Raw genomic sequence first — 144,179 nt, 5'->3', positions numbered from 1 at the left:
AAAATTATTTAAACATAAAAAAGCTATATAAATGGAATATCACTGTAATCATACTGACCCATAGAACATAAGTAACATGCTATCTATATTATATGGTATATAAAACCAAAAATAAAAGTAAAAAATCAGCATTAGCATAGTTTGTTTTTTTGCATTCCTGCCAAGAAGGTTAATATAATATAATCAATGGACTATAGACACCCTAAAATAGTGTTTCTATACTTCTTGTGGGGTTTAGTTTCAAATGGGAACACATTTTAGGGGTTTCTCTTGTTCTTTTTTGTTATAGGAATTAAAGGGTTATTCCGGATCATGGCTTTCTACCATTTTGCCAGTATTTTCTTAGCTTTTATCCCCTTTTCAAGCTCTATAGTTAAGCAGGTTGCTCACCAGTTAAAGATGGTGCTGTCACTTCTGTCTCATACTGTTCCAAAGCTCTGCAGACTACATTTCCCATGTGAGTGCACATTCCTGCTAGCTAGGTAAATGCACGAAGGAGCAGACTATATGGTCGTGGTAAGTACAGTTCAGCTACCCACCAGTACCATGTTCTCTCCTGCCCTGACTGACTGTCCCGTGATGGAAGGAGATCGAGGTCGGACTTTTTCCCTAGCCTTAATAACCCACCTTCGCAGCTTACCAGCCCTCTTTGCCCGCGCCTGGAAGCTGTCCCACCCTCCCAAGCTGTTATGGTTCCTGTGCTGTTGTTGTGTTTTGTTTTTCAGTTATTCTTCAAGTCAAAGCTGCCGGAATATTAAAAAGAGCCTTATACCGCCTGGAAGTCCGTAGTGCAGATGGGAGTACGTCTGGGCAGTCTGCTTCGGGCCAAGAGACTACAGAAACAATTTGCCTTATGTTTTATGTTGAGAATTGTTAAACCCAAGCCACTTTAAAATTAAAAGAGCTGTGGTCTTTTACCACCCAACAGGAAGTCTGGGTGTATTTATTATTTAGGTGTTTGTAGCAGAGTTCTAGAATGTATTAGGGGGTTTGTAATGTTGTAAGATGGTTGGGACCCTAAAGTGCCTTGGTCATTCGGTATTCCATAAGAATAAAGTATATATGCTCCTTATAATAGTGATTAGAACGTTAAAAAGAATCTTTGTACTAGCTAATCATGAGAATGCATAGACAACAAATATGTAAGTTATAATGTTTAGCACTTTATTGTCTTGGGCTGCTTTATCCCCCTTTTACTTGGGACCATTTTTATAATGTGTAATTGTTTAATATATATTTTTTAATAATTTTGCAGATTTTAAGAAACAAAAAATAGGTGCAACTGTGTCACATCCTGAAAACAGAGCTGATTAAGAGCATGGGACACTATTAACCCCTTAACGCTGAAGCCACTTTTCACCTTCCTGACACGGCCCATTTTTTTCAAATCTGCCCTGTGTCACTACAAGTGGTTATAACTTCGGAACGCTTTAACATATCCAAGTGATTTTAAAATTGTTTTCTCGTGACACTTTGTACTTCATGTTAGTTGAAAAATTTTGGTGGTATGTTTTGCATTTATTTATGAGAAAATCAGATATTTGGTGAAAATTTGGAAAAATTCTTGATTTTCGAACTTCAAAATGTTCTACTTTTTCCATACATAGTCATAACCGCAAAAAAACGTAATAACTAACATTCACTAAATGTCTAATTTATGTCGACATGGTTTTTTATGCATACTTTTTTTTTTTGTAGGATGTTATGAGCCTTTGAACTTTAGGTGCGATTTTTCACATTTTCATAAAAAACGCAAAATCCTGCTATTGAGGGACCTGCTCAGGTTTCAAATCACTTTGAGAGGACTAAATAAAAGTAAAACCCCATAAATTACCCCATTATAGAAACTACACCCCTCAACGTACGTAAAACAACTTTTATGAAGTTTGTTAACCCTTTAAATTGTTTTACAGGGGTTAAAACAAAATCGGATGCAATTTTGAAAGTAAATTTTTTTTGGCTAAATTAATGTGTTTTTCAAAAAATGTACAAATTCTCAGTGGATAAAATACCAAAACGCTCCACAAAATTTGATACCCAATCCCTCCCGCGTATAACAATACCCCATATGTGGTGGTAACCTGCTGTATGGGCACACGCCAGGGCACCAAAGAGAAGCTGCGCCATTCAGAACAGATTATGCATTGTCACTTTTTATTGGCTATACAATCTTTATTTTTTGGGCAATTTGGACATATAAGGGCTTATTTTCTGCGACATGAGATGCACTTTACAAATACTTCATTTTAGTGGGTCATTAGCTTATTGATGAGATTTTATTATTATGTATGGGTGAAAAGAAAATTGTCAATTTTGGTTTATTTTCTTTTTGTATTTTTTGGGGGTCGTACATCGTTCAAAAAAATACTATATTATCTTTATTCTATAGGTCACTACGATTACGGTGATAGTTCATTTATATAGTTTTTCATTTATTTTTACAATTTTACTGGATAAAAACTAATATAGAGGAAATCTCATTTGTTTTTGCATTGCCATCTTTTTGGAGACGCAACTTTAATATTTTTGGTTGACAGAGCTAGTTTAGGCCTTATTTTTTACGTGTTGAGTTGTTCTTTTCAGAGGTACCATTTTTGCGCACATAACTTTTTTTGATCACTTTTTAGAACATTTTTGTGTAGAGATTTTATGAAAAATTTACATTTTTGGCGTGTTTTTCAGGTTTTGTTTTTACGGCGTTCACCGAGCTGGTCCAATAATGTTTCTGAGTTATTTTACGGATTGTTACGGACGCGGAGATACCAAATATGTAGAGTTTTTTGGCGATTTTGTGTTTTTTTCACTTTATTGCATGTGTAGGGAATATTTGTGTTTAGGGGACTTTAACTTTATTTAATTAATTATTTTTATTAAAAAATTATTCTATGTAATGTTTTTAACATTTTTTATTAACTTTATTAACTTTTATAGGTAAGCTTGAACAAGTGATCCACTGATCACTTGTTCAAGCTCTTCTTCACATTACACAGTGTAATACAGATGTATTACACTGTGCAATGTAACACACTGAGCATGCTGCGGCACAAGTTGAACAGAAACTAATGCACAATGCACCAATGTCTTTTTGCCCCATACAGCAGTCCAGCAGATAGCATCGCACATTTGTTACAACAGTTTAGCGGGGCGTATCATTCCTGCCAGATTCAGAGGCAGCAGTCTTCAAGCTGCCCAAGCACACAAAGGCAAAAAGTAACTTGTACATGTGTTTGGACCCAGGAGCATCTGCTGGTTGAGTAAATATGACATGTGATAGACTGAACAAAGATATTAGTTTGTACAGACTTCCTGTTTCTATCCATTTGTTGCTATACTCAGCCTCAGTTTCCCCTGCGGGCTGTGAGTAATTTTAACACTAGGGTAGTGGAGGTCATAAAGAGAAAGCAGAAAGATTTAGTAAAAAAGGTGAGTGGGTGCATTACACCATTGTCAGCAATGTACTTAAGTAAGATGTCAGGCTTCTGCCACTCCCTGCTGACTGTCTCGTGCACCCCCCAACTATTATTTTCACATCTCACTGCACTCTATAACCCCACTCATTACAATGTCTTATTTCTACTATGGTTCATTCAGGACATCGCATTAAATAAACCCCATTCAATGAAGTATCTCTGTAGAGTCAATCATTCATGACCTATCCATGTTCTGGTCAAATTTGTAACCAGCCTTTTAACCTCTCATAATTATTTAACCGCCCTGTAAATGGTTGTGCGTCACAGCATCTATTCTTAGCACTGATTTTGTGCTTTCACTCAAAAGACACTTTATTTTCTTCAAATCCCATTATTAAACCTAGTGACCCCTGTACAGGCAAATTGATCATTAGGTCACCGAGCTCCAGTGATTTAGTAGTCATTACAGAATAATGAAATAACTGTTAATATTCTTCTAATCACTTGTGTGAAGTATATGTTTTATCAAAAATACCACAAACATCTGAAGGGATTAATCCCACAGAACTCTTATATTGGAAAGAGTATGCTGCTGAGCTGTCACAATCAAATCTGATTATATGTGATACTATCTACTGACCTGTTGTATCTGAACCTATAATGGGTACTCCTGGGCTGCTGTCTAAAGTCATATACTATGTGATACTGTCTGCTTAGTAGCTGTATTTTAAACCAACATGTCTGATACAATCTGCTTATGGCAAATAATGTCATCATAAAGAATATGGTCAACTGTCTATTGCAAATTATACAGTAGGTCTCTCTATTGTTATCAGCGTGACTGGCGCTCACACAGCGATGACACTCGAGACACAAACAGAGGAACACTGGACCGTTATTTTGTGGCTAGAGGAACTGCACAAACTATGTACGGTTCACTGTAACACTGTCTGCTGCGCCAATATGTCTTAAACTATCAAATGTGATATATAGCTGGTATATCTTACCTCTGATGTGTAGTACAGTTTTCTGAGCCCAAACCGTTATATAGAAGCCTATCATGTACAGTATGCACACCTCCCCCGATCCAGCGGGACAGTCCCAGAATTTAAGTCTATGTCCCGCTGTCCTGCACAGCGGGAGGTATGGCCCAGGACATCCAAACTGCAAATACGGGTTCCTTTATTTCAATAAAATTCCATATTAAAGTGACCACAGTGACATGCCACCAATGGCCGGCGATTTTCAGACGGACTTGCTGTCCATAGTCATGGCTATTAATGTGCACAACACACAAACTTTTGTATGCATACAGGGTAACACCAGACCTACAGAGCACATGTCATTTGCTGTCATAAAAAAAAAATCTGCAAATTCAATTTGCAAATTAAGAAAAAATAATGTTCTCAACGTATGATGCAATGATACAAAAAAAACAATAAAAATAAATACTATTCATTAATTGCTAGCTGTTAGAACAAGCATGCACAGATTGAAATGATCGAACCAAGTCACGGTTTAGAAGATCATGTGCTTGTTGCATCCATGTTGTCATGACAACCGTGTCATGTAATCAAGCTGTTCGGATGGTTATGGGAACCAGACGATGCCGGAGGGTAGCAATCACTATGTAACCGGCCGGGCTTGTTGGGGAAATATCCTGTGTACAAGTCCCGTGGGCAACCGGATTCCCGAACCTCCAAACAGCAGGTGGGGTGAATATATCAGAACAAATAAGAGAAATAACATAATTAAGACTTGTGCATGCAATAAATACCCCGTGCTTATATTCCAAATTCTTATTGTGACCCCGGTTCTGTTATTGACTCTGATCCTGTGCTGCCTGTCCTGACATTCGCTACGTGCCTGACTCTGATCCTGTGTTGCCTGTCTCAACCTCCTGCCAGTCCCCGACCATGATCTTGCCTTACGACCTTGTACTACGCCTTGGCCACCAGGGCAGACAAAGGTACACCTGTGGAGCGACCTGGTGGTACCATGCTGCAACAAGTCCAAACTGCTTTGCGGCTGGCTCTGGTGGAAGCAGTGCCACTTAGACTCTGTTCCCATGTCTCGGCTTACGTCATCGTCCACGGAGGTCCAGTGGGTCCACTACCCCTGGTGCCTGACAGTAAGATCCGACGATGGATCCAACCAAGGTTCCGCTACCTGACCTGACTAATCTTACTACCATTGTGGCTCAACAGCCACCAAGTATGGCGTAGAGGCCAAGTAATGCAGGGGCTTCATTACCCAGTGCTCCTTGCATATTGAACTGATGCCTTCACAGTTCACCAAAGAATGGGCTACAATGGCTTTCGTGGTCAGCCTTCTTTCTGCGAAAGCCCTGGCGTGGGCTACCCCCTTCTGGGACAGGAACGATCCAGTCACAGTTACTCTAACAGCATTCCTTGCTAAATTCCAACTGCAAGTCAGAACCTGACGTCTGCCCCGCCTGGCTCCTGTCTTCCATAGACCATGTCAACCACCTTCCGTGTCTGCTGCAGAGGAACCGATGCAGATGGATAACGCTTGTCTGACTACTCAAGAGCACTCCAGACGAAGACAGGAGAACCTCTACCTCTATTGTGCCAGCTCGGAGCACTTTCTTGAGACTTGTTCAGTCTGTCCACAGTGTCCGGGAAACGCACGCAACTAGGGTTCTTGGAAGAAGCGTCCCTAGGTGAGAGCAAAGCTTCTCCATGTTTGAATATTCCCATTCTGCTCAGCTCTGGGACAGGTAGTCAGTTCCAGGCTGCAGCCTTCTTGGACTTTGTCTCTGCAGCAAAGTTTGTGGATGCTGCCCTGGTCTCCCAGCATCATCTCCCTGTGGTCCGTCTCAAGAAGCCGCAAGTCATCTCCTACGTCAGTGGACCAATCCTCTCTGATCCGTTCCTGTATCACACCGAGCCTCTGATACTGCAAGTCGGTGCATTACAAAAGGAAAGACTGTCTTTTTATGTGCTACCCTGGTCCATGTCTTCTATCCTGTTAGGTCTTCCGTGGTTGCATCGCGCGCATCCATTCTCAACTATTTGATGGAGGAGGTTCTTCGCTGGGGACTGGAGTGCCAGTCTCGATGTTTGGTGGTTCCTCATCCTGTGTCCATCACTGTCTCTTCCGTATCCACCAAACCACTGGTGGGTCTCCCAGCTTCATACAAAGACTTTACTAACATCTTTTCAGAAAAGCAAGCGGAGACCCTGCCACCACACCGACTCTATGACTGCCCAATAGACTTGATGCCGGGCACATCTCCTCACAGGGTCGAGTGTATCCCCTATCTGTTCCCGAAGACTGCGGCCATGTCAGCCTATGTGAAGGAGAACCTGCAGAAGGGCTTTAAACACAAGTCCTCTTCTCCTGCTGGTGCTGGATTCTTCTACAGCGGTCTCAATAAAGTCACAGTGAAAAACTGCTACCCACTACCCGTGATCACGGGTTCTTCTTTAAGACCTTTTCAGCCGCAGAGAGGAACTATTCTATTGGTGATCGGGAGCTTCTGGCCATTAAACTTGCTTTGCAAGAATGGCGTTATCTTCTGGAGGGTGCTCGTCATCCAGTATACTGATCTATACAGGGTGGCTGGACACCCTGGGGTGCAATGCTCTGTCGCATTCATTTCAAGTTTGTACTGGTGGCCAGAACTGGTCAAGGATGTACAGGATTTTGTAGGCTCCTGAACTTCTTATGCTCGAAACAAGCCATCTCGTCTTAAACCAGCTGTTTAGCTGATACCCAGTTGCCCGTGGATTCACGTGGCAATTCACTTTATCACAGATCTTCCATCTTCCTCGGGTAATAACGTAATCTGGGTGGTATCTGACTCTGGTTCTCACTTTGTTCCTCTGCTAGATCTGCCATCAACTCCACGCCTTGCCAGCCTGTTCTTAATGCACATCTTCCGCCTTCATGGACTTCCCCTGCACATGGTCTCAGACCGTGGGGTCCAGTATGTTTCCAGTTTCGGTCGATCCCTGTGTGGTTAACGACAAGTGAAGCTGGACTTCTCATCTTCTCATCAAGTTGATAGGGTAAATCAGACCCAAGGCTGCTATCTCCACCATTTTGTCTACGCCCAACAGGACGACTGGTCCATTCTGCTGCCATGGGCGGAATTCTCCTATAACTCTCTGGACTCCAAATCTACCGGCTCAGCTCCATTCTTCATCATTTATAGACAGCACCCACGTCCTCCTCTTCCTCTACCCTTTGTCTTCGGATTTTCCTGCCATGGAAGAGTTGCTCCGGGATCTGAAGTCTATCTGGGAGCAAACTCGACTTTCTTTGCTACAGGCTTCAGCTCGAACCAAGACCCAGGCCGGCAAGAAATGCAGGCCTCCTCCCATCTTCTCTCCTAGTGATAAAGTGTGGTTATCCTCCAAGTATGTCCGGCTAAAGATCCCTAGCTACAAACTTGATCCACGTTTCCTGGCTCCTTTCAAGGTGCTGAGGCATATCAATCCTGTGGCCTATAAGCTGCACCTTCCTCCCACCATGCACATCCTGAACTTCTTCCATGTATCTCTCCTTAAGCCAGCCATCCTGAACCGCTTCTCCCAGGACGTTCCTCCTCCTGCTGCTGGGGCTGTCTCCACCGACGTCTTTGAGGTAAAGGAGGTGCTGAACATGAAGACGTGAGAGGTATGCAGTTATTCCTGGTTGACTGGAAGGGGCTCGGGCCAGTGGAGAGATCCTGGGAGCCTGAGGATAACATCTTGGACGGTGGCCTCCTGCAAAAATTCCTACAGGCCAAGAAGAGAGGGAGACCGAAGGGGGGGGGGGGTACTGGCACGATTGCTCCTGTGACCCATGTCCAGGGTTGCTTTCTTCAAATTGAGGCCATAAGGGAACCTGGTTTGTAAATAGAATATCCAAATTCTCTATTTACCAAACTATATTAACACCCCTGATATCTCTCCTAACTTTCTCGATTATATAAGTACAGAGATTATTGGTTTTAGCATTGAGAAGCTGCAAAAAGTGTCTGGAGGCCTCCGAAAGGCTATGACCCTCCAGATTGGAAATATCCAGGTAGGTGTTCTAAGAATCTAATTTTACATTTTCTTGATGTCTGTCCTACAGAGGGAGGGGCACAATAAGAAGGGGAGCAGAGAGGGGGCATAATAAGGAGGAGGGGAACAATATGAAGTGGAGCAGAAAGGAAGGCACAATAAGAGGGGGCTCAATAAGAAGGGGAGCAGAGAGGGGACATTATAAGGAAGGGGAGCAGAGAGGGGGGCAATAAGAGTGGGAGCAAAATAAGAAGGGAAGCAGAGAGGGGGAATAATGAGGAAGGGAAGCAGATAAGGGGCATAATAAGGAAGGGGAGAAGAGAAATGGGGACCAATGAAATGGGAAGATGGAGCAGATGGAACAGGAAATGGTTCATAATAAGAGGAGGAGCAGAGAAAGGGACCACAAAAAAAGGGGCGGGGGGGGGGGGGTGGCTCCATTGTACAAAGTGAGAGTCATTATTCTAAGTATTATACTCTCTGGGCATACTAGAGAGTGGGAAAAAAGGCCTGATTTATTATGCAAACAAAATTGCGAGGTATGAGTATGCTAGATTTGCTAAACTACTGTTTCTTATTCTACCATGTGTGACTGCGAGCTCGGCCACAGTGTTTAGGCCTATTATACTGTAATGTGATACTATCTGCTGAGCTCAGTAAATCGCCAATAAAATACATTATATGCAAGATATTTTATCTTTTTTATGTGTGTTTTCAATGGTGAGAAAATAAATGTTTGATTTTTTTTTCTTCTCTTTGTTTTCATAACTAGGCGTGGTCCTTTTCTTTTAGCATTTGGTATCCACACCTTTCATAAGTAATACAGTTTGCTAATCATACATATCCAACCATTTAATGTTGTATAATATCTGTCTAGCTACTGTGACCAAGCATACCATACGTGACATTTTAACATTTTGCAGTATTTTGCAGTTATCTGCTGTGTTATTTTTTTGTGTCCTAGACTTCTGGTTGCTATGTTAAAGGGGTATTCCGGGAATATGAACATCTGATACAAAAACCCATAATGCTATGAATAAATGAATACAACAAAACTCAATGTCATTAGTCACAAAATGGAGCTTAAACCATTTTATGATTCAGAAAATTGTAAGGCCTCTCTAAAGGAGGCAGAGTTAACACCACTGGAAACTACAAGTCCTATGATCTTTTAGTTCTCAGTAACCCCTTCACCCTCTTATGCCCTGCCCCCAGTGATGATATAACAGACTGTGCTGCTCTGTTACCATAGTAAAGATGTGTGTAACTGCCATCACTTCATGGAGCTGGGTCTCACCACAACAGTGGCCATCTAACTACTGCCAAACATAGTGTTGATCACATGACCTGCCCAGACAGCTGTAGAACATGTGATGTGGACATGTGACCAGCGGCCATCTCCTGTCCTGTGTCTGCTCTGCGCGGAGGAAATCTATGGACTGATTAAACGGCCAGAAGCATTTTAATTCTTCATTACATTGTATGTCAACAGCAGTTTTCTGATAAGAGGAGCAACATTTTAAACAACAACTAATTACATATTAGCTTGTGTATGAATTATGCCGATTCATGGAACACCCCTTTAAGGGATTTGCTTTTTCTGATAATGATAAGCTCATTTGTTTCTGCTTCAGGGGTTTAAGGTGAAGGGGTGAGGAAGATGCAAAAGATGTTTTTAAAACAATCTAAAAATAACCAGAAAGGGGCATAGTGCAAAGTTAACATTTCACACAACAGCATTTACCCCTGATTGTATTCAGTTTATAATGGTAAACAGCAGTGTGAGGTCAGCAATATCATGACATAAACTAATCCGGAGCATTTACCCCTTTAATACTGCACCTACCAAGTAATAAAACTAGCTTAGAAAGAAAACGAAAAACGATACGGGCGCCACGTGTGAAACCTGATTGCGCTAAAGTCACTTATGCTATAGTAGAACTATGCTCACCTTTACTGGTTGTACAGTTAGTACAACACGTGGACAGGCTTCGGCTGGTTTTTTTTGAGTGGTTTAGGCGGCCCTCCTGGGCTTCGTGAGGAAAGTTTGCCAGGGAAGAGGGTTAGATAAGTGGATGGTGCTTTCCAGGATATTCAGCAATCTATCACACTAACATATGCAAATGTTTGAAAATATTTTTATTGTACCTGAAATTACACACCTACGGAAACTTAAACTATATAAAAGATATAATGACAACCTTTTCATTATTTGGCAGGGCAACATCATCTCCCTTCAGCAATTCTGTACAAAAATATGGTAAATAAAAAAGATTTGAGGCTTGTTTTCACTCCAAACTATAGTGCAGAAAAAGTGGAATTCCTGGACCTTGTAATAGGACACAACGGGAATAGATTTACCACGGAAAAATTTTTTAAATATGTGGACGTGAACAGTTACCTAGACTGTAGAAGCAATCATCACAAAAAGTGACTTTGTAATATTCCATATAGCCCATATCACCAATTAGCTATAGATGCCCCAAAATTATGTACTAGAAAAGTGCATCTCATGTGGCAAAAAAAATAAGCCCCTATAGGTCCACATTAAAAAAAGAAAAGAATTATAGCCTGTACCATGTGACATAGCAAATCTAGTCTGGATGTCACCTCCTTCCATTCTATGCACTTCCGTGAGCCCATACAGCAGGTTACCACCGCATATGGGGTATCAGTGTACAGTCATGGCCGCAAGTTTTGAGAATGATACAAATGTTAATTTTTACAAAGTCTACTGCATCAGGTTTTATAATGGCAATTTGCATATACTCAATAATGTTATAAAGAGTGATCAGCTTAACAGCAATTAATTGCAAAGTCAATATTTGCACCTCATTCAACAATCTATTGCATCAACAAGGAATTCAAGGAAGGAGGTTCCATTGTTGCCAAAAAGGTTCCAGGGAGCCCAAGTAGGACCACCAAGCACCAGGACCGTCTGTTAAAAGTGTTTCAGCTTTGGGATCGGGCTACCAGAAGTGCAGAGCTTGCTCAGGAATGGCAGCAGGCAGGTGTGAGTGCATCTGCACGCACTGTGTGGCGGAGACTCTTGGAGCAAGGCCTGGTGTCAAGGAGGGCGGCAAAGAAGCCACTTCTCTCCCGAAAAAACATCAGGGACAGGCGGATATTCTGCAAAAGGTACAGGGAGTGGACTGCTGAGGACTGGGGTAAAGTCATTTTCTCTGATGAATCCCCTTCCCGATTGTATGGAACATCTGGAAAACAGCTTGTTCGGAGAAGACAAGGTGAGTGATACCACGATTCTTGTCTCATGCCAACTGTAAAGCATCCTGCAACCATTCATTTGTGGGGTTGCTTCTCAGCCAAGGGAATCGGCTCTCTCACAGTCTTGCCTAAAAACACATCCATGAATAAAGAATGGTACCAGAATGTCCTCCAAGAGCAACTTCTCCCAACCGTCCAAGAGCAGTTTGGTGATCAACAATGCATTTTCCAGCATGATGGAGCACCTTGCCATAAAGCAAAGGTAATAACTAAATGGCTCAGGGAACAAAACATAGAGATTTTGGGTCCATGGCCTGGAAACTCCCCAGATCTTAATCACATTGAGAACTTTGGTCAATCACCAAGAGACGGGTGTACAAACAAAAACCAACAAATTGTGACAAAATGCAAGCATTGATTGTGCAAGAATGGACTGCTATCAGTCAGGATTTGGTCCAGAAGTTGATTGAGAGCTGCCAGGGAGAATTGCAGAGGTCCTGAAGGAGAAGGGTCAACACTGCAAATATTGACTTGCTGCATTAACTCATTCTACCTATCAATAAAAATAAAAGCTTTTGTTACTCATAATATGATTGCACATTTGACAAACACACATAAAAACCAGAGGGCAACAGATCATGTGAAAATATAATATTTGTGTCATTCTCAAAACTTATGGCCATGACTGTACTCGGGAGAAATTGGGTATCAAACTTTGTGGAGTGTTTTTTCATTTAATCCATTGAAAATGTTTAATTTTCCACCCAAAATGAGTGTATTGTCAAAAAATGTTAAAATTTGTAGACCACGCCTCCATTTTGTTTTAACCCCTATTAAACACCTAAAGAGTTAACTAACTTCTTAAAAGTGTTTTTTTCATACGTTGAGTGGTGTATTTCCATAATGGGAAAGTCTAGCTATCATATAGGCCTCTCACAGTCAATTAAAAGTTGAGCAGGTCCATCTAAATATGGTTTTTGGTGATTTTCCAAAAAATGTGAAAAATGGAACCCAAATTCTGAGCCTTGTAACATTAAGCAGATATTTAGGAAATCTAAGCTGTGAATTTATTTTGGTGCTATGACTATCTGCATCAAAAGTAAAGAATTTAGAACTTTGAATGTAAAGAATTTTTTTTTTAAATACTAAACACAAAAGATATCATCCAAATTTTTAAAGTAATTTGACGTACAATGTGTTGCGAAAAAACAATTTGAAATCCCCAGGATATCTCATAGCGTTCCAAAGCTATAAGCACTTATAGTGACATAGGGCAGATTTGAAATTTAGGCCGCGCCCTAGAGGCCATAATAGGTCCCAAAGGAGTTACATTTTTTACTCTTTGTCTCCTTGCAGCCAATTGGTAAAATCAAAACAGTTCTTTTGTTCATTAATGTACACTCTCTCCGGAGCTGCTCAATAGGGTTTAGGTCAGGGCTCTGTCTGGGCCAGTCAAAAATGGTAATTGAACTGTACTGAAGCCAATGCTTTGCTATTTTAGCTGTGTTCTTAGGGTGATTGTCTTGTTAGAAGGTGAACCTTTGGCTCAGTCTGAGCTCCAGAGCACTCTGAAAGAGGTTTTGATCCAGGATATCTCTGTACTTGGCCACAGTCGTCTTTCATTCAATTGCAAAGTCCTGTCCCTGCGGCTGGAAAACACCTCCATAGCATGATGCTGCCACCACCATGTTTCACTGTTGGATTGTATTTGACAGGTGATGAGCAGTGCCTGGTTTTCTCCACACATACTGCTTAGAATTAACAACAAAAAGTTCAATCTTCAGTGCAATTATTTCTCATAGTCTGGGAGTCCTTCATGTATTTATTTGCTAACTATAAATGTGGGCTTTCATATGTCTTGCACAGAGGATAGGCTTCTTTTTGCCATAAAACCCCAACTGGTGGAGGGCTGCAATTGACTTTAGGGAACTTTCTCCCATCCTCTACTGCATCTCTATAGTTCAGCCACAGTGATCTTGGGGTTTTGCTTTACCTCCTTCACCAAGCCTCTTCTCCCATGATTGCCTAGTTTTGCTGGACAGCCAGGTTAAGTAAGAGCTGTGGTAGTGCCAACCTTCTTCCATTTAAGGATTATGAAGTCCACTGTGATCTTGGACACCTTGAGTGCTGCAGGAATTATTTTGTAACCTTGGACAGATCTGTCCTTGGGCAGTTCCTTTGTCCTCATGATTCTCATGTCCTCTAACATTGTGAGCTGTGAGGTCTTCTATAGACAGGTGTGTGCCTTTCCTAATCAAGTTCAAGTTTGATTAAACACAATTGGACTCCCATGAAGAAGTAGAACCATCTCAAGGAGGATTGACAGCATGTGAGTTATATATAAGCTTCACAGCCATGGGTCTGACATGTGATATTATAGTATTTCTTTTTTAATAAATTAGCAAAAATATCTACATGGAGTGCAGAGTGTACATTAATGAACAAACAAAACCCCTTTTGTTACTTTATCAGCTGCAATGAAACAAAGAAAAATTTTAAGGGGAATACTTTCCATACCCACTGTACTATAGAATTGCAACACTGAAAGCATCCTAATATGTAAAACTTCATTGTATCTTTAATATCTGACTTCTTGGAAAGCTGTGCCTTAATATTAGGGAATCGCTGCTCTACCTGCCTGGCCATGTAAAATATCTCTACAATGAATCAGTCTAATAACAAGATTTGTATCTTCTGGAGACATCCTTTAATTGGCACAGATGCTCCCTGAGGGGCTGTTGCAGAGCAGCCTATTATTAAAACCTTAAATTGTAGGAGGGTGAGGTGCTATTAATTGCTAATAAGGGTGTAAACACCTGCTATCTGAAACATTTCGGGAAGAGACACTTTTGCACTTTAGTGCACACTATGATTAGATATAAATGGTATCTCCACTTTTATAACTCAATGGGGGAAAACTGGCAAACAAGTTCAGAAATAGTTGCAATTATTGGCACAAAGCTAGAAATTGCGACTATCTACCACCTTATTCTACTTGTGAAGAGCATCATGTGTTGCCACCACCAGATATATATCAAAAGGCTCTCAATATATCAGCATATCAGCTGCATGCAGTGGGGATGTGACAGTTAACCTGATATACTGGCACAATGGAGAAAATGTATTAATGTGTTGCACATTAGACCACTGCAGAATATGACCATAGTATACCAGTCTTCTGCTGTGCCAGATTTATCATTATATCTGATGCTTGATGATTAACCTGGCACAGATTGAGAATCTTGAGTCATACTTTGTACCTGCTATTAGTTGGTCTAGTTTATTTTACCAGAATAATACATTTTTGGACTTCTCCACAAGGCCGGCCTAAGGGGTTAGTAATGCTACAAGCATTGCTTAAGAGATAGCAGGAGCTAAAGTGGGTGCGGAAAGTATTCTGACTCCTTTAAATTTTTCACTCTTTGTTTCATTGCAGCCAATTGGTAAGATCAAAACAATTCTTGTTTTGCTCTTTATTGTACACTTTGCACCCCATCTTGACAGAAAAAAACAGAAATGGAGATATTTTTGCTAATTTATTAAACAAGAGAAACTGAAATATAACATGGTCATGAGTATTCAGACCCTTTGCTCAGTATTGAGTAGAAGCTCCTTTGGAGTAAGTACAGCTATGAGTCGTCTGGCTGGGCCAGTCAAGAATGGTCACAGAGTTGTTCTGAAACCACTGCTTTGTCTTGTGGAAGGTGAACCTTTGGCCTAGTATGAGGCCCAGAGCACTCTGGAAGAGCCCAAATTCATCTTTCTTGCAATTGAAACCAGCCCTCCTGTCTTTGCAGCTGAAAACATTGCATTGCAAAAATGATAAATTATTCCGAGTAGCACTTGCAGCAAACAATGGGTGCAGTCTATATCAACACTGGTGGAATAAAAAATACATTGCCCAAGGAGTGCTGCTTCATCGCATTCTTCTTACAGAGGAAGGTGCAGCCACAACCCCACAGCAGGGAACAAGGAGCTGACTGCACATGCTGGACTAGAGAGCAGAGAAAGTATACAAGTCGTTTCTATGGAAACTGTAAGTGTAGCAGGAGCTGGCAGTACACAGGAATGAATGATAATAATAATAATTATGACTTTGATTTCATGAAAAGGGGGCAGAAGATTTAATGACACTGAATTAGTGAAGTGATGGGGAGATAAGATATAGTGAGGTCAATCTTTGTCACTGGAGAACCCCTTTAATGCTCATGATCTGTGCTAGAACCATCTCAAGGAGGCAATGGACAGGAAGTGAGTTAAATATGAGCGTCAAAGCAAAGGGTCTGACCATGACCATGTGATATTTCCGTTTTTCATATTTAAGTAATTTGCAAAATTATGTACATTTGTTTTTTTTCTGTCAAGATGGAGTGCAGAGTGTACATTAATGAGCAACAAGTGCCACGTTAATGCCAGAAGCTTCGCAAGCCTCCCAAAGAAGATGGAGGAAATGGAAGTCTTAATGTTGGATAGAATATAAAAATATTGTGGGTATCAGTGAGACATGGCTGGACAATAACTATCACTGGGATAAGAATGAATGTAATATAATATAATATAAATATAAAAGAGTCCGCAGAGGAACTGCTGATGAGTAAAGTAGATGCGGCCTCAAAACAGTGTACTCATCATGGGGGGCTTCAATTACTTTGATATTGGGGGCCTGAAACATGTAGGTCCTACAAAAGCAGAAGGTTGTTGGCATTAGCAAAAGACATTTATGCAACACCCCTGCCAATACATTGGCAGGCGGGTAGTTGCGAATAGCGCCCTCTTCAGGTTAGGAGCTGTCTGAGGGAGTCATGAACCCTCTAGTAAGTTTCTAGTATGCAGTGAAGTGAATGCCCTGCACTACCCCTTGAGGACACTTTTCCCTTTGCGTCCTTCTCCAGTTAGGAGTCTGGGCTGCACTGAGGTGGTGCTCAGCTGGCAGGAAGGTGAGAAAGCAATACCACTGTAGTAGAGAAAGCAAAAAGCGGCACTCACCGGATTCGTGCAGAGAGTTTATTCGGATACACAGAGTATAGACGTGGACATGGTGCAGACCGCGGCAAGCGACGGGCCGTTTCGCGCCTGTATGGCGCTTTCTCAAGCCTACAAAGGCACGTCTCTGGAGCTGCCCCTCTTATAGGTCGACTTCCGGTAACGTGCCATGTGACACATGGAACAGCACTTCCGGGAGCCGCGAAGAGGTAAACGCCCCCAGTGACGTGCTCATTGTTTAGCAACACAGCAACAAAGAAAGCATTAAAACAGTGTTCATGGGAATGCCAGTGTAACATCGAGATCGCCGTAATTATGCTATGTCTATTCGACATGACGGAGGTAATCATAAATCAATGGAGGCATAGTCAATGAAAGAATTGAAAACAGTTATGCCTATATGGTAATATTGTCCTAGCATAATTAGACACTGAAAAAGTCACCAGTAATGGTGCAGTGAAAGTGAAAAAGAAAAGAGTGATATGGAAAGTACATAAAATGTGGTAGAAAAATCGAGGCGCGATCTCGATGAACAATGGGCAAACCAGGGAGACAGATAATACCAGATGTAAAAGCACAAAATATATACTAGTATATAACATCGTAACTTATTCTCAAATCTTCTAAGTTACTCGAGTATCTGTTTATCTAGTAAATAAGGCAGATGGAGAGCTAAGTACAGAGATAAATGGGGGTACTGCAATCATGCTTCCTCTCTTTTTTAAAATCTCGTTTTTAGGGTGTACAGCATTTTATTCTCTTGTTGTGCTTCTATTTTTATCCTTTTATGTTTTATACAGCTTCTCCTAGTCGTGCTTGGACCCTCCGATCATAATTTGGGGTTTTTCCCTATAGTAATGTACCTAGGGATTTTTTTATATATTATTTTATATTTATTATTTTTCTGTTATGATCAAACTGTGCCCAAGAAGACACTTAGGTTGTTTCTGTCATTAAGGCCCAGTCTCCCCATGGCATCGAATCGTATGATATGTTTTGCCTCACGGCGTAGCAATTCCTTCTCCTTATTACCTCCCCTCGGGTCCTTATCGACCCTCTCAAGGCCGGCAAATTGGAGTACCTCTGGGTTACCTCCATGTTGTTCCCTTATGTGTTAAATGACTCTAGGGCAGCCATTGCCCGTCTCTATGGATCTACAATGTTCCCTAAAGCGTACGAACAGATTCCGAATCGTTTTCCCTATGTAGAAACGTCTGCATGGGCACCAGATGATGTATACCACATGTGTGGTTTTACACGTAATAAACGAATTTACTTTCCATCGGATGCCACCCAGTTCAATGCATTTTGCCTGACTGTTAAATTTGCAAAAATTGCAGGATCCACACCTATAGTTCCCAGTAGGGATACTACGTTTTAGCCATGTGTTTTTTATGTTTTTTGGAGATGAAAACTGGCTGCTGACTAGGTGGTTTCTGATGGTTTTACTCCTCCTAAATGAGATGACAGGTCTCTGCATAGTGATCTCCGTTAGTTGAGGATCATTTTTTAGGAGGTCCCAGTTTTTATATATGGCCGTTCGGAAGGCATCTCCGTGTGGGCTGTAGCCAAAGGAAAACGCAAATCTCTCATTCTTTTGAGAGCATGAACCTTTTGAGTTCTTTTTAGTTCCGACTATATCGTGCCTTTGGGGGGAATCTATCGCTTTTTTAAGAGCTGTCTCTATGACCTGTATAGGGTACCCCAGCTCTAATAGTCTAACCTTTAGGTCATGTGCCTGTGTTCTGAATCCAATATCGGTATTGTTCAGTCTTTTTATTCGTAAGAACTGACTGTAAGGTAGACTATCACGGGTATGTATTGGATGAAAGCTATCGTATCGTAGTAAGGAATTGGTGGCCGTAGGTTTTCTAAAGGTAGTCGTGGTGAGGATCTCTCCTTCTATGCTGACTCTTACATCTCTTACACCTCTAGTAAGTTTCTAGCACTGGCTCAGTGTGTAATAGCAGCTGTAGATTTTCCAACGCATACAAAACACCGGTAAAAATTTTAAAAAAAAAAACAGATTTGAATTTAACATGGTCCTTTTTTTAATTTAAATTCTTATGACATGCAGGTATATAGCAGGAAAACTGTCGCTCATAAACATAAGGCATACAACAACAACATTACCATTACAGCACAGCCCCCAGTAGTATACAGCACAGCCCCCAGTAGTATACAGCACAGCCCCCAGTAGTATACAGCACAGCCCAGCCCAGCATTAAAAAAAAAAAAAACTTATATACTCACCCTCCGGTGGCCCCGATGTGCTGCGCTGCTCCCCCGATGTCCGCGCGGCTCGTCTTCAGTGTTCCACGCCGTCTTCTTTCTTCTGCTGGGCGCTGCCATTGATCTTCCCCGGCAGGCGCCTAGTATGAAGAAAGAAGACGGCGCGGAAGACTGAAGACGAGCCGCGCAGACATCGGGGCCACCAGAGGGTGAGTATGCGCCCATGCGCCGCTATCTTTTTGAGGCTGCCAGCAGCTTTGCCGGCAGCCATCGCTGTGAAAACACCCGTGATAGTGCTAGCACCGATCGCGGGTGTTACCAGTAAGCCTTTGCTGCAATATGCAGCAAAGACTTACCGGCTATGGAGAGGGCTCAGCCCGTGGGTCCTCTCCATGCACCGGGACCCGACCACCGCCGTGAATACACGGCGGGCGGTCGGGATTACCGGCGTATAAGACGACCCCACAGAAGACAGAAGATTTTTCTGAACACGAACTCTGAACTTTAGAATGACAAATTTTCAACAGATAATGAAGGACCCTAAAGGGGTATTCCCATCTGGGCATTTACATTTAATTTATTTGCCATATGTAAACATTTCTTCAATTGGATGTTATTAAAAAAAGTTCCTGTGTGAAGATAATTTCTTGTATATGTATTCATTTGTCCCTTAGAAACGAGCTGGCTTCCTTGGATTTGACTGCAGTGGCCAGGGATACGCTATTCAGTCCTGCCTGACCACCTGACTTCTGCGATCATTACCACAGGACGGCTGTTTTTTGTTTGTTTATTTTTATGTGTATTCTAGGGAAAGGAGGGGGTGTGATTTGAATTTTTATGTTAACATTTTTATAAGTTTTTCATTTATTACTTTTTTGGTCCCTTAGGGTATTTTGAACATTAGGGGATCTGTTCACTCATGTAATATACTGCAATACAACTGTATTGCAATATATTTTGAATATACCACTATATTATTACTGCCTGCTTCTGGTAACCAATAAGCAACCCCTGATGACATAGTGGTTGTTGCCGATTGGCAGCAATATGAGTGCGCCCATGTGATGTTGCTGTTTATGTGAAATGATCAACTTGACCACAGCAACTGATGGGTAAACTGCTACAACTGTTAACCACATTGATTACGGCAGTTATCCCCAGCGGTCTACTGTATAATACAGCAGATACCTGCCCTGTATGGTAAGGGCTCAGCCTGTGAACCTTCTTTGTACAGCCTTAACCTGAGTGTGTACATATACTATGGCAGCCCTTGAAAGGCTAAACTAGGATTGATAAAGTAATCTCTCTGAAACTGTGCCTGATTACTAACACAGAAGAGAGAATGGAAATACCCATAACTAAAACATTGGTTGGAAGGATCTTTCCGTGTCCTATGCATTCTATGTTTTCCTAGTATCCTTTGTACCATGTGTATCCTAAAGTGTGTGCTGTATATACTATGTACTCTTTCTTTGTACCCTGTGTCATCTACATACACAAAGTCAGTATCCTGTACATCTAATGTACCCTGTGTGTATATAAACCAAAATTGAACCCGCACAATTAGGGATAAGTAGCAATGCTACAATAATCATGCAGCATCTATCACAGTAAAATAGTGTCACTTCCCTATGATGGGTATATTCCGTGGGGTTTATTGGGAAACATACATATAACCTATTGTTCAACCCTCAATAAAGAGGGATGAAAAACCAACAAAAACTGCAAAGAAACATAATAAATAGTACCAAATGCAAATTTTATTAAGTCAAAAAATAACACACTAGTTAAAAATGATCCCCCTCGTCTGGGGGGGTCGGCTGTCTATCAGCCGAAACGCACGTCGGGGTTGCTGCTATCTCGGGCAGCGATCTCATCAACATGGGTAAGCTTTACATATTGTGTATTCTGTTTAGGTAATATGACTCGATATCTCCCATGCTTCCCAACAGCACCATTTTACATCTATACATGGCCACTGATGTCTATATTTGTGTACATTTAGCATTGAATGTTTTGATCTGTTGCCTGTGATGCAACTCTTGCTTGTGTACCCTTTGGAGTGGGATCATTTTTAACCAGTGTGTTATTTTTTGACTTAATAAAATTTGCATTTGGTACTATTTATTATGTTTCTTTGCAGTTTTTGTTTTTCATCCCTCAGGTTTTTCATCCATCTTTATTGAGGGTTGAACAATAGGTTATATGTACCCTGTGTGTGAGTATTCTGTGTATCCTATATACCCTGCCAGGACTGCCACTAGAAATTTTGTGAGCTCCCACCCTCAAGCTAAACCATGTTTAAGATATTTTAATGTATGTTTTATTTTTATTGATGTTTTTACAATGGAATACTGTGATTCCAGGGCCCAACGTCCCTTTTCTGGCAGGCCCAATGACAGGAGCCCTTGTATTTTCCAGCTGATAGAGGCCCTGTACCGTCGATATACTATGTATCCTATGTACCTTGTGTAATCAAAGTTTCCTATGTATGTTGAGTGTTATATGTGCGGTACCCTGCATATTCTGAGAATCCTACAATATGTATAAAATACACTGTATATCCTACATATTGCATTCTAAGAATGCTTGTAAACTCAGTATCCTATGTAACCTATGTGCCCTCTCTATCATAACTACCCTACAGCCCCTGTATATCCTGGGTATAGTAAGTAAATTTTTCATCTTATGTATCCAGAATATCCTGATATATATACTCTCCTGATACATCCTGGTTCACACTCTTACATATAAATGGAAAATAATAAATGTTTATGTGTGTGGAATGAGTGGAATCCAAGACAATTAAAACATTTCAAAGATTGTTATGGAATCTCATTGCAATGCCAAGAACCAACCTGAACAAAGGCGCAGCCTTAATACCAGCTACCTGGATCAACGCCATGTAGATCAGAATATTAGCGCTGGTATCCCTTAGTTCACCCTGGCTGCCTACTTATATGCATAATGTCCTGATGCACCTTATGGAAATTTTGGCTTTTCAGACCATATTTACAGCTATAAAGAGACTTAACCCCTTAACGACCAAGCCCTTTTTTATTTTTGCTTTTCCATTTTTCACTCCCCACATTTAAATATCTGAAACTTTTTTGATTTTTGCATGTAAAGCGCTGTGTGAAAGCTTGTTTTCTGCATAACATATTGTACTTCATAGTGACTTATTTAATAGTCCATGCCGTGTACTGGGAAGCGGAAAAAAAAATCTAAATGCAGTCAAATTGGTGGAAAAGTGCATTTGCAACATTTTCTTGGCTTGGCTTTTATGCCCCAAATGACACGTCTTCTTTGTTCTTTGGGTTGGTTCAATTAAGGTTATATTAAATTGATATAGGTTTTATTGTGTTTTAATATATTTAGAAAAATGTAAATATTCTGTACAAAAATAAATTCTTCATTTTGCCTTCTTCTGCCGCTTTTTCATACTTTGGTGTACTGAGACGTGTGTGTGGTATCATTCTTTGTAAGATGAGCTGACATTTTCAATTATACCATTTTGACCATTATACCATATTTATAGATTGGACATTTATAGATTATTTATAGATTGGACTTTTTGGGACGTGGTGATACTTGTTTTTAGGGTTTTTACTGTTTATTTATTTTTATCAGTTCTAGGGAAAGGGGGGTGATTTGAACTTTTAGGTATAATTTATTTTATATTTGTTTAACTTTTAATTTAATTACTACTTTATTATTTACTATTTTTTAGAACTCAAAGGGTACTTGAACCCTTGGGTGCCTGATCGCCTCTAGCATATACTGCAATACTGCTGATTACAGTATGTGGCAGCTTTACTTTTGATATCTAAGTGTCTGCCTCTGGCAACCACACTTCTTTAAAATCAACCAGTCGAGTTATAAATCAACAAACTGATTGTGAATCAATTTATCATGCTGTTGTGCAAATGGAACAGACTACAGGTAGAAATTAAAGGTAGTAATGAGCAGACCCAAACTGCACATACCATTATTCGGCAACCGGGTCCGTGTTTTGGAAATAGCGCAAAACTGCTTGACTGCCGTGTTAGCCAATCAAGCAGCTTCTGGGCCCTTAGCAACCACAGGCACTTCCTCTGTAGGCATGCCTGTGATTGGCAGAGCTGGACATATATCTCTCAGTATACGAGCAGCGTCCCATGTCCAGACCCCATTACGCACAGGCTAAAGAGAGCTTGCTACTTTTCATATTGTCAGTGTCATGGTTTACAAGCAAATAAGAAACCGTATAAAGAAAGCAGCAAGAGGGAAAGAGGGATGAATAAAGTCTCCCTTACACTAAGGATAAGCTAGTCCCTGCCTGCGGGTGATGGTCAGCTTACCTAGGCCATCTCTGAACCTGACAACTTCTCTCTCTCTTTCTGAACACAAATACCTTTCCAGATATGAGGGAAAAGGACTAAAGGATACTAGGGTCTGGTGTACTAAATTTGGGCCCCCTAACAAAACCATTGCTGCAAGTAAAACTTGCCAAACAAGCAATCCCTGCATGCACACAAACACACAACCAAGAATGAATGCAGGAAGAAGTGTAATAGAGCAGACAGGAGCAGTGGGTAGCAACTAGAGCAGGTCCAAAAACACTTAATACAAAATAAACACAGACAAAGGGGAACAGAGTACAAGAGAAAAGACAATCTTCACATAATCTCTCACCACAGTCAAAGAAACAAGCTACTTAGTAAGTATAGATATTCCTACAGAACAGAGCCAGGGATAAGCTGCAGATACAACAATACCTAGGAAATACTGTATGACAAAACCAGCATTAAATTGAGTCCGACTACTTCTGATGGCAGAGTGGTAGAGAACCAGCTAGAAAGGCTACAGGACGCCAGTTCAAATCCTGACCGTCAGTGGCACTGAGGTATGTAGAAGAGGCTCCTATTATTAGAGACAGGTGAAAATCTGAAATAAATGCCCTTATAAGGGCACTGTAAAGAATTACATCAGTGCAGGGATATTCTTACTGTAGTTTCTGGGATCGTTTTTGATCCTTTTTTGTATATTGGCACCACATTTGCTATGCGCCGGTCCTGGCACCACATTTGCTATGCCCATGAAAGAAAGTTCTCACATTTTAATCCCCTAGTGAAATTTACACAATAACGATCATTTTAATGTTCTTAACAATTTTACTCAGTTTTATCTACTCAGTTTACTCAGCTCCTATATCTCAGTGATGGTCATTGTAAAACTCCAAAGCGTTGGCGGAGACTCTTTAAGCAGATGCTACATGATTACCCTCTGCTATGAAATGCTGTGTGCTGACAATGTGCTTAGATTATCAGGGTTTATCTACATTTAGACGTTCCCACGAAGAAAGAAAACACGGCACTCACAGATATAAACAACTTAGACGGCTTTATTCGGACGGACACAGGACAGGGGTGATGCACGCCACGTCTAGGTGACGGGCCGTTTCATGCTCAATGCGCTTCCTCAAGCCTCAGACCTTGCGAGACCTCATGGTTCGGGTAAAATACCCGCCCCCCGGCTCATGTGGCCTTGGCAACAATAAACAATGCAATCTTAAAAACATGTAGCATGTGTCTAGAGTGTACTGGGTTTGTAATGCACTCAGACACATGCACAATGAAGTTTTACATTAAAATATTATCTCAAAGGGACACCGATGCAGAAAATGCAAAAAAAGCAGCCAAGCATAATTACAGGAGATATTGGGTCAAAGGTATGGAGAACCTTGGTACATATAATTATCTAACATTAGCAGAAAATGAACAACCTAAAGGAAAAGGTAAATGGTACATTTAGGTCCGCAGAGGGGACAAAAAGTTCACAAAACCCTTGTCAACCCTCCGTTATCAACCCTTGTTATCCCTCCGTATCGTGGCAGGGATAAGGTGGTTGTCCGAACCCCTTTCCAAATATTTGGACTGGTTGTTGCGCCCCCTCCTCTCCAGTATCCCATCCTATCTGAAGGATACCAACTCATTTTTGAAAGTACTCAAATCTGTGACCTGGCAGGAGAATTATCATCTGACCTCGATAGACGTTGAGAGCCTTTACACCCAGATCCCTCAAGATCTGGGTGTGGAGAGCGTGCGTCGTACACTCCAGAATGCACAACAAAGTGAGGACTATATTCAGTACGTCTGCAAGGGGTTAACTTTTATTTTAAAACACAACACATTTATGTTTAATGGAAAACAGTTTGTTCAAAAGACCGGCACTGCCATGGGTACTCCCGTGGCATGCACTTTTGCTAATATTTTTTTGGCGGTCTTTGGAAGTAATTATATTTTTTCCCTTCAGAACCCATTTGCTAAATGCATTGTGACCCTCTTTCGATATGTGGACGATATCTTTTTGATTTGGGATGGGACGGAAACAGATTATTTTGACTTTGTGAGTACAGCTACAAGAACAGCCATAGTGGTAGTGGGAAGGACGAGGGGCGTGTGGCCTTCTCGTTTGGGTTTAGCCCACACGAGCGGGCCATCCGCACTGCTATATACAAGAATTGGAGAATCCTGGAATTAGATGAGCAGCTTTCCGGAGTCACTAAACAAAAACCATTAGTCACCTTTAGACGTAGTCCCTCTATCAGAACCGAATTGGTGTCCAGTCATTTATCCACACCTAATAATACATGGTTGGACGAACACATTCCTATCGGTAATTTCAAATGTGGTACCTGCAATTTTTGTTGTTTCAATTTGCAAGTGAATAATATCAGGCTGGCGGGCTCAAACCACAGGGTTCGATCCTTCATGAACTGTAGGTCAACCTTTGTGGTGTATGCTATCTTATGTCCATGCAAATTCTTTTATATTGGGAAAACCATTAGAAATCTGTTCACCAGGTTCCGTGAACATCTCAACTCCATAGGTACTGGAAAAGGTTGCCCCTGTTTGATCAACCATGTCAGAGAGGAACACGGGGGGGAACCCCAATGTACTGAGGTTTATGGGGCTTGAAAAAATAGAGGTTGATGTTCGGGGAGGTGATCGCCAAAAATACTTACTTCAGCGAGAAGGGAGACTGATTTTGAAATATAATGCGTTGGGTCCGATGGGACTGAATGACAGGAACGATATGAGCGTCTTTTTATAAGACGCTTCTGTCGCTCGACTGTCTTGTCCATAACAGGATCAGTTATTCATGTTTTTGCCCTCTTCACTCTGTGCTTCATTTGCCCTGGTCTATGTCTTTCTGTCACCTCTGCGGACCTAAATGTACCATTTTCCTTTTCCTTTAGGTTGTTCGTTTTCTGCTAATGTTGGATAATTATATGTACCAAGGTTCTCCATACCATTGACCCAATATCTCCTGTAATTATGCTTGGCTGCTTTTTTTGCATTTTCTGCATTGGTGTCCCTTTGAGATAATATTTTAATGTAAAACTTCATTGTGCATGTGTCTGAGTGCATTACAAACCCAGTACACTCTAGACACACGCTACATGTTTTTAAGATTGCATTGTTTATTGTTGCCAAGGCCACGCGAGCCGGGGGGGGCGGGTATTTTACCCGGACCCTGAGGTCTCGCGAGGTCTGAGGCTTGAGGAAGCGCATTGAGCGCAAAACGGTCCGTCGCCTAGACGTGGCGTGCATCACCCCTGTCCTGTGTCCATCCGAATAAAGCCGTCTACGTTGTTTATATTGGTGAGTGCCGTGTTTTCTTTCTTCGTGGGATCGTTTACCTGTGAAAAAAGAGAGATGAGCATATCAGAAATGAGGGATAATGAGATCCATGAGATCCGTAATACCCTGGGCCTCCCCTCAATTAATTATTTAATATACTGCACCCCCTTGTGAACTATTTTATATATTGGCCCAATTAATTGGGTCAATTAAATTTACTGGGACCCCTCTTAATTAATTATTGAATAATGCTTCCCCCCCCCATTAATTACTAGACTGCCCCTCATAATTATTTCCTATGCTGCCCCTTCACCATTAATTATTTACTATGCTGCACCTCCACCATTAATTATTTCCTATGCTGCCCCTCATAATTAATTATTTCCTAAGCTGCCCCTCATAACTTATTATTGGCCCCTGGCCTCCCAGTTCATGGAGTGATGTGGCTGGAAGACAACCCAGGCGCTCCAGTAATAGTGCTCGAGTGGCCGTTTCCGGCTGCATTGAGCACTATACAGTGATGGGCAGGAGCTTCCTGTCCAGATGGAATCGCCCTGCCCGACTGTCGAAGGCTGCGGGGGCCCGTTGATGGCGCTCTAAGGACGGGGGCCAGAAAGAAATGGTCTGCGGGCCGCATGTGGCCTGAGGGCTGTAGTTTGGGGACCCCTGTACTAAACTGTGCCCATATATACAGGATAGGAGTTGCAGTACTGAGCTGTACCCGTATATACAGGATAGGAGTAGCAGTACTAAGCTTTGCCCATATATAAAGGATAGGTTTAATAGTACGGATCTGTGTCCAAATATATACAGGATAGGTGTAGAAGTAAGGATCTATGCCCATATATACAGGATATGAGTAGTAGTACTGTGCTGAGACAATGTCTGGTAAAGTGGTAGGAGATTGTTATATTTCTCCAAGGTTTCTTGCATCTGTCTTTTAAGGGACAAAAAGCATACATCTCACCCCAGCTGATTGAGATATAAAAATTCCAGGAAAGCTGTCTGCCTTGCAAGGGATTTTGGGAAATCCTGTTTTCCGGCTTGGAGTTTTGGAATGATTGGCAGACTGCTAGTAGGACTGGTCGTTCCAGCACAGGTTTTCCTGGTAGATCTTAGGTGTTGGAGCTCAGCTCTTCCTTGTGCTACAGAGGTCTGCACTGTGTGTAATACCGATGGGACCATGTGGAGAGACAGATCCTAAGGCCTGAGAGCCTGTTTATGGACTGTGATTGTTTGCGTGAGGTAACCCACAACTTTGTTCTCTTTTGTTGCAGGTGGCTGGTAGTAAGCCAACTAAGTAGTCAGGGGAGACTCTGTATAGTTAGTGCTCAGCTGAGCAGGTATTATTTTATTTTTACTGAAGTATAAGGCTTTAATTTTGGGTTCAATCTGAAACCTGCATCTTAGACTGTTTTTTGCTGCGGCTACCGAGCTACCCCCCACCTTATATATACAGGATAGGGGAAGTCCTGATATGTACCCAAAGAGTGAATGAGTAACAAAGACATTGACAGAAATAGACCACACACACACGAGCGGACACTCACAGAAAACCCATACCATTTACCTCAAACATGTGCTTGGTCTCCCCAGTTGCAAAGCAGTGCTAGTCCCTGCATACAACTATGTTTTCCAGCTGAAAGCTCTTCAGTGGGCCCCTTAAAGTCCCTGGGCCCAGAACCACACCTCTGTCCCCCAGGTAACTACACCTCTGTGGAGCTGGGCCCCGAAGTGCTCTGCTAAAGCTCCCTAAGGCTGGCAGCACAGGTGGCGTTTTGAACCCATTTTTAAGCAGTCTGTTAAAAACGCATGCGTTTTTGAATAATGCATGCGTTTTTTACCAGCTTTAATTAAGATAATTGGTAAAAACGGTCAAAAACGGATGCTTTTTTTAACGCATGTGTTTTTTAACGGACTGCTTAAAACGGTTCAAAACGCCACGTGTGCAGCCGGCCTAACTCACGGAAGCCTAATTTGCATATTTCTAATGCGAAGTTTAGACACAGGAAGGGCAGCAAGTTGATATAAACAAAGGAACAATATAGGTAACATGCATGGGCAGAGCCCTACATAAGATAACAGTTAAAGTAAGTACTGTAAATTGTGAGCACAAATTATCTTTAATTCCCTTAAGTCGCTACATAAGAAATCTAGGCCAAGTGACCTAAATCACTAAATGACTGTGCAAAGACAAACCCTGCCCTGCTAGTAAATCACAAGTATATGCATGTAAGTATATGTGTACTAGGATCCAGAATAATTAGAATAGGTCAAGTTTATTTCAGTGCAAGAACATTGGTGAATTAAAGCTTCAGGTATCATAAGGTCATGCTCCACAAAGTAGTTCCGGCATCCTTTGGTTTACTATGGATGACACCCCACCACCTTCTCTTCACAATTTATGCCAGATAAGACATGCACCGTAATTGGCTCAGGGGGCTCATGGGCTGACCACTCTCAATACAGGACAGATGTCTGCTGTTTTATACATTGCAGTGAGCGGCACTGAACCAATTACTACTATCTACTGGTATAATTTAAGCCTGGATGTTCATGGGGAGTTTCTAATGGTTTAATAATAAGGAATGTCTTCTATTGGGCTAACCAGAACATTTCTAAGATTTCATCCAATCCATAAGAATATCGAGTTATTAATTCCATTATCTTAGGTTGCCTGGAAACAAAACAATCAATAATACAAGTCAAGAGATTGATTATTCCATTAGCTCTAATGGTCTAGTGGAGTCATGTCTTTGGTGGTCAGGCATTAGTATTTCACCCTTGCTCTGCAGTGTTCTTTTAACCCTTTAGCGCTCCGCGCCGTACTAGTACGATGCTGACTCCCACAATTAGTGCTCTGCGCCGTACTGGCTGGAGGGCACCTGGCCACTTCAGTGTCACCACGTTACGTGACGTGGTGACATCGCAATGGGATTTTTTGGGGGTCCACTTGTGGGATAAAATGCTAACTATACCATTAGATTAATTCATGGAGGGGTGTAGTTTCCAAAATTTGGTCAGTTCTTAGGGGTTTCTACTTTACTGGTCCCTATGGGCCTCTACAAATTCTTCATTATGCCAAAAAGAAAATCATTTGTACGATATCTGTGCTTCAAATGTTATTCCCTTTTAGACTCTGCCGTGTCTGCATCCTGCAGATTATTGCCAGATATGGGGTAATACCCTAACCGGGGTAACCCGCAGAATAATTTTTAATGTGTTTTTCCCCAGTGGCATAAGTTGGGCAAAATACTTTTGTCACTACAATGGCATATTTGATGAAATGCAATACAATTTTTACTCTGCGCTACTGTATTACATTTGTGCCAGCATCTTAGGGGTTAAAATGCTCATACAACCCTAAATACATTTTTTGAGGGGTGCCCTTTCCAAATAGGGGTCACTATTGGGGGTTTCTATTGTAATGGTACCTCAGGGGCACGGAGCTCCAAAACCTAAATTTTGCTCCTTTCCTCCTGAGTGTCACCATCCTGCAGATTATTGCCACCTATGGGGTATTGCCCTAACCGGAGTAAACCGCAGAATGGCAAAAGGTTTCTACAAAAAAAAAAAAAATGTGGTTTGACTTTTTGTCTAAAAAGTAGAACATTTGAAACTTTGAAAATTGGCATTTTTGTTAAATTTTTCCTAAATTATTGAATCCCCCCCCCCCAAAAAAAAGAAACCGATCACCGAAATGAAATTACTAACATAAACTACAATGTCTCATGAGAAAACTGCCTTAAAATCACATCGATATCTTAAAGCGTTGAAAAGTTATTACCACAGAAAGAGACACTGGTCAGATTTTTAAAAAAAGGACCAATCCTTAACGTACAAAAACTATGCAAATGCGTTTTTTCACCATTTTGAGCGCATTTGGGATTTTTTCCCAGTTCATGGCATGGAATATTCAATACCATCACCATGAAGTGCAAGTTGTTACGCAGAAAACAAGCCATCACACAGCTCTTTACGTGTAAAAATACAACAGTTATAGATATTTGAATGTGGGGAGTGAAAAATGGAAATGAAAAAACAAAAATGGGCCAGATTGTTAAGGGGTTAACATAGGCCTTGCAACACAATTCTGTTTGACTTTGCATGATAATTGTGGCGCACGGTCTGACTGTGCACTGGAACGTCCATTTCAGTGCATTATAGTGCGGCTGCGACACATTTGTGACTGGGACATTTCATAAATACATGTGCGAGCAGTTTCCGCTGAAAAGAATGTGCAAAGTCAAACAGAAAACTGGCGCTAGGGCTTTAACCCCTTAATGACCAGTCCCTTTTTTGTTTTTGTGTTAACATTTTTCACTCCCCACCTTCAAAAATCTGACAAACTTTTTTTATTTTTCCATGTAAAGAGCTGTATGAGGTCTTCTTTTCTACGTAACAAATTGCACTTCATAGTGACGGGATTTAATGTTCCATGCCATGTATTTGGAAGCAGGAAAAAAATTCCAAATGCTCTGAAATGCATTTGCACCGTTTTCTTGTCGGCTTGAATTTTACGGCTTTCAATGTGTGCCCCAAATGACATGCCTACTTTATTCTTTGGGTCGGTGCAATCACAGGGATATCAAATTTATATAGGTGTTATAATATTTTCATACATTTACAAAAATTAAAACCTCCTGTACAAAAATAAAATTCTTCATTTTGCCATCTTTAGGTGCTAATAACTTTTTCATACTTCAGTGTACGGAGCTGTATGTACGGAGCAATATGTAGAAAACGCCCACTGGCTGAGCCCTCTCCACACAGCGAGAACCGAGGTGTGACGTACTATTACATCACACGTCTGCATGGGGATAATAATCTGGGTTTATGTGCAGTAGTGATGCACAGACCCGCTGTTCTAGTGAGCTGGATCGTTAGGCTTCGTTTACTTAGAAGAATTGGCTCTTCTTGCTCCTGAATGGCTCCCTATTAAATATATAATCGGGAGCCCAAGTCCAACCAGTCACCATACTCCACACCACTTTCCACCCAATTTTATTGGATTAGAGAGGGCGTGGTGAGCCAATGATGGGAGCTGACTTCTGTCACACGAAAGAGCCAGCTCTTCACGAACAACCTATCACTAGTCGGGACGACAGGAAGAGGAGAGTAGTGCACAGGTACTTCTCTCATGGAGATCGGGTGAAGTGCTGTACCAGTGCTTCATCCGGTCTCCATCACAGCTGTCAGTAGGGTCTGGAAGTGCTGGATCCTCCTGACTCTAATACTGTAAGACACAGGCACTTTATAGCAAGATGTTTTTCTTGCTAAAAATAAAAGCGTCTTACATGTATAAGCCAATATTTTTTTTCAGAACATTTTATGTGCTGAAAAACTCTAGCTTATACTCATGAGTCGATAATGTCTAGTTGGACATTCTCCTGCAAAAATAATTTTGGAGTAGGAGTAGGTTTAAAACATTTCAGGTGCATAACTCAAATATTGCTTGTCTGAGTTTCATAGGTTTCATAGGCTTCATAGGCAGAAGGTTCACTGTCTGCTTAGGGAGATAATCAGTTTCTGAATAAATGCAATTTCAGTTACTTAAACATATCATGAAATCATGAATACCTAGATAGTAAAAAGGGCCACACCACAGTACCCCACTGCTGTGACAGGAACAGAAGCAACACTTCCCATAATCTGTTATAATTGTTTTACACAATGCTGTATTTTACTGCCACCTGCTGTGCATGCGCAGTATAATCCCATTATGAGCTTTAACAATTTAAAGAGAATCTGTCTTCAAGAATGTCATTTCTAGCTGGTGAGAGGTTCTAATGGCCTACATGCTGCTTTCAGGAAACAGGGTAATGTGAAATAAGTTTTCTAATGCACTGAAATGATTCAGAATGCTGTCAAAGGCATTTTTTTCAACTCAAAACAGCAAAGAGCTTGTATAGCACGAAACAGGCTGATGCTTGTGGTGCTCCCCCCAGCGATGCCCATTGTAACCAATAATGCTGTTATTGGCTGGTCCAGATCAACCAGCCAATAGTGGAAAACATGAACAGAGGGGGACAGCGAAACACCTCTGCACTGCGAGGCAAAATTGATGGCTGTCCGGAACAGCTGCCACCTTGCCCCGATCACTGTGTCTACAGCCATGTTGAACTGTATTAGTAAATTTGCCGCTATTGGTTGGTCTGCATTGATCAGCCAATAGCAGTGATCATGAACTGGGGGGGGAGCGCTCTAGTCCATGGGACAGGATGGATGGCCGTCAGGAACAGCCACCATCTTGCCCCGATCACTGTGTCTGAACTGTGTTGGCAAGTCACTTCCCGTTGCACCGTTCAATTACAGCGCGCATCTGGAAGGGGTTTATAGGTTATACAATCTTTATTTATTTTTTGGCAATTTGGACAAATAAGGGCTTATTTTTTGCGAGAAGAGATGCACTTTAAAAAAAACCCTTCATTTTAGTGGGTCTTTATCTTAATGATGTGATTTTATTTTATTGTTTCAGATTTTTAGCAATTTTTCAGACGTCTATAGGGTCACACACAGCCGAGCTCACATGGGCTCTACTTCCGAGCCCTAGGGATCGGTGAGACATACATCTACGTTGGGATGTGGCAGCGGACCACATTTCCTGACATACCGTGGTTAATGACCTTCTTTTGCGTAATGAAATCTTTTTCATTACCTGTAGATTTTATTTGTACACACCTGGGGTTCAAAATGTTTTTTTGGTCGCAACGAATATAGTTTTTTGTGTGAGGGAGCTAGGAGCTGGCTGGTGACATCAGACCCGAAGTGTGGAGAGAGCGGGGCGTGTGCTCTCTCCTAGCTCCTCGGCTAGGAGCAAGAGTAGGTTTACAGCAAGGGGAGTGGAATATATTAAAACCTGGGGAAGCTTTGAGGCTGATATTGTCTGAGCACCTCCAGCTCATTTATAGATAAAAGATTAAAAGATTAAAAGTTATTTCCTGAGCTAATATACCCTTCTATACACTAAAAAATGTCCCAATTACTGAATAAAGAAACGGCCATCTAATGCTGGACATCTACCATCAGTCAAACTGATGGTAGATGTCCTTTAAACATTCATTCATTTATACCATGAATTTGAAACTCACTTTTACCAGAAAGTGGCGGTTGCTAGGTGACTTCTTTTTTTCTCTTTATTGTGTTTGAACATCTGTTCATTGCTCTTTGGGTTGGAGTATACCAAACAGCATGCTTATAGAAAGGCCACTGAGCATAAGGTATATCTAGTCACTATCTGATGGATAATTACAGGCAACTGCAAACAAATAAGGCAATATCCATGGTGACTTTGTAATACCAGGATTGTAAAATAGAAAGCAGGATTAAATGAGTATTGGATAGAGGCTGCAGAGAGACTTAAACAGTAAATTAGCAAAAACTGCTACTCCTCATGGACATCTAAATAATAGCTGAATATCCGTTGTAAGCAACATGTCTGCTTTAAAGAACAAATGACAACCATTACTGTAAACTCCCCTAATATTATAAGCCTGAAACTTCCCAAAATAAAGTCTGTGCTACTGTGATCCTCCCTTTTTCCTACAAATTCTGGCTGTACACTGGCTGCAAGCTAGCCGGACCCTCTAGACCAGTGGTGGCGAACCTATGGCATGGGTACCAGAGGTGGCACTCAGAGCCATTTCTCTGGGCACCCAGACCATCGATCCAGGACAGAGTTCACCAAATAGGACCAAATCTTCCTGCATTCCCAGGCAACTTAAGCCACACTTAATTGGCTGTTTGGAACTGCGGGAAAGTGAGGTGGTGTTGACAGAACTGCATTATCTTTCAAGCTCATCCTGCTGGACCCACCATTCTTTCTCTGCAGAGAGGCCCTGGAGAGAAGCTACAACGAGAGACTAAATTTTCCCTCCTTCTTTCAACTGTATTGGTGGCCTTGGGCAGCCAATACGAATGAAAGATGTGGAAGAACAGGTAGCAATAAGTTACTGCTTAAAATGCCATGTTGGCACTTCATGGTAAATAAGTGGATTTTGGTTGTAGTTTGGGCACTCGGTCTACAAAAGGTTCACCATCACTGCTCTAGACATATTGCCTATGATTTGTTGACCATAGAAGGATTTTTACTCGATTTTTAGGATTTTGGAGACTTTGTGGTCTCTTCAAGGTGCCGGGGGATTCTTGAACATCCCCTCCTCTTGCCTCCTTGTCCACCAAATAATGACTTTTTATATGCTTATAATGAGAGAGTTTTTATTACAGTTTTCTGTTACTATACTATATGTAGGTCAACTAGCTGTAGATCCTGGCGTTGCCCGATATAGGAGATAACTGCTCTTAGCTATAACAAAATAGAATGGGTTATATGTATCTCTCTCTGATTCTCACTGTGTCGCTCTGACCGTCTGTCATTGACTGTCTCCTACACTCACCGTCTGTCATTCGCCGTCTCTGTCACTCGCCGTCTCTCTCAGTGACTGTCTGTGACTGTCACCTTTGTCTATGGGGGGATTTATCAGAAATGTCTGAAAGCAGAACTGCTCTACTTGGCCATGGCAACCAATCAAAGCTCAAGTTTCATTTTTGCACAGCTGGTTATTAAATTACAGCTGATCTCTGATTGGTTTCCATGGTCAATTGAAACAGTTTTACCTCAGACACTTCTGATAAATCTGCCCCTATCTCTGTATCCCTATCCATATTACCTCACACATAAGCTGTCTTATATGCATTGTCTATAGTAATCAATCAAAGCTCATAGCTCTTATTAATGACCTGTGGCAGAACAGCAACCAATCACGGCTCAGCTTCTAACTGCCAGCAGCAGACAATGGATGGGGGTTAGTAAGTGTATTTTGGAAAGTGTGGGCGAATATTTAATCTCAAAACCAGGTCTATGACATTCCCTGAGTCACAGAGAGTGGCTGTGCAAAATTTGGTGATGGTAAACGTGACGGTGCAGATTCCTTTGGCGGACATACATACACACAAAGACACACACTCTCAGCTTTATGTATTAGATTTTTGTGTATGTACAGTTTGTCCCCCTTTTTTTTTACCTCTGCACTATCCTGTCAGGATTTTGCACATTGCCCAAGATAATTTACTCATGCAGCACTTTTTGTAAGATAATGTAGTCTGATTGGATATTTGATATCTATTTATTTTTCAATTTTGATATATGATTGTTAGTTAGCACATACACTTGGTATTTAAAAAAAATTCTATGTAGATATATGAATATATATTTAGTCATGCTTTTTACCATGCACATACATGACCTGCACTTCGACATCTCTATATACATAATTGTATTTTTGTAGAGGATTCTTAAAGGGAACCTGTCATCAGGAGACCTTTTTCTGGCTCCCCATGTCTCCATAGAGAATAGTGTACACATTGCCAAAAAGTTTTTATAGTAAAACTTGCTTTTTCTGAAAAAAAGATAAGCTAGATGAAAGTGTACCTTGCTAAATGCAGAGCTGTGCCCTTAGTCCAATGGGAGTGGGGCAGACATGTATGACTTCCTAAAGGGGGGAAGCATCAGGGGGGGAGGAGATATGGGGGACATGGGTGTTTTTATATTTGTAATTAAGGCATGACGGCACGGTTTCCTAGGGATGGGGGTGGAACCACTTCTCACTGGCCACTCCCAGGGAACTAAGGACACAGTTCTGCATACGGAATGGTAAACCAGTTATATTATAAAAACTCATTGGCAATGTGTACACTATTTTCTATCAGAAAGCCAGAAAAATGTCACCTTTTGACAAGTTCCCTTTAAGATTGATGTGTTGTGGAGCAGATTTGTATAAGTGTTGGTTGAGTGTCACATGGGCCCATGTTAATTTTATTCTAATTCATTTCCATAGTCCTAGATGAGCGGAAAATCAAACATACACTCGTGGTTGGAAGGAATTAGTTTGTTCAGAGGTATGTAATGGGGCATGCCACAGGATATGGCCACCAATGAGGAAGCTTTAACCAGCCCCTATACTCTTACTGACCATTTGTATTGGTAGGCATCTATTTCAACATTGTTGCAGTTCTTACTATATTGTTGCTTACATCTTATGCGCATCGTGTGCCTGTATTTTGTATTTGCTTGAATGTCTACTTGCCTATGTACTATTTATACTATTATCTTATACTTCACAAATGTGTTAGCACTTGCTTGTTGTACATTTAGGTTTATAGTCTACTTATGCTTGTGGAGAGCGTGAGAACTAGGACGGGAGAATCCTGTAATCCTGGTGTTATATGTATATAAATGTATATTAAAATAAAGAAATATTTTTTTGGTTGCTTTATGACATATCTCTTGAGAGATTTTCCTCGAGACATATTCGGTGCAGAGGGATGGGTGAGTTTACATGAGCCAGCTTGTGATGAATTCCCACATATGACTTGCCCAAGATCAGCACACTCTACTGAAGAAATACTCTGTGCTTCTTCCACTATTTCTCTCAGTCCATAATTACTAGGCAAATTCCAAAAAAACACCCACCCCAAACAAAAAAAAATGCTGACAAATATAATAGCTCTCCTTTTCCTTCATCCTGGTGCCCTTGGTACACATTCAGAAGGGAGACTTAAAGAGGACCTGTCACCCCATTTATCGGCACGAGGAGCTGCTTACTAAAGTAAGCAGCTCCTAGTGCTTGATCAAACGCCGCAGTGTTAGAGTGATAGCGTTACCGGAATCAAACACTAACGCTATCAAACACTGTGGCGGGGTATAGTGTAATCATCGGATAGCTTGCAAAGCTGTCCGATGTATTCATGAGGGGGCGGTCAGAGGCGCTGCCTCTACCCCGGACCGCCCCGCTCGCTCCATAGGCCGGCATTGACTGCCGCGCGCTAGGCGGCAGTCACCGCCCCTAGCCACGCCCCAACCCCGCCCCTAGCCACGCCCCAACCCCGCCCCCTCATGTATACGTCGGACAGCTTTGCAAGCTGTCCGACAATTACACTATACCCTGCCTCAGTGTTAGATAGCGTTACTGGAGGTTTCCGGTAACGCTATCACTCTAACACTGCAGCGTTTGTTCAAGCACTAGGAGCTGCTTACTTTAGTAAGCAGCTCCTAGTGCCGATAAATGGGATGACAGGTCCTCTTTAACTCCTTGGGCAGATGTATCATAGTTTGGTCTCTCTGAGGTGAATTTTAGAGACTTTTGGCCACGAGTTTTTGAGCCTTTCGTATGATCATGTCTTTATACTTGTGATACATGTTCAGTTTTTCCTATCCTGGCAGGCGCAAATTTTGGCTTCTTTTTGAGACTTTTGCTGCAAATGTGTCAAATCCACATGGACACAAGCCACATGAGGGAGTTATATACAGGAGTGGACACTACTGTTAATTTGGGTTTTAACATGTTTCATTTTTAATGCATTTTTAAACTAATTACAACAGCTGTGGGGAGATGATTTGCCTTATTTCATTACTTTTAACATTTGAATTTACAAAATGCATAGTAAATGCAATGTTAGCACATGCATTAATGCAGCGTTTATATTGCGTTTTGTAAACTTAAATGTTAACAGTAATGAAATAAGGCAAATCACCTCTCCTCAGCTGTTGTAATTAGTTTCAAAATGCATTAAAAAACGCAATTAAACCTCTACGTGTGACCTCACCCCGAGAAGTAACCAATAAAAAAAAAATGCTAAAATTTAAGAATTTTGACGAAAGAGGTTACTGTGCAAAATGTTAAAACATTTAAAGCATGTGAAATAATTCCAATTTACATGTTAAAATCAGGTCCATGAAAAAAAAATTTCCTTTGCACCTGCCCTGGACCTGGTGCAGATTTGCACCTAAAAAAATCGCAAAAAAGGTGAAAGTCGCACGGAACATCTGGAAAGTTAAGATACATGAGGCACACTGCAAAAGGCGCAGACCGAGGTGCACTTGAAGAGCGCCAACAAAAGTCGCAAAAAAAGATGCAAAAACAAGAAAAGTTGCAAAAAAAGACAATTTGCCTACCTGAAACTATGATAAATGTGCCCCATTGACACTGAGAATAGGACAACACATGCTGCATTCCCTTCTCCTTCGCTGACCTTCTATGTAATAATCTGACACATCAGTGACCTTCTGTCTTGATATCTGTGAGATAAGGTGGATGAAAAGAATCAAAAGGAAGTATGGAGGGTGCATAAGTCATAGAGAGGGGGCAATGTAGAGATAAGGAAACTCTGTGGTGGGTTCTAATTCTACACCACTGGTCTAATCAGCAAGGAGAATTGCCCAAATGAAGCAGAATATGATGGCTATATAAAGATGTCATTTATTATGGTTTCTGCCTCATATGTAATGCTGACTTTTTGCCACCAGAGGGAAGCACCTACTCAATGTAATACTATAAGATTGCTATGGAACTGATCACAACTGTTTGTCATCAATAGAAATGCTGAGAATGACACCCCAGTTGTTTAATACCTTTTATTGGCGAACTAAAATCACGCACGTTTTCTGCGCGTGATTTTGACGCGCAGGACTTCCATTGCTCTTTGACCCATTGTAATCAATGGGTCTTTTCAGACTTGCATTTTTTTTTTTTAAGTTTTTTTAACGCACGTGGAAATCTTGCCATGCTCTACTTTTGCAAGTCACGAGTGTGAAAAACGCACCATACAAGTCTATGGAGATGCATCAAAAACGCATTGCATTCTGAGACACATGCATGTGCAATGCAAGTTCAATGCGTTTTTCACACAGCAATTGCCATAGAAAAGATAGACCTCAGCCCTGAGTCCTTTCATGCGCATTACCTGCGCATGAAAAACACATTGAAATTGCATTGAAAATGCGCGTGAAAAACTGAGACACTGAACAAACTGACTGAAAACTGATTGCAATCTGATACAAAATGTCAGTTTTTCACTGACCAAACCCTGATCGCACCCTGATCAGACTCGATCTGCAACGCACGTGTGGAAGGGGCCTTAGACAATACAGAAACCGTAGGAGTCTATGTTGGTAAAAAGTATTAACCAATTTTTATTCCATATACCAACTAGAGATGAGCGAGCACTAAAATGCTCGGGTACTCGTTATTCGAGACGAACTTTTCCCGATGCTCGAGTGCTCGTCTCGAATAACGAGCCCCATTGAAGTCAATGGGAGACTCGAGCATTTTTCAAGGGGACCAAGGCTCTGCACAGGGAAGCTTGGCCAAACACCTGGGAACCTCAGAAAAGGATGGAAACACCACGGAAATGGACAGGAAACAGCAGGGGCAGCATGCATGGATGCCTCTGAGGCTGCTTAAACGCACCATTATGCCAAAATTATGGGCAACAGCATGGCCATGACAGAGTGACAGAATGAAGCTAGATAGCATCTAAAACATCCAATAATTGACCCTGACACTATAGGGGACGGCATGCAGAGGCAGCGGCAGCAGCGGCAGGCTAGAGAGTGGCATGGCGACATACCCTAAATGGACTCAGGCTTCAAACCAATGGGTGGCAGAGAGGAACCAAAGGAGGTGAGCAAGAAGCGCTCAAATAATATCGGTACATGATAAAAGTTTGCCAGTATATTTTGTGGATTACACAGCAGGGTGGCGACAAAGTTAACATGGAAGCCATGAAAACAACCCAAAATTCTGCCTGACACAGCTCGTTTGATAAGGGGACCATGTATGGAGGCAGTGAACTAGTAGTAGATTAAAGGTGCTGCAGTTAAAACTATGTTAGTTGGATCTTGGCATGGAGCTGGCGCTCCGCTGCCAGGCGAGCTTTCGCCAATCCAAGCCCCTGTCTCTAGGCTACTCCCCAAACAGCACTTCTAAGAACCTTTTGTATAAGATCAAGTGTAGTAGCGTTCTTATAAGTTTAGGATATGGCGGGTGAGGGGAATGTAAACAGATGCGCAAGAAGCGCTGAAATAATATTGGTAAATGATAAAAGTTTGCCAGTATATTTTGTGGATTACACAGCAGGGTGGCGACAAAGTTAACAAGTTTGTTGTGGAAGCCATGAAAACAACCCAAAATTCTGCCTGACACAGCTCGTTTGATAAGGGGACCATGTATGCCTACAGTTCATGCCAGTCGCTGCACTGGCTGCCAGTCTCCTTTCGAATACAGTTTAAAATAATAACCCTCATCCATAAAGCTCTGTATAATGCTGCACCCCCCTACCTCTCCTCTCTTATCTCAGTCTATCGCCCAACCCGTGCTCTTAGATCCGCCAGTGATCTTAGATCAACCTCTACCCTAGTGCGGACCTCCCACTCGCGTCTCCAAGACTTCTCTAGAGCTGCACCAATTCTATGGAATGCTCTGCCCCGGACTATCAGACTAATACCTAACCTCCAAAGTTTCAAACGTGCTCTTAAAACCCATTTCTTTAGGCAAGCCTATAACACTCATTAACTGCATGAAGTTTTAACTCTTCTACTAACCCGTCCTGTGTCGTCCTCCCATCTGTTATCCAGCAACCAACAGGCACCAGACTTCTCTGCAGTCCCATTCACCCTGGACCTGGTATATAAGATGACGGCTGAGTGGTTCAAGCGACAGCAATTCCATTTATTATATTTTGTTCTATTCCCTAAGAAGAATGGCTTGACCATTAAAAATTCTTTTACCTCGTGTTACCCCATCATCTTCATAAACCGTAAGCTCTGGCGAGCAGGGACCTCACTCCTGTTGTTCCATACAAATGTTGTGCTCTGTTACATTACATTTGTATTTGTTTCCTATGATTTGTAAAGCGCTACGGAATATGATGGCGCTATATAAATAAAGATTATTATTATTATTATTATTATTATGGAGGCAGTGAACTAGTAGTAGATTAAAGGTGCTGCAGTTAAAACTATGTTTGTTGGATCTTGGGATGGAGCTGGCGCTCCGCTTCCAGGCGAGCTTTCGCCAATCCAAGCCCCTGTCTCTAGGCTACTCCCCAAACAGCACTTCTAAGAACCTTTTGTATAAGATCAAGTGTAGTAGCGTTCTTATAAGTTTGGGATATGGCGGGTGAGGGGAATGTAAACAGATGCGCAAGAAGCGCTGAAATAATATCGGAAAATGATAAAAGTTTGCCAGTATATTTTGTGGATTACACAGCAGGGTGGCGACAAAGTTAACAAGTTTGATGTGGAATGGCCTATAATAGCTCTTGGGCGGTGTGCCTTTTATCGCCTAGGCTCAGCAGTTTGAGCACCGCCTGCTGTCGCTTAGCGACGGCACTGTTGCTGTGCCTAGAGCTACCGACTGATGGCGCCATGGCCACGGATGGTAATTCGGAGGAGGAGGAGGTGGAGGAGGGGTGGGAGGAGGAGGAGGTATAGTAGGCCTTTGAGACCTGGACCGAGGTAGGCCCCGCAATCCTCTGCGTCGGCAGTATATGACCAGCCCCAGGGTCAGACTTGGTCCCAGCCTGCACCAAGTTAAGTGTAGTAGCGTTCTTATAAGTTTGGGATATGGCGGGTGAGGGGAATGTAAACAGATGCGCAAGAAGCGCTGAAATAATATCCCTAAATGGTAAAAGTTTGCCAGTATATTTTGTGGATAACACAGCAGGGTGGCGACAAAGTTAACAACTTTGATGTGGAATCCATGAAAACAACCCAAATTTCTGCCTGACACACCTCGTTTGATAAGGGGACGATGTATGGAGGCAGCTATATGGACGACTTTTGGAGGTAGCAATGGAGACAACGTGTGGAGGCTGCTATGGAGACAATTTAATTTGGATAGTGCCTGTATGTGGCAGTCCAAAAAAGTTTTCAAACCAGAGGAGCAGGTAGGTGGCCCTCCAGAAAAATGAAATAGATTGAGTGCCTGTATGTGGCAGTCCAAAAAAGTTTTCAAAGCAGAGGAGCAGGTAGGTGGCCCTCCAGAAAAATTAAATGCATAAAGTACTATAGCTAGAGCCAGTGGGCCCTGTAAAAAAATAGCCAGTTTCCTCTGCTTTACTGTACAAAGAGGAGGAGAAGGAGGAAAATGAGGAAGAGGAAGAGTGCATAAATTATTCAGGTTGAGCTTCCTTCACCTGGTGGAGATTGGAAATTATGAGAAATCCAGGCTTTATTCATCTTAATAAGCGTCAGCCTGTCAGTCGACAGGCGTGTACGCTTATCGGTGATGATGCCCCCAGCTGCACTGAAAACCCGCTCGGACAAGACGCTAGCGGCAGGGCAGGCAAGAACCTCCAAGGCGTACAGCGCCAGTTCGTGCCACATGTCCAGCTTTGAAACCCAGTAGTTGTAGGGAGCTGTGTGATCATTTAGGACGATGGTATGGTCAGCTACGTACTCCCTCACCATCTTTCTGTAAAGATCAGCCCTACTCTGCCGAGACTGGGGACAGGTGACAGTGTCTTGCTGGGGTGACATAAAGCTGGCAAAAGCCTTGTAAAGCGTACCCTTGCCAGTGCTGGACAAGCTGCCTGCTCGCCTACTCTCCCTCGCTACTTGTCCCGCAGAACTACGCACTCTGCCGCTAGCGCTGTCAGAAGGGAAATAGTGTTTCAGCTTGTGCACCAGGGCCTGCTGGTATTCATGCATTCTCACACTCCTTTCCTCTCCAGGGATGAGAGTGGAAAGATTTTGCTTGTACCGTGGGTCCAGGAGAGTGAATACCCAGTAATCGGTGCTGGAATAAATTCTTTGAACGCGAGGGTCACGGGATAGGCAGCCTAGCATGAAATCTGCCATATGCGCCAGAGTACCAACGCGTAAGAATTCACTCCCCTCACTGGCCTGACTGTCCATTTTCTCCTCCTCCAACTCCTCCAACTCCTCTTCTTCTGCCCATACACGCTGAACAGTGAAGGACTCAACAATGGTCCCCTCTTGTGTCTCGCCAACATTCTCCTCCTCTTCCTCCTCATCCTCCTCCACCTCCACCTCCTCCGATATGCGCTGAGAAACAGACCTAAGGGTGCTTTGGCTATCAACAAGGGAATCTTCTTCCCCCGTCTCTTGTGACGAGCGCAAAGCTTCCGACTTCATGCTGACCAGAGAGTTTTTCAACAGGCCAAGCAGCGGGATGGTGAGGCTGATGATGGCGGCATCGCCACTGACCATCTGTTTTGACTCCTCAAAGTTACTCAGCAGCTGACCGATATCACACATCCACGTCCACTCCTCATTGTAGACTTGAGGAAGCTGACTGACCTGACTACCAGTTCTGGTGGAAGTTGACATCTGGCAGTCTACAATCGCTCTGCGCTGCTGGTAAACTCTGGATAACAGGGTTAATGTTGAATTCCACCTCGTGGGCACGTCGCACAACAGTCGGTGAGCGGGCAGTTGGAGGAGGCGGCGCTGCGCTGCCCTAAGAGTGGCAGCATCTGTGCTGGACTTCCTGAAATGCGCACAGATGCGGCGCACCTTCGTGAGCAAATCAGACAGATTGGGGTATGTCTTGAGGAAACGCTGAACTATGAGATTTAACACATGGGCCAGGCATGGCACATGTGTCAGTCTGCCGAGTTGCAGAGCCGCCACCAGGTTACGGCCGTTGTCACACACAACCATGCCTGGCTTCAGGTTCAGCGGTGCCAGCCACAGATCAGTCTGCGCCGTGATGCCCTGTAATAGCTCTTGGGCGGTGTGCCTTTTATCGCCTAGGCTCAGCAGTTTGAGCACCGCCTGCTGTCGCTTAGCGACGGCACTGCTGCTGTGCCTAGAGCTAGCGACTGATGGCGCCATGCCCACGGATGCTAGTTCGGAGGAGGAGGTGGAGGAGGGTTGGGAGGAGGAGGAGGCATAGTAGGCCTGAAAGACCTGGACCGAGGTAGGCCCCGCAATCCTCGGCGTCGGCAGTATATGACCAGCCGCAGGGTCAGACTCAGTCCCAGCCTCCACCAAGTTAACCCAATGTGCCGTCAGCGATATATAGTGGCCCTGCCCGGCAGCACTCGTCCACGTGTCCGTGGTCAGGTGGACCTTGTCAGAAACGGCGTTGGTCAGGGCACGGATGATGTTGTCTGACACGCGCTAGTGCAGGGCTGGGACGGCACATCGGGAAAAGTAGTGGCGGCTGGGGACCGAATACCGAGGGGCGGCCGCCGCCATGAGGTTGCGAAAGGCCTCGGTCTCTACTAGCCTATAGGGCAGCATCTCCAGGCTAAGCAATCTGGAGATGTAGACATTAAGGGCTTGGGCGTGCGGGTGGGTTGCACTATATTTACGTTTCCGCTCCAGCGTCTGGGGTATGGAGAGCTGAACACTGGTGGATGCTGTGGAGGATCGTGGAGGCGACGATGGGGTTTTTGTGCCAGGGTCCTGGGCAGGGGGCTGACTATCAGCTGACACAGGGGAAGGAGCAGTGGTGTGCACGGCCGGAGGTGAACGGGCTTGGTGCCACTGAGTGGGGTGTTTAGCATTCATATGCCTGCGCATACTGGTGGTAGTTAAGCTAGTAGTGGTGGAACCCCTGCTGATCCTGGTTTGGCAAAGGTTGCACACCACAGTCCGTCGGTCATCCGGTGTTTCCTTAAAGAACCTCCAGACTTCTGAAAATCTAGCCCTCGCCGCGGGAGCCCTCGCCACGGGAGCTTCACTACGTGACACATTTGGCGCTGATGCACCTGCTCTGGCCCTGCCTCTCTGTCTGGCCCCACCACTGCCTCTTCCAACCTGTTCTGGTCTAGGACTCTCCTCCGTCTCAGAAGCACTGTGTTCACCCGGCCTCTCAACCCAGCTTGGGTCTGTTACCTCATCATCCTCCGATCCCTCAGTCTGCTCCCCCCTCGGACTTCCTGCCCTGACAACAACTTCACCACTGTCTGACAACCGTGTCTCCTCATCGTCGGACACCTCTTTACACACTTCTTCCACTACGTCAACAAGGTCATCATCACCCACAGACTGCGACTGGTGGAAAACCTGGGCATCGGAAAATTGCTCAGCAGCAACCGGACAAGTGGTTTGTGACTGTGGGAAGAGTCCAGAAAAAAGTTCCTCAGAGTATGCCGGTTCAAATGCCAAATTTTCATGGGAGGGGGCAGACTGGGGGGGAGGAGGCTGAGGTGCAGGAGCTGGAGGAGTGCCGATTTCGGTGACATGGGTGGACTGCGTGGAAGACTGACTGGTGGACAAATTGCTCGAAGCATTGTCGGCAATCCACGACATCACCTGTTCGCACTGTTCTGGCCTCAACAGTGCTCTACCACACACTTGGGCGGTGTGCCTTTTATCGCCTAGGCTCAGCAGTTTGAGCACCGCCTGCTGTCGCTTAGCGACGGCACTGCTGCTGTGCCTAGAGCTAGCGACTGATGGCGCCATGCCCACGGATGCTAGTTCGGAGGAGGAGGTGGAGGAGGGTTGGGAGGAGGAGGAGGCATAGTAGGCCTGAAAGACCTGGACCGAGGTAGGCCCCCCAATCCTCGGCGTCGGCAGTATATGACCAGCCGCAGGGTCAGACTCAGTCCCAGCCTCCACCAAGTTAACCCAATGTGCCGTCAGCGATATATAGTGGCCCTGCCCGGCAGCACTCGTCCATGTGTCCGTGGTCAGGTGGACCTTGTCAGAAACGGCGTTGGTCAGGGCACGGATGATGTTGTCTGACACGCGCTAGTGCAGGGCTGGGACGGCACATCGGGAAAAGTAGTGGCGGCTGGGGACCGAATACCGAGGGGCGGCCGCCGCCATGAGGTTGCGAAAGGCCTCGGTCTCTACTAGCCTATAGGGCAGCATCTCCAGGCTAAGCAATCTGGAGATGTAGACATTAAGGGCTTGGGCGTGCGGGTGGGTTGCACTATATTTACGTTTCCGCTCCAGCGTCTGGGGTATGGAGAGCTGAACGCTGGTGGATGCTGTGGAGGATCGTGGAGGCGACGATGGGGTTTTTGTGCCAGGGTCCTGGGCAGGGGGCTGACTATCAGCTGACACAGGGGAAGGAGCAGTGGTGTGCACGGCCGGAGGTGAACGGGCTTGGTGCCACTGAGTGGGGTGTTTAGCATTCATATGCCTGCGCATACTGGTGGTAGTTAAGCTAGTAGTGGTGGAACCCCTGCTGATCCTGGTTTGGCAAAGGTTGCACACCACAGTCCGTCGGTCATCCAGTGTTTCCTTAAAGAACCTCCAGACTTCTGAAAATCTAGCCCTCGCCGCGGGAGCCCTCGCCACGGGAGCTTCACTACGTTTCTGGCCGCCAAAAAGCAAAACGGCGGGAGCTGCCATTTTTTCGAGCGGGCGAAGTATTCGTCCGAGCAACGAGCAGTTTCGAGTACGCTAATGCTCGAACGAGCATCAAGCTCGGACGAGTATGTTCGCTCATCTCTAATACCAACGCAATATTACAATACAATAACCAATTTTTTAAAAATAAAAATAATAATGGGACAATTCCTACTAAGGAAGCCCAGAATGGAAATAGAGTCTACAGTATACATACTAAAATGTCTAACCCTAAAGTAACCTAAATATAGACTATGTAGTCACAACAATTTATGAAATGTATGAAAGGTGAGTCCAGGCCTCCTAAATAATACAGCACAACACCAGAATTAGCTTCTGCTGGATGTGCCAATGAATGTAACTGTTAGTGTTGGTAATCACCAGTAGACATATTAAGGGTTAAGGATAGACTCGGGGAGCCACTAAACCAACTCAAAGCTTGTTTCGGTCCAAAAGCTTCATCAGGAGGTAGCGTCTGAGTGTCGTATGCAGGTTTATATATCTACCACATCGGGCGTCACTTTATGGCGCACCTCCCATGTGACACACTCGTACCATGAGGTTGCGTGCAGGAAATGAGTTATCCTGGGATGTTCGCCCATGTCACATGAACAGGGAGACGATACCAAGAAGACGCATCACATTCTCTGCACTTCCCCAGTTGCGGCGCACGCATCAAGGCACTTCCATGATGCCCAAAGCTGGATTTTGAAGTAGAAGACCACACATTCACGTCTAAGTGGGAAGAGGCTTTGGGCAAATGCCCAAGGACCCTTCTGGAATTGCTGAATAGATAGAAGGTCGCTGGAGCAGATCAAGAAAGAAATTTATCAATTAAAAACTAAAATCCAACAAAGTATTTGTAAAGAGGACTGTGATCAATTTAATAAAAATCTGGATGAAGACTTGGATAATTGGGAAAAGTAAATAGAGGAACTGAAGTGTAAAAAGTGTAAGAAAGATTTGGCATATTTTCAAAACAATAAAGTTTATCGCTGGGAATCAAAAAGGCGAAGATCTAGATCGGTCACCAGTTCCATTTCTAATATCTTGCTCCATTCAGAAGAAGGATGTGGAGAAGGTTTTTTAGACAGAAGCTGGGATTCTGGAGATGTGGGAAATCTAAGAGATCTTGCCCCCACCCAGAGAACCCTGGCAGCAAAAAGAAAGACAGGAGGAACGTACAGCTATGAAAAATGACAATACATTGAAGATAATTAAACTCTCATATACCCCTTTGAATAAAGAACAGGAGGATGTTTTGCAAAAGGGTCTTTCCTTTTCGCTGGTGGCAAAATTTGACTATTTCACAGCTGTGAAAGACTTCAAGTTATTTGCCCGTAAACTCATCTTTAAAAAAAACATTTTGCAAACCATCAACAACAAGAATTTGTGTGAATTGTACAATGTATAAGAATATAATTACTATAATACTGCCCCCTATGTACAAGACTATAACTACTATAATACTGCCCCCTATGTACAAGACTATAACTACTATAATACTGCCCCCTATGTACAAGACTATAACTACTATAATACTGCCCCTTATGTACAGGAATAAAGCTACTATAATACTGCCCCAATGTACAGTAATATAACTTCTATAATATTGCCCCCTATGTACAAGACTATAACTACTTTAATACTGCCCCCTATGTACAGGAATATAACTACTGTAATACTGCCCCCTATGTACAAGAATATAACTACTATAATACTGCCTCCTATGTACAAGAATATAACTACTATAATACTGCCCCCTATGTACAGGAATATAACTACAATAATACTGTCCCCCTATGTATAAGAATATAACTACTACAATACCGCCCCCAATGTACAAGAATATATCTACCGTATATACTCGTGTATAAGCCGAGTTTTTCAGCACCAAAAATGTGCTGAAAAACGTCCCCTCGGCTTATACAGAAGAGCGGAGGAGAGGGGGGCTACAGAGCGGAGGAGAGGGGGGCGCGGAGCGGAGGAGAGGGGGGCTACGGAGCGGAGGAGAGGGGGGCTACGGAGCGGAGGAGAGGGGGGAGCAGAGCGGAACGGGACAGAGTAAGCAGAGCAGTGCGGAGCGGACCAGGACAGAGCAGAGCGGAGAGGGAGGGAGCAGAGCAGTGCGAAGCAGACCGGGAGGGAGCAGAGCGGAGCGGACCAGAGCGGACCGGGAGGGAGCAGAGCAGAGCGGTAAAGAGGATTTGCCAGCCGGCATGCATGGGGTGTCAGCCATGGTGGCGGCACAGGCTGGCCGGCAGGCGGGCGCACGTAGTACGGGCTGGGATTTCCGGCGCAGCATAGGCGGACTGGCTGGAGGCAGCATGGACGGCGGGCGCAGGTGCGCCCCTGGTTCTAAGGGAGCGGAAATTCAGTCAGCGCTCCCTGTCAGTCAGCAATAAATACTGCGCATGCGCGAAAACTCTGCAGTTCTGTCTATGGAGCGGCGCGTAGTTCCGCCGCTCACATAGACAAACTTTTGCGGGCAGAGGCTTACCGGCGACGGTATGCGTGCCAACAGAAACGGCTTCGCGTGCCGTCTGTGGCACGCGTGCCATAGGTTCGCCATCGCTGTTCTATAATATTGCCCCTTATATTGCCCCTTATGTAGAAGAATATAACTACTATAATACAGCTCCCTGTGTACAAGAATGTAAGTACTATAATACTGCCCCAATGTAAAAGAATATAACTACTATAATACTGCCCCAATGTAAAAGAATATAACTATTATAATACTGCCCCTTATGTACAAGAATATAAATTACTATAATACTGCCCCCCTATGTACAAGAATATAATTTACTATAATACTGCCCCCAATGTAAAACCATATGACTCCTATACTACTACTATAATATTGCCCCCCACCAGATATTGTCTCTCTTCTCATTAAGGAACCCCCACTCAATGTCTGCTACCCCCTTCCCACACAGTAAGCCCCCCCCCAGGTCTCACAAAGCAAGTCACCCCAGGTCTTGCCCCCCCAACCTTAGCTAGTCCCCCCTGCCCTCAGCTAGCCCCCCTGTCCCTCAGCTAGCCCCCCCCCCCGTCTCTCAGCTGGCCCCCCTTTGCCCTCAGCTAGCCCCCCGCTGCCCTCAGCAAGTCCTCCCTGCGCTTTTTCATCAATTTTACTGCATTTGGATTTTTTTTCCCGCTTCCCAGTATACGGCATGGAATATTAAATACTGTCACTAAGAAGTGCAGTTTGTAACGCAGTAAACAAGCTGCCACATATCTCTTTATGTGTAAAAAAAAAAAGTTAAAGATTTTTGATTGTGGGGAGTGAAAAATAGAAATGAAAAACGTCAGTTGTTAACCAATTGCACAAATTTTCCCCTAGTCCAAGCAATACATGTAATGTACTAACATTTTAAGCATTACTAAAATAAAACCCTTGGAAAAGTCCAGATATATAACATCCACAGCCTCCCACAGGTAAAGTCTAGAACTTACCTCCTCATAGAAACTAACAGGACCCAGCTGATGCTGGGTTATCAGGTTATGTGAGATACTCTGGAAAAGCATCTCTAATGAACCCAATCATATATTTTCCCCACAAATGATGTTAAACTCAAAAAGATTATTGACACACAGATTATTCCACAGAGGGCTAAGACTCTCAGTTTAAGTGTGTTAATAATAAATAATATAATAATACATCTTTATTTATATAGCACCATCATATTTGGCAGTGCTTTACTGATCATGGGGTATATACAAATAAAATAAGACATTACAGAGTCACATAATATAAGGAAAGAGTAATGTACCCTTATAGTATATAAGGACAGGACCGTTTCTTGCATCAGACAAGGCAGGCGATTAGTTGGGGAGCCACCACATTAAAAAAAAACTCAGTACTTACCTCCTTTTCTCCCCAGGATTCATGAGCTGTAGTGCAGATAGAGCCAGGTCAGTGTGCTACGCCTTTGCATACACTAGGACAGAAAAACACACTGTATGATTTTTAAATAATTAATTAGCATTTTATTGGATTAAAAAGTATTTGGTACCATAGTAGAACGGAACATAATATTTGGGACAGAAATATATGACAGAGGTCAGACTTTTCAGGCATTTAGTGATGAAGTTTGCTCACACTGCAGCAGGGATTTAGACCTAGTTCTGGGCAACATTGAGTTTCAGTCACCTCCAAAGGTTTCTGATTGGTTTCAGTTCTAGACTACCCCACTTGAAATGTTTCAAACAGAACCGCTCCTTAGTTGTGTGTTTTGGCTCATTGTCATAGTGAAAGACCAAACCACGACCCATCTAAAATGTTCTTTCCTGGAGGGCTCCCCAATTCCGAGAAATATGACGCACTCCTATATCACCCTAATTCCTAAACCTCATAAAGACCACACTGAAAGTTCCAACTACAGGCCTATAGCGCTTTTGAATACGGACTATAACTCTTTACCAAAATCTTGGCCAACAGACCGATCCAATGACTCCCGCAGCGAATTCATACGGACCAGGCGGGTTTTGTGCTGTGTAGGCAAGGGGGGGGGGGGAAACACGGACCATAGACCTTATTGACATAGTTTATAAAACCGCATGAGTCTGGATGCGGAAAAAGCATTTGACTGACTAGGTTGGTCATTCATGTTTTGAACCCTGCAGACCTATGGCTTAACGGGACCCTTTATGCATGCTATTAAGAGTGTATATGCCACCCCTTCCGGGACATTAAAATACCCCACTCGATATCGCCCTGCTTCCAGATTCATAATGGGATTAGGCAAGGATTCCGCTGTCCCTGCTGCTGTTCTTTTTTATGAATAGAACCCCTGGCACCTGCTATCAGAAAAATCACAGATATAAAGGGAATCATGGTGAGGGATAAAGTTCGGTAACAAAGTTAATGTGAGCAAGACAGAGGCAGATCCAACTGACCACACTCCAATCTAACTTTGACTTCCATTGGAAGTCTCAATCACTGAAATATCAAGTGGTGCAGATCACCCCTTAGTATGGTTCTTTGTACTCCCAAAACTTTCCCGCACTGTTTGACTCTTTAAAACAAATGATGATACAAACTGCCTATCTCCTTTTTTGGTAGAATAAATGCGGTCAAAATAACCATTCTCCCAAAATGTATGTACTACTTTGAAACATTACCGGTCCCGGTTCCGGTGGGAGTGTTGAGGGCGCTCCAGGCTTCTGTGGTCCAGTTCATCTGGGCCCATAAATGACATAGACTACCCCAAAAGATTTTAATGCAACCTAAAGAGAAGGGGGGCCTGGCGGTACCAGACCTGATCAAATATTACTGGGCGGCACAACTACATAGAATTCCGGCGTGGTCAACACTCCTAGCCTACTCCAGGTGGATGGAGATTGGGAAGCTCTGGAGTGCCCCCAATACATCCCAATGCCTTTCTCTGGGTGACAGCTGGCAAACCACTCCCATACCCCCTATTAGGGCAAATGACTTATACAAGAGCGATCTGGTTAAAATTCCAATTGTGCTCTGAACACTCACCCGTAACTTCCTTTTTATACAACCCTACCCTCCAGCCTCACGGGGACCATGACAAGACCCTGGCATGCAGCAGGGATATTTTGTTTTACAGACATAGTCGATTATAGCAACCGGGAACTATTGAGTTTCTCTCTCCTGAGAAATAAATTCACACTCCCCCCAACCGCCCACTACAGCTATCTACAGATCAAATCATACCTGCTCTCCCTGTACAACTCTCCTGCGGTAACACAGCCTATCCCGTTTGAGATACTTTGCAAAGAAGGGTCGGGTACAAAGGGTCTTATTTCAGCTATGTATGCCATATTGAACGACCCCCACCCTGACACTCACCCTAGACATGACTATATGACAAAATGGGAGAGTTTTCTGGCCAACGTTTTGCCACCTTCCAGTTTGGAAGGGATTTGGGATAAGGCGGCCAAGTCATCGCAACATATATAATATAAAGAGAATCAATATAAGATACTGATGTCGTGGTACCACACCCCAGCTTTACTGCACAGAATTTACCCTGCCACCAGTGATGCCTTCTGGAGATGTGGATCTCAAGGGGCAGATATTCCCCACATTTTCTGGACATGCCCTAGAATACAGGGTTATTGGGAAATGGTGAGCTCAGTCATAGGGTTGGTACTAGGCCGTGAGCCACCCCTAGACCCTGGAATACCACCCTTCTGGCTTTAGGCAAATACAGCTCTAAATTACTCCTATACCTCCTTACAGCTGCAAAATGTCTTATCTCCTCGAAATGGAAACAAGCGTCCTCCCCTAACACTCGGGTCCAGGATGTACGTGCTATGGAGCATTTAACAGCCCTGTTGAGTGATAAATTAGAGCACTTTGACTTAATCTGGGCCCCATGGGGTGACTTTCGGATGAATAAGGACAATTAGGGACACGTAAAGTGTCATAAACTCAACTGAGCTGGATATATGGGAACACTTTTTGCCTTCACAAAAGTTGGGAGGTATGAACTGTATCCAAGCACTTTTTATGGTTGTCTGTAACTCTATTCCTTTGTTTGCTATAACATGCACTTCCCTCCTCCCAACTGTATTATTGTTCTCAATTCTCTTTGTCATGTTTTGTAAATGTGTAAATAACCTCAAAACCATTTTTCTAAAACAACTGCACCTTCCGCATCGAGATGCATTCTATCCTTGCTCTAGACTGAGTCTGTACCTGACTGTAAGTCAGCCCAATTTTGCAAGAACCCAAACCCCTCCTTCCTTTACCAGATTTTGAGCCACTTGTTCACCTCTCTAATCTCGTACAGCCAGTATTTCAGAAAATATTACTTTTGAGCTCCTTGCCCTGAGCCTTTAGCCTCAGTCCCTAAAATACTTTTAAGGACCTTCCACCTACCTCTAGCTATATTATTGGAGAAGGAATGGGTCCTCCCCAGCCATTCCCAGCAATAAGTCAACCTAACCCGTGATATACTGAACCATTCTGAAAGCAGCATAATGATCAGCAATTACATTATATGTGAAATTGCTCTGGCAGACGCTAGGTAGTAGTACAGAACGCAGGGATACATGCAGACTAAAGTCCAAATCAAGTATTTTATTTGCACATTTCAGCAAAACCTAATAAATGCAACCTTAACAAAGGCATAAACAAAACAAAACATGCTCGGCTGAGCCATAACTAATAGTTTTAGGTCCCATATAGATACTCTTGCTTACCATATGTCTACTTGAATCTAGTTACTGCAGACAAATCCAGGGCTTTTACCACACACCCTTTAACTACCTGCATGGCAGATAGCTTGCTACTCCATAATCTTCCAACTGTTGGGTGCACCACATCAGAATTAATGTCCCTGCAGCCCTTCTCTCGAACCCATCTTTCACACAATCCTATTAAGTTGGCTGTTTGCTACCTGTACCGTACCGTTTTCATACAGGTAGCCGGGCGGGCGGCCAGGCAGGTGGGTGGGCGGTTCGGGCCGGTGGGCGGTGATACAGCGCTGCTCCTGTTCTCCCATCCTGCTCTGCGGAGGCTGCGCACTGACGTCAAAACGTGGACACAGAGCAGCACCGGCGACCTGTGCTGTGCCTGCGAGGGAACACCTTCACATAAGGAGTAACGGAGGCCCTATGTGTCGTTGGAGCCTGTGTAAGTTAATTTATTGAGTTCTCTACCGGGCTGGGCTGTGATGTGATGTACACAGTCCTCAAAACTAGTTAAAACACTGCTTTTTTGTTTTTTGTTGGGGGTGGGAGAGGGGGGATCTCAATTGAGGAATTGAGCACTGCCAGTCCTGTCTCTGACTAAGGGCATTAGAGGGGGTTAATGTGCACTGCTTTAGGGGGGGGGGGGGTTCAAATTGTGCCGGTTATACGTTGATTTAGCCTAAAATTTACACATTTCCAATAGATAAAAGGAGAAAACCCACCATACAATTTGTGGTTGTTTCTTGTTTTATGGGCACACAGCGAGGTGCAGAAGGGAAGGAGCACCCTTCAGCTGCCAGGATTTTAGTTTCCTCATTGGCCCCTTTTGAAGGCTATAAAATTTTAGCTTTTGCGTTATTGGGGCCATGTGATGGCATTTTTTTTGCGGGATAAGATGCTTTTTCCAGTGTTTCCATTTTGGGGTTTGTATCTCCTATTGTTTTTTTGTTTTAGGGCAGGAGTAGAAAAGCATCAATTCTGTACTGGATTTTTACTTTCTCTTTTTTGCTGTTCACCGTAAAGCCTAGTAATCAAGTTATCTTTATTCTATGGGTCAATACGATTACTAAGCAGTTAAATAATTATACATATTTGTTATTTAAACTCTAAATATCACAAAATTAGTTTTTTTTTTCTAAAGGTGACACACCACTCGAGTTATGCTTGTTTTTTTGGCGAATTTTGACACTCCAAGCTCAAAAGGTTGCCAATCACTGGCATAACCCATAGCTTATAGAATTATCAAAATTGGAGCTCCATTTGCCTAGTGGCATAAGAAAAAAGGATAAACTAATATTTACAAGCAATACAATTATATCAAATTGCTAAATACAAATTATTGTTTTCTGAAGTCTCTTAAACTGAAGTCACAAACTTAAGACCGAAAAAAATGAGTATCAAACATATTCACAAGCTCTCACATTGAATTTTTTTGTTAATATTTGAAGATATTTACATCCGACTTGGCAGCAGCAGAAATTGCAGGTAACTCATGTGATTGCATAGGCAGATACTGAGAATTATAGCCAGTATACAGAAAAGGAGAAGTAGCACTGTACATGTTGCAGTCAGGCTGGCCTGTGTGGCGCTGGGGTGTTATGTCCTTGTTCATGGGTGCTCATGTATCTTTTATCAAGCCCCGGACATGAGATGTTATACAATGAAATCACTGATGCTACAAATGTTTCTTCTGCCCACCAATCTCTGACAGAACAATCTGCACTTGTGTTGTGGCACGACCTTTACACTGACCTTGAAGATCCAACTTGAAGAGTGAAAAGTTGTTTATGTTAGAACTTTATGCTGAAAATTATTCATATCTTAACCAAAATCTTTAAAACTGGGGGATTGTTAGCACATAATATTGTGTGATGGTGTGGTGGAATTGGGAATACTGTAGGAATGTTGATGTTGTGGGAACTGTTTTGGGCTGTATTGAGATTTTGACTGCATACCCATGACTTGTGCAGGCTGGGTGATAGGGAGGTGACGTGGGGGAATAGACTGTGTGGAGGAGGGAGAAGTTGGGATGCAGCCCTGCATCAGATCCCCCACATTTAGAGGATTTTTAGTCTTTTTAGTCTTCTAGTGAAAACATTTTTTGTATCTGTTTGTGTAAGGCATAGATACAAGTGATTATGTAAGAGACACAGTGACGTTCCGACCTCTTCTTTTGTTATAGATGGGGTTGTGTGATGACATCCTGGACTATCGGTAATAAGCCATCAGCTAAGCACCTGCTTGCCCTCTAATACTGTACTATCGCTATACCCTTGGGGGTCAGTGGAAAGTGTATGGCAGCTGTACATTTTCATTCCAGTTAGTCTCACTCAAATCAAAATTGTCCCAAACCTGAACCATTTACTTATTTGGAGACTACATTAATGGAATATATGAATATTCCATTTCACCCATAACACTCCCATTAATACAAAGTTATAATTAATAAAATTGTGGGACTTAGAGAAGTTCTGCTAGACTTTTGCTCAGCTTTTAAAACCCATTTATAACAAATAAATTCACAATAATGTGGGCAGCAGGGGGCGACTGATATAATGTGTAAATCAGGAGACTGTAGAATCTGAGTCACATGTGTACCCTGGAGCTGTGAAAACCGTGTAGACTGAGACATTAGCAAATGCTCCACCCAGAGCACCACCCAGAGTGTAATGTTAAAGCAGGTAGAGTTACAGGTGCAAAGATCCAGCCCTGCTCCTCTGCGACACACACAGCTCCTGCAGGGAGATCTGCTTTCTCCGGGTAAGTAAAAGACACATACTTACACTCATTGTTATGCAGGTGTCCCTTCACCGACATATATCAGGACACTTAGACAGAACCTAAGCTCTAGAAGCAAAGACCATCACAATGAATGAAACATCAGACAGGGTGGTAAATATACAGGGATACTTGTGAAAATGTATGAGTAGCTATTCCATAAACTAGACTATTATCAGTAGAATCATTGATACACAAGTGATTGGTCTGGGAGATTGTCAGTAGATAGAATGATCTTTCATAACACATTTAGCACATTTATCAAAGTCCTGCAGAAATTCCTGATCGAGATCTGAATTTGCTTGCTGTTCTATCAATTTGTATTCTATCATATTTTACAATGTTTCCCACCAGCCTTTCTCTGTTCTTGCTGCCTGAGATATATAGAGTTACTATTCTTCTGTAGAGGAATTTGCAGGGTGTCATATATTTAATTTCTTATGAAGCATTTCCAATCACAAATGCAGTGACCCCTACATGTATAGCTTTATATGCAAATGCCCAGTAGATGAGAAAAGATTCATACATCAAAGACAAAATGTGAAATCATCAACCATTATCTGCAGTCTTGGGACATATGTTTTTCTAGTCATCTACATCTGATATCTGAGCAGCATTATGTCTAGTTGCTGTCATTGGCAGTTCGGGTTCAGAGGCAAGGGGCTATATTCAGATGTTGGCCAATGAAAGGGTCTATTCATCCACAGGCAGCCACATATGGACTGATTGTTTCTTGTTTTACATGTTGAAAAAATGGAGTGCTGTTGATTAGTTGATAAATACTTTTCAGCTTACATATTTTTAATGATGACATTAGTGCACAAATATCAATGTTGCCTATCTTGCTTCTATAACTGAACCATCATCCTGCAGCACATGCGAAGTCACCACCCTGCTTTTAAAGGGATTCTTAAGATTTAAAAAACAAGGCAGCTTTCTTCCAGAAATATTGACACATGTTCTAAAGTTTGTGCCTGGACATAGAAGCTTGGATCCTCGTGCTTGGAGATGCACAGTACAATGTATAGCGTGGCTTCGGATTCAATACCATTTATTAAAATATGCTATTAAAAACGTTTCAAGCCTGTTATGGGCTCTTCATCTGTAAAGTAACCGGAAGAGCCCAGAATGGGCTTAAAACACGTTTTATTAGCATATTTTAATGAACGTATTAAATAAGGAAACAGGCTAAACCATTATTGCGCGTATCCAAGCACGAGGATCCAACCTTTTATGTCCATTCATTTATTATTTGCCGGTTGTGTCAGGGATCACTCTGGGATTTCTAAACTTATTGCATCTTGCATTCCGTGAACACACAGGGGCAGATTTATCAAGCTGTCTAAAAGCAAGAATGTTCTTAATTGCCCATGGCAACTAATTACAGCTCCCCTTTAAAATATTCATGAGCACTGGTAAAATGAAAGCTGAGCTGTAACTGGTTCCCATGGACAACTTAAAACAGTCTTACTTTTAGACAGCTTGATAAATCTGCCCCACAGTCTCAGGGCAAGCCATCATCTATGAGGGATCACCAGAACAAAGCAGATCTCTTTGAGCATAAAAGCAATGGGAGTAACTAGGAGCAGAAACACATTGGAGGAGTCTGTGAAACTTTAGCCATATATACATCCAACTTCATGTGCATGGGTCTTTGACATCTGCTCTAAGTAGGTTGGGAGGTATGATAAGAAGTAGTAGACCTGTGATGGACAGGCCAAAAATCTTTGGGACACTCGCATCACCACTTCATGCCAGCCCCAATCAGAATCACAGACAGAAGCAACAGACTGATGGAACACTCACTTCCCCATTATATTCATACATACAGTACTTCCTACAAATCCAGGACAGGTCTGAAAATTACACAGACACAATAAGGAATCACACAGTCTATGAGAACTGTACATGCCTTTAATGGGAGAGGCTGTACATCACAGACCAAACCTGCAGCACATGAGAAGTCACTGTCCTGCTTTTAAAGGCAGCTTTCTTCCAGAAATATTGACACATCTTCCAAAGTTTGTGCTTGGCTTTGAATGTAATACCATTTATTAAAATACAGGCAGTGCCCGGGTTACATACAAAGTAGGGTCTGTAGGTTTGTTCTTAAGTTGAGTTTGTATGTAAGTCGGAACCATATACTTTATAATTGTAACCCCAGCCAAAGTTTTTTTTGGTGTCTGTGACAGTTGTATTTTAAAAATGTTGGGTTGTCATAAAAACCAGGATAAACAATAAATCTTAATTACAGACACCTTTAATAACTGTTATAGCTGTTTATTGTAGCCTGGGACTAAAGTACAGCAAATTACCAACATCCAGAGGTCCGTTTGTAACTAGGGGTCATATGTAAGTCAGGTGTTCTTAAGTAGGGGACCGCCTGTATGATATTAAAAAACGTTTCAACCCTGTACTGGCTCTTCATCTGTAAAGCAACCGTAAGAGCCTACAATGGGCTTAAAACACATTTTAATAGCATATGTTAATGAATGTATTAAATAAGAAAACATGCTAAATAGAGATGAGCGAGCACTAAAATGCTTGGGTGCTCGTTATTCGAGACAAACTTTTCCAGATGCTCGAGTGCTCGTCTCGAATAACGAACCCCATTGAAGTCAATGGGAGACCCGAGCATTTTTTTAATAAAACTGAACAGTAAAAGAACAGTGCAAAAAAAAAAAATTCCAGATGTTTGCAGATGTTTTACTTGTAAGAACACATTGAAATAACACTATTCTTCACTTTGCAGGTGTTCGCGCGTGTCTCCCGCTAAGTTAGGAGATGTGCACGAACATCTGGAATGTGAAGAATAGTGTTATTTCAATGTGTTCTGCACTTAAATGCTCCTGTGTTCACTGTTTTTAATGTTTTAATTCTATTCTTCACATTGCAGGTGTGCGCGCGTGTCTCCCGATAGGTTTGGAGATACGCGCACACATCTGCAAAGTGAAGAATAGTGTTCTTTCAATGTGTTCTGCCCTTAAATGTTCGTGTTTTCACTGTTTTTAATGTTTTAATTCTATTCTTCACATTGCAGGTGTGCGCGCGTGTCTCCCGATAGGTTCGGAGATACGCGCGCACACCTGCAAAGTGAAGAATAGAATTAAAACATTAAAAACTGTGAATACAGGACCATTTAAGTGCAGAACACATTGAAAGAACACTATTCTTCACATTCCAGATGTTCCGAACATCTCCTAACTTAGCGGGAGACACGCGCGAACACCTGGAAAGTGAAGAATAGTGTTGTTTCAATGTGTTCTTACAAGTAAAACATCTGCAAACATGTGTAATATTTTTTTTTTACAATAAAAATACTTTTCAATTTATTTTATTAATTTACTACTCGATCTCGAGCCGGCGAGATACTCGTCCGAGTAACGAGCCGGTCCGAGTATGCTAATACTCGACCGAGCAGTATACTCGGACGAGTATACTCGCTCATCTCTAATGCTAAACCATTATTGCGTGTATCCAAGCACGAGGATCCAACCTTTTATGTCCATTCATTTATTATTTGCCGGTTGTGTCGGGGATCACTTGCAAGGACGCTGCATATGAAAAACTAATATTGAGTTGTGCTGGATTGCACAACTATCTAAGGTGAGCACGATTTTTCACCGCTTATTATCACTCAAATTTACATTATTACACTATAGGCTTTCTCACTTTTTCTTCCCTATCTTGCTGCAAGGTTTGTGCCTGGTACAGCAGCATTTAAGTAAATGCTTCGGCAAGTCTGGCACTGTACTTGGACAGATAGAATTATTAAACAAAATCTACCATCAAAATTAAGCATGATAAATCAGGGGCACTTACTCATAGATCCAGGCACTGTGACTGTGGTAATTGTCTTATATTCGTGATCCATCGCCTCATTCCTAATAAAATAAACTTTTAAACTAATGCTAATGAGCCTCAGGGGCTCTGGTAGTTGTTTCCAGAGCCCCTCAGTGATGTCTTTTCACTGCTTGTTATAATGAACAGTGCAGGTTTCCCCTACCCCTGCGTTTCCTGCTGCTGCTAGATTACAGGGAGTGGGGAGACATGTTCTGCTCATTCTAACAGCCTGTGACACTGCGGCACTGGAAACACCCACCAGAGCCCCTCAGGCTCATAAACATAATTTTAAAAGTTTATTTTAGAATGAAGGAGGCCATGTATAACAAATATATGAAGATTTCCACAGTCTTGGTGTCTAGGTCTATGAGTAAGTGTCTCTGGTTTATCTGTGCTTGATTTTGATGGTAGATTTCCTTTAAGTGTATGCATTGGATACTGAAAAAGCCTCACAGAGAGTGAAACAGCAGAATCACTGTGAATGTGTTTCATCAGCAGAGATCTCACCATGGGAAATGAAGTTAGCAGCTCAGAAGTTGAAGAGGAGCAAGAACAGATAAAAGAAAGTAAACCCGAGGTACAAAATGTATAAACCTGTTCATTTACTTTTAATATACCACTAATATTATATTTAAGTGATCCTACATGTTCTACATTATACTCCACATACGCACTTTCTATGATATTACTTGATATTGATATTGAGTTATACCAAGTCTTATACTTCATAACTGAGCACTACTGAGCACGGGGCAATCTCTTCTCTGAAAGTCTTAGCAAGTCTAGAGAGAAAGATAGATACGAACAAGAGGCTAAAGCTTAGCTACTTTCATACCTAGATCTTATTTCACTTGATAACTCAGTTCTTTAACACTTTCCAGTGACTGTAAAGAGTAAAATCATTAGTAATATTATCATCATTAGGAACATAAACATCCACTCCTTATCACTCAGTAGCCTGTTGTCAGTGTAAGATGTTTGAAGCAGCTGCACTGCTCCACTGAGTGCTGCTACTGCTTTTCAGGCCTGTGATGTGATGTCTACCCTGGAATATCCCTCTTATGTGTTCATTATTAAAAAAAAAGTATTACTTTTTAAAAATGGATCACGTATTGATAGGATAGGTGACCAATATCCAATCAGTGGGAGCCCAACACTGGCTTTTAGGCTACCTGTTATGTACCATTCATTGTTACTCTAAAGTAGTTGGCAACTAATAAGCAAGTTTAACCAGATAAGTACAATATAGGGTCACCCATATTGTGATAAAAACCTTGACTCAGGACTTATGCCTTCCCCTTCATCCACATGAAACGGGATGTCACATGAAGTCCCTTGCCTTGTTGCTGGAGGGTAATATGACACATGGCTCCTTATAAGAGAAGAGAAAGTTTACCAGGGTAAGTACAATATGAGAGTCCCTAGTAGGCCAACCCCTATGCAGGACTCCAGTAATACTGCACCATGACCACCATATACAGATGATACCACCATGCTGTCATATAATAAAACTAGTCTGCAACAACCACTATATTGGGATCACACATTCTAACCGTACATTCCACTATCCCTTTTTTTTAACAAACACCATGCAGTGGACAAGAAGCACTGATAAAGATATAAATGCCTCAAATATTACTAACTACTACTACAGTGCCTATAATATTATGTCTGGAATATACCACCTTAATGCTACTTAAAAAACACCATACAAAGATCCATATTACCAACACACCAGAATCATACATTTGTATATACAGTATCAATTCTCTACAAACCCTACAATTAAATCCACTGACATAAAATATATGTCCAGTTGTTCCCCTTCCTGGTCCTTTCTATTTGGTCCATACTGCCATAACAATTTCTTAAGCCAGGATTCAATTTTGGTGAATATGCAAAACAGCCTCCATTGGCTTTTAGTTTTTGATTACTTTATTCATCTTTCTTCAAGCTTTGGAAACTTTCCTAAACCTCTGCCCAAAATGGAAACAATAAACAGGATAAGTTTATTCCTTAATTTTGTCAGTAAAGTCAGATACAATTCTCAAGGCAGGATCTCTCTTGCATCCAAAACAGGAACTGTGGCTCCACAGCAGGCACCACTCCAACTTTCTACAATAGGTATCATCAGAGTATAGGGTTAAAATATTTTTATTCAAATACTCACAAAAAGAACCATAAAAGCACTGTGTAAATGCCAAAATGCCAATCCCCATGGACGACCCAGGATTCTTCCAAGGCATGATGTTGGTGTGTTTCGATCAACAATAAAATCATAATTTGACATTCAGAATATTATCTTATATATCTGGTTTCATAGTTCTTTTTGGTACCTTAGGGACTGGTGTCCCAAATCTTTTTGTATGATTTGGGACTTGTTCCCTTCCGTGCCTGCACATTGCCGCATGTGAAGCTGGTATAGTAATAGTACATCCGTTAGCGGGAGAGGAGGCACTGACGCAGGATTTTTAGATGAGAGTCCGATGTGCCTCCGTGTGCCTCACATCTTTGCAAGTACAATTTTTTTTTCCTTTTTCTACATGTACAGCTCTCTTACAAGATGATTTTGGACCCTACATTTTTTTTATCTTATCCACACGCCCGAACTAATAACAATGGAGAGAATTTCTTTTTTGAAAGGCTTTAGGTGAAAATGTTAGTTGTTGAAACGATAGCTTGAACGCATCCTAAATTAAAAGTCGTGTGCATGAGCCTAAGTATGTACAAAGAGAAAATGATCTGGGAAACAGATATTGTTTTTTAATGAATGCACATATGACATACTGTGGTACAAGTTATAAGTTAAGCTAAGTTCTAATTATATGGTAAAATGGTAAACAGTAAAAAAAAAAACTTTGTAGTAATAATGTAATTTCTTTACATTTGGGGGGGGGAGGGATAATTAGTATTATTTAAAGGCCATTTATGATAAAGACAATGGTAATGATGCTGCACTGAAAATGTTTCCCGGTGCTCTTTTTAGTGTATTGTATGAGCCTTCTTCTCCTCTCATGGGGTTTCCATTGGGTTCTTGGTGGGCATCTCTGTTCTCCCTGATTCCATGATCTGGCTGCTTATTTAAAAATTAGTTAATTTGTAATTCTTTTATGTAACATGTATCTGCCTGTTGTTTGTAATGTAATCATCAATAGAGGAAGGATAAGAATGAAGGGAATTTATTGTCCCAATGGCTATAATAAAGGACAGTTTCATACTGCCATTGTGCCGAGTCCTGTGGCATGGACCATACTGCACAGTGGCTCAGTGGTTAGCACTACAGTTTTTCAGTGCTGGGGTCCTGGGTTCAAGCCCCACCCATTTCAACATCTGCAGTTTGTATGTTCTCTCCGTGTTTGCGTGAGTTTCCTCCAGGTCCTCTGGTTTCTTCTCACACTCAAAAACATACTGGTAGGTTGAATAGATTGTGAGCCCCATGGGGGCAGGGACCATGGCCGGATTAAAGGAGGGGCTCCTGGGGCTTGTGCCCCGGGGCCCCCATCACTTTAACTTTTTAAGGGGCCCCCACCAGTTTCCGAAGTCAGCGACTCAGCTCAGCTGAGTCGCTGACTATCTCTGTCTCTGCCCGTGGCCACCCTGTCTCTGCCTGTGTCAGTGAGACACAGCTGCCATCTCGGGGGAGATCGCCAATGTACTGTTTTGGCGGCAGCAGGTTGTGATGGGACGCCGGCGAGTGATAAAGTCATGCTGTCGGCGTCCGATCACTACATGCTGCCGCCAAAACAGTGCATCGGCGATATCTCCCAGCAATGGCAGCTGTGTCTTCAGTGGCCGATGGCTGCCTGAAAAGCAAGGAAGAGCCTGCAGCGTCGTGGGATCACTGGAAGGGAAGGTGAGGCAAGTATTATTTTGTGGCCATTTTCCACAGGGGGCTGGTGGCTGTATACTACAGGAGGCTGGTGGTTGTATCCTACAGGGGGCTGGCAGGCTATATGCTACAGGGGGCTGGCAGGCTATATGCTACAGGCGGCTGGCAGGCTATATGCTACAGGGGGCTGGCAGACTACATACTTCCAAAAACATTGTTGGAAGGGCCCCCACCAGTTTGCGCCCAGGGGCCCCCACCACCCAGCCCTGGCAGGGACTAATCTGTGAGCACTAGATAAAAATAAAGGAATTACTGATGAGGACACAACTGCTTACATGATAGTGATCTAAGGAGTTCCTGATTTAATAATAAACCGCAGTGCCAAAAGTGTACACATGATTACAGTCTTGGCGCTGCTGTTCAATAAAAATGTAAGGAATTTGGTCCCCAGCAGTATTATCTGTGCCACAGGACTGTGCAGTGTCAGACAGTGGCTTAATTAAGGACTGACAACAGCAGAGTGAAACTGCCCTTATTTTGCACAATAAAATAATGCAAGTCCAAATGACTTCTTATATTCGCACTCAATAAGGTCAATTTATCTCCCACGCTAAAGGACCCTATTGTACAAATCCTATGTTACCTCCTGTCTTGTATTTTGATCAAAGGATCACAGGTCTCAAGTGGTCAGCACTTCACTGATTGACCAAAGTGATAACATGCCGATGATGAGGTGGTCAATCCTGAGACCTTAGGTGCATGGAAGACCTGCCTTTGGTCATTGCAGGGAAACTTGTTTGTCTGCTTCCTGTGAAGTCGTTCTATTTGCATGCAGGGAAGGACAATTATGATGTAGTGGCAGGCTAGTCACTCTACATATGGGACATGCGTTGCTGTTTCCTCATATTTTGCCTGAAGGCAGCATATAACCTTTATACTGGTAACACTCCTTATAACTTTATACTGAAGCTGCAAATTACCAAAAGGGACAGTTGATGATGTAATATAAAGAAAGCTATGTTTTGGCTATTTTTAGTTTTTGTCACATGTTTAAGGGGACTTGTTTAATGTACTTTTAACAAAGAGATAGGTAGGCAAAATATACATGAAACTGCAGCAGTGCCAGGGCCCTTTACAGTGCCAAAATCTGATTTTAGATTACTGATGAATGCATTTTTCTCTTCAGTTTGCCGTTGAGGTGAAGAATGGACCGGTCACCTTGCAGAGTTCTCCAACTGTACACTCTGCACCCATATCAAACCAAGGTAAGTTCAGTATTATTAATGCACTAAGCAAACATATAAGTAAAAGTATACCTCACCAAAAATACATTAAACAGGAAGGGTGAACAGAAGGCACTATAAAACTTAGATGGAGAAAATAACCTCATAACAATGCACAATATACAATATGGAGGATCACATCAACAATAATACAAATAAAAAGGAATGATCTCATCCATATAGAAGAGCAGAAGCCCGTATGGTAGGCTGGTAGACAGGGTGTAGCTGCCACAGGAGGTCCCAGACCAGGAGTAGATGGAAGCACTGCATCTAAGATCTCCCTGTAGCTATTCTTTACCTGTTCCCCAGAACAAAACTCCCGTCCTAACAAGGACAGTACCGTGAAGCCCCTATAAACTTAGACAACCCTATGACTGCCTATACAAGTCTTCCCAACGCATTTCCAAACCCACCAAAAAGTGGGGTCCTTCATATGGATACATATGGATACAGTTGTCCACATTTATTATAGGCCAGTGCTAAGGGCTAAACTACATGACCCAGCTCTGGCCCCTCCTTGTACAACCACCGTAGAGGGTGGAGAAGTTGTAATTCCTGGCTCTGCATCTGGAATTGTGTCTAAATTGTGGCTTATATGCCTCTTTTCAGAGTTTATTATGAAGCAGCAGTAGTATACGCTTGATGCACATGGCTCTGATCAGGGGCTTTATACACAAACAGTGGAATATTCTTGAATTGGGAAATGATCATAGATAATTCAAACTAAGAATTTATACTAGCAACTTGGAATCAGTTTGAGGCACGTTTTTAAAAATATTTTGGATATTACATTTTTGAATATTAATTTATGTGTGTAATCTGCAGGAAGATAGGTCATGTTCTTTTTTCGATGTGAAAAAAATCTGAACCCAGAAAAATTTTTTGATTAATTAAAATGAATGGGGGACAAATTTGAGTTTTTGATTTTAAAAGCAGATTCTTTAGCGTCAAAAAACACTGGAGAGATATTTAACTTGTTTCTCAGAATTCATCAGTAGTAAATTGCAATAGTAAATTGCTCTGTCAATGCTACTGTTGAATTTCCAGCATCAGGTTGTTATTCTCACCTGTTAAACAGATGCTGCATTTATCAGGGGTGAGGCTATGTCATTCTTTGAAAATGTCAATATTCCTGTGTATCCATAGGGCGTGTGTACAGAATAGTGACTATTCTGATACCATAACACAGCCCAAATTCCATATACACGGGGCCTGACTGTGCAATTTAAAAGATTTTATAGACTTGATAAAGTTCTAAACATTATTTAATTAACTTATAATATAAAAATACTATATAATAAATATGAAAAGAAAGTCCAGGCAGCACACGGCAATCAAGGAGCTGTGGGTGCAGGCTGTGTGGAGCTGGGTTCAGGCTCCTCCATAAATAAACATCAGGAAATAAGCAGCACCAAACGGTCAAATTTAAGAAAAAGTGGTCCTCTTTATTTCATGTGTAGCAGTAGCGATGTTTCGGCTCAATTGGACCGTTTGGAGTGCTGCTTATTTCCTGATATATATATATATATATATATATATATATATATATATATATATATATATATATATGGGGGGAATTGCTCTGGCAGTCCAAATCACACTTCCTTGACAAAACACAAATTCAGCCTTGGCTTAGGCACATACAAAATACAAAAATAAACCCTGCCTGGCTGGGCACTGCCTAATACAATAACAGCACCTAACTATACATGTACCAGGCTGCCTGGCACACGCCAGCAGAATATCAGGAGGCACTCAGTTACCTTTGCTGTGTGAACACGGTCCAGCCTTCAGCTCTCCAGCTCTGCTGTCTAAATCGGGCTCTAACGAGGTCTGTGACCCGCACTTGTGGGCTATACAGAAACCCAGGACTGAAGCCCGGATGGAGTAGGAGTCCCACTACCAGCCTACCCCTACTCCATAATAAGCAGGTTCAGTACGGACATTACAAAGGTGTCTATGCTAGCTAAGCCGACATAGACCTAACAGACTTCTCCTGCTTACCACATGTCTGCATTAACCCTTGGGTTACTGCAGACAAATCCAGGGCTTTTACCATATACTTTTTATCTGCCTGTAGGACAGATAGCGGTTCTCCCAAACAACACCTCTCACTTTCTCACAATAGATATCTATATATATTTGGCTTGTTTTTTTCATTAAATATGAATTTTGTAGGAATGTTTAAAGGGGTATTCCGGGAATATGAACGTCTGATACAGAAAACGCATAATGCTATAAATAAATGAATACAACTGATCTTAATGTCATTATTCACAAAATGGAGTTTAAATAGTTTGCTTTTATGATTCACAAAATGTTATTGGCTTTCTTAACTAGGTGGAGTAATCTCCAAGATGGCAGCCATTTACAACTATAAGTCCCATGATCCCACCATGCTCAGTAACAGATCCTCCCTCATATGCTCCCATCCTAGGGATGACCTAAGAGACTGTCCTGCTCTTTTACCATAGTACTGATGTGTGTAACTGCCATCACTGCACATTACGTCACTAAGATGACTTCTCACCACAACACTGGCCATACTGGATGCACTACAACCAACCAACTACAGCCAAACATAGTACTGATCACATGACCTGCCCAGGCAGATGAAGGACATGTGATGTAGACATTTGACCCGCAGCCATCTTTTGTCCTGTGTCTTATCCAAAAGGACATAGTCACAGGACTGATTAAAGAGCCTGTAGCATGTAAAGCTTTCATTACAGTGTATGTCTACAACATTTTTCTGCTAAGGGGAGCAAAGATTGAAATAACAACCAGTTACATATTGGCTTAAATTTTAATGACTTGTTTGAATATGAATTATGCTTATTCCTGGAATACCCCTTTAAAACTCACTTGGATTTCAGCAGCCACATTAATGAACAAAGCTGCAAGCAACATTTATTAAAGTGTATGTGCCAGTTTTTTTGTCTGACTGCAGTGCAAACTGCTTGCACATGCATTTATGAAGTGTGTGCCCCAGTATTGTGTCGTGGCTGCACTGTACCTGATGTGCCACAAAATTCTGTACCTAAATGGGTGTTCCGGTTTAGAGTGGAGTTTAGAGTTATAGAATTGTGTCACATGCTCTATGTTATAGTTGCACCAAAAAACGTTGGTGCAGGTTGTGCCATATTAATGAATAATGTGTGCCTCTTTTGATGGATCTGGCACACACTGCACACTCCACAGGCAAGCTTTACCTAGTGTAGTTTGCACTTCTTTTGATAAATGTGGCCCACTATGCCTCCTTTCACACAATCTACAGTAGCTGCTACCGAACCTCCTTTATTGAAAAGGTGCAAGATAAAGATGGGGTGGTATAGGTGACCTACACCTATTTCCAACAGATGATGACTCTTGTTGACTCTTGGTTAAAGAAGTTGAGGTATTCATATGATGGTTATGGTGGAGAAAAATTGATCCACAGCTAAACAATATGATTAGCGGTAAAATCAAGAAGTCTTTATCATCATCAAGGTAAAACACACATAGTACTGTACAGCCAACAGGTTTCAAACACTGTGTGTGTCCTTATGAACGGAATTAACCCCTTCCCGACATGTGACATAATAGTACGGGTCCTGGTCCATAGGCGGTAAGTCTTTGCTGCATATTGCTGCTGATTGCTGCATATTTACTGCTGATCACCGATCGCTTCAAAAAGACGACGGTGCACAGGCGCTGCCATCTTTCCGTGGATCGTTGCTCCCCGTGAAGTCATCGGGTGTCACGAAGACCCGAAGCTACTTCGGGTGAACCCATTCATTACAATGTGCTATCAGCACATTGTAATGTATGAGTAGTAAAATCCCCATATATTGCCATACTGTAGTATGGCAGTATATGATAGGATCGTACAGACACCCTAGGGTTAAAGTACCCTAGGGAGTCTGAAAAATAGTAAAAATAAAAAAAGTTAAAATAAAAAAATTATAATAAAAAAACCTAAAAATTCAAATCACCCCCCTTTCCCTAGAACTGATATAAATATAAATAAACAGTAAAAATCATAAACACATTAGGTATCGTCGCGTCCGAAAATGCCCGATCAATCAAAATATGATAATGGTTTTTCACTGCGTTTAACCCGGTAACGGTAAATCGCGCCCAAAGTCGAAAATGGCACTTTTTTGCCATTTAAAAAAAAATAAAAATTCTATAAAAAGTGATCAAAAGGTCATACAGTCCTAAAAATAATAACATTTGTAAACGTCATCAAAATCCGCAAAAAACGGCACCACCCACAGCTCCATACAACAAAGTGTGAAAAAATTATTAGAAGATGGCAAAATCCCCCAAAAAAATTTTGTACAGGAGGTAATTTTTTTAAATGTATGAAAACATTATAAAACCTATACAAATTTGGTATCCCCGTAATCATACCGACCCATTTCAGCAAGTGAATGTTATTGTATAATAAAAAGTTATACAATTTTCCAATATATTTTCTGTATCAATTCCTTACGGGTTTTTAGATCTCTGCTTGCTGTCCTTCTATAGAAAGCTTATATGTTTACTTCCAGTGGACAGAAATCTGACCATGGTGACCATGGTCACACATGATTATAATGAGCTGTGCACCTGTGTGACCCTGGACAGATTTCTGTGCACTGGAAATAAACAAAGAAGCTTTTTATAGAATAAGAGCAAGCAGATGTATAGAAAACTGTGAGGAATTGATACAGGAAGTATATTGGAAAGTTGTATAACTTTTTATAATACAAACAATAACATTAACTTGCTGAACTGGGACTACCCCTTTAAGACAGAGGCTAAGTAAGTCCGGATGGTGGTGAGCAGTTTCTCAGTTTTCTTTTCTTCCGTTTGTTCATTCATTTCAGGGGTACTAATATCAAACAACATTGATGCTAACAAATATTGAAAAAATATGCTTACTCTTGTTAGTTTTTAGTTTAGTAATTTCTGTGGACCTCCATTTGAACTATAACCTGAGCTGACTATAGTAAATATGGCGTACCAGGGAGTCCACGCCATGTACCAATAATTGTGACTTTTTTCACTCCTTGTATGCCAAAAAAGTAGTGTACATGGCATGACAAATCTGCCCTTTAGTGCACAGTGGCTTTAACACTGTAAAAATTCATGGTGTACTCGCCCTTTCCTTGTCGCTGTATATGAGAGAAAGCAACTGGCAACATCAGCTGCTGTCAACATTTCCTTCATCATAATATTAAGGAACAAATTCCTAAAGCACATTTAACTAATATGGAAAGCAATTTTCATTCTGAAAGCCAATATGGACTCTGCTGACAAAAACGGAGCGGTTGTTCTTATGAATACTAGTCTACATAACTGAATTAATGAACACATGTTAAAGAGCAAACTGAATGAACAATAAAATAAACTTTTTACTCTCATGTGCAGATTGTCATCATTAATTCACTACACAAGCCATTCAAATTCTGCCTAAACACGCAGAGCGAGTTTCTTCAGCCAAACTCCAGCTAGCGAGAACCATAAGACAGTTTTTAGATACTTTTACAACTGGTACTACAAAAAGGGATGTGGTTTGCGCCAATACTATGCAAACTCACCAAATTTTTTGGGTAATTTAAGTAAACTAAATAAAGGTACAAAGTACAACTAGACAGTCTTAGGCTCCATTGGAGCCTTTTATTTGGCCAGACAAATTACGGCCTGATCACGATCCCCATATACATCTACTAAACCCAGTCATGGTGCGGTGAGCACAAAGGGAGTTATTTATCAAACTTTTTCCTTTTATTCCCTCTTTTTGCAACTTTTTAGCATATTTGTGGGGAAGGGAGGCTGCACTATGAAGAGAATGGAAGATGGAGGACAATTGCCACAATATAAGGGAGGATGGAGGCGGACAGGAGGCCACAATATGAGGGAGGAGGGAGGCAACAATATGAGGGAGGAGGACAGGAGGCCACAATATGAGGGAGGATGGAGGACAGGAGGCCACAAAATGAAGGAGGAGGGAGGCCACAATATGAAGGGGAGTAAAAGAGAGGCCACAATATGAGGAGGGGAGAGGGGTAGGAGTACATAAAGTATTATATATATATGTGAAGGGGACATAAATTGAAGTCAGGGAACAAATGTAAATGGAAATAAAGAGTGAGTATTATATGTGGCTGAATTTTATTAGGAGGTTTTATTTGGATCCTGAGGGGGTTAGCCACAGGAAGGGGCATTATTCTGTGGGGGCCATTCAGGCACGGCTCCAGCACCCAGCTTCCCTAGGCAAGTTCTGGGGCCCAAGCATGCTGAAGGGGCCCACTCAGGCGCAAAAAAATGTCAGCCCCCAGATCAATTGTACCAGTGTCGCTTTAAGACACTGGTTGAAATGATCACTTTGCAGCTTGTGTAGTTATTTGCCTCTATGCTGCACTTGTCAGAGCGCAGCATAGAGGAAGAATTCATAACTCACCTTCTGGGGAATGAGATAAGCTGATTTTTTTTCTTTCCCAGAGGAGACAATGGGGGTCATTTACTAAGGGCCCGATTCACGTTTTCCCGTCGTGTTACCCGAATATTTCCAATTTGCGGGATTTTGGTACACGCGATCGGATTGTGGCGCATCGGCGCCGGCATGCACATGGCGGGGGGCGTGGCCGAACGAAAACCCGACGGATTCGGTGAAACCGCCACATTTTATTGGTGTATTCCAGTGCCGATGCTCTTCAGCGCAGCAGCGCCACCTGGTGGACGGCGGAGGAACTGCCTTAATAAATCCCTGCCGGACCCGAATCCAGTGCATAAAACACGCCGCTGGATTGCAAATGGACCGGGTAATTAAATCTGCCCCAATGTGGCTATAAGAGGAAGGGAGCAGTGTGCCTTATGGGTGGGGGGGGGGGCAGTTTGGATACGGGGGGAGGGGGCAGTGTGCCTTATGGGTAGCGGGGAACAGTGTGGCTACGGGGGGAGGGGTTAGTGTGCCTCAGGGGGGGGCGGACACTGTGGCTATGTGGGGAGGAAGCAGTTTGGCTTATGGGTGGGGTGGCAGTGTGGCTATGTAGGGGGGGCAGTATGACTACCTAGGAGAGGACAGTGTGGCTTATGGAATGTAGCTTATGGGGAGGAGTTGTGGTTATGTAGGGGGGGACAGTGTGACTATGTAGGAGGAACAGTATGGCTACTGGGAGGGAGGACAGTGTGGTAACTGCAGGGGCGAGGGGCCACTAAGGCTCAGTAGACCAGGGACCTACTTAAACCTGGAGCCGGTACTGGGGTCATTAAGGGCGATATTATTATATGTTCGGGGTGGGTCAAGGGTTTTTTTTTTTTTTTAGAAAAAAGGGTGGGGATTTTTTTCCCTCTTTCTCTACCCCAAAGTTGGGAGGTATGCCACCATGCAAATGAAAGATCAGGTCCTAATTCTAGCTAGATTTACGGTTGTGTACATGAAGCCTTACTTTTTAGAAATGTGTCCCTTTGTGACTTTAAACAAATTGTGATGCTTCACAAATGTACTCCACAAATCATTTTCTTATTAGGAATGTACAAGATCTTACATATCGTATATACTGGTTTATAAGCCGAGTTTTTCAGCACAAAAATGTGCATCGGCTTATACACGCCTCAAGTAAAAAGTAAAAACCTTAATACTCACCCTCCGGTGTCCGGATCGCTGGCGTGGGTCCCGATCTTCAGCATGAGGCTCCCAATCTTCGGCGCGGTTACCAGTGGCTCCTCTTCTCTCGCCGGAGTCACGTCCATGTGACCTGCCGGCGGGCGCACACTATGATGCGGCGGTGTCGCCGCGACTCTGCCGGCGAGAGAAGAGAGAAGGAAGAAGAAAGAAGAGAGAGGAGGAGCATCTGGGACCTGCGCTGAAGATCGGGAGCCTCGCGCTGAAGATTGGGACCCGCACCAATGACCCGGACACCGGAGGGTGAGTATTAAGTTGTTTTTTTTTGGGCCTGGGGCTGGCTGTATACTACATGGGGGCTGGCTGTATACTACATGGGGGCTGGCTGTATACTACATAGGGGCTGGTTGTATACTGTATGGGGCTGGCTGTATACTACATGGAGGTTGGCTGTATACTATATAAAGGCTGGCTGTATATTACATGGGGGCTGGCTGTATATTACATGGGGGTTGGCTGTATACTACATGGGGGCTGGCTGTATACTACATGGGGGCTGGCTGTATACTACTTGGTGCTGGCTATATACTATATGGGGGCTGGTTGTATACTACATGGGGCTGGCTGTATACTACATGGGGCTGGCTGTATACTACTTGGGGCTGGCTGTATACTACTTGGGGCTGGCTGGCTGTATACTACATGGGGGCTGGCTAGCTGTATACTACACCCTCTGCTTATACTCGAGTCAATAGGTTTTCCCAGTTCTTAGTGGTAAAATTAGGGGTCTCAGCTTATACTCGGGTCGGCTTATACTCAAGTATATACGGTAGATGTTTTTCTGTCACACAATCAGTGAATGGACTGGCAATGTAACATTAATAAACATTTACACCTTACACTCATATAATATGTTCTATAAAGTATTGCTGGTTCCAGACCTTCTTGTCCCCTCCCTGATTAATGATTTCAATCCACCCCATTATTTAATCACATTATGGCCGCTATCTTTGTACAGACATGGGTGCACATATTTATATTTGGTAACTGGGTGGCTGTATGCAGCGGTAGTGACTCAGTGCAGATAAAGCATAATGTGTACACAGCCAGGGGCTAACCATGTCTGTCTACTCTTCACTCATTCACTGCGTGGCCATTTATGGTCACCAACAGAACCGAAAATATCCCTGATTCCTTAAACAAGTTATTGCTAAAATTTGTTACTGAACCAGCAGTAATTCCAGAGTGCTGTGCATGTGAAGCACATTCTAAACCCATAACAAAATACGAATTAAAATACACTGATACAGAGAGAGGGAGGACACTGCCAATGAGGGTTTACTATCTGCAAGGTAGAGGGAAACGAAACGTGATATTCTACATTCTATATTACGTACTGTAACGTGACATCACTTTGGCATATGAACAGCTTGAAGTAGAGACCAGTATTGCTTTACCCCATTGTTTACATAATAAATATGTTGGGGTATTATGCCTAACAGGTAGTGAATAGAGATGAGCGAACATACTCGTCCGAGCTTGATGCTCGTTCGAGCATTAGCGTACTCGAAACTGCTCGTTGCTCGGACGAATACTTCGCCCGCTCGAGAAAATGGCAGCTCCCGCCGTTTTGCTTTTTGGCGGCCAGAAACAGAGCCAATCACAAGCCAGGAGACTCTGCACTCCACCCAGCATGATGTGGTACCCTTACACATCGATAGCAGTGGTTGGCTGGCCAGATCAGGTGACCCTGGGATAGACTAGCCCCTGCCCGCGCTGCTCGGATCATTCTGTGTCTGGATGCCGCTAGGGAGAGAGCTGCTGCTGGTCAGGGAAAGCGTTAGGGTGTTCTATTAGAATAGTGTTAGGCAGGAGTGGTTCTACAAGAACCCAACAGCCCTTCTTAGGGCTACAATAACGTTATACTTTTTTTTTTTTTGTTTGCTTGTGGCTGGGCTTGCTGGCACTAGTAGTGCAGCTAGTACCATATTGTGAGGAATTTGCAGGGGGACTTGCTACCGTTGTGTTTAGCTCTTAGTGACACACATATCCACCTCAAACACCAAAGTGGGAAAATTTATTAGGGGTTTGATTTCAATTAGGCACAGTCTGGCAGTTTCTTTTTATTTTACGTTTATTTTTTCATAACTCAGCGTCATCTCATCTGGCATAGCAGTGTGCTTTCATACTTGGCTAGAAAATAGCCAAAGGAGAATCCAAACGGCTTACTTACGCCTACAATAGCGTTATATATATTTTATTTCTGGTTGATCTGCTGGTGGCTGTCCTTGCTGCAGTGCATATACTAGCCAATTGTCAGGAATTTGGAGTGAGACTTGCGACCGCTGTGTTTAGCGCTTAGTGACGCACATATCCATCGCAAAGACCGAAGTGGGAAAATTTATTAGGGGTTGGATTTCAATTAGGCACAGTCTGGCAGTTTCTTTTTATTTTACGTTTATTTTTTCATAACTCAGCGTCATCTCATCAGTGTGCTTTCATACTTGGCTAGAAAATAGCCAAAGGAGAATCCAAACGGCTTACTTACGCCTACAATAGCGTTATATATATTTTATTTCTGGTTGATCTGCTGGTGGCTGTCCTTGCTGCAGTGCATATACTAGCCAATTGTCAGGAATTTGGAGTGAGACTTGCGACCGCTGTGTTTAGCGCTTAGTGACGCACATATCCATCGCAAAGACCGAAATGGGAAAATTTATTAGGGGTTGGATTTCAATTAGGCACAGTCTGCCATTTCCTTTTTATTTTACGTTTATTTTTTCATAACTCAGCGTCATCTCATCTGGCATAGTAGTGTGCTTTCATACTTGGCTAGAAAATAGCCATAGCAATAGGATAGCATTGTTTGGTTTTAAAAACTAAAAAACACAAAAAAAAAATAAAAAACACAAAAAAACACAAAAAAAAGTAAAAAAAAAATTAAAGTTATAACTTTCATTTTCAAAATGTTTAACCCGAGGGCTAGGGGTAGAGGACGAGGGCGGGGACGTGGGCGTCCAACTACTGCAGGGGTCAGAGGCCGTGGTCCTGGGCGGGGTGAGACACCACCTGCTGATGAGGGAGCAGGGGAACGCCGCAGAGCTACACTCCCTAGGTTCATGTCTGAAGTTACTGGGACTCGTGGTAGAGCACTGTTGAGGCCAGAACAGTGCGAACAGGTGATGTCGTGGATTGCCGACAATGCTTCGAGCAATTTGTCCACCAGTCAGTCTTCCACGCAGTCCACCCATGTCACCGAAATCGGCACTCCTCCAGCTCCTGAACCTCAGCCTCCTCCCCCCCAGTCTGCCCCCTCCCAGGAAAATTTGGCATTTGAACTGGCATACTCTGAGGAACTGTTTTCTGGACCCTTCCCACAGTCACAAACCACTTGTCCGGTTGCTGCTGAGCAATTTTCCGATGCCCAGGTTTTCCACCAGTCGCAGTCTGTGGGTGATGATGACCTTCTTGACGTAGTGGAAGAAGTGTGTAAAGAGGTGTCCGACGATGAGGAGACACGGTTGTCAGACAGTGGGGAAGTTGTTGTCAGGGCAGGAAGTCCGAGGGGGGAGCAGACTGAGGGATCGGAGGATGATGAGGTGACAGACCCAAGCTGGGTTGAGAGGCCGGGTGAACACAGTGCTTCTGAGACGGAGGAGAGTCCTCGACCAGAACAGGTTGGAAGAGGCAGTGGTGGGGCCAGACGGAGAGGCAGGGCCAGAGCAGGTGCATCAGCGCCAAATGTGTCACGTAGTGAAGCTCCCGTGGCGAGGGCTCCCGCGGCGAGGGCTAGATTTTCAGAAGTCTGGAGGTTCTTTAAGGAAACACCGGATGACCGACGGACTGTGGTGTGCAACCTTTGCCAAACCAGGATCAGCAGGGGTTCCACCACTACTAGCTTAACTACCACCAGTATGCGCAGGCATATGAATGCTAAACACCCCACTCAGTGGCACCAAGCCCGTTCACCTCCGGCCGTGCACACCACTGCGCCTTCCCCTGTTTCAGCTGATAGTCAGCCCCCTGCCCAGGACCCTGGCACAAAAACCCCATCGTCGCCTCCACGATCCTCCAAAGCATCCACCAGCGTTCAGCTCTCCATACCCCAGACGCTGGAGCGGAAACGGAAATATAGTGCAACCCACCCGCACGCCCAAGCCCTTAATGTCCACATCTCCAGATTGCTTAGCCTGGAGATGCAGCCCTATAGGCTAGTAGAGACTGAGGCCTTTCGCAACCTCATGGAGGCGGCCGCCCCTCGGTATTCGGTCCCCAGCCGCCACTACTTTTCCCGATGACCTGGCAAAAGCCAGGGCCCACTGGCTCTAGCTATAGTACTTTATGCATTTAATTTTTCAGGAGGGCCACCTACCCGGTCCTCTGTTTTAAACAATTTTTGGGAGTGCCACATACAGGCACTCAATCTATTTCATTTTTCTGGAGGGCCACCTACCTGCTCCTCTGGTTTGAAAACTTTTTTGGACTGCCACATACAGGCACTCAATCTATTTCATTTTTCTGGAGGGCCACCTACCTGCTCCTCTGGTTTGAAAACTTTTTTGGACTGCCACATACAGGCACTCAATCTATTTCATTTTTCTGGAGGGCCACCTACCTGCTCCTCTGGTTTGAAAACTTTTTTGGACTGCCACATACAGGCACTCAATCTATTTCATTTTTCTGGAGGGCCACCTACCTGCTCCTCTGGTTTGAAAACTCTTTTGGACTGCCACATACAGGCACTATCCAAATTAAATTGTCTCCATAGCAGCCTCCACACGTTGTCTCCATTGCTACCTCCAAAAGTCGTCCATATAGCTGCCTCCATACATCGTCCCCTTATCAAACGAGGTATTTCAGGCAGAAATTTGGGTTGTTTTCATGGATTCCATGTTAACTTTGTCGCCACCCTGCTGTGTAATCCACAAAATATACTGGCAAACTTTTATCATGTACCGATATTATTTGAGCGCTTCTTGCTCACCTCCTTTGGTTCCTCTCTGCCACCCATTGGTTTGAAGCCTGAGTCCATTTACGGTATGTCGCCATGCCACTCTCTAGCCTGCAGCTGCTGCCTCTGCATGCCGTCCCCTATAGTGTCAGGGTCAATTATTGGATGTTTTAGATGCTATCTTGCTTCATTCTGTCACTCTGTCATGGCCATGCTGTTGCCCATAATTTTGGCATAATGGTGCGTTTAAGCAGCCTCAGAGGCATCCATGCATGCTGCCCCTGCTGTTTCCTGTCCATTTCCGTGGTGTTTCCATCCTTTTCTGAGGTTCCCAGGTGTTTGGCCAAGCTTCCCTGTGCAGAGCCTTGGTCCCCTTGAAAAATGCTCGAGTCTCCCATTGACTTCAATGGGGCTCGTTATTCGAGACGAGCACTCGAGCATCGGGAAAAGTTCGTCTCGAATAACGAGTACCCGAGCATTTTAGTGCTCGCTCATCTCTAGTAGTGAACTATTGGTTATTCAGCTATACCGTGGCTTATCATATGAGGATTTACTGGAAAAGACTAGAAGTAAATCTACCATCTAAATCACACATGATAAACCAAGGACACTTCCTGTGGTAATATTCTTTTATTTGTTATACACGGCCTTCTTGCTTCTAAAATTTAAATTAAGCTAATAATAAGAGCCTTAAAGGGAACCTACCACCACGAATCTACCTATAAAGGTAGATCGGGTGGTAGGTGGATGTATGGGACGTGAGGATAGCCCTTTTTAGAGCTAATCCTCACGTCCCCGCTAGCCTAGAATAAACTTTATTGCCCTAATATGTTAATTTAATTAAGCGGCTACCGGGGCGTGGAGTAGCCAGACACGAGGCTACACGGCGCGGCTACTCCACGCCCCAGTAGCTGCTTTCCCCCGCCTACCCTGTGATCTTCGGCGCGCAGCTCCTGGTAGCTGCGCGCCCTCGTCCGAGAAGCCGGAGTTCTGCGCATGAGCAGTAACTCCGGCCAAGATGCGCGATCTCGGGAACGAGGCCGGAGTTACTGCGCATGCAGTGTCCGGCTACTCCACGCCCCGGTAGCCGCTTAATTAAATTAACATATTAGGGCAATAAAGTTTATGCTAGGCTAGCGGGGACGTGAGGATTAGCTCTAAAAAGGGCTATCCTCACGTCCCATACATCCACCTACCACACGATCTACCTTTATAGGTAGATTCGTGGTGGTAGGTGCCCTTTAAGTACTCTGGTGGGATATTTCTAAAGCCCTGCAGTGCTGTAGCTACACAGGCTGTTACAGATAAGAGAGAGAGGGGGTTGGGTGAGGCATGTTCTGCTCAGTGTAACAGTCTGCGAATCTGAGAGGCTGAGAGGCTGAGCACTGAGAGGCTATACATCATAGACTGTAAGCTCTTGAAAGCAGGGCCCTCACTCCTATTATTCCAGATGACTGTTTTTACTCTGCAACGTAATATTATATTTGTACATGTCCCCAATAATTCGTTAGCATAATTAAAACAATTGAAAAAAGACAATATTAAAAGAAAGGAGACCTTGGGTAACAAATATAAGAAGATTACCACAGTCAAGGCATGGAGTTTGGAATGGAGTGTAGGGCGTGACTTTGGAAATTAAAATTTTAATCTTATGGTTATCTTAGGATAGTCCTATGGTGTTTATCAGAGGTATAAATTGTATCCAATTCAAATATTGTTGTTGTTATTATCTTTTATAGTGAGCTCCCAACAAGTTATTCAACAAGAAAATGTCATCACTTCTTCCCAGAAAACCATAGTCTTAAGCCCTATCTCCAATGGATCTGTCGCCAATGCACCACCCACTGCTGCCAAATCTAAATTCAGACTCAACATATCACGCCCTACCCCTGGGCGCAACAGCTTCCGGCCAAATAGTGAAGAAGATATTGGCTTGGTGAAACCAGAGGTCACTTTACAAGGGTCTCCTGTAATTCAAACCCAGCTGATGACCCCCATAGTTTCTGACAGTATAATAGGAAAAGAGACTGTTGTCAGTGTTCAAAATCCAGCTTCGGTGTTGTCTGCAGAAGAAGCCTCTTTATCATTAACAAACCCCACTGAAGAAGAATCTGAAAAACCCAAAGAAGTTAGTATTTTCCACAAGATATTTAAACCAGAGAAGAAGATGCAGTCAACTGTACTGCCTCAGGTTACAGTAAACCAGCCGGTGATCATCACTATGGACCAGGACACAGCATTACAGAGTTCTCCACCAAGCACTGTTCTCCAATCACAAGTAAGAAATTCAATCATATGATGACTTTCATCAATTAGCAACAACGTATTTAGGTTGCATTGACTTTCATTCTACTTCTAGATCTGTAGACCGGTCCTATTGTGTGGAAAGATTTAATTTATTACAAATTGTCTTTGGCTTCATGCGATAGTGTGCTCACTGAGCCCCGAAAATATAGGCGTAGCATACAACTGAATGCATAACACATGGGGGTAGGGGGTGGGCAAAGCTCATCACCCCTCCCCACTCCATAGAAAGTGACTCAGTTACGGTGTGGTAGGACACTGTGTGCTGGTGGCTGTGATAGCAGCATAGGAAATGCCCTATCTTTTGTGGCCTGAGGAGTGAGTTCCCTCTTGGCACTTTGTACATGACTCCATATAAAGATTAGGGAACGTGTGCAAGCTATACAAAATGCAGCTAACATATGTCTGCAAAATCTTGTCATGTGCATAAGCCCTTAGCAAGACAGATTAATAATTTAATAATTCAATACTGCAATTAAAAAGTATTCATTGGTCAATATAATAATTATCCTCACAGCTCATTGCCATTTGCCACATGACTAGCCGCCTGTAATCATAGAAACTATTAGAATCAGGCACAATGGAAGCCAGGCAGGGTTTAATTTAATACATGGCTAACATTAAAGGCTCTGTGGATTTTCCAGTAGTACCAGTCACTCACAGATCCCACACAAAGGGAAATGTAACATGAGTAAACAAAACTTGCAGCCAAAATGTACACAGGGAGTTAGTGGTGATATTTAGGAAGCGTTGATTTGTGCAGCAAATAAGATCAACCACGTAGACTAGGTAATCAACGTGGTTAAATCCTCAATCAGCATTGTTAATAATTAATAATAATGTTACTGCATTACACTTTATGAAGAATTAAAAAGCCCACCTAACTCTCCCATATACACAGGGGCATGTAAACTAGGAGAGCTTGGGCCCCATAGCAGATTTCTTCATGGGGCCCCCTTCCCCTTAAACAAAAATGTATACACATTTGTACAGAAACATTTATACAATCACAAACATTTATATTATATTTACACACATTGGGGGACATGCATCATAGTTTTGTCTTTCTGTGGTAAATTTTTGAAACATTTGTCATTGAATTTTTAAGCACTGTAGACACACCCCAGGGAGATGACGACATATGAGGCTACGGTCACACGTGGTCTTAAAGGTGCGGTCACACGTTACGTTTTGATTGTGTTTTGAAGCCTATTACAACAGCTGAGGAGAGGTGACTTGCTGAATTACATTACTGTTAACAATTACATTTACAAAACGCATAGTAAATGCGATGTGAACACATGTGTTAACATTGTGTTAACACATGTGTTAATGTGATTGTTAACAGCTGTTAAATTAGGCAAATATCATATGTTGCAATGTGTTTTAATGCGTTTAACATCACATGTGACCTCACCCTCAGAAGTAACCAATAAATAAAAAAAAATGTAAATGCAAAAATTTCTGAATTTTAAAAAAAAAACGGTTACTGTGCAAAATGTTAAACATATAAAGCATGTGAAATAATCCCAATTTGCATGTTAAAATCCTTCCTTTGCACCTGCCCTGAACAAGCTGCAGATTTGCGTCTGAAAAGTCGCAAAAATAAGCAAAAAAAGTGATACATAAGTAAAAAGCCGCAAGGAACATCTGGGAAGTAATGATACATAAGGCACTGCACAAGGTGCAGACTATACTTGAAAAACAACAGAGTAAAAAGTCGCAGTCACAAAAATTAGACAATTTGACTAGCAGAAATAATGATACATGTCCCCCATAGAGTCCTATACATACAGATACTCATACAAACTCATATATATGTATACACACATATTTAAGCATTCATATATACATTTATAGACTAATACAGACAGTGTATACAAACACATACAGTATTTGAACATGAAATTTGCATAATATATAGTACATACACATTATTTATATACATATAGTATACATAGATCATATTCTAAAGCATACAGTATATACTCGCCATATATACATATACATGCAGTATAAACACAACATATACACACATACTGCATATACATATATCATGTATACACATTCTTCCAGTATATACAGCAACTACACACACTGCATATCCATACAGCATATACAAACAGTTTGCACAGCATCTAAACATACATACATCAAATATACACATATATACATACACATGCACATCATATACACTCATACAGCATATGCATGTATATACATATCTACCTATCTAAGCATATATATATATATATATATATACACACATATATGCATATCTATGCATATATATATATATATATATATATATATATATATATATATATGCATATATGTGTATATATAAGTGCTTATATACTGTATATGCATATATATACTGCATATAACACTGCTACTCATAAACAAAAAAGTGTGTGCACTTACAATTGAAGGTGCAATATCTGTTTTCTATGAAAAAATGCTGCGACTCACCAACACCTGCACATTTGAATGATTGATCTATAAGCCACCAGCGTGAATCCACACAAGCTGGTTCCAGTTTTATGATCTAAGAATTATACACTTACATGAGACATATCGTAAGAGCATGTTTGTGTTGTAATTTACTAGGGATTTTTCTATTTTTAAGGGTTTTTTTAGGTTGATTTATTTTTTGTATTTGTCATTAAAGGGTACACATTTTTTCAAAAATATGAAATTTCATTGCTATAATATATACAACAACAATAGAGTGTGCTGAGTACTGGTGCTTTGGATACTTTACACTTTTTTTGCTACTGGTTTTTGATACTCTAAACCAGGGGTAGGGAACCTATGGCTCGGGAGCCAGATGTGGCTCTTTTGATGGCTGCACCTGGCTCTCAGACAAATTATTGATTAATAGTGATCACACAGTGCTGATCACTGGATGCAGGCTGGGATATTACAGCTGCCTGTGCCCTTTGTGTGACCAAGGTGCTATCGCCGCACCGTTGCTTAGATGACAGGGCCTTTGTCATAGAGTACAGCAGCATCCACTCCTCTCTATGACCCAAGCAACAATGGCAGCGGCGTCTGGGTGATAGTGAAGAGCGTGGGAGTGATGAGAAGATGCTGAAGGGAGAGCAGGTAGGTGAGTATTCCCTTTTTTTGCTGTGACTACCTATCTACTGGCGGTATGTACCGGAGCTATCTACTGGGTGCAATTATGTGCTGGCACTACCTCTCTACTGGGAGGCATGTGCTGTGACTACCTATCTACTGGGGGGCATGTGCTGTCACTACCTATCTACTGGGAGGCATGTGCTGTGACTACCTATATACTGGGAGGCATGTGCTGTGACTACCTATCTACTGGGAGTCATGTGCTGTGACTACCTATCTACTGGGGGCAAGTATGTGCTGGCACTACCTATCTACTGGGAGGCATGTGCTGTGACTACCTATCTACTGGGGCCTGGGGGCATGTGATGGGGCTACCTGTCTACTGGGAGGTATTTTCTATGGCTACCTATCTACTTGGGGCCATGTGCCGTGGCTACCTATCTACTGGAAGGCATGTGCAGATTGTATGGCTCTCAAAGAATTACATTTTAAAATACGTGGTGTTCATGGCTCTCTCAGCCAAAAAGGTTACCGACCCCTGCTCTAAACTAACCATTAGCACAGTTTTAAGACCCCAATTGGTGGGAAGGTTTTTTGCTGAGTAGCCCCATAAAATAATAATAATTCTTTATTTATATAGCACCTATAGATTACGCAGCGCTGAACAGAGTCAAATTGGTCCCTGTCCCCATGGGGCTCACAATCTAATCAACCTAACAGTATGTTTTGGAGTGTGGGAGGAAACCGGAGGACCCGGAGGAAACCTACGCAAACACAGAGAGAACATACAAACTCTTTGCAGATGTTGACTTGGTTGGGATTTGAACCCAGGACCCCAGCGCTGCAAGGCAAAAGTGCTACTCACTCAGCCACCGTGCCGCCCTAAAACTTTCTATTTCCATATATATTCCATATATATATATATATATATATATATATATATATATATATATATATATACGTACAGTATATATGCATATATATACATATATATATATATACATACATATTTACACACATACATATAATATATGTATATATATCACACACACTTATATACATACATCTATATAAATGCATATAAAGTTACTTGTCCAGGTGGGCAGTGGTGCATGCAGGCAGGTGGCTGTGCTGTCCGGGAGGCTCGTCTGTACTGTCGGGAGGCTGTGCATTTAGGAAGGACTGAGCCATAGGGGACATGTGCCAGTGGTTGGGCGAGTGCACAGATGTGCCAGTGGGCGGGAGATTAAAGGACACCTGTCATCAGGTCTGTGTCACTAGTCCTGTCACTACTACCTGTTGGAGCAGCTCACAAGGATCCCATCCCAGCCTTTATCTAGTTATTTCATACATTATTCATTGTAAAATCATCTATTCTTTATCATGTAAATGAGGCTGGTCACATGGTCAGAGGCAGTGATGTCACCCCTGTTACCCCTCCCCTCTCCTCCCCCTGCTCATGTCTGTGTGTAATGTATAGTATAGTGTGTGTGCTGCATCTGCTGACATGCTGCATCCTCCTAATATACAGGTGAGAGACACAGACATCAGCTACACATGAATCTGACATGTTCTGCTGTAACATGGCTGCCTGGAGCTGCTGTATCTCTCCTAAACACACACTCATGCACACACAGGCTGCAGGGGGCGTGGCCACCAGCACCAGGAAGCACATCATTATACAGCCTCACATCATTATACAGGCTGTCAGTCATGCACTGGGGGTGTGGCTGTGCCTCCCACTCATGAATAGAGTGGACAGCTTGAATATGCTAATGCTTCATTGGACATTTCACAGGTCATTTGCATACAGCTCTAGGACCTCATTGCTTAGGTTTACAGGCATGTAGAGGGACAATGAAGGGATAGAGGCAATGCTCTCTAATGGCAGTTTATGAAAATATATTTAGTTTAGGGGGGTTATTTTGCATGACGGGTTCTCTTTAAGCGACTGTGTGAATAAGATAGTGGGCGCGTTCAGCACAGCCAGCAGGGTCCCATTACATTGCGCGTAAAGGGGCACCTGTTACTGCTGTGCACTTAGCAGAGAGAGAGGGGCCAGGGAGAATGGCACAAATGTCCGAACATCCTGGGCCCCTGTGTAGCACTGGCCCCGTAGCAGCTACTATGGGTGTTGTTTCGCCACTGCATATACATGCATGTTTTGGCCGGAGTCCATTCATTTTTGTCCAAGAGACAGTCAGAGAATACCTGAAGCAACATATTTCTGTGGCTTATTTTCTATGGAAACAAGGTATCTTTTGCTTTTACAAAATTGTGAGAGAGTTTGGTGACATATTCCCCTAATACGCATTAACATGCAAAACCTGAAGGAATTAGGGTATGCTATTTATGATGAAACTTCCTTTATAGATAAGGGAACAGAAACAAGCTTGCTGTATAGATATGATGAGAGAACTTAGCTTTCTGTACAGATACAGTAATAGAACCAAGCTTTCTGTACAGATATGGTGAGAGAGCCGAGCTTACTGTATAGATAGAATAACAAACTAAGCTTACCATATAGATACAGTAACAGAACCAAGCTAACTGTATGGGTACAGTGTTATACATATACATATATTTTGTATGTACAGAATACATATACGACCATGTACGTACAAAATACAAATACACTCATACAGGTACAGTATACATATAGACTCATACATGTACAGAATACTTATAGAGAATACATATACACTCATGAACATACAGAATGCATATACAATCATACTCGTACAGTATACTGTACATATAGACTCATACATGTACAGAATACTTATAGAGAATACATATACACTCATGAACATACAGAATGCATATAAACTCACTCACATACAGAATACATATAGAAAATACATATACAATTATAAACATACAGAATATATATATATATATATATATATATATATATATATATATATATATATATATATAAAAATATATATATACACACACACACTCATGCACATACAGAATACATATATACTTATGCATGTACAGTATAAATATACACTTATGCATGTACAGTATAAATATACACTCTTTTACATTATTGAAAGAAGTTTCTACCACTTCCCATCCCCATCTATATGAGCCGACTATAGCAACACCCTGAGGATGCTCTGGAAGCATTAGGAAGGAAGACTTGAGCCACAGAATGTGAACTAAGAAGTAATGACAGAGCACACACATATGCCCACTATAGTACAAAACAGCTTCCCCTCAATCCCATTCCACGACTTGGAGGCTTACTGGAAATTTGTGAACTGAAACAAAGGGAGAGCAGCCGTTCAGTTTTTTGGATCACACTGCACAAATGGACTGCTGAAGACATTGCAGTCAGACAGATGGATGGAACTGAGCTGCAGTCAGGACCTGTGCTATCACCTACACTAGTCCTATTGCATTCACAAAGTGCAAGCAGCCCAGGAGTCCTGCCAAGAAGAAAATCACCTCCACTATTCACCAAACAATGGAACAGATGGTGCAAGCGCACCCTCAGATAACCCTACCCCACCTCTGACTTGGGGAAGGGGGCCATGCAATTTTTTTATAAAAATATCCAGCTTCCCAACAGCCACCCCCACTATTGGCTGTCCTAGACACTGAGGGTCCACTCACATAATACAGCCCTGGTGACATACTTTTTTTAAATAAAAAATGTTCAGCTTCCTGATAACCACCCCTCTACTGGCCGCCCAAGTCACTGCACCTTCATTTCATAGTGGAAAATATGCACCTGCCCTACGCAACCATGAGCCCTGAATTTCAAGACAAATGTTTTACAGTAACACTTGAAAAGACTAGTCATAAAAAAGAGTTATTCAAAGCTACAGTTCCACTAAAAAGTCTTTTACACAATAAGGGGTCTTTCATTTAGCTACACATTTATGCTACATGGTTCAAAGTCAGTTTTTTATTGGTCACAAGTAGCCAATGCAAACACCTTTCCTTTATTGAATATCCAATTAGTACCAATCTGTATAGACACAACTTAACTGTAGGGTTATCTTGACCAAAGGTTTAACATTTTTCCTTATTTCTTTGTCCACTGTCAGACTAGCAGAAGTTTTATTAGATCCAATATTTGTTAAGATGCTGCATATTTTTAGATACACTGGCTACTTTCTCTAAATACATCTTCTCTACTCTTAATTGCCATCTCAATTGACTCCAACACAGTCCTCCAAATTGAGCTTCAATAAAATCCACCTCTCACTCACGCCGACGTCATTGAAACAACTCTTCAGCAGCAAACACAATCATCTCAGTGAGAGAGGAGAGACAGTAATGACCTTGTCCCACTCTACATCAGCCCCTTGTCATTAACATGCAAAAATGCCATATGTCACATTCAATACATTATACTGTATGTCTTCTTGTCTATTGTTCTACAGCTGCAAATGAGATGCAAAAATGTCTTACACCATGTATGGTGGGTTATGACATGATATCAGAAGAAAGATAGATTCAAATATAGGTAAGAAAATAAGGTTGCTTACATCTCTAAAACAGTAGAAATAGAATCACATTCATCTGTAGAGGAGATGAGAAGGATGAAGGTGTGTTAAATGAAAAGTCCAGCGCACAAATATAAAATCCATAAATATTAAATAGTCCCTTTCGCGTAACACAAACTATAAATCCATGATTCCATTGTCTCCAGTGCCATGAATGTTGGAAAATAGTAAAAAATTAAGGCACTGGACTTGTTTGTGAAGTTTATCGAGATAATGACATTTATGGCTACCTACAGTACAGCCGGCAGCTGTCAATGTGTTGTGATCGCTGCTATAAAATTTCTGAGAAGGTTCAGGAGAAGATTGACAGAAAAGAAGTAAACATGGCAATTGGAGCATCCACACCTGCTCAGAAATGCTATCCATAACTGGCCAGGGCAGCTTAGGTAGATAAATCAAATCTGATGCAGGTGCTATAGTTACTTTAAATGATCACTCACTTTTTAGTAACTTTTGCATACATTACGGCAAAGTCCAATTACTTTGTCTCTTATTCCTGGGTTCTGAGGTTCTGAGGACCTGTCACCCAGAAACACGCACTAGGAGCTGCTTACTAAAGTAAGCAAATGCTAGTGCTAAAACTAACGCAGCAGTGTTACAATAACAGCATGTATTTGACTTTTAATCGGCACATGTAAAATCTAGGTGGCAGCAAAACTTTGAATATAGCCCTGGATGTGACAGTAGACTGTCAAACAATGTTACCATAGATTTTAAAGTAATATTCCTATATTTATGTTCTTATAACATGGTGGTAAATATTCTAGTTTCATCTATAATCATTCTATTTATCTATAAGTAGTGTTGTTTGGACATAAATGGGTGCAAATACGTTCACAAAGAGTAACTAAACTTTTTAAAACAATTACTTTTATTTCATGAATAGAGCAGGGGATACTAAAAGTAAACTTTGTAGATAATTGAAGGAAACAGTTTCTCTCACTTTTTTTTTATTCTTGTCTTGAAGTGAGAAGTCTATCTGAAACCAATGAGAGCTCCCTCCACTTCAGTCAGATAAGGAGGCTAATTATTAACTATTTTCACATCTAGAACATCTCTTGTTATCATCTGCACCATTGATTTATAAAATGTCAAAAACCTGCTATAAAAATCATGCTAACTATATAAATCAAGCCTGACGTTGCAATGTTGGCAAGTACCTTATTGCCATACCATCGCTTGCACAGTTCCCTTTAATTTACACTAGAATATATTTTAGACTCCAAAGAAGAGATAAAAAATAAAAAACCTTAGTGGCCAGCAAATAATCAACCATTGAAGAAGTCTGAGCCAACTACATGGACACGTGTCTCAACTTGCAACTGGTAACTGCGCTAAAAGAAAAGGGGATTTGTCTAAGAGGCCGCGCACACTGCTCCATGTCTGTGGCTGGCTCTGTTTAGTAGGACAAAATGTTACTCGAGCCATTGGTAAATTGTGAATATATTACAGCCAATAATAATGTGCTGACAATGGCTGATTGTTTGCCCCATGTGGGATTAAGAATGACAGGAATTAGGATTGTGCGAGAGGAATGAGGCAAATAAAGAATGGGGCTGCACTGAGCTGAATAAACAGGATCTGTCTCTCCCTGCAGAGCGTAGATGATTACGACCAGGCTGTAAGTGCACAGGAGCAAAGCACCTCTGATACAACACAGAACACTCCACCTGCGGAGCTGCACCCAGTCATGAGCTTCTTCAAGACCCTGGTAAGCATTGCTATTCCTACCTCTCAAAGTACTTGAATATATATAAGATGATGGGTTTTAAAGGGTTGCATTATCAAGGAGCTGTCTTGCAACACATGCAATATTTTTAGTGGTACTAAAAAGAATTGCAGGAAACACAGATGTATTTTACTGAGATGTATTTATTGCGTTACATAGAGCTGCCAATAATATTTATTTGTATTCAGTTACGACTGTTGTCTGTGTTACATTTGACTTAGTTAATATCAGAAATATTGCAGTAGTAAGTAGAATATGAGCTCTTCTTCAATATGTACTCGTATGTAAATAGTCATACAGAAGGGGAGATGAAAATGAAAGCTGTGAGCAGGATGTGACTATTGTGCTAAAAAAAAGTAACCTTTCTGTGCTGTGAATTCATTGACGTAGACACGGGTAAAGCGACTTCATGCTTTAATATTTGATACACTTGTTTCCGGACACAATTATTATTTAGTTATTAATAAGGAATAGTGAGTTTGTAAGTTATTATCTGCTGTAAATCTTGGATTTTACAAACCGACCACTGCTGGCACAAGCTGCAGGCACTTCTTTATTTCTTAACATTAGGGATACAATGTTCTCTTTGTGGCTGAATACAGGAGTCTAATTTTGGTGAATGTAACAATATAGGGCACTTAATAACTATTCTGAGCCTCCATTGTATGCTTCTTAACACTTTGTATAGTAAACAAGGACAATGTAATAATATTTGTCGTTCTAGATGTAACCCCTAAGGTAGTAGTTCCAATCTGCAGGCCTACTTGGAAAACTACAACTTTTTGCAAAGGGTTAACTACCACAGTTGCAAGAGGTGCTACTGGGCCCAGACTTATTGGAGGTCCCAAACTTCTGTCACATGGAACATGTACATGAAGCTACTAGTAGCAGGACTGCTGCCAGGAGATCTAGTCTTTTACTCTGCTCACCAATATTGACAATAGTATTGAATAATTTTTAGCTTCCTTGGTACCTGCAGCTATCTAAAATCTCTGTACTGTATTGTAGCTGAGTTGTTGGTAGGATGGGGAACTATAAAATAGTTATTGGACTTCATGAGCTCAGTGGATTTATTCCATATCTAGAGCAATGTTTGGGCTCCAACATTGAGCCTTTCTCAAGCCTTTCTAAAGGCTAACATTTGGTGCTGAAACATTGTACATGCACCAGACAAGCATTTGGACACACCTTTTCATTTCATAGTTTTATAATGTATATCTATGTTGTATATCTATACCTACTCCACTTTCTCATCCCTGATCTTGGTTAGTCCGCAGAAAATGGTATGACCCTTGGCAAAAATGTGGGATCTGGTCATCTGTCTCAGACTTTGAAGCACACCAATTAGCACTGTTAGATTCCCCAGGACCGCTTTAAATGTCAAGTACCAAAGTTGGGCCTTATCAAGATTTCTCAGAAGAATTATCCTTGACTTGGAGTTTTCTCAAAGGCTGACCCTTCCTCTTTATTAGGACAGTTATCGGAAACTCTGAGATCCCCACCCACTAGTTGGTACTCTGGGGAACTGGAACTGCAATTGCCAATAGATCCCCAAAAGAGAGGCAATTATGTCCAACAATTACATTATGCATCAATAGATTAACAAACCCTGATTCTGCAACAAAGTAACATGGCTGTCTCAAGGGTAACCTGAGCCACCAGGTAAACCTTGGTATGCCCATAGATACATGTGCCTTCCAGTAAGTCCAACAGTCCCATCAAACAAGAGTCCCATTAATCATTGGGGTAAATATCTGGGGTCTCCCTCCTTTTCTTGGTTCAGGTAAAACAACTCTGATTTTGGAGGTTTGTCCAGGCTATAGGCCCAGTGGAATACTCTATTGACTGGAGAGATGGAGCCAAGTCAAGATTTTGGCTTTTAATTTGGAGTAACTTCCTGCGGCACCCAGTCCTAATATTCCTTCTGGGGTTTCCCAGTTAAATATGGGGCCAGAACTTCAGACCACAGATTTGGCAGCGGCTTGTCCCAGTCAGCCGCCCACAGGAACATTGGTGTGTGTGTCAGTACAGCCATCATTAGCAGCTTATTGTTCTCCTGCTGGACTTGAATAGCATTGGTATGTGCTCTTTGTTGCTGAGAACTCATCTGTTTGTCTCACAAATGTGCAGGGTGCACCAGATTATTGATTACTGGTGCACAGTCTTCAATTATTTGGTGCAGCCTACATTGCTCTGGAAGTGGGCAACATCCTTTTTTTTAGGGTGCGATTTTAACATACAGCGTGTGACACAATTCTGTTGAGTCACCGTATTACATGTGTCATAAACTCCGACTTACTGAGCCCAATGACTTAGATGCATCATGTGGCAATTAGTTAATATATAGGGGCAGATTTATCAAGCAGTCTGAAAGTCAGAATATTTCCAGTTGCCCATGGCAACCAATCACAGCTCAGCTTTCATTTCACCAGTGCTCATGAATATTTTAAAGGGGAGCTGTGATTGGTTGCCATGGGCAATTGGAAATATTCTGACTTTCAGACTGCTTGATAAATCTGCCCCATAGTGGTGCCAATTAGTTCTTTCATTCAAATGCTCTCTTTAAAGAATTTAATACATTAAACTGTGGCTCATAATAAAATAATAAAATTGCTTAGCTGGTGGGGCTGTACCTTTGGATTATGTATTGTCAGTGCCATAATCCCAGGTCCTTAAGTAGCTGGTAGAAGCCAAAGGTGTGAACCCTCTATATTTAAGAAATCCGATGCAGGCAAGTATGCCCATGTCTACTTTTTACTTAACAGCTTGCACTACCATGTTTTTCATCTTCTCACACAGCCAGCACCCCTATGTCCCCCTCTTTCTCACATAGACTGAAACCCTATGTCTTACTCCTTCTCGCAAATCGGTATCTTCATGTCCCTCCATCTCACACAGCCTGCTCTACATTGCCTGCCTCCTTATTATACTGACTGTAACCTCTTATGCCCCTTCTTTTTAACAGCCTGCACCAACATAGCTCCTCTTCAGCACGTGACATGTACCCCCAATGCCCTGCCTTCTCACATAACCCCCATCTTACATAGCCTGCTCCGTTTTTGTCAACCCGTTTGTCTCATTCTACCTGTGACCTCCTATGCCCCTTTTCATACACAGCTTGTACCAATTGAACCCCTCTTCAACATGTGACCTGCACCCCCAATGCCCCTTTAACTTTCTTCTCAGATAATCTGCATATACATGTTAGCCTATTTTCACACTCCATTCCTACAGTATGCGTGGTCATGTCCCCTTCCATCTCATTCAGCCTGAACCCTCTTGTATATATTCAGTGGTCCTTCAGCCACAGGTGGGGTGTATGTGTTTTAAAGTACTTATGTTTTATTACATTTTTAACACAACTTGTGTTGACTTTCATCTTTAGTTGTGCTTCCTACTTTTAAGACCTTTAAAGTTCCTGATGTTTTTTAATTATGACCTGATACATAAAAACCAAAATATCAAGAGCGTGTGCTATGCATAGTGTTTATATATGTACACTCAATGTAGTTTTGTTGTGTTTGCATGTATGTCATGTATGTGTGTGTATTTAAACTACTTTTGTGTATAATACATGTGGGTCAGGGGTAAAAGATTTGGCCCTTAAGCTTTCACTTACACTGCTGACTTGGCTATAGATTTTGGAACAATTTTTTTGATTTAAGACTAGAATTTTTTTTAATTTTCAATTTATTTTTGAAAAAATACATGGGCTCACATTTTCTAAGGGCCCATTTTCTGCCATTTTCTGGCAGACTTTACACATTCTTTTCAGTGAAACTGCTAAGAAGTGTCCGTGCTTTACTTTTTAGGTCAGCCCCAACAAGTCTGTACCAAAATCTGAAGAGGAAGAGAAGGCGGAGGGAGGAGACAAGGTAATCTATTCAGCTGGTATAAGATACTTATCTTTTTGTGTATGGGTATTTTGGAGCCTACCAAGTGTAATGTGGGCATTTTTAGGTTTATGATTAATATGTACAGCTGGTATAAATAAATTACAATCATGTCCATATATTGAGGATATAACTTTGGCATCTCCTCAGCTGGTATAACATTTCAGCCTCAAGCACATGACCGTGTTTACCATGCCTCCCTGCACCATGAATGTGCCTAATAGAGGGCTATGGGGGCATGAATCCATATTTGTTTTGCATCGGTTATTCATAACCAGCCAAAATCAGTGAGACAAAACCAGGATTGGTTAAACACACAAAACACATGCAAATTTTTCTGCTGTATCTTATCTCTGTGCAGTCTTCACACCTGGTTTTAGTTCACATTAACTGATGGAATAATCTGATATAAACTGAGCCAAAATGCAAAAAAAAGGCAGCACTCCAAAGTAAGTGTGAAAAAAACAGGTACTTGTTTATTCCATGTGCCAAACAGCTACGTTTCGTCTCCTGTGGCCTGGAGCCGTTCTTGAGCCACAGATATCTCAGATACCCTGAGATATTAATTTTTGCTCCTAAAGAGGCACTAGGTCTTATTTTCAGGGGATGTCTTATTTTTCCATAAACAAGAATTTACATTTATTGGTGAGCAAAAAATCTACAAAATCTGAACTATTGGAATATTTGGCCCCAATCTCTCATGTTTAGCAATAGCACTTTCCTTAAATGACCACTTCATGTCCATGTAGCTGCTTGTAGTGCATTTGTCCTGCAACAGTCAGTGATTTTATTCCACAAAATCTTCACCCATGTCACAACCTATGACAGATCTACTAATACTAATGTACGGCTTGGGGGGAGGGGATGTAGCAATGACGGCCGCTAGGTCTTATTTTCAGGGGAGGCATTATATTGCCAAGATTGAACAAAATTGTACTAGGTCTTATTTTCGGGGGTTGTCCTATTTTAGGGGAAACATAAATGCAATGCTGGTATAATCTGGGTTGTTGATTTTTGGTTATAGTATTAAATGCAATTTAAGTATAATTTATGGATTGTTTATTATGAAACTTTTAACTTGTGTAAGTGTTATAACTTTATAATATGTAATCATATGGTTCATGATGGGATGACCTGGTTATCTTATGCATTGTTTTATATATGTAAAGGATATGTTAAACCTTTTATATACTACGAAACCCAAGCGAATGAAGTCAGTAGGTCTTACAAATCTGTTTTATTGAATACAAATCTAAAAGCCACATAGAAACACACAGGGGCATATTTATCAGGGCCCCTGCACCACGTCAGCTTATTGGTAGCACTTGCGATTATTTTGCCTTTTCCACCACCTTCACGCCAGCGAGGGGGTGCGGATTGTGCGGAAAGTCGCCGGCCAGGTTTTTTTCTACGCCAGGCCCAGCCTGGTGTAGATTACATGCCGCACAGCCGCCTGCCCCGATACATCAAGAGGCGGAAGCAAGCGCCAGCGTATGACACATATGCCCCATAATGAATGAAAATTGTTGAATACAAAAGAGTTTACATGTACTTAGGCGTACAGTTATATCTTATTCTCACAAGGGCAGTGACTGCAGTAACATTGTATATAATCAACAAAAGCGAAAAGACAAGTGTCCATACAGAAAATAGTAATTAATGTATTGCTATTGTTTATAATACACAAATGCACAAATATGTGTAGGCCTTAGTATATGTGAACTCATATCTATGTACAGGTCCAATAGAAATACAACACTTTTTTGGAGTTATGGATTCAACAATTTTTATACATTGTATGTTAATATGTGGATTTTAGATTTGTGTGCAATAAATCAGATTTTTAACACCTTATGATTCCATTTGTTTGGGTTTTGCATGACTATGCTGGAGTTGGTCTGCTTTGTAGATAGGGGGACACATGTAGTGTCTAGACCAGAGTAATTTAATGTCTGTAATATGTTGGTTTTGCTAATACCTTTTATATACTGTATATTGATATAGATCATGTTACAATGTTCTGGTATGGAATAATAGATTATAATCTCATAAATGTAAATAAATTCCTTTTTTTATATAAATAAAGACATATATATTATTGTTTGATATAGACAACACCTTGATTGGTCCCCAGGAAATATCACACATAATGTTGGAATGGAAATTGGCAGACGGACACTGGGGAGGTTTTGGCACATGAGTACAATACAGCAATAACCTTTAATACAGCCTTACAGTCATTTGCATATCCTGCTGTGGAGACCGTGTTTATTTTCCCATCGGCCTAAGCAAGCATGCCAAGCCCAGTGTTTGGACAAGAAGCATTAAAGACATCTCCATCTGTCAAGCTCCTTCTACGGAGCAGCTTCAAATAAGTAACATTGACTACATGAGGAAAATTGCTGTTTTTCCTTGGTCAGACTGTGGGCAGATTTCTATCCACTGGAAGTAAACATAGAACATCTATAGAAGGACAGCAAGTAGATATCTATAAAAGTATTAGGAATTGATTCAGAAAGTTTAAAGGAAAATTGTATAACTATAGCTTACCTAAACTATATAAACTTTTGCTGAAAGTGGAAAACTTAAAAATTAATTATTCACTGTGTAGTTTGCCTGTGAAGTGTGCAGGGTGCACCAGATTCATGAATTGTAGTGCACGTTCTTCATTAACCTGGCGCCCCTTGCACTGCTCTGGAATTGTGCACCAATTTTTTTGGTGCACTTTGTTCATGCTGCGGAATTGTGTCGCTGACACAATTGTGGTGCACGTCGGACTGAATTGTGGCACACGGTCCAACTAGGCACTAACAGTCCCCTATAGGTGCACATTTTTTCTGTCTTGTCGAACACCGTGCAGATGTGACACAAAACTGGAGCATACACTTTATAGGTACAAGTGCAAGCTGTTTGCACGTTCTTTCTAGTGCAAAGTCAGACAGAGAATTGGTGCAGACACTTGCATTGTCTTCAGCTCCATGCAGCACATCTTCACACACTGCTCTTAAAAATACCACAGTCACCTACAGTATAGTGACTCCTGGATAAAAATTATGTCCTACTCTGTAAATAATATATTGCATTTACACTGTGCCCCCCACATACAGTGTATAGGTCCATTAATATTTATATACTGTCATATATTTTAGATTTTTTTTTACCTGTTTACTGAAACATATTCAAGTTATATTTATATAACGAACATGGACATAAAGTCCAGACTTTTAGCTTTTATTTGAGGGTATCCACATAAAAATTGGATGAAGGTTTTAGCAGTTTTGGCTCCTCATGTGCCACCCTGTTTTTGAAGGAACGAAAAGTAATGTTCATGGTTTGGTGTGTGCAATTTCTTCATTATGTTATTATCAATTAAAAAGATAACAGGATTGGATTTGACTTGTGGTGCTTGCATTTGGAAGATTTTGCCATAAAGAAAATATGTGATCAAAGGAGCTCTCCATGCAGATTAAACAAGCCATCATAAAGCTCTGAAAACAGAAAAAGAAACTATCCAAGCAATTGCTATAATATTAGGAGTGGCAAAATCAAAACTTTGGTATATCCTGAGAAAGAAAAAGAACACAGGTGGACTCATCAATGCCAAAAGACCTGGACGCCCACTGAAGACAAAAGTGGTGAATAATCTCAGAATCATTTCCAGAGTGAACAGAAATTGCTTCACTACAGCCTACCAAGTGAACAACACTCCCCATGATGTAAGCATGCCAATATCCAAATCGACCATAAAGAGAAGACTGCATGAAAGTAAATACATCTGTATGATGCAAGCAACTCCACTAGCGGCTACACCCCTCTACGCCCCCTCTATGCCCACATGGCTTGGAGGTGGTGTAGTCGTATAATAATTATTTCAAAATAATAATACTTCAATGCTTTTATGTCAGAAAACTGGCGTAGAAGCAGTGATAAATCCCCCCCCCCCCCTGAATCCAGTGCTATTCTAAATAAGCACAGTCAATGTCTAATTTTAAACGAGCCTAGTGACATTGCAAGGGATAATAGCCCAACCAACAAGTCTTTTCCAAAAGCAATAAACTGTAGATAGTGTTGTTTTGATTTTAATATCATCTTGCCAGTACAATACCTAGAGCTGTTTTGGATAGATGGGATCCAGCAATGTAGGTCAGGAAGGAATGAAAGTAAATCTACCACTTGGATCAAGGATCGTAAACCAAGCGCACTAACATGCTGCTGTATGCCCAAGACCCCCCCCCCCCCCAACCCCGTTCCTGGCAGGATCCACTTTTCTTTTAGCTTCTGATGCCTTTTCTTTCACTAAAAAGGCCTACAAATTATCCAAATTAATAAATTAATCTGAGGGGCCATGGGCTCCATAGTTGTCACTGGAGCCTGGAGCCCCAGAGGTTAATTTGCTTAATATTTAAAGCCTTTTTTTGTAAAAATAATGGCACGAGAAGCTAAAAGAAGAGCATATCCTGCCTCAGAGGAAACACCCCAGCATGTAAGTGCACTTGGTTTACAATCCTTGATCCTGGTGGAAGAGAAGATCCCCTTTAATTCGTTTTGCAGGCCATCTTTCCAAGCATGCTCTGCTGAACATCTGGGTAAGGAGAATGATTTCCTTCCTCACTAAGGTTGTGGGCTTCTCACCTGGCAAAACTATTTTCCTACACAATAGCGACAAAAAATAATGGGGGAGAAGTATCAATCTGTCTATACCAGAAAAGTGGGGTAATTTGCATCTTAAATGCTGTGCATTACATTTACTGAAGGTTTTAGAGCATTTTAGTCAGTTTTCCAAATCCCCTCAAAAACGGGCTTGTCCTCTGTAAAACTCCACACCAGAAAATAGCCTGAGTGCCAAAAAATGATGATTCAGCATATTAGACCAACTAATAGGAGGTGCAAAGTACAACTCGCCAGTCTTATACTGCACCAGAATAATCACACAGCATCAGACACAGTGATAAATTGAACTGTCTAGATCTATATAGCTTCAAAGCGCTACCCGCTTGTCTTTTATGGTTTGGGTATGTGTCTGGTAGCACACGAGCTCTGGGCAAGCACACTGGCTCCTATTCATCGTTCAGCAACAGGGGGGCTCTGCACATGCTGCTGGAGTCACGCCTAAACAAAAAAAATACGAGCAGGTAGGTGAATCTGCAGGGGCTACTGGGGGAGTGGAGTAGCCTTTGCCCCCGGAGCTCTCTGAGGCTACTCCACATTCCAGTAGTCCCTGCAATTAATTTGTATAAAGAAGAATTAAAAATGACTTTTTTTTGCAAAGGCTGCATACCTGAGTTAAGTGAAAACAGTTTGGGGATAAGGCAGGGGAGTGGATTCCACATTGGGAAGTTAATAATGACAGTGGTTCTTGCTTCAATGGAGCTCAAGATAGGGGTCTCTGGAGGTATGCTTCCCCTCCAAGAAGCCTAATTGGCATAAAAGTGGAATTGCTAGAAAAGATATGTCATATCCTACCTCAGAGTACCATCATTTTAGTGGTTTGAAAGCTGCAGCCCCTTTAATCAATATTGTACTTCTGATACCAGTGTATCGGAGCAAATACCTGGCAATAGAGAGCTGAATTGGCATAGTTTAAATGCTAGCCTTACCCCACCCATATGACATAAAAATCTGAAAATAATGACATTTATAACTTTTCAATAGTGGGGACTAGAGAGAAGGAACCAACTACCTGCATGCCCGTATTAGATTTAGAGTTGAAAGGAGGTAGTGAAAGGTTTTCTTTAACTTTTTGTAGTGCTCCCTGACAGTAATGCAAAGCTGCTGGCATCATGTTCAACTAGAACTTATTTTACTGCAAGGTTTTTTTTACTGTATTAAACCTGTTAATTAACTTTTCTGTTCCTGTCATTTGGCACCGTTTTTGTGCCAGGTTTTGCTGGCATAGTTTTGCACCTTTTTTGAACAATTCAGCCACGACGCGGCAGAATAACACAAATCAAACAAACACATCTGCCCTACTTAGATAAATAGGGTAACAGGTGCAGATAAAGTGCAGAAAACCAAAAAAAAAGATATGAACGACTATGATAAATTACTCCTTATGAATGCTAATTTTACTCAGCTAATTTTACCTATCAACAAACAAACTTTTTTGTCAATGTTTCTGACCCATCAATCACTGTTAATATAAATAGGTGACCCAGAGATTTCTAAGAGAATGATAAGTAACCAATGTGTCCTTCTTTACATTTTGCCACAAGAAAAAGGAAAATGGAGGTTACAGAAAATCATCTTCAAAAAAAGAAAAACACCAGAGTTCAGTGCAACATGCCTCTGAGATAGAGGCCAAAACCGTGAAGAAGTCAGAAAGCCCCAAGTCTGGGACTCTTAGCAGATTATTTAAGCAGAAGGTTTGTAGAGACCTGTAGGAAACACTGATATACAGCATGTTTTGTGGGTGGAAGGACTTTTGGGGTCCCCACAAAAACTGACCATCTGTAAAACAGTGTTTCTGGGTCATTCACTAATTTACTAAGGTCATGACCCAATCCCCCTTTTATGTCTTTACTTACCACACAAGTATTAATTATTCTAATGAACGTCATTACATTGACAAGTTCTGTGTCTTATCATTTAAACTAATTGTAGCCCAGAGGATTGCTTATACGAGACAATTATGTAAAGGCAAAAGAACTGCATTACTGGTGTGTGTGTGTCCATCCACAAACACTTTTAAGAAATTGTTAATAATGTAAGGGATTACAGGCAGTCCCTGGGTTACATACAAGATAGGGTCTGGAGGTTTGTTCTTAAGTTGAATTTGTATGTAAGTCGAAACTGTATATTTTATAATTGAAGTTCTAGACAATTTTTTTTCTTTTGCCCCAGTGACAATTGGAGTTTCAAAATTTTTGGTGTAATTGGACCAAGAATTATCAATAAAGCTTCATTACAGACACATTACAGCTGATCACTGCAGTCTGGGACTATAGTAAAGCATCCAGAGAGCTTCACCAGAGGTCACAGTGGGCAGAGGGGTCCGTCTGTAACTATGGGTTGTCTGTAAGTTGGGTGTCCTTAAGTAGGGGACCGCCTGTATTTAATTATAGAACAAAATTTAATATCACATGTGAAAATGGTATTTTGGCCATGATTATTGGTGGACTTAAAGAGTAAATGTCATTTGAAAAAACTTTTGATATGTTGTAGGACATGCAGAGGCTATGCAGAGGCCTCATATGGCTGTTGCTATGCTATGCTCTCATTGTCCTCTTTGTGCTGAAGACGGGTTAAACATTTCCATGTTGGCTCCATCCCCTCTCTTCTCTGCTCTTCCCAGGTGATTCTCTTTACTGCTGCTTCCAGCAAGTTGGGGAGCCTTGCCTAATGTCATAATAAAACACCAAAATCTCTCCCTATTAACCCTCAACCATTACATAATCAAATACTGTAATCAAACAGATAAAAAATGTAGCTCTCCATCAGAAGAGTCTACCCTCCACCTCACACTCGGTTGCAGAAAATGGCAGAAAGGAGAGGAGAGGGAGTTGTAACGGCCTTCCAAACGGGTTACGTTATGAGCTGTATACACTTCCAATGCCCTCCAGATGTAGGTGAAGTATGGTCAGCTAATCCGACAATCTGTGTAGTTCCATAGAAATTTGCATTTAAAGGACACCTGCCATCAGGTCTCTGTCACTTGTCCTGTCACTATTACCTGTTGGAGCAGCTCCCAAGGATTTCATCCCAGCCTTTATCTAGTTATTTCATACGTTAATCCTTGTAAAATCATCTTTTCTTTATTATGTAAAGGAGGCTGGTCACATGGTCAGAGGCAGCGATGTCACCCCCGTTCCCCCTCCCCTCTCCTCCCCCTGCTCAGGTCTGTGTGTAATGTATAGTAAAGCATGGCTAGTGCCTGTGCTTTATCTGCTGACATGCTGCATCCTTCTAATACACATGTGTGAGACACAGACATCATCTACACAAGTACCTGACATGTTCTGCTATAACATGGCTGCCTGGAGCTGTTGTATCTCTCCTATACACACACAGGCTAAAGGGGGCGCCAGCACCAGGAAGCACATCATTATACAGCCTCACAACATTATACATGCTGTCAGTCATGCACTGGGGGTGTGGCTGTACCTCCCACTCATGAATAAGCTGGACAGCTTGAATATACTAATGACTCATTGGACATTTCACAGGTCATTTGCATACAGCTTTAGGACCTCATTGCTTGGGTTTACAGACATGTAGAGGGACAATGAAGGGATAGAGGCAATGCTTTCTAATTGCAGTTTATGAAAATATATTTAGTTTAGGGGGGTTATTTTGCCTGACTGTTCACTTTAAGGACTTGTCCTTTGCCCTCAACATGATATATTCATTCCTTAGTAACATTGCCATCTACTGCCTATATATGGTTTTGCAGCTGCATCACATCTGCCTGGGATGGGAATATTTGCATACTGACAAATAGGATGTTATGTTTATGAATTGTTATTTCCACATTGTAAAAAGGACCCTGGTTGGATAATGGATAATTGCCACCCCTGCAAGGGAAGTTCATAAAACCACTTGTGGCTAGAAAGTTTTAAGGCTAGTCTGAGATTGATTCCCGATGTACAGATCCGGACACACAGCATGCAGATATCAGGCCTGCTGCAGGACTCTACCTTCAAAAGCCTGGCTTGGAGCACTACAATAGCAGTCACCAACCAGTGACCTTGGACTCAAACCAGTAAGACTGTTACCTTGGTCTGTTGGCTCTGGGGGTTGGTGTTCTGGAATAAAGGAAACGTGAGTTGATGTTTTACATCCCTTGTCTAAGTGTGATCACTGAAAGCCGCATTACATCAAGGGCTTCTCCTTTACGATCTACCCAGGGATCTTCACACATACATACCCTGGGAGCGCGCCAGGGAGAACTGTTTCTATCCACCCTCTTTTCCCTCTTTCTTGCCTTCCACCTGTTGGATACCTGCCCAGCATGGATGAGATCTGTTCCACCTATACTAAGCGAAAGTGATCCAATCGAGCGCTAGGCCATGCTCAAGCCATCCACTTGGTTACCATGGGAATCTATCTGCCTCCAAGCCAAAAAGTCAAGTCCTGGTGGGGGATGTTGCAGAGTCATAATGTGCTCTTCGCTTTTCTCCAATCCGCCCAGTTTTGTGCAGTAGATAGATAGATAGATTGAGTAGATAGAGAAGATCGATAAATTGATAGATAGGTAACCACCCACACCCAATGTTCCCCATCTCCCTGCATTCCACCCCACTTCACATAAATCCACATTTTGTAAAACTTTGGCAATGTTAACTTGTATTTGATCCTGCCAATAAAGCTTCCTTGAATTGAATTGATACAGAAGATAGATTTTTTTTTTCTATAAATAAGGAAATTCTTGAAAGGACATTACATACCCTACCTGAGGAGGCTAGTAGTTTAGTAGGGTAAAACCAGGTGACAGGTTCCCTTTAAAGATGCCTCCCATATAACACCCATCTTACTTTACCTAGTAGACCTTGCAAGAGACATCAAAGATAGATTAACAGACACTGAATTCCGGGGTAGATGACGGTGGCTTGGGCGCCGTCAGCCTGAGCGCTTCCGGTACTTTTACAAGGTTATTATTTCGGCAATAAAAACACTGAATTACACGTAAAACGCTGTCCCGCCCATCCCCTAGACATAACGAGCAGTATCTTTTTAGCCTCTTTCATAGAAGATTTTTTAATATATCCTCCCAACACAATTTTTGACTACAAAATCCCAGTCAGTAGTTCAGGATTCCAGTTCCCAACAGTTGCCCCTCATCCTGACCAGTGAAACAGATCCCCCATCTGATTCCTGATGTGGTGAGGAGTTCAGTTGGGACACATGCAGCACGTTTAAATCATTTAGAACATTACAGTATGTGAGAGTGTTAATATAAGTCTATCACTGTGACTGTACTACATGCTGATTATGTCTATACATCATCATTTCACCTCATGATAACTAATATAAATGTGATTAAAATCTAAGTCCATTGCAAAAGTAGTTTTGTTGTTCAAAAGGCTGAAACCAAATACACTAATAAAACCCAGTTCGATATTACTAACAAAATGTAATTATTTTTATGGTAACATTTTCAGAGATATTCACTGTCAGTAAAAATTGTTCCTCAAATCTTGTAAAATTAATATATGTGTCCATCTCCTTTACAGTCAAAAAAAGAGGAACCGCTTACAAGTGGCAGCAATGTAAGTAGAAATCTTTCTCCATCCACCAGCTTTATCTGCTTGCTCAGATTATAATCTAATTAACAACCCCTAATTACTGTATAATTAGCATTTACTGTCCTGCCTGATCAAGGATATCCATATAGGAATACACATACATTATTATATCCAATGTTGTTTGTCTTTATTTGATAAAGAAGCTGATTTGTGTGCAGGGTTTTCACCATGTATTCAGAGGCTGTACCGCCATTCACTCATTATGTGAGGACACAATTATATATTACAGGGCTGGGTCTGATAATAGAGCAGTCATTGTTCAGTGCTTACCCTACTCTCCAGTTATATCAACTCTCGTATCAAGAAGAGACATGCACCAGCAGCAGCTTCCACAGTTTATGATGGGAAGCTAAAAAGATAGATCAGCTTAAACAACAGTATTTACAATAATAATGATCATAATAATATTAATATTTGTCTTCCTTTATGATTTTTGGACTAAACATACTTGTACTAAACATACTTTATTAATAACTAATCTCTGTTGTAGGTTGAGCTAGAAAAGTCTATTGTTTCTGTGTCTGTAAAGTCAGAGAAGTCACCCCCAGAGCAGGTATTAATCCAGGATGTCCCAACACAGATCGCAGCATCAGAAGAGGAAGGCAAAGCGGCTAAAGAATCCACAACCTCCCGGCCCAAGTTATTCTGGAGGAAGGTCAGTAGAGTCAGATAATATCTGGTAACATTATATTCCATGGTCTCCACCAGAGATAACAGAGGGACACCTCCACATTGTCAAGGGTATTAGAAGGTCACCAACTGCACACAATATTAATTGTGGGTGTTTTAAGTATTATTACATCTCCTGCAACATGAACTATCATTTCTTGTTTATTTAGAAGTTGTAATTTAAGCTGCATCAGAAATAACTAGCAGCACATGCATTTTTTATCATTTTATGCAGTTGCATTTACACATTTACATTTATTTATAGTGGGTACAGAAAGTATTCAAACCCTCTAAATATTTCAATCCAATTGGTAAGATCAAAAAAGTTCTTTTTTTTTTTGCTCAACACTGTACATCTTGTTTTTTTGTTAATTTATTAAACAAGAAAAACTTAAATATCACATGGTTATAAGTATTCAGACCCTTTGCTGTGACACTCGCACGTTGTCCATTTACTGCCGATCCTCCTTGAGATGGTTCTACTCCTTCATTGGAGTCCAGCTGTGTTTTTATTAAACTGATTTGACTTGATTAGGAAAGGCACACACCTGTCTATATAAGACCTCACAGCTAACAGTGCATGTCAGAACACATGAGAATCATGAGGTCTAAGGAACTGCCCAAGGAGCTCATAGTACAGATCTGGCCAAAGTTACAAGATAATTTCTGCAGCACTCAAGGTTCCTAGGAGCACAGTGGCCTCCATAATACTTAAATGGAAAAAGTTTGGGAGGACCACAACTCTTCCTCTACCTGGCCTAGACAAACTAAGCAATTGTGGGAGAAGAGCCCTGGTGAGAGCCTTAGCTGAACTCCAGATAAGCAGTAGGGGGATGGAGAAAGTTCTACAAAGTCAACTATGAGAAATAAGATTCTCTGGTGTGATGAGATGAAGATTGAACATTTTGGTGTTAATTCTAAGCAGTTTGTGAGGGGAAAACAGGCACTGCTCATCACCTGCCACATAAAATCCTAACAGTGAAACGTGGTGGTGGAAGCAGCAGTTTTTCAGCTGCAGGGACAGGACGACTGGTTGCAATTGAAGAGAAGATAAATGCAGCCAGGTACAAATATATCCTGGATGGAAACCTCTTCCAGGGTGTTCTGGACCTCAGACTGGGGCAAAGGTTCACATTCCAACAAAACAATGACCCTAATCACACATCTAAAATAACAAAGCAGTGGCTTCAGAAAAACTTTCGCACCTTTCTTGACTGTCCCAGCCATAGCCCTGACATAAAACCAATTGAGCATCTCTGGAGAGACTTGAAAATGACTGTCCATCAACATTAACCATCCAACTTGAGGAAATGGGAGAGGATCTGCAAGAAAGACTGGCAGAGGATTCCCATATCCAGGTGTGAAAAACTTGTTGTATCTTCCCCAAAGAAGACTCATGGCTGTACTAGCTCAAAATCTGCTTCTACTCAATATTGAGCAAAGGGTCTGGTTACTTATGACCATGTGATGTTTCAGTTTTTCTTGTTTAATAAACTATCAAAAATATCTACATCTATATCTATCTTCATTTTTTTTCTCTCAAGATGGGGTGCAAAAAATTAGCAAAAAAAAGAAAATTTTTTTATTTTACCAATTGGCTGCAATGAAACAAAGTGAAAAATGTAAATGTGTCTCAATACATCCTGTATCCACTGTATATACACGCTTTCCACTGATCTAATGTTGTCGGTGAACACATAGGGTTCTACATTGTTTTTCTCTGACTGCTGATCAGTGTAAAAATACTGAAGTAGGAAAAGGCCTCATTTAAAAAATGGTTCAGTAAGGCATCAGTGACAAATCACTGAAGCCAGGAAGAAAAAACTAAGCTGTATGTGTCCATAAACCAGAATGACTTTAGTGAGAAAAAAAATGTGAAACCACCCTAAAGCTACATGCACAAGAAGCTTGCTTTTTCCATGTGCTATCTGTTAAATTAAGAGAAAACATATAAGAATATATTCATTTACATGGATGTGGTTTTTCACGGTTTTGTATGTGAGCCGTGAGTCCGAACCGCAAAACTCAGACCAAGTCCTATGCCTGCCTGTGTTTGCAGCTCAGACAGTCGTTTTTCAGAGGCTGATTTACACTCTGAAGACACATATGCATGTAGCCATAGATCGTGTAGGATATGTAGAATGATTACAGATGCTGTGTGCATATTTCAGGTTTATAATAACTTTTTTCTAAAAAGTCAGGTTACAAGAATCGCTTGTGTGAAATGTATTTTATCAAAGTTTTGAATGTAAAAAGTTATGAGAAGAATTTGATTCACAGTATGCAGAATTTTTCAGTTAATTTATCGTCATTGACCACAAGCAAATTTGTTGTAACAAATTCTCTCTTTGTGGGGGTTTTCCTGGACCAAACCTTGGACTGCTGTTCAATTCAGCAGTTCTGTTTGGTCTGGTGATTCCATTACAGTGTGAAATGGTCGGGACAAACTTGTTTGTGGACAACAGACCGAAGATCATCCATTTTGGTTCCTACAGGTGTTTTTTATTAGATGATTACTGGGTATTTATTATAGCTTGTTCTTCAGTACAGCCGAATGTGGCCACTGACAATTTTTGACTGACTTGACCCTTTTTTGTTTTTTCATTTCCATTTTTCACTCCCCACCTTCAAAAATCTATAAAAATCTTTTTTTATTTTTACACGTAAAGAGCTCTGTGATGGCCTGTTTTCTGCGTAATAAATTGCACTTCATAGTGATGGTGTTTGATATTCCTTTCGTGTACTGGAGAATGTGAGAAAAATGTGCGCCCCAAATGACATGTCTACTTTATTCTTTGGGTTGGTACGATCATGGGGATACCAAATTTGTATAGGTTTTAGAATGTTTTCACACATTTGCAAAAATGAAAACCTCCTGTACAAAAGTTTTTTGAAAATTTTGTTTGCCAACTTCTGGTGCTAATAACTTTTTCATACTTTGCTGTATGGAGCTGTGGGCAGTGTCATTTTTTGCTACTTCTGATGATGTTTTCAATGCTATCATTTTTAGGGTTGTACGACCTTTTGATCATTTTTTATAGTTTTTTAAATATTTTTCAAAATGGCAAAAAAGTGGGCGCTATTTTCCATTCCGTTGATGAAGTTCAAACATTAAGTGACAAAACTTTGGCTGTGATATGCTGTCACCTGATGATAATTTGCATTCATTTTGTTGGTAGCAGTGTGTGTTTTGTTTTTAACAATTATAATTAAAAATGCAAGAGGTTAAAGATGATAATAAGAGGGAGGCTATTACGCAATTCTACAGGGGAAACGTATCAATACAGGCAGTCCCCGGGTTACGTACAAGAAAGGTTCTGTAGGTTTGTTCTTAAGTTGAATTTGTATGTGCAACATCCCCCACCAGGGCCTGGCCTTTTCTCGTGGGCTTGGAGGCAGATGGAGCACAGAATACTTGAGTAGTGGCTAGTGTGGCCTTGGGCACGCTGTGGTTATGGTGCTTGGTATGGGGACCGGAGGGCTGTCCTACATCCTGGCAGGTCTCCAGCAGGTGGTGTGTGCAAGAAATAAGGAGGGAGAGGCTGATGTACTGGTTGCTTCCTGGGGCAACCCCTGAGGTGTCTGTAGGATAAGTCCCTGGGTGATGGATGGAGGTAAACAGCCTGGATCCAGGGATCACACGGAGACAATGTTGTGCAAATCAACTCACAGTTCTTTATTCAACAGCAGGCAATGGCTTAAAACAGCAGATTCTCACGCTGGAAGGGTCATGGAGAGTTTGTTCACAGGCTGATGGTAGATGCAGGCTGGGCTGTTTCAGGTGGAACTGAGTCCAAGTAGTAAAAGCTGCAGTTCTGGGCTGAAGTCTCCTGTCTTGCCCTGTGTGCCAGGCAGTAGGCCTGAGGCACTAGGAGTTCCTGGGATTGACGGCACTGACATGTGCTGCTCATTGTGACTTGAGCAGACTGCTGAGACAGACCATGTGCTATCCCCCAGCAGGGGTTTTTATACTCCCCCTGGTCAGGTGGTATCATTGGATAATTACATACTCCAGTTAACTGTTGCCTTGCCAGGCAGTATCAACAGATGCAATTACGCTATATTCAGATTCTAGAACCTTCCTAGAGAGGTGATCAATCTTCCTAACAGCTTCTGACCTGAGGAGGGCGCTATTTGCAACTACCAGCCTGCCTATGCGTTGGAAGGGGTTTTGCATATATAAGTCAGAACTATATATTTTATAATTGTAACCCTAGCAAAACATTTTTTGGTCTCTATAACAATTGGACATAAAAACATTTTGAGTTGTCATAAGAACCAGGATTATACAATAAATATTATTTGCAGGCACCTTTGATAACTGTTATAGCTGTTTTTAACTAGGGGTTGTCTATAAGTTGGGTGTTCTAAAGTCGGGAATCGCCGGTAGATGTGCACCAAAGTTTTGGAGTGATTCTTGCGTAGATTTTTACATTTTTCTGCACAATAAATATTTTTTTTACATTTCAGACAACTGAAAGTAGATTTGTCCTTTGAAATGCTGCTCGGTATATATTAAGTGTGACAAATGTACTCTACATCCTGTCTTTAAAAAATAGCTATTTGTCAGCACGGTGAAGAGCACTTCTGCTTGCAGCACTGGGGTCCTGGGTTTAAATCCCACCCAGGTCAACATCTGGTCAACGTCCTCCGGTTTCGTCCCACATTCCAAAAACATACTACTGTATTAGGATGTTCAGATTGTGAGCCCCTTGTGGACAGGGACCAATTAGTCATTCTTTGTGCAGCACTGCATAATCTGTAGGCCCTATATAAATAATGAATTATTATTTTTATTATGACATGATGGTGAGATTTTTTGTGCAATTTGTTGACAACATCAAAGAGTATCACAAGACAGCGGAAGCATTGGATGATGTCTTCTTTGGCAGGCTAGATAGTTTGGTGTACCACAGCATTCACGAAAAACATTTGAATCATTTTGATACAGATTACACCAATCCAAAAATGTCACACAAGTGAATACATGATTACCTTGACACACCAGGGGCACTGAATAGGGCAATATTCTTATATTTGTTATCCATGGCCTCCTTCCTTCTAAAACCAACTTTTAAAATTGATTTTAATGAGCCTGAGGGGCTATCCTTTCCCTTCTCTGGCTTTAAAGTTTCACCCACACCCTCAGTACTAAGAATGCAGCACGGCACAAGTGCTGAGGAAGCAGGAGCAGGTTGAGACAGTGTAACAGTCTATAAAGCCTGATCACAGAGGAGCCCATCGTAATTTGGAAAAGTTTATTTTAGAAGGAAGGAGGTCATGGATAAGAAATATAAGAAGAATACCACGATCACAGTACCTGGATCTATGGGTAAGTGTCCCTGGTTTATGGTAGATTAAAAAATAAACTGAAGTTCATGCTTTAGAGTGATATTTTTTAAAATGCCCTTTTTGTCATTTAGTGCCCTTTTATCTGTGGCCCGAAACCATGTGGTTTCAATTCAACAAGGTCATATTTATTCCCTGCATGAATTAATATAATTGCCCAAAATAAATAAAAATATTTACCATGTAGCAGTGTCATTAGATAGTAACTTTTCCCAGTCTGAGACTCAGCCGTTAGGGAGAGCAGCATTACTAGGGCCGCCATATCGAAAACAGACATCCCAGCATCATCATCCTTGGCAATTTTGCTTCATTGCACAGTAGCAGGTGTATCTGTCATTTTCTGGGCAACAATAAACAGGTTTTTATTAATGATAGTTTACATGAAACTCTTTAACAGCTTAATTAAGATGACCACTATTCAATGTCAATCCCACATACAGATATATATCTACACTATCATGCACTATTGCATATATCTACACTATCTATTGACAGTGTATACCTGATCAGTGTGTTTATGTGTATTGTTTGCACTTTTTATTGTCTATTTTATAATGTTTTCGAAAAAGATTTAATAAATGTATCATTTAGTTGAATATAAGAATCTTTGTGATATATCTTATCAATGGAAAATATGTCTACATTTTCCTTCAAATGCATGGGGGGGGGGTGAATAGTAGAGACGAGACACAGCCTGAGTGAATGCTTCTCAACGAACAAGTGTTTTTAGCAGTACTAAGGGAGTAAAGTTCTGGTGGCTCTGACATCCAGTTTAGAGGACAGGAGAGAGCTAATAAGAAGAGATACGTTTCCTTGATTAGATATATTACAACCTTTCTTAAAATCATCTTTCTTATCTTCACAATTAACTCCTATTTCTTCTTCATATAACACAACACAATAACAATGATAGCATTTCTTGTAGATATTTACAGTTAGTAAATGTTTAACATATTTTTCTCAGCTCTCAGTCTCACGTTTTTGTACACTTTTATTTTCTACAGCTTAAAATACATTAAAAAAAATATCTAATGGTCAACTTTTTATTAGTCTTTTAAGGGAGAGCCACAACCCAAAAAAATCCAGGAAAATGTAAGTTCATTGCAATATACGGGGTGACATCAATCACTGGGGACATGATTTATAATTCTCATCAATTTATTTAATGGTTCATTTTAAAATTCAAAACAATAATTTTGTTATCTATGTAGCTATTATTGTAGCTTTTTTACTATTTTTATACAGTATTTAAATAATTATTTAGTGTATAAATTTATTATACTGTATACAGTGTGTTAAATATTTATAAAATAAGATAATCAAATACAGATAATAGTAAAGTTTTATTAAGCATAGTACTCTAAAATGACAACTAGAGTTCAATGCTTCAAATTTATTTAGAAACACACACCTTTGAAAAATTATGGTATATTTGATAGCTGTTCTTGAACAACACATTTTTAAGTTATGAGTCATTTTTTGGTTTAAGGGCAACCCTTTCAGAGTGTGTTTCCTGGGGGCAAACATTAGACCAATATTGTTATACAAATGGATATAAAGAATGGTTAAACTGTACACTGAAAGAGCCCTTAAAAGTCTCTTAAATTGTATATGTAAAGTGGTTTTCCAGGAATTCTTAAAAAACCCATGGGGGCCAGGGCAGGGGTGACAAAAAGGAAAATATACTTATCTTGCTTCAGGTCCCAATTACAGTGTCACCACCGGACAATTGGCCAGAAGTGCTTTGGCCCTGGCAGATCATTGGACCACAGTGATTGCAATATATCATGGGATTTCACTTGTGATGTAAGAGGAAGTGGCGTCCCATTGTCCACATCACTCAAGGAATAAACCTAAAGCTTGGGGGGGGGGAGGGGTTCCACCAGTTGTGGCTTCCTGAAGGGTAATTTCAATGATATGGCAAAATCTAAATTACTATGTGTATTTTAAGTTGAGGTTTTCAGAGATTTCCACACAATAACGGTATACCATATACATATCAATATTAACCTTTGCTGTTAACTGTGAGTTACTTATCACTTATATGTTGTAAATCCTCCATGTTGTAGGTTGTTGACGTGCAGGTAGCACAACCTGTATCTGTTTACTCAACCCCAGAGCAGTTTCCAGTACAGGACGCTATTTCCCTTGACTCAAATGTCCAAGTAGAGGAGAATGAGAAACCAATGGGGGAGCCATCGACTCGCTCTGTTCCTTTCTGGAGGAAGGTTCGAACACTGGTGTTTTCTACTTGGGTTGCATGCTGGCTTTATATTCCATACAAAGCTTGGGTGTACTTTATCTGCCACTAGTGCAATCCTCACTGTCTTTTCAACCTTACAATGAAATGGCAAGTTTCTTTTACAGTGATTTAGGGAATCCTCACAACATTTTTTATTGTTTATTGGGTTCTAAAAGCTGTGCAGATTGATGCCATAGTTTATACTAGTCATAGATCAGTTTTTTCCATTGATCCCTAATGCTCTAAATAATCTGCATAGACATAGTTACAATGAATTGCCAGCCATTTGCATGAGGCCTAATAGCAACTGAAGGAAGCTATGGATTTTACACTATCTGATCTCTAAAGAATAACAAGACATGTTTGGAAATTATTACGTACAGAATAGACATAGAACATGGAGATTCTCTTCCATGGCTTGTGAGAGTAGGACATGCACTTTGTCTAGAATGAGGAATGTTTAGATTGGGATTCCTTGCCCTTATTGTAAGGGCAGTCACTCTGTGATGTTTGAAAGATGTTTATGGGTGTCTTAATGACAGAACCTTACTCACTTGCTCATAGAGCAGGGCTGCGTGATTGTCGTTATCTTCTATTTGTTATCCATGGCCTCCTTCCTTTAAAATCAATGTTAAATTTATGCTAATGAGCCTGAAGTGCTAGGAGTGGAGCCCCTCCGTGCTGCAGCTTCACAAGCTGTGCAGATCACTTCCAACTCCCACTGTGTGATGAAACCTGATCTGCTGCTGTGGGATTACATCAGGCAGAGGATGGGAAAGTGCTGAGGGAGCAGAAGAAAATTGCCAAATTCACAGTGCCTGGATCTATGAGTAGGTGCCTGTGGTATGTCGTGCCTGATTTGATGGGAGATTTCCTTTGATGGGCATCTGAAAAAGATTAGTGAAAAAAGGAGTTTATTTTGGAAGTGGAAAATATTTTTTCCTGTAAAATTAGGATTGTCTTATTGGGGTTTTTTGCTTCGGCTGGAATAACACTGCAAGAGAATAGGCTGATAGTTTCACTGATCCCTGAATCTTTTTTTTTTATTCTTTTACCATGTACCATCTATTAATATTTTATTTCTAGTCTTTTAAGGGAGATCCCCAGCCACGTAAAAAACAAGACAATGTAAGTAAATATAATAGCACATAATTTCTCCACTAATGTAAAATGTAATGTAATGTAAAAATAAGATATTATGCAGGGATGTATCCTGATGCATCAGCATATGATTTAAGCCCCTCCCCACAACACCTGGCGGATATATCAGCAGGCTCCAGCCTCATGATAAGTATCTGCTGGGTTCACCGTACGCCCAGCTTAGTTCTAATCAGTTCCACACCAGGACCGGCCATGCATAGAATTGCGCTATAATGTTGCCTGAACCTGACGCTGACTTAATCTAGTGCGAAGGCCTGGAACTATCTTTTTCCCACCCAACCAGTGAAGCTGACTATGCAGCTAAATAACAGCTTATGTACCTGTTTTCAGGCATTCTGGCCATGATAAATCCCCCTTATATGTACTATTTTACTTTCAAAATAGTACTTGATGTTTTATCGGAAACATTATATGGTGTCTTTAGCCCCAACCTCTGTATTTACACCAATAGAGTAAAAGTGACTTTTTTTTAAAAATAAAGTTAGCAAGAATAAACCAACACTTAAAAAAAAAAATCAAACCGTATACAACCATAACAATCCAAAATATGAAAATAAAATGGCAAAGCCATGAGGTGAATGCTGTGTGAAAGTTTAACTTAATAACATTTTACCATTATTTAGCAAATATTTCTTAAGGCCCATCCTTTAACAGAAAAGTTAAGCATAGTTATTCAATAAGCTTTATGGCTATTCAAAAATGCAGTTGTTCCTGCTGAAATCACTCCCTTCTAACAACATAAAAATAAAATAGGTATGGGCTTAGGGAAAAAATGCTTAGTCATGAAGGTGAAAAAAAGGCTTGGCATCAAGGTGTTGAGTTACACAACTGTCAGTTTATGCAGTGGTATGTCTATATTTTTATGTGTCATGGCTTTCTATTTTACGTCTTTCTCCTCATCTAATAACTAATCTCTGTTGTAGGTTGTGATAGAGCAGCCTGTTGTCTCAGTGTCTGTAAACTCGGAGAAGCTGACCCCAGAACCAGTTATCACACCAGATACAACATCCTTAGACTCTTACACACAGCAACCAGAGAGTGAAAAGTCCAAAAAAGAAGCTGCTTCCCGCCCATTGCCATTCTGGAGGAAGGTTGGCAAAATCAAATGAGATGTCATCAGTTGTTTCTCTTCTTTATTAGGAAAGTGGCTTAACCAATAGAAAAAGACTGGCACCCCGTAGCCCTGTATCCAGTTCTGAGACAAGGACTAAACATGAGAAGCAGCTGCCGCTACCATGATAGCTATTGGCAGTAATAAAGTAAATACTGTATAGGGAAAGACAGCCTTATCCGTATGCTAGGGAAAGACAACATTCTGTAGCCACCATATACACTTGGTTTGCATTGATCACATATGATAAAGCAGGAAATAATCAGATTGTTGTCCAAATGACGGTTTTTATTTAAGTTCCAGATTTTTCTGACTGGGTATATGAACATTGTTATAGAGTCTCTCTCAAGGAGGTCATTGTAGGTATCGCGGCTGGGGAATTGTGCTTGGTACATATTAAGGCTACAATTCACATGGACGTCCGGCTCGCTCATCACGATGCACGGCGCATGGCAGTACACATGGAAAGATAGGACATGTTCTATCTTTTCCTCATGTACAGAGCAGTACAGTGCCACACTTGTTCGGCATTGTATTGCTCCATGTGCCTATTACCGTCTATGGGGATGTAAGTACAGCCGCAAGCTTGTGACAGCCCGTGCGGTCGGGTGAATGTAGCCTAAGGGCCATTGCATCTGGCTCTAATGGAGTGTGGAGACATTATAAATTTCAATATTGGATAAATTGTAGCTTGTAAATGTGATATTGACGTATGAAGGAACTGTTGTGTAGTAGGTAAAGAGGTACTCTACCTACGACAGTCTACTCCAGCTCTATAATTTTTTTTTTAAATTTAACTTTTTGACCATGGAATAGTTGCTTGTGGCCCAAAAGCAGCAAAAGTTTGTGTATATGCATTCATATAAAGTTTAATACCAGACCTTAACTCTTAGTGTCATAGTTTTCTAACACAAATAAAACTGCTAATTAACAAAAAAAATTTCTTCTTCAGTCTTTCAAAGCAGATCCACCCCGACAAAAAGACACTGAGAATGTAAGTCGTTGAAGTCAGGAAAATTCATATCATACTGATTTTATTATTTTTGTCTTTGTGCTATCTGTTTTCTTTGAGGATGACACACTGAGACATTCAATGGACCCATGCACATGGACATGTTTTTTACAGTTCCATGAGGAGGCTATAGAGAACTCAGAGCAGGACATATTACTGCCCATGTTTGCTGCTTAAGCCCTCCCGTAGAAGTTTATTGGAACATGAAAAATACAGTTGCCACATGGGTGTCATCCATGTGCTGGCCATATTTGCCTATCAGTTGTAACACAATCATGTGGCAAGCGGATTACACACTGATGTTACAGACCTCAAATATGGACCTTGGATCCATTGTTTGTGGCCCAAGTTGATTAGGAGGAAAAACAACAGGGCTATCGTGGGGCGCTAACCGTGTATTACCCAAAAATTCAAATAGAACAATTTTAGCCAAAATTACAAACAATTTTTAATGGTCTTGTAAGAATACAAACTAAATAAAACCATGAATTTATAAAAAACAAGTAAAAATCTTAAATGTCCAATCGTGATGCGTTTCGGGCGTTCCGCCCTTTCTCAAACATAGGACAAAAATAATACAATGCATATACTCACTCTTATATAGTAGACATAATAATAGGTACATAGGCAGCAGATGTATCACTTACACGTGTAGCGTTACGAGATGCCAGCTTCCGGTTCACACGCCGGGGAAACCTGCGAATGACTGTGTGCCAATGTGATCAGCCGACCCAGACACTATGCAAATACGCCTGCGTGGTCTGCCGTCCAGCGATACAACAGGATGTTTAGCTAGCAACTCCATAGCAACACCTGTAAGTATGGAGCGATAGATAGTAAAATGAACTGCAGCAATTGCTGTTAACAAGTGATGTGCCCAACATATGTTCTACTAAATTCTGTAGTACAATTCTTCAGCACACATAGCATGGCAGTTATACAGTCACAGTTTCTTAATGCCGATTTATACACATAGATTCTACCTAAATCAGAGGCTAATAGTAGTTACTTACAAACAATATCTATAGAGGAAATAAATATGTATAAAAGAAGTATATATAAAAAATATATATTAAAAATGTGTATATAAAAAATAGAATAAATAAATTCATTAAATTATTATTATTGGTTAGCTAATTCCCCTTAGACATAGAATAAATTACTTAGCTCCAAACGACTATATACAGAAACATGTTAGAAACAGAGTTTAGGAATGTAACACATGGACTACAATAAATATATTCATTATTTCTAGTAGATATTTTCTAAGCTCTCATTGAGTCCTGTGGGTATTAAGCTTTGGAGTTTAAATATCCAATACATCTCCCTTCTTTTAAAATGATTGAATCTCTGATGGGTGGCTGCATGTCGGAATACACTATGGAGAACAAACCCATTTTGTATGTTGTGTCTGTGTGTATTAAGTCTTTCCCTCAGTGGCTGGATAGTACGCCCGATGTACTAAAGTTTACATTTGCATTCCATCAAATAGATCATATAAATGCGGTTCCAATTATATCATCTATTTGATGGAATGCAAATGTAAACTTCAGTACGTTGGGCGTACGTTGGGCGTACTATGGAGCTTCACATGCTCTTGAGCTGGAGTGAATAGTTTTAGAATATAAAATAAGGAATGTATAGTGATAATAAATAGTGTGTATATAAAAAAATAATTTGTGTATAAATAGTAATAACATATAGTACATTGTACATAAACTTTATACTTACAATTAGTAATGATATGATATATATAAATAATTACCGTATTTTTCGGCCTATAAGGCGCACCAAAAATCCTCTAATTTTCTCAGAAATCAAAGGTGTGCCCTATAGGCCAGTGCGCCTCATATATGAACTTATACAGAAATGTGCTACAGACAAGATCCATCCTCAGAAATTTCCTGCACCTTCCCACACAGTATACAGGGTCCCTAGCTCCTGAAGTGCCCTGGCACCACAACTAACATTGTGCCCATCCTGTGCTCCCCTAGCACGGAGAGACCAGAGCCGCCATAGTGCCGACCACGAGGCAATCATCATCATCATCAGTAAACAATCCCCCATACCTGACAGCCCACAGGGGAAAGAGAAGGAGCCACAGGGAACCCCACAGGAATAACACCCTGCCTGAGGAGGGAAGAAGAAGGGGCAGAGGGAGACCGCTTAACCCCTGCTGCATCACCCTGCATTAACCCCCAGCAGCCCATACCTCTGAGATCAGAGCTCTCTGACACGCTGAAGACAAGTTTCCCGGGAAGTGTAGCTGGCTAGAACTGTGCACAGGTCTGCCACCTGATGGTCATTTTTAGGTACTGCATTTGATCCTGCGCCTTATACTCCAGTGCGCCTTATATCTGAACATAGATGTCTTAGCAGGCATTTATTAGAGGTGCGCCTTATACTCCGGTGCGCCTTATAGACCGAAAAATATGGTATATACTGTGTTTAGAACAGCAATTTACTTCTTCTACTACTACTACTACTAGTACTGATAATAATAATTAACAAATAATATAGTTTATATAATATATAGTTTGTGTATTACTAGATACGAATACCACATCTACAGTGGTGGCCAAAAGTATTGGCACCCCTGCAATTCTGTCAGATAATACTCGTTTTCTTCCAGAAAATGATTGAAATCACAAATTCTTAGGTATTAATAGCTTCATTTATTTTGCTTGCAATAAAAAAACAAAAGAGAATGAAAGCAAAAGTCAAATCATTGATTATTTTCACACAAAACTCCAAAAATTGGCCAGATATAAGTATTGGCACCCCCAGCCTAATACTTGGTAGCACAACCTTCAGACAAAATAATTGCGAACAACCGCTTCCGGTAACCATCAATGAGTTTCTTACACGGCTCTGCTGGAATTTAAGACCATTCTTTGGCAAACGTCTCCAGGTCCTGAGATTTGAAGGCTGCTTCTCCAAACTGCCATTGTGAGATCTCTCCACAGATGTTCTATGGGATTCATGTCTGGAATCATTGCTGGCCACTTTAGAAGTCTCCAGTGATTTCTCTCACATCATTTTCTAGTCCTTTTTGAAGTGTGTTTTGGGTCATTGTCCTGCTGGAAGACCCATGATGACCTCTGAGGGAGACCCAGCTTTCTCGCACTGGGCCCTACATTATGCTGCAAAATTTGTTGGTAGTCTTCAGACTTCATATTGCCATGCACACAGTCAAGTAGTCCAATGCCAGAGGCAGCAAAGCAACCCCAAAACATCAGGGAACCTCCGCCATGTTTGACTGTAGGGACCGTGTTTCTTTGAAGGCCTCTTTTTTTCCTGTAAACTCCATGTTGATGCCTTTTCCCAAAAAGCTCTACTTTTGTCTCAACTGACCAGAGAACATTCTCCCAAAATGTTTTAGGCTTTCTCAGGTAAATTTTGGCAAACTCCAGCCTGGCTTTTTTATGTTTCTGTGTAAGAAGTGGGGTTTTCCTGGTCATTCTACCTTATAGTCCCTTTTCATTCAAACACTGACGGATCTTACAGGTTGTCACTGTTGTACCCTCGGACTGCAGGGCAGCTGAACTTGTTTGGATGTTAGTTGAGTTTATTTATCTGCACAATCTTGCGATGAAATCTCTCGTCAATTTTTCTTTTCAGTCCACATCTAGGGAGGTGCCACAGTGCCATTGGCTTTACACTTCTTGATGACATTGCGCACCGTAGACACAGGAACATTCAGGTCTTTGGAGATGGACTTGTAGCTTGAGATTGCTCAGGCTTCATCACAATTTTGATTCTCAATCCTCAGACAGTTCTTTGGTCTTCTTTCTGTTCTCCATGCTCAATGTGATACACACAAGGACACAGGGCAGAGGTTGAGTCAACTTTAATCCATTTCAACTGGCTGCAGGTGTGATCTAGTTATTGCCACCACCTGTTAGGGCCACAGGTAAGTTACAGGTGCTGTTAATTACACAAATTAGAGAAGCATCACATGATTTTTCAAACAGTGCCAGTACTTTTGTCCACCACCTTTTTATGTGTGGTGTGGAATAATATCCGGTTTGGCTTTTTGACTATTCTTTTTGTGGTTTTCCATTGAAGACCAATTAAATAAAGATAATAATACCAAAGAATTTCTGATTGCAATAATTTGTTGGAAAAAACTGAGTATTATCTGACAGAATTGCAGGGGTGCCGATACTTTTGGCCACCACTGTATCTCTCTATCTATCTATCTATCTATCTATCTATCTATCTATCTATCTATCTATCTATCTATCCATCTATCCATCTATCCATCTAACAGCAATTACATCAGAATAAATACTAATAATGTATATTATGTATATATGTATTCTCTTTGCAATTCTGTCTGTCTGCAATATAACATCTGTGTATAACTAATCTTTGTTGTAGATTTTGGTAGAGCAGCCTGTTGTGTCAGTCTCTGTAAACTCAGAACCACCGCCTTCTGAAAAGGTTGTCAATGCAGACATAAAACCATTAGAAGCTGACACACAGCAAGCAGAGATTGAAAATACCCCAAAAGAAGCCCCTTCCCGACCAGTGCCATTCTGGAGAAAGGTCAGCTAGATGGAAATAATTGTGTGTTTTATATAAGTGCAATATCCCGCTAGCAGTCATACTATATGCTGTTTTCATCTCATTTTCTGTATGATTTACTTTTAGCATGAGAGCTGAATGTGCACTCTGTACATGCTGTACCCAAGAAATTATTCTGTTTTCATTCCATCTGATTTTTTGGCTTACAGTATGTTTTTGTTGAAATACTGCAAATATTGCAATTATTGCAAATACTGCAAATATTGCTTGAACAGCTACATTCATTCTTCATGCACAGCACTGTACTATGCTCTGCGTGTTCATCTATGCTACTACAATCATGATGGGTTGCTGTGTTCTCCTGCAGCATTGTTTTTATGGGAAAATTCTACTCTATAGTGCGGTCATGTGCAAAACAATTTTCAGCAATTTACTAACAAGAAGCTTTTTTCTTAAGTCTTTTAAAGGAGAGCTCCGAACCCCCAAGGTCCAGGAAACTGTAAGTTAAAAAAAAAATGAGCATCTGGCTCAATCAATAATTCAAAAGTAAAAAAACAGAATACTTCAATTGTTTAGAAAATAAATTGAAAATTGATAAGATAACATTATCCATGATAAGATCCATGAACATTTGTGGGTATGATAAACCTAATCCATGCTACATTAGTATGACCACCAGAAAGCAACTGTTACCTAAACGGACAGAACTTTTCGATCTATTCTATGGTGTCACACAAGGCTCTTTTAGGCCGTTTTTGGGCGGTCTTTAGTCATGGGTGTTCAGATTGTAAACGCATGCGTTTTTAATTAAGATAATTGGTAAACCTGTCAAAAACGGATGTGTTTTCAAAACACGGACGACTAAAAACGGCCCAAAAACGCCACGTGTGCCACCATCCTAAGGCCCGTTCCACACTTGCGAGTGTCATGCAATGAACTCGCATCACACTCGCAACACGTGCTGGCCTGAAACCTGCAAACCGGGACTGAACTCAGTATGTCAGAGACACCTGTACATCCTAGGGAGAAGTGGCTTATTACCGCTTCTCCCTTCTTTGCTCCTCACAGCATCGAGCTGAAGTAGCCCGATCTATAGACTCAGCGGTCACGTGACCGCCGGGTCTAGAAGGGTTAACCAGAGCAGCTGGGTCTACTTAGACTCAGTCCAGCTCTGATCAGAATCCCCACTCACAGGTGGTCATTTACCTCTATAACTGAGGCTATTATAGATGCCCCATTGCAGGAGAAAACTTGCATCAGAAAAACAATTAAGTAAAATTTAGAAAAAAGTGAAAATGACCTTTTATGACCTCATGGGGGCCATATTAAGTACAAAAACACACACAAAAAATTAACAAATATTCCTAAAATACATTCACATTACTTCATATAATTTAAAAAATCCTCCGCTACACTACAAAAAGTATCGCCATTGTCGCCCCTTTGCACAGTTATTTAAGAAGTGTCCATGCCTTTATTGTGTCACATGCGACCCTTTTGTAGCGCAGCTGCGCTAGTCTCCATACGATACAAAAATTGTTTTTCCCCATAACCCGTGATATTTTTACTCTCCGGAAAGTTATCCAGGCCTTTCTTGAACAATATGACCCTACCCACATCCAGTTTATTCGTTCATTCAATTAATGGAGCTGTTACATTGGATCTGGGATTAGGAAAACTAATATTCTATTATAGATATTGATCAGATTTTCTCTAGATTTTCATCACAAAATAATAATATAATTTGTTATGCATACTTTAAGGAATATTTCATACTTTTAGGATTAATAAATAAGATTCAGTTTTTAATAGACCTCAATGTCTTTTTCTTAGTCCTTACCAGAGGAACCGCAGACTGTTCTATTAACATTGGATGTAAGTGTCATAAACCATTAACAATAAAACTTGTTTATGTGTGACTAATTTGAACACCATTGTTGGCCATTACTAAACTAAAATGGGTCAGCTTTGGTTGAGACTGTATTGGCATAGTTTAGGCCTAAACTGTCATGATATTTGATAAATTTGATGCATGGTAACGCCTAAGTTGTCATGCGGTTTGATTCATTTTTTGCATTTTTAAGTTTAACTTTTCTGTCTTGAGTTGTTACTCCTTACTGGAGTGAGAATGACACAATTGTTGCAACTTTTTAAATCATTTTATTGTGTAAAATAACCTCACGAACAATGTAAAATGTAAGATGCTTCAAAAATATTTACACAAAAACCTGTTTAAAATTTTTTATGCAATATTTATGGCTGCATAAATTACCCTCTTTTTTAGGAATAGCAGGTGCATCTCTGGAAAATTATACGAGATGGAATAAGGATGTAATTCACACAATACAATATATAAAATGACCAGATAACTTTTAATTGTACTTAGCATTTGAGTCTAACATTTGCATGACAAACTAGATTAGAAGATATAAAAGCTGCTGCTAATAGCTGTGTCATTAGCATGTGTTGTGGAAGCTTATCATGATTTAACCTGCTTCCATATAAGATGAATTAGTGGCCGAACACTAATGCTAAGCTTAACATACATTAAATTAGAAGATGGGTAGCAGCCACACACATCTAGAGGTGGCTTGACCTCTTGATTTTTTTTTTAAATCAAGAGTAAGCTGTATTAAAGGGCATTTGGAGATACAATGCACATCGCAGATTCAGCACATAAACGGTGGTCTCACAGAACCCCATACAAAAGGGAAAAGTACAGAGAACAGAGTACAGTTATAGAGTATGCAGACTCAGTCCGCAGCCAAATTGCGTAAAATTTAGCATATGCCATTGTAGTGACAAACAAATTGAAAGATAAATAGCACAGAGCACCCATCTATGCACCTGTACCATATTCCCACTTTTAATAGTAGACAACTGCTGATACATTAGTTTTAAAATTATAAAAATGTACTTATTATAAACAAGATACAATGATTATACATGATATTAAGGATCCCTACATGCAATGCAATAGGACTATTCTACAACTGTGCTAGCAGCGGTAAGACAGGGGTGTCAAACTCATTTTCATCTAGAGCAGATCAGTCTTGTGGTTGCTTTTTAAAGAGAACCCGTCAGGCAAATTAACCCCCCTAAACTAAATATATTTTCATAAACTGCCATCAGAAAGCATTGTCCCTATCCCTTCATTGTCCCTCTACATGCCTGTGAACCTAAGCAATGAGGTCCTAAAGCTGTATGCAAATGACCTGTGAGATGTCCAATGAGTCATTATCATATTCAAGCTGTCATGAGTGGGAGGCACAGCCACACCCCCCGGTGCTTGACTGACAGTCTGTATAATGGTGTAATGGCTACTCCATGTGCTTCCTGGTGCTTGGGCCCCCTGCAGCCTGTGTGTGTGTGTATTTGGAGAGAGCTTGTGTATTAGGAGGGAGAGCATGTCAGCAGATAAAGCACAGACACTAGCAATGCTGTACTATACATTACAGACAGACATGACCAGGGGGAGGAGATGGGATGGGTAACTGGTGACATCACTGACGTCTCTGATCATGTGACCAGCCTTATTTACATAATAAAGAAAATATGATTTAACAATGATTAATGTATGAATTGACCAGATAAAGGCTAAGATGGATCCTTGTGAGCTGATCTAACAGGTAGAGGTGACAGAAATAGTGACAGGGACCTGGTGACAGGTGTCCTTTAAAGATCCAAAGTGTAGGACTGTATAAAAGAAACTCCTCCTCCACAGTTAAGCCAGTTGTGAATTAACCCTTTGATGGGGACCATTAAAGCTGAAAATATGGTTGAATAACCTTAGACCTTTTTCATTCTTATTCCATTTTTCTCCTTATTCAGTGTGATACTTATGCGCTAAGGCAGCAAAACAATTGAAAATAACCCTATTACCATAAAGGGTAAATTTAAAAATGATAGTACTTCTATGGCCAATGTCATTGAGTTGTGAAGAGTGTTTACAAGTGGTAACCATCCATAATCAGAAGCAGTCACACTCATATATCATTTGGTCAGTGTGTATCTGCAGTTGTGCATTTTAACCTTAAAGTCTCAAAAGCGTAACCTGCAGTAATGGTGAAAACTTAACATGCCACCCCATAGATATTTAGCTGAATATATTGTATACTTAGCCAAAAAGGGCTGTAGTGACCAACCAACTTTGGCCATGGCTTCTCTTGTGCAATCAAAGATTACAATGTCAACCTGCAAAATTCTCTAATGTTGGTCAATGGGGTCACATTCCAAGTTTAGGATTTTTTTGACATGTGTTTTTTGGTCATGTGGAACATTACCACTACACTAGAGTGGCAGGTGCCTCTTTGTATTGACATCTTGAAACTTCTTGTGACAATAGCACCTTTATTATATGCCAGATAAATTGTTATTTGTTGAATGTGTGTGTTCAAAGTAGGGTTTATGGGCTTATGGATTTGTTCTACTCCATGGGTAGACACACGAAAAAAAATCAGCTTTGTGCCATCCAACGGATTATACAACCACTCCTTTGAAAGGTAGAGCATGTCCTAGTCACAACAGTTTTTTTACAGATTATTTTATAGACTTTAGTTTAAGAGGATACATGAAAAACCGATACCAGAGTGAAACAAATTGGTTGTGAATAACAGGCTTCCTGCACAAATGTGGACAAAAGCCGCCTTGAAAAAATGGCCATTAACATCTAAGGCTGGAGCCACATGCCACAGAAACAATGTTGCAGTAGCTGCGGCACTTCCATAAAACATCAAAACTTTATTTTCATAGTAGATTAAAAAGCTGTACAAATGGCATGGTCACACTGGGCTAGACCTTCGCATTTTGAACCAGGCGGTTCTTATTGATGGTATAAAAAATATTCTGAAAATACAAAACATATGCGAAAACTCAAATGAACATAGTAAAAGAGAGAAAAGGAAACCACCCAACACAGTACGCTGGTAAATCCTGAACTGCGCCACAAAAGGGTCACTTGCGACACAATTGTGTTGCAGACACTTCTTAAATACCTATGCAAGCAGTTTCCACTAGAAATAACGTGCAAAGTCTGATGGAAAACTGGCGCAAGGGCCTTAATAAATGTGCCCCAGTGTGCTAGTGAAGCACAAGTTAAACACTTTGCATGAATACCTGCCAACACAATATGCTGATAAATAGGGATGAGTTGCACCTGATTCTGTAGTTCTCTGATTTTGTTTTATACTATGAATAAAAACCACCCGTCTCAAAAGGCATTGGCCTAGTCCTGTGTGACCATGATGTTTGTACAGATTTTTAATCTACTATGAAAATAAAATTTTTATGTTTTTAGGAAGTGCCGAAGCTCTTGTAACATTTTTACTATGTCTTGGATTAGAATCAACCAGCTGCTTGTGCACCCTACTATAATTGGAAGCATGTGCTCTTCGGATGAAAACAAGGTATGGAGCATTTGTTTGGACACTGGAGCCACATACCCGTGATCGGTACATGCAAAAGTGAACATGCGCTGGCTTGCTTTCACAAACCAAGTACAGTGCTGGAGGTGGGAGAATTTGCATCAGTATGATATGAAACACAGAGTCCCTGCTGGCCAGCAGAACAGAAGTGGCAAACTATAACCATGATTAAAGTTTGACACTGCTGTTTTGCAGAGAAGAAGTGCCAACATATTTCACAATGATGCAAAAAGTTTGGTCTCCGGCAGCGTGTTTGGTCCATGAAATCCAGCCAGCACATGGTTTGCTTTTGGTCTGTCTTACAGTGTCAGGTTTTGTGATGCTTCCATTATACAGGATTTGTATAGTTGAAATTTACAATATCACCTCTAAATGTAGAGTTCATCAGAACCAGAAGCACAGAGCAGCAAATCTAGCACTGGAAACAAAGGAGTCACCCCAGGCAGCAAGTCTTTGGAGAACAAAAGACCAGAAGATGGGAAGACTGCCAAACCCAAAATCATGATGTTCTTCAAACAGCTGGTAAGATGAAATGTGTATTTACCAGGTTGTCTATAGATTATGTAAATGTATGTATATGTGGCATATGAAATGGCACACAAATTTTAGCACATTGAATACAATTTTTATTTAATTTGTATCGTCAATAGAGTTACATGGTAGGTTTAGGTTAAATCTCGATGTTCTTCCATTAAGAAAATGAATAGCTGAAACCAAGTAATTGAAACGTTATTTTATATGTAATAACAGAAGGTGGACATACAATTCCACTCATGCAAGTCTATAGAAACTAAAGGGTTTTTATTTGCCATCAGTATTTGGTTTCCATTATTCTCTTCCATAACAAGGATAGTCCCGCCCTGGAAAACTATTTGCATGTTCCTTACTCATAACAGAAGATCATAAATACATTTTCATGAGTTCTATCTCACGTAATGTTATTGTTTAATCTAATTATCTTGTCATTCATTCTTCTATTGTTATATACCAATACATAGGTTGTTACAAATACTGAAACAAATCTGTAAAAGAAAACCACTTGTTTATTACTTGTTATTATAGTCAGTGTTGGGTGATGGAAGTAATATCAACCCAGAGAAGAGTACTGAGGAAAGCAACCAGGAGCCTGTAAGTGAAAATCGTATAGCACAGCAGGCTCTGGTGATGGGATTTCCTGTGAATTAAGCTTATATCATGATTGTGAAATCTATCTATCTAGATCTCCTATCTCTCCATCTAATAACAATGTTATATAATCAATCTATTTAGCATATAATACACACTGGAGATTGTAAAAGTATTTATTCCTCTTTAATTTTTCATCATTTAAATCAGAACAATGAAAACCAAGGAACAAACGACATTGCTCAGGGATAAAGTTACAATTTGGAAAAGCATCATTTCTTTACACCTCACAAATACTATAATACAACTTTCATGTGTGCTGCTCTAGCACATAAAATATCAATAGAATGTATCAGTCTGTGGTAGTAATGTTTAAAAATTAGAAATCAAATTAAGAGTTATAAATACTTTTGCACCCCACTGCATATATAAAAACTGAATTATTAAAAAGGTCAAAGGGAACCTATCATCAGGGACCTCATTTTGACTAAAGACAGGTTGCAGAAGGCCATTACAGCTGAATTGCAAATATATATTTCTGCTTTCTCTAAGCGTTTGCATTGCAATATAATTGTGTGTTTTAACTTACCTGGTTTGTCTGTCAAAATCCTCTGTTTGGTCCCAGGGGTTAACTTTGGTTTGCATGCATTTAAAAAAATATGTAACTTATGTATTCTGCTCACTCCTCAGCTGTCAGCTCTTAACTTTGTGCTCCTTTACAGAAACAAAGCTCACAGCCTGGTGTGCTGACATGAGTGGGGGAGGGAGGAGCTGTACAGGAGCACAAAGGTGGGGGCTGAGAGCTGATGAGTGAGTAGCACAAAGCATGTGGTGTTTTTGAAATGCATGCAAACCACAGCCATCCCCTGGGACTAAACAGAGGATTCTGTCAGGGTGAAAGGTAAGTTACACAATTATATTGTAATGCAAATGCTTAGAACAGGCAGAAAGTTATATTTGCACTGCAGGTGTGATGGACTTCTGCAACCTGTCTTTCGAGAAAATAAGGTTGCAGGTTACAGGTTCCCTTTAAGAGCTTAAGATTAAAATTTTTAGATATATGAGATAAAGCCTATTTTGTAATTCTTTTCTGCAAAGCTGAATTATTTTATAAGCTAAAATTGATTATCTGGATTATCTAATTTTCCTAATAATATATTGTGGGAATACTCAGAAATATCTGGCACATTAACATTTAACTCATTGAAGTAGTTGTCCCAAGTTGGATTGGATTGGGATCGCTAGCCTTGACACCCTGGGATCACCTAGAAAAGAAACTTATAATTAACAGCACACCGCGGGGACAAGACATCCGGTACTCTGGGCTGCTAATTATGCTCTCACATGAATTAACATTACATCATAGAGATGCCTTGAGATTCTCTGCATGTCTCTGTATACAGAACATTAGTAATAGTGATCTGGGCTGTTATCTGTGATCTGTATATTAGTACAGGAAAGAACATATACACCCACCGGCCACTTTATTAGGTACACCATGCTAGTAACGGGTTGGACCCCCTTTTGCCTTCAGAACTGCCTCAATTCTTCGTGGCATAGATTCAACAAGGTGCTGGAAGCATTCCTCAGAGATTTTGGTCCATATTGACATGATGGCATCACACAGTTGCCACAGATTTGTCGGCTGCACATCCATGATGCGAATCTCCCGTTCCACCACATCCCAAAGATGCTCTATTGGATTGAGATCTGGTGACTGTGGAGGCCATTTGAGTACAGTGACCTCATTGTCATGTTCAAGAAACCAGTCTGAGATGATTCCAGCTTTATGACATGGCGCATTATCCTGCTGAAAGTAGCCATCAGATGTTACAGGGTACATTGTGGTCATAAAGGGATGGACATGGTCAGCAACAATACTCAGGTAGGCTGTGGCGTTGCAACGATGCTCAATTGGTACCAAGGGGCCCAAAGAGTGCCAAGAAAATATTCCCCACACCATGACACCACCACCACCAGCCTGAACCGTTGATACAAGGCAGGATGGATCCATGCTTTCATGTTGTTGACGCCAAATTCTGACCCTACCATTCGAATGTCGCAGCAGACATCGAGACTCATCAGACCAAGCAACGTTTTTCCAATCTTCTACTGTCCAATTCCGGTGAGCTTGTGCAAATTGTAGCCTCAGTTTCCTGTTCTTAGCTGAAAGGAGTGGCACCCGGTGTGGTCTTCTGCTGCTGTAGCCCATCTGCCTCAAAGTTCGACGTACTGTGCGTTCAGAGATGCTCTTCTGCCTACCTCGGTTGTAACGGGTGGCGATTTGAGTCACTGTTGCCTTTCTATCAGCTCGAACCAGTCTGCCCATTCTCCTCTGACCTCTGGCATCAACAAGGCATTTCCCCCCACAGAACTGCCGCTCACTGGATGTTTTTTCTTTTTCGGACCATTCTCTGTAAACCCTAGAGATGCTTGTGCGTGAAAATCCCAGTAGATCAGCAGTTTCTGAAATACTCAGACCAGCCCTTCTGGCACCAACAACCATGCCACGTTGAAAGGCACTCAAATCACCTTTCTTCCCCATACTGATGCTCGGTTTAAACTGCAGGAGATTGTCTTGACCATGTCTACATGCCTAAATGCACTGAGTTGCCGCCATGTGATTGGCTGATTAGAAATTAAGTGTTAACGAGCAGTTGGACAGGTGTACCTAATAAAGTGGCCGGTGAGTGTATGGTGCCCCATTGGAAAAAAGGTATAATATAAAAAAAAAATAAAAAAAAATGAATAAAGAAGAAAAAATAGGAATATAAAAATAATAAAACATCCGGCACTTAAAAAAGAGCAAATATCTCTGAACCAACATGCATTATTTTGGAGAATCTGTCACATATGAGTTGTGTGTTAATAGGTTTTGTTTGAAACTGAATGTACATCACACCATACATTTGAACTAATTATTTTAAAGATTGTAAGCTCTTGTGAGCTCCTGTTATTCCATCTGACCATGGTACTCATTTTGTTTGTATATGTAACCCGTTATCTTTAAAGTGTTGAATATGACAGCGTTATATAAATATTTATTAAGTAATTATCATTATTATTAAAATATAGCAGGGACACTTTTCTTTTTCCTCATGTTCTTGACCAGATTTCCCTTAAAGGGTTCATCCATTTTACGTTTGTGGACCCTATACATTACAGATGTATTGGAAAAATGAATTTTGCAGTGTTGCTATATTATGAGACCAATAACTTTTTCATACATTGGTGTACAGAGCTGTATAAGGTGGCATTTACTGTGGGATGAGCTGACATTTTAATTGATACTATTTTGGGGACTGCATGACGTTTTGATGACTGTTTATTAAAAAATTTTGCGTGGCAACATGGGGAAAGCCAGTGATTTGGATGTTTGTTCCAGTGTGTACTGCAGGGAATTATCCTTACTATAAATGAAACATGATTATCTTTGTGCCATTATCTCTATTTCCGTTTTGGGGATGGGGTCATTTGGATTTTTTTAAATATTTTTTATGTCCCCTAGGGAATTTGAATCCTATGGGATCTGATTGCTTATACAATATTCTCCAATATTACTGTATTGCAGTATATTTAAAATTCGGTTTATCTGTATTAGTGATTAGAGATGAACGGAACTGAACGTCCCGTTAAACAATGTTTCCATCACCAGGTTTAAGTACAGTTCGTAGCAATTGACTTCCACTCAGGTATTACCACTACATGAATGAAAGTTTTGAATTAACTAAAGGTTTCATTTTACTTTTGCAGACCCTAGATATCACAGATGGAGTGGAAATCAGTAAGAATGATAAGACAGTGGTCACAGCTGTGGTAGAACCACCTCCACCTCCACCCCCACCACAGAAGGGAAAAGACAACATGAAGGAGAAAAAAGCTTCAGTAGAAAAACTAAACAAGCAAGAGAGTCGAGAGAGCGCAGAGGCAGCCGCTTCCCTACAGTTCCAAGCTCCAGATCCAGTGCAGGTGGAAATTGGAGTGGGGGCATCTAAGGATGGCCAGCTGAAGAGGACAGAGAAGAGGCAGTCTTTAGGCAGCTTTTTTAAAGCCATTGTAAGTCCAAGAAATTTGCAAATTCAATGAGGCTGATGTTTCAAAAAACAACGATTTATGCACTGATTTTTACTAAAGAGCTTCCCACTTCTTAATAATTGTGGAGTATTGCCCACACAACGATTTAGAGGAAACCTACCATAAGGAATCTATCATCAGAGGTATATCTGTTGGTAGATTCCTCCTGGCTGCCTCTGCCCTAGTATGTAATTTAATAATCCTGAACCAAAACGTACTTGTTGAAAACTTGATTTTATTAAAAAGTAAATTAACTGGAGAGGCTACTAAGCCGTGTACTAGCCTTGCCGCTACTGGAAGTTAAGGCTACTGCAAGCCCCAATAGCCTCTGCAGCTAATTTACATATAACTAAATTAAAGTTTTTAATATGTTAAGTTAGATGATATAGATTTCAGGTATTATCTTGTTATAGTAAATCAGATTGGTCAGGACTTTTTAACCACACACATGAAAAGTCCCACCCAGTTAGGTGGCATCTTCTAAGTGACTTACACCACTCACCCACAACATCCAAAATACAGGGAGAATATATATACTAGAGAGCTGAAACCTTTCCTTATTGTAACCTCTGTTATTATGTCATGTATATAACCAGTTGTACTATTAATCTCTTATTAATCATTTCAGCGGCCTAAACGCATGTATGATGCTGAGGTGCAGACAGACCCAGTCACCATATTACCTGCAGAGAAGTCTAAATGACTATATGTAAAACTGAGACACAGCTGGCCACGATGGGGATGAAGGCAGAGACCATTCATGTATATTTCAGCTGTAATCTGTACATAATTTTTTTCAGTGATATAACAGAAAAAAGTAGAAATTTGCAATAGGATTTTATATATTCCACATGTTTATCTGGGTTGTTCACTATCTCTTTATGTTTTACCTACTGTAGCTAGAAGTAATAAACTTAGAGGAGGCATGAGAAAGTGCGCATGTGATGACCCCTAGTGAAGAAGACGCAAGACTGCATGCAAACCCATACACCTTCAGCTGGCAAACAGTAATAAAGGGGAATATAGAGACATATCAAATGCAAACATCAGTACATGGGGATTCAAATGCTAAGGAAATGGCACCAAAATGTATGTTCATGATAGGAAATACAATGGGGCAGATTTTTCAAAAGTTTCTATCTACTTTCTATAAAAGCACTATTAACTAAATGATGGGCTTCTTTTAGCTAAAAGTTGTTTCCCTCTCTATCTAATAAAATGCAGTTATATTCCCCGGCATCAGAGGGGGCGTGTCCTGCTCAGCCGACCCTCCCTTCTACTCCTCCCTATGTCCCATGTTTCTTCTCATCATGTCATGTGACCAGGTTGATGTCATCTAAAGTTCTTTATCCCCCTTAAATTTGCCATATCTCCCCCATCCCCATCCTCCATGGAGGCTGCTGTGATTTCATGTGAAACATCTTAGATGCCATCATCCTGGTCACATAACATGAATGTAACACAATGCATTTTAAAAACAATATTACACAATGGGGGTCATTTATCTTTATTTTTCTTTCTGCATTTTCTGTCTTTTTGGGGACCATTGTTTGCTGGACATTTGTTTTTCTTTAGTAAGATACATTTATTTTTTTTATTCCAGATGCTCTAAATGTCACAAATGACATTTATTATTTCAAATTGTCTCAAATTTGTGACATTTATTGGTGCAAAAAATTCCAGATTAAACCATACCTAAGGAAAAAATGAGATTGATAATTTACCAAAGGAGAAGACGGAAAAAAGACATAACTAGCCAAAACAAAGAGAGATAAGATAAATGACCCCCAATATTTCCTATATGTAAACAGAGTTTTAAATTAAGGGGAAATTTGTAGAGATCAAGAACTATGGACATTTCCCACTTTCACTACTAATGATGAAACATTCAAAGGAATACAAAATATATAACAAGTGCTGTTCAAGGATGTCCAAAGCATCTTGGCATGGACATACTAAATTTATTGCAATGGAAACACTTCTCAACTTGATTATGCCCTTATGTTATTGGCAGCTGTGGAATCTGACAGACATTGATAGGGAAACTTTTGATTTATTTTTGGAGATTCCAGGTAAAAGCAGTCCTCCCCAGTTTTTCAGTATTTCTTAATCATGGATGGGGCAGAGGCAAAATTTGTATTGTCTTGCAAAGAGGGATGCACATGTTAGGTGGTATGGTCAAACTAATTGACTGTGAGGTCTAAGCCTATACAACCAGATTTTCTCACATGACAATGCAGAATAGACATTTTCACAATTTTAAGCAATATTTTGTAATGGTGACTGTTTTCAGCCATACATTCTGCGGAAATAACTCCATCACTTCTTCAGCCATTAAATAATTTCCCTTCAATATATATACATTAGATATTTCAGAAAGTTCTGCATGTTATTCCGGGGTCATTAATGAAAGGAACAGAATGTTGATAGTTATACTGATAATATAACATCAGAAGAATAATAAATCCATATGATATGATTCAATTTAAGTTTGTATGATAGAATATACATGAAACCAGCAGTAGGGGGCGGCATTGGCACGCATTAATTATTGTACATAGACTAACACCACTTGTCTTTTTGATAATCAAGCCTAATGTGAACTGCGGTTGTTTAATTGGCTAATGAGCATTAACGAGTCTGGATCTGATCTTTGCCTGTCGGTGACATTGTTATCTATAATGTTATGTATGGGTTCACATGTATCTGGTTTGTTTCCTCCCATTGTATTCATCAGTAATAAAAATGTCTTTGGTGTACAGAGATAAATAAATACAGCATATTCCTAACCACTGGTGTCTGTTCTTGTTGTGTATTTAATGTGTAGCACATAAGGGGAAAACAATGCATAATATTTAAACATAGAAGAATAAAACCTAAATGATTCTTTTCACAATGATAATACTCAGAAACTGTTTTCTTAAATGATAATAAAATATATAAAACTTAAATCATTTGTGAACTGAAATTCAGACCATGTGTATGTGATAGAATCTGTCAATTCCGATTTGAAATATGTAGGGAGCACCATTCCTAAGCCCAAAACACAGGCTGACGAACACCTGACTAATATAGAGAAAAAATCCTCAGGAGTATAAGGTGCTGAACAACACCATCTCTCTCTCATATATATATATATATATATATATATATATATATATATATATATATATATATATATATACAGTATAGAGATATATATATATATATATATACAGTATAGATATATATATATATATATATATATATATATATATATATACACAGTATAGATATATATATATAGAGAGAGAGACTGACAACTGGAAAAGGAAGGGAACAAGCCCTCGTAGGGCAACACTGTTATCAAAGGTGAATGAGTTATATAGAAGAATACCGCTCACCTGGTGTAATTCTGCTAAGTGCATAGCTACTAATGTGGTATATTCAAGACTCTGTACAAAAGATAGAGTTTAGGGATTTCGACCAGTTTGTGACTGGGTTTATGAGGTACGTTTTTGTATAAGACAAACAAGTCGTCCAAATCTGACGTATATACCCAATTGGCACTAAAACATAACTTTTAATAATCTTTTTTTAAAAAAGAAACTGAAGAAGTACAAAAAGGGGAAAACACACACTGTGGTTAAAATTACAGACAGTGATTTGTCAAAGCTTTCATTGTATGATGGGTCAGAAGACAACCTATGTAGGTGTTGACAATATGTGTTGTTTATGTACAAAATTATTTTGTATTTTCACTATGATCTCATTGGTGAATAGGGCTCTAGAGGGCATATATATCTATCCCTGTTGGGAAGCCTCCCTAGAATATGAGTGGGGGTACGCAGGTCCTCCCTACTTAGGGGCAGATGTCACCCACACGTTGTCCTCACGCTTAGAGGATTGTTACGGTTCTGCCTCACTTAGCCCTATTTCTATGTTCTGGTGAATATTCTGTCAAGTCTACACTACATAGGTTTTAAATTCATTCATATACCTCTTTTGCTTTGAAATCTCACTGCTGATCTAAAATTCCTAACGATATAGCCCCCCCCCCCCCCCCCCCGACATGTTTCGCTACATAAAGCAGCGTCCTCTGGTGTGCCAGGGCTATAATGTGACACACCACGTAAATCCCTCTCCTTTATGGGAGACTCAACAGGCTGCTGCTACTGGAGACTTGTCGGAGGGCCCCTCATGTAGTGTAGCCCTTGTCATAAATCCTATTTGGGTATAAAAACTAGTTGTGTTTATTTGGTATAGAAAAAAGTTTGGGGGGCGGAGCTGACCACTGCACAATATGGCTGCTTAGACCAGGAGCTCCGTGCGCCTCATAAAGGAGACTCGCAGCTATCTGGGTTATAACAGCTAAAAGATGGTGAAATACGGTGGAAGCTGCTCAGGAAACACCTGAGGACACTCCGGGCAGCAGATATCGAGCGGGCGCAAAGCAGGCAAGAAGAAAAGTGGACCAGAGTCTCCCGCCGCCACAAGGCCCAAGATGGCGCCGAATCGCTCACCAACATCAGAAGCGTCGGAACACTCTGATGCAACATCAGACTCTGAAGCGGCCGGGCCGTCCTTGCTAGAAATCTCTAAGGAGGTACTGCATAAGACCATCACAGTGGCACTAGTCCCGGTAATGAAAGAACTTACGGAGATTAAGACAGAAGTCCGCCACGTGGGGCACAGAGTGGAGGCGCTTGAGTCCGGTCAGGAAGAGCTGCTAAACTTCGCTGAGGCGGTAAAAGCCAAGTTGCACGCCAAAGATAGCCAACTGAACCATACTCTCCTAATGCTGGAGGATCAAGAGAACCGGAACCGACGAAAAAATATACGCATGAAAGGCCTACCTGAGAGCTGGGCCGCGGACGCACTACCCCGCATCATGCAGCAGATCTTCTCCACTCTACTGGGCGCTGAGCACGCTGAGAAGGTAATAATCGAGAGAGTCCACAGGGCTCTTAGGCCTAAGCCAGCGCCATCAGACCCACCTAGGGATATAGTTTGTGGGCTATTAAGCTATGTGGACACAGCTGCAATTCTAAGCAAAGCCAGAGAACATGGCAACCTACAATATGAAGGGGCCAAGATCGCCCCGGAATCAGGACCTCCACTCTGGCGAAACTCCGTTTACACAGGCCGTTGCTAGCCAAGCTGAGAGATCTGAACGTGCAGTACAAATGGCTTTTCCCGTTCAGCCTTCAATTTACCAAAGGAATCAGACATATTGTAATCAGACATCCAAGAGACTTAGAATTGGCTTGGAAGACCTTGGAAATAGACCCCATCATCATACCCTCATGGCTCCCAGCAGCAGATGAAATTGATCTTCCGACACTAACAACATGCACACCATGGCAACTGGTGGCACCGCCGAAACCGGCCAGAGAGAAGAAGAGGGATGCCAGGAGGGAGAACACTTTAAAGAAGAAGGGACTCTCCCTCTGCTTACACCGTGTTTTTTCATTGTGTATCCTTTATTATTCACCTATGATGGAATATTGAGTGCTACGTGGCCACCAGGGCCAGCAACAGTTTTTTCAGGTTTATCAACCATTAGTTTGGATCTGTTCCCGCCAGAGGGCATTTATACTTGATGTCGCTCTAATGACTTTATCAGGCTTTTCATACATAGCCCACACTGTCTAACTCAGTACTTGTTTACTTAATCTGTTAAATACCCAGATTTAAGCACTTCAAATGCTAACTTACATAGTCTCCACCTGCATATATACGGCACACCTACTTTCTAGGAAGTAGTACCCCCAGCGCACACAGGCGAACTCGCACTGACTGCGTTGTGCACCCTCCAAGAGTGGGGGTCACTGCGTGTTAGTATTTTGAACCACACCAAGATGGTTCCCTTGCTTATTGTTTCTATATATGCTTTTAATGCTGTGTGTTTCCTCTCTTATGATTGTTTCTATGTCCCTATTGTTCCCTACCCTTCCCCTTCTTTCCTATCCCCCATTTACCTAGCTCTTCCCTTACCCGAGGAGGCTAGTTTAAGAGGCCCGGATCAAGCCCTCCAAAGATGCACATTACAGCCCTGAGATCAGAAGATGATGGCAACTATATCCATTACTATTGCGCCGCCTTAAAACCGAAGTGGTTTTCCTCCAAGAAACCCACTTTAAGGAAAATAAGATACCCAAATTACCACTCTCACAGTACAACCAATGGTTTCATAGTAGTTCCCCCTCCGCAGCTTCCAGAGGAGTCTCAATCGGATTACATAAAGATATTCCATTTGCATTAAAAGATGTGTACAGAGACGCAGAAGGAAGGTTAGTATTAGTGAAGGGGTCTATAGGAGGTGTCGTATACACCTTAGTATCAGCATATGCCCCTATCAAGGGTCAATGCACCTGGATCTGTTACACACTGGAAAAGATAAAAATGTTCACAGAAGGTGTCTTAGTTCTGGGGGGTGACTTAAACGTTACATTGAACCCACTAGAGGACTCCTCCACTGGACACTCCGCATGCTCCTTCAGAGCCCTAAGGAGATTGAAGAGTGCACTAGGGAACCTCTCTCTAATAGACACATGGCGGACTTTACATCCTGGGGATAGATCATACACTTTTCACTCCAACCCACACAATACATGGCAGAGATTGGACTACATTTTTGTACAATCAGACCAAATAAGGCAAGTTTTGTCAGCAGAGACAGGCCCCAGCACTATCTTGGATCACGCTCCACTCTCAATGACACTCCTGATGCTGCACTTACCGGTAAAAGAGTGGACATGGCGCCTAAATGAAACTTTACTGGGTGATGAAGCTGTTGTGTCCGAGCTCCAAACCAAAATAGTTGATTCTTTTGCTGACAACATTAACACAGGACTGGACCCACTAGTGTTGTGGGAAAGTCAAAAAGTGGTAGCTAAAGGTTACCTTATGGAGATGGGAACTAGAGTTAAGAAAAAACGGAATGCAATGACTGAAGGGCTGCTCAAGAAAATCTCAGAGCTGGAGCGTCTACAAAAACACTCTAAGGCCTTGCAAGTGGAGGAAGACCTTCACAAAGCAAGGGACCAATTGAAAGATGTCCTTAACATTAAAGCAGCTAAAATATATCTTAGGGCAAAACATAGATTTTATGCACATGGGGACAAGTGTAGTAGAACCATGTCTACCCTACTGAAAAAAGCTCAAGCTCGCACTTATATATCTGCCATAAAGACACCACTGGGGGCTAAAGTGCAAAAAACAGAAGATATAGCCAAAGTATTCCACGCATTTTATGCAGACCTTTATGAGGAAGCAGAAGAATGACCAAACCAAAAGGGATAGACTATCCAACATTCAGGGTTTCCTAAGTAAAGTACAACTACCATAGTTGACTGAGCCAGACTGGGACTCCTTAACGCGGCCGGTCACAGTAGAGGAACTGGAAAAAATTATCAATACCGTCCCTAGTGGGAAAAGCCCAGGCCCGGATGGGTTTACTATACTTTACTACAAAAAGCTAAAAACACTGCTATTACCACATCTAGCCAACGCGTGCAATGCCCTCCTCCAGGGTCACCGAGCACCTCCCTCAATGCTGGCAGCACACATCACCATTCTGCACAAAGCAGGCGAGGACCCGGAACAGCCGGGGAGCTATCGACCCATTTCGCTGCTTAACATTGATTTAAAAATTTGGGCCAAATTGCTAGCTCACAGACTAATGCCGCTATTACCCTGACTTATATTGGCGGATCAAGCAGGGTTCGTTAAAGATAGAGAGGGAAAGAATAATGTGGAAAGAATATTAAAAGCAATATACTTTGCTAAAGCTCGTAAATCACCCCTCATCCTTCTCAGCACTGATGCCGAGAAGGCTTTTGATAGAGTTGATTGGTTGTTTATGAGAGAAACTCTATTGAAGTATGGCTTCCCACCCAGCTTTGTAGAGGCAATTTTTTCACTCTATAGCAAACCATCTGCGCGCATAAGGGTAAACGGGGTACTATCAGCGCCTTTCTCTATTAAAAATGGAACAAGGCAAGGTTGCCCTTTGTCTCCTTCCTTGTTTATTTTGTGTCTAGAGGCATTAATTCAATTTGTGAGACAAGATCAGCGCATCCAGGGAGTTAAACTGGGGCTGACCTCATGTCAGTTAGCGGCCTTCGTGGACGATCTAATATTCCTGGTTACAAATCCGGCGGAGGCATTACCGATTTTATGCAGCCATTTCGACTACATTAACCATCTAGCAAATTTTAAAGTTAACATGGGGAAATCGGAGATACTGAACATCTCTCTACCTGAGCCGCAGGTTAAAAAAATCAAACCTTCCACACTCTTTGTGTGGCAAAAAAATGCTATCACATATTTAGGAGTTAAACTGTCTTGTGACAGTCTTCCAAATATTTCCTGGATGGGTAGGAAGAATGTGCTAAAAGCATACAAACTGCCTAAAATTTTATACCCCCTCCTGATGCTTCCTATTGCTATCCCTGGCAAAATTCTTTGCGGAAGTTAAGAAATTATTTTCAACTTTTTTATGGCGCGGTAAACGTCCCAGACTGGCTCACACACTGTTAATGAGGAAAAAATGGAATGGGGGGCTAGGTCTGCCAGATGTGAGACACTACTATTGGGCAGCTCAGGCGGCTAGAGGCATAGCACTACGCTTCTCGTTCCAGCAAGACACATTGCACCCGGCATTGGGACATAAGGAGAAGGCCTTGATACTAGGGGGGGCCTGGATTCCTCCCCCATGGTATCAAAACTTAGACAATTTAGATAAAATGATGAGACACATACTTCAGATGTGGCATACAGTAAACAAGAAGTTTGAAATTTCATAGGAGAGGCCTATGATGCCGGCTAACCTTCCACTGATAGTTTCCAGAAACTGGGCTGATGTACCATCATGGTGGACAGGTTTTGGGGACCTCACAATAAAGGAACTCTTAAATTCTGCTGACAAAATAACAGCTGACGATCTGCTAAATAGAATTCAGGGTAGAGGTAGCTTATCGTTAGTGAAACTGCAACTACGATCAGCATGTAAAGTATTCAGGAAAAAATATGGTCCCATCAGAGAACCAACCCCGGTAGAAGTGGCCCTAACCCTAGGCACACACAAAGTAACTAGGGTCTCATATTTCCATGACCTCCTTTTAAAGAAAAGAGCATCAAATTACCCTTTATAGATCTCAGCATGGGAGAAAGAGCTGGATCTGACCCTTTCAGACAAACAAAAGATTTGGGTACTCAAACACTCTTATGGATTCTCCAGATGTGTTAGACTACAAGAGAATCACTACAAGCTACTGGCACGTTGGTATAAAACTCCAGAGGCACTGCATAACTGGGAGCTTCACCCAACTGGCCAGTGTTGGAGGTGCGGTCGCGAGCTGGGCTCTTACTCTCATGTTTGGTGGTCTTGCTCCCTGATCAAGACCTTTTGGCTGGAAGTTCAGAGCAAAATCCATTCCTTAGGCATGTCAAATGTAAAACTGTCCCTACCTCTGATTTGTCTGGGGCTGACGCCAGATGGTGACAGGCTTTCAGGTAGTTCCCTTAGTACACACCTTATCGCAGCCGCAAAGGCCCTTAGACCCCTCCACTGGCTGCAAACAAGTGCACCTTCCATTGCCATGTGGGAGGAAAAGGTTACACAGATATGCCGCATGGAAGAACTCTCAAGCTGGGCCTCCCACACACATGAGCAATTTGAAAAAATTTGGCAACCATGGTTAGATTACAGAAAGTAAGATCTGGTGTACTAAGACCTGGTATCCGCTCCGGTCAGGACATACATCTAGACGAACATCCGACCCACCTCACCGTGCTCCACCAAACCCCATAGCTAACTAGATTCAAAAGCATCTCCCACCCCCCTTTTCCTTACCTTTCCTGCCCCCACACTCCCACCCCATCTCAATCCCCCCCCCCTTCCCAAGCGCGCATTAACATTATGTTGTATTCTGTTGTATTTTGTTATATTTTTTGTAATCTTTGCATTTCTTCAACTTCTCTCTGGTTGTGAAGTTTTGCATTGTGGTTATAGTTTGGACCACTACAGGTATCCATTGTGCCCACTTTACTTATTACTTCCAATGTGACACAATTCAGGAGAGCCTCTACTCGCGGGATTCCTGAGTGTGCCTCTATGTGGGAAACCAGCTGGTAGAGGCCGACAATAGCTTGCCCGTCGATATAGAAGCCAGATTTTGCTGGTCTGAATTAGGCATTGTTTGCTACTAATGTAATGTATAAACAGTGTATACAGTGCCACGAACTTTGTATTGTATCGCTACAATGGATGCTTTATTGTGTTAAAACTTGTTAAAAATTTTAATAAAAACAGAATTGATAAAAAAAAAAAAAAAAGAAAAAGTTTGTTCACTCTCACACTGCTGTGTCTTCATGTGCTATGGATATCTCCTAGATCCCAGAGCTCATCAATACAGGAAAAAAAAAAAATCCAGCACCAGCTTTGTCAGTTGATTAAAACATGGCCTTGTAGCCTTCTTTATTGTTGAAATGTTAGAACATGAATAATCATTGGTTCAGGAGTTTACACCAATGTGCAGTGTGTATTTATTTGGTGATTCTCTTTATAAATGTATAAATATTTATATTATAAGTGTATAAATACACTACATGAGGGGCGCTCCAACAAGTCTCCTTTTTTCACCCAACAACCAACACTTTATAGGAGCATATAGTAGAAACACTTCCAGTTCATGCTTCTACTGTTAGGTTTTACAATGGTGAGTAGCCTTAAATGGGATGGTGACTAGAAAATCTGACAAGAGCTTCCTGAATTTTGGAAATGGCCTCCAGGTTAAGTTTAAAACTATTTGTTTATTATATATATTATATATATATTAAATATTCTTATGTAATGATTTGTTCATATTATTCTTGAGGTCTCTTTAAAAGTTTATATCCAACATCTGTCTAATTTATGTTTGCATCATTTTGTCAGTGTTCCTTTACTTTTTTAGGATGTGAGAAAGCCTAAAATAAAACAGCATTTTTTCAAAAATAAAAATACATTTCCAAAACCAAGTTTTTTTGTGACTAGCACATATCTAAAGTGATTTTTAAAGATGTATACATTTTACAAAGTGCACCTCTCAAACAACTCAAAAGTTTAGAAATTATTTTATTTTCTATAACAGGTTTGTTTAGTTCAAGAGTTTACAAGAGTAATGGTGTAGATGTACCCTAAACTTTTCTGTGTGAAGAAAATACCCCACATGTGAACGTGTAGATATGGATACATGGTGGGGCACAAAATAGAAGCTGAAGAGCAGCATTTTCTGAAAAAGCAATCAGGTGCCAGGATACTTTTGTAGAGCCCCGGCCAAAATTACCCATTTTAGAAACTACATCCCTCAAGGAATATATCAAGGGTAAAGTGGACGGTTTGACCCTATGGGTGTGTCACAGTATTTAGTAACATAGGACCATGAAAATTTACAATTTTAACACCGGTGACTAACTAACAAATGATACAGCTAACTTACAATGACTATCACTGTCTGATACTGACACAGATAATCTACCTAAAGCAGCACTAAATAACTAACACAACAAATTGATGGTGCAAAGACACTTAGGAAATAGCGCAACAAATTGAATGGCGTACTGACACTAAGTAACTAATGCAACAAATTGACGTTGCACTGACACTAAGGAGCTAGCGCAATGAATTGAACGGCACACTGACAATAAGTAACCAATGCAATGAATTGACGGCGAACCGACAATAAGTAACTAATGCGATGAATTGACGTCAAACTGACACTAAGGAACTAGTGCAACAAATTGACAGCGCACTGACACTAAGGAACTAGCGTGACGATGACGAATTGACGATGACACACTAACACCTAAGCTACCTAAAACCTTTTCTTTTTAGATTTTGAAGGACTTTGTTGGGAACACAAAGAGGGGTTATCAGGGGATTATGAGTTGTGTTTCAACGTGAAGGGCAGACAGTACACTAACAGGCTCTGATCTCTCCAATTTCTCTCATCCAACAGAGAGATCCGAGCCTGTCAGCACTGATACTGTGCCCGCCTGTAACAATGCTTCACTGTGATTGGTGGATTGGAACTAGCCCACTTATAACAGTGATAGCCAGCGATGGACCACATCTACCGGTCCATAACTGGTCACATGAGGTCTGGGCTCTCTGATCTCCCCTGCCTGGTCGCTCACCATGCAAACAGTGATCCTAGGCACCGGTAAACTGCCTAATACACTGCTGTGACAGACTTGTCACAGCGATCGTCGGTATTGTACCACTGCTGTTGGTCCATTGCTGGTGACTGTGGAGTGTAGGCTTTCCGTGACAGTCGATCTCCCTATTCCTGGACCTTGTCAGCGTCCTTGTGTGTGTAGGCCCCCGAAACGTAGCGGGCGAGAGCACACATCTCATCTATGTGGCGGGGTCTCTGCAAAATGGACTTTACATTCATGCACAGTATCAGTTTTTGGTATGCGTCATTTTGTATGTATGTACAAATGCTTTGATAAAGAAAGATATTTTGCTTCACATATAGTGCTTCCGTGGATATCTGTTTGTCTGTATGTGTGGTGGAGGAGTGTGAGTGTGGTGCTCCAGTGAAATTGGGTCTGCTCTATTCATTTGTATGATATATAACATATATATACTTTATACACTCACAGGCCACTTTATTAGGTACACCATGCTTGTAACGGGTTGGACCCCCTTTTGCCTTCAGAACTGCCTCAATTCTTCGTGGCATAGATTCAACAAGGTGCTCAGAGATTTTGGTCCATATTGACATGATGGCATCACACAGTTGCCGCAGATTTGTCGGCTGCACATCCATGATGCGAATCTCCCGTTCCACCACATCCCAAAGATGCTCTATTGGATTGAGATCTGGTGACTGTGGAGGCCATTTGAGTACAGTGAACTCATTGTCATGTTCAAGAAACCAGTCTGAGATGATTCCAGCTTTATGACATGGCACATTATCCTGCTGAAAGTAGCCATCAGATGTTGGGTACATTGTGGTCATAAAGGGATGGACATGGTCAGCAACAATACTCAGGTAGGCTGTGGCGTTGCAACGATGCTCAATTGGTACCAAGGGGCCCAAAGAGTGCCAAGAAAATATTCCCCACACCATGACACCACCACCACCACCAAATTCTGACCCTAACATCCGAATGTCGCAGCAGAAATCGAGACTCATCAGACCAGGCAGCGTTTTTCCAATCTTCTACTGTCCAATTTCGGTGAGCTTGTGCAAATTGTAGCCTCAGTTTCCTGTTCTTAGCTGAAAGGAGTGGCACCCGGTGTGGTCTTCTGCTGCTGTAGCCCATCTGCCTCAAAGTTCGACATACTGTTCAGAGATGCTCTTCTGCCTACCTTGGTTATAACGGGTGGTGATTTGAGTCACTGTTGCCTTTCTATCAGCTTGAACCAGTCTGCCCATTCTCCTCTGACCTCTGGCATCAACAAGGCATTTCCGCCCACAGAACTGCCGCTCACTGGATGTTTTTTCTTTTTCGGACCATTCTCTGTAAACCCTAGAGATGGTTGTGCGTGAAAATCCCAGTAGATCAGCAGTTTCTGAAATACTCAGACCAGCCCTTCTGGCACCAACAACCATGCCACGTTCAAAGGCACTCAAATCACCTTTCTTCCCCATACTGATGCTCGGTTTGAACTGCAGGAG

General features: G+C 41.4%; 1 protein-coding gene across 14 annotated transcripts; it reads left to right on the top strand.

Moving 5' to 3' along the window:
* The first annotated feature begins 56,387 nt into the window (after window positions 1-56,387).
* BCAS1 (brain enriched myelin associated protein 1) lies at window positions 56,388-133,313 on the top strand. 14 transcript variants are annotated; one of them, XM_072110653.1, is made up of 21 exons: window positions 56,388-56,533; window positions 60,893-60,971; window positions 65,410-65,488; window positions 79,791-80,329; window positions 89,563-89,676; window positions 93,507-93,569; window positions 99,800-99,949; window positions 103,757-103,792; window positions 104,319-104,483; window positions 110,897-110,938; window positions 111,916-112,074; window positions 113,175-113,216; window positions 114,173-114,340; window positions 115,313-115,354; window positions 119,756-119,923; window positions 120,360-120,401; window positions 121,736-121,777; window positions 125,704-125,847; window positions 126,388-126,453; window positions 130,204-130,506; window positions 131,153-133,313. In XM_072110653.1, the coding sequence occupies exons 1-21, from the start codon at window positions 56,412-56,414 to the stop codon at window positions 131,225-131,227; spliced, it is 2,640 nt and encodes an 879-aa protein (XP_071966754.1). In that variant the 5' UTR covers window positions 56,388-56,411; the 3' UTR covers window positions 131,228-133,313. The 14 variants fall into 14 exon arrangements, with proteins under 14 accessions (XP_071966754.1, XP_071966753.1, XP_071966760.1 ...); XM_072110652.1 differs by having other exon boundaries at window positions 60,890-60,971; XM_072110657.1 differs by having other exon boundaries at window positions 56,389-56,533; window positions 60,890-60,971; window positions 104,409-104,483.
* Window positions 133,314-144,179: the final 10,866 nt, after the last annotated feature.

The sequence above is a fragment of the Engystomops pustulosus genome, chromosome 6, assembly GCF_040894005.1.
Source record: "Engystomops pustulosus chromosome 6, aEngPut4.maternal, whole genome shotgun sequence".
NCBI lineage: Eukaryota > Metazoa > Chordata > Amphibia > Anura > Leptodactylidae > Engystomops > Engystomops pustulosus.
The sequence above is the reverse complement of the archived record's forward strand: the minus strand, read 5'-3'. Positions and strand labels throughout refer to the sequence as shown.

What these genes read in the sequence shown, in the direction of transcription:
- BCAS1 (XM_072110652.1), top strand. Translation starts at nt 56,412, where the DNA reads ATGCTCCACCCAGAGCACCACCCAGAGTGTAATGTTAAAGCAGGTAGA. An exon ending in AGGCGGAGGGAGGAGACAAG is followed by an intron (nt 93,570 to 99,799) that starts GTAATCTATTCA and finishes TTTTGCCACAAG; the next exon opens with AAAAAGGAAAATGGAGGTTA. An exon ending in CCCCCAAGGTCCAGGAAACT is followed by an intron (nt 120,402 to 121,735) that starts GTAAGTTAAAAA and finishes TCTTTTTCTTAG; the next exon opens with TCCTTACCAGAGGAACCGCA.